The sequence below is a fragment of the Lissotriton vulgaris genome, chromosome 9 (assembly GCF_964263255.1).
Source record: "Lissotriton vulgaris chromosome 9, aLisVul1.2, whole genome shotgun sequence".
Classification (NCBI taxonomy): domain Eukaryota; kingdom Metazoa; phylum Chordata; class Amphibia; order Caudata; family Salamandridae; genus Lissotriton; species Lissotriton vulgaris.
In genome coordinates this window covers 719,731,267-719,875,445 of record NC_141697.1, presented here as the reverse complement: position 1 = coordinate 719,875,445, position 144,179 = coordinate 719,731,267, and the positions used below count along the sequence as shown (strand labels likewise).

Here is a 144,179-nt window from a genome sequence, read left to right as displayed (position 1 = left end):
CAAAATGCAGAGAAAAGAGAGTAATAAAACTGCCTAAGTGATAAACATTGTCCCACTTGACAGGATTAAAAGTAAACCTGAACTCAGGCTGGAGGGCTCAGAGGGGCTTTACGGGAGACACTGAACCTTTGATGAATAATTGACCACAGGATGGTGTCCCCACTCCGGTCCTGAGTTGAGAGAAATACTAATGCAACTTGGGTAAGAAAGACAAGTGTGGTTACATCACAAGAACAAAGTACAGCAAAAATGTATTGTTTAAATTGCTGACTAAAGCCAAATTATTGAAATTTTCAAGAAACCTAGAGCAATCAGACCCTGAGGAAGGCCAGAGACCCATTAGGACTAGGATGATTGGCTGAGACTTGTTGGTAGGAGCAGAAGGGGTGTTGGAGAGGTAACTTCTCCTACACACCCAACTTTTATTTTTAATCCTGTCAAGTGGGACCATGAATAAAATGAGTACAATGGTTATTACTTAGGCAACTTTATTACTCTCTTTTCTCTGCATTTTAGCATCTGTCATTAGGAGTACTATCTCCTGTTTTTCTCTCTTCCTTCTCTAAAAAATCAGTGCTCTACCCTGAGTGTTGGTCTGCACCAGGGTGTCTGTAGTGGCCCAATGATGAAGCATGCCACTATTTAGTCGGTGTGGACAGTCGGAAAACCCCAAGGCCAATAAAATCTCTGCAACAAATATTTCTTGGTTTTCTCCCACAATGCCCTCCACCTGTCTGTTTATGAGCCAAATGTCGTACCTTCTCCCTCTAAGGTGAAGGGACCAACAACTGTGAAACTCTCTTGCAGGGTTTCTGTATTCTTTGATATAACAACCCTTTCGAGACAAAGAAATAAGGTCCTACTTGTCCCTCCTCATCTTTAGTCACATGAGCCCAACCTTGTTCTAAATTCGAGTCATCTTTTTGGGCTGATCTAAAACTGAGTGACTCAGGCTCCTTCACAGGTGTGGAAGAGGAAATAGACAGAATATTAGCTAATCCATTCAAAACAAACAATCTGTTATGCAAATGTTTCTCTCTATGTGATAATCTCTGCTCCTACCTACCAGGTATCAACTCCTCAGTTACAAAGGGAGCTTCCTGCAACCACTGTACCTATTACCTTTCTCCTAACAGATTGTTCAAAAAAAGGATAAACCCTCTATAATCAGTTCCCAATACCATCTCTTCTACTAGCTCCGGGACACAACCCACCGTATATTTCCCTTATGTCCATTCCATTCCATCTACACCATGGCTACGGGATAAGGTGTTCTATCTCCAAGAACACATGTAATAACAACTGTATCCCCATCCAGCCACTGACTTGGTCCCATCCTGTCCACACTTATGAAGGCGGAGTCTATCAAGACTTTTGTTGGGACCTGTTTAATATACATTCACATGTGATTTTTGCTAAAGCTGACACTAGCCCATAACACTCAATTCTTGGAGTACCAAACTTCCATTGGTTCAGTCATGGATGTCCTCTGGGGTAATATCTGTCTATATGGCCCCACTCACCACATTGAAAACACTGGGGAACCTGATTCACCTCTCTACTAGGAGGAAAGCGTGAGGGTGATTCACCTTCTGCAGGGGATCGTAAAGAGGTTTATGGGAATGAAAATCTCCAAAGCAACAGGAGTGGGCATTTGAGGTTGCGATACTCGTGTTTCTGGGGTATGGGATGGTCGAAAATCCGTAGCTCTATGATAAGGGCGGGCCAGCTCTATAGCAGTATTGACTGTGATATCAGGATAAAGTTTTACCTAAGCCCTTGTGGGATTCGGAAGAACATCCAGGCTCTTCTAGATACACTTTATCCAATACTTCCTCCATGGTGGATACGTTAAGTTGCAACCAACGATTACCCAGATCTTTCACTCTGAAAAATAGGGCTCTTGGATTGTCTTGGGAGTTCCATTTCTCCTTCCGGAACTTTGACCGATAGTATTCACTATCAAATGCCAATCGTTCTAGGATAATTCTTTTTATTTCCTGGTATGGAGGGATGCCTGCAGGATTAGCAGCCTGATAAGCCATTTGCAATTCCCTGGACAAAAGAGGGGCAATATACTGGTCCCATTATTCTGGAGGTCATAACGCAGTACAACCCACCCTCTCAAAATTTGTAAAAGCGATATCAGGATCTTCCCCCGACTGAAACTACTGCAATACCGAGCTAGGGACATTAGTATGGACTCTGGTATTCGCAATGGTGTCTGTCAGTCTCTGTATGGCCGTATCCCGCACTACTTGGTTGTTATCTATGACCCCCGCATGTGACTGTAGAATGTTATCAAGATTTTCGTGATCCCTTTGCCCAGTGGTGGCCTGCCCCTCCATCACCAATTGTAGATGACGCTGTCCCTCAGCCTATTTATTTATCATATTGTCCATGTCACAGGTTGTTCCATCCCCTTTTCCTGTCAGGGATTTGCCTATCCCACTTCTGACACCACTGTGACAAGACAAGCAAAGAGGGCCACTCGGATTACTCAGTTATTGTCTTCCTTTTTATTTTTGAATGATAGGAAAGCTTTCAATTCTAGATTCATAGGGCAGAAGTAGTCTTCTTCCAAACAGCTCCTGGGCCTCTCTTCCCCTTTATTCTTCCACTTCTCTTAGTCTTGCCGCACCCTTGGGAGGAAACCAAATTACAAGACCATTAAGTATGATTTCCCTGCTGTCTTCTTCCTTCACCAAGAAAACACATCTGTGAAAAAGAACAGGCCGTCAGTGCTGGTTTAAACAAAAAAAGAACAGGAATTTCCTTCACGAGCAGCAGAGGGTTAGAAAGAAGAGAAATGCTAGTATGCATTGTACTAATGCCGCCAGGGACCTTGCATCACTCAAGGAAGTCAGGCACACTACACACACACAGTTGACACTACAACTACAGGCATCACAACCACCATCACACTCACAACCACCACCACATCCGCAGCCACCACCACACTCACAACCACCACTACACCCACAACCACCACTAGACCCACAACCACCACTAGACCCACAACCACCACAACCATACCAGCCACCTTAACAACACACTCATCCAAACCAACACACACAAAAGCCCATCTAAACACAAAACAACACCTACCAAAAACAAACACACAAGCACCAGAATACCAAACTCCAGCCAAACCACAGACATCCACACATACCCGAGACCCATATACAACTGCTAAACATACAGACACACACACAATCACACCAACCACCTCAAAAGCACACTCCTCCAAATCAACACACTCACACAAAAGCACACCTACAGACAAATCATAATCAACCAAAATCAATTGCATACACGCACCCAAATACCAAACATCTGCCAAAAAACACATATCCAAACAGACACAACATACACCAAACCCACATCCAACTGTCAAATATGCAGACACACATACATCACTGCTCAAGCTCCCTCTACCTCCAAATCCCAATCCTTTCCCACCCCTCCTACCTGTATTCCTCCTCCCAAATTGACATTTTACCCGTCCTGAACCTCTGTCAAACCTAAATCCACCCTTCCCAAGAAAGATCCTTTAGATGCCCCCTCTGTGCCTGATACATGCCCCTTCCTGAGGAGGTTACCTTTTGGCAGTACGAATAGGAGGCAAGTTATGGGCAACACAACCACAGGCTATTGTCATAAGAAAGCCTTTTTTTCTCCTTTTAAGTTTTGAATTGAATAAAATGTTTATGAGAGAAGTGTGAAAAAAAACGTACATTTACAAAGTTTGTCCTAACATTATTTTTCATTTACAATTTGTTGATTCATAAAAATGTTAATGAAGAAAATGTTAATTACATATTTTTACTTACTAACAATTATACAAGGAAATGCAACACTTTTTTAAATGTCTTATTGTTAAGTCCATACACTAGTAAGAAGAATTTGCAACGCAATCGGTCTCGCCTTTGGGACCTTATATGTATTTTGCTATGCAGCAATTAGCCTGGGTGCTGAAACATCTACTGATCTTTAACATAGAGGGAAAGTAAGCACCAAACAGCGTGACACGCCAGTTATGGGAACACGTGGAGAGAAATATTGCCTTTCAGCGGGAAATGGTATAGTCCAAAGCTGTTTTTAATATAAAAGCAGGGCCTTAGGTGGTCATATAACTGAAAATACAAGATTTGAAAAAAATATTATTGTTTACGAGTGTGTCGGGATTCGACCCTTCCCGCTCCCGTGGAGGGCCCCCGAGACTCATGTCTCGCAAATCCCTTTTCTTGTCCATAGCTTCCGGGTAATGATGTGACTGTTGGTGATTCTGGGACTCCAGACATCCTGGGCTTCTGACCCTTTAATTCCGGGACCGAACTTGAACAAGGCCCCGTCCCTGAAAGCTATGCGGAACTGGATTCGCCAACGTTCAAAAGGTGGATTGCCAGTCAGGAGGGGCGCGACTGAAGCGGTGAGGAAGGCGATCCGGAGCTCCCGAGACGAGCAGAAGCAAGGAGACAAAGTGTTGCTGCGGAGGAACCAAGCCTCAACGCCGAACAACGTGACGAGAAGCCAGGAGGCATTCCCCGCCAAGCGCCAAGCCACGACCTGGAGGTTCGTGGCACCAACGGGTTTGTGACAGATTCTGGGGGTCTGTGTCAGATTACGCTCCACAGGATCCAGCCGCAGCAAGAAAGGGTCCACCTACTGATATCACCAACATCCCAATATGTATACAGGGTGTTCGAGTGATCAGGCAAGGGAAAAAAGAGGAAAGGGTCATAAGGGGAATAGAACCTGTAACAACAAGAACACAGCTAGTAACAGGGTCAAATAACATCTACTCTCAATAATATCTCACTAGATTGATTATATACCTGGTAATAAATATACCAGTTTATACAATCCTTGCCAAGCGTGATTCAGATCAAGCATCAGACCTGAAAAAAAGAACTAACATATGTTAGGACATGTACAATCACGCATGCTATTCACCAAATATGCGTAGATACGTCCCTCATACATACCCAGAGGTTTTACCACAAACGCAGGAAAGAGACACTTTAGATACTGAAGCATAGTCTCCACAATTTACAATGTTTCAAATAAGTCCTGTTCCTCTCAAATATTGATCAGGAAACCTTACCGCCGTATTCTGCTAGGGCCAAAACAGTCCAGCTCCCAAATAAACATTAACCATAAGCCTACACCTGCTCTGTGAATTTCTCCAAGGCGTACTCACGATTCTGCAAAGTCTTACTGCCTTCAGGGAGCCCACACAGATCCTACAACTGCAATCCAAAAGTGGTGTCCTCCTCCAACCGTCTCTCCCTCATCCGAGAAAGAGACTCATGACCAAAACAAAATCACGCGCATCTGCCTGTGCGTCTGCTGCAACTATATCCCCTACCATTTTGCGAGCATCATGGGAGTTGTAGTTCTGAAGATGATGTGGCAGGTGCTGATACGCTTGTACCCCGACAATAGGTCCCCCTCACCTAGCGCCTCCTAGGCCCAGGTTTCATCAGAAACTGCCTATGGAAAGAGTGAACAGCCGCTGGAGCATGCACATTCTGCCACGTTCCCAAGAGTCGTCCTCTGCAGCATATCCCTTCCAAGACACCAAATCCCACAACACCCCTCTCTTCCACTTGGAATCCCGAATGCTCTTGACCTCATATTCTAGCCCACCATCACACAACACGGGCGGCGAGGCAAGCCGGCGTGCCCCCAATGCAGGTTTCAAAAGGTTACAGTGGAACACAGGGTGGATCCGAAGAGTACCAGGCAGTTTCAACTTGTAGGTTACAGGATTGGTGTAAGGGCCAATGAACCTAGGATGTAATATACTACGCATCTTGAAACGTATATTTTTAGCGGACAGCCACACCTTGTCCCCTACACGATACTGAGGCCCATAAATTCTGTGAAGGTCTTCCCATTTTTAATAGGTACTTTTAGCCTGTATCAAATGGTCTCTAACCTTACGATGTACTGCGTGTAGCTTTCGTACCTGAGAAAGCACCTTGGGCTGATTAGCAACTTCCTCAGGAATGTTGACAGGCAATATTCGGGCATCATATCTGAAATTAGCACAGAAAGGAGATATGCCAACATAACTATGTCACGCATTGTTATATGCTAATTCAGCCATCCATAACAGCTCAACCCAGGATTCTTGGGCCTCCTTCGCATAGCTTCTGAGGTACTTCTTGAGGGTCTGATTTAGTCTTTCTGTCTGTCCATCGGTCTGCGGGTGAAAACTTATAGTGTAGAGTCGATGTGCAGGGCCTTGCACCATATCCTCCAAAATCTAGCTACGGACTGAGGCCCCCTATCAGACACAATTACTTCAGGTACTCCATGTAATCTGATGATGCTATTTAGTAATAACTGCACAGTCTGACCGGCCGTAGGGAGATTTACACAAGGAATGAAATGTCCCATCTATGTGAGTCCATCAACAACTACCAATATAGCTGAATTCGCCTTCTCTAGGGGTAACCCTGTGACAAATTCCGGACTGATGTTTTGCCACAGGCGATGTAGTGTGGGCATGGGTATGAGTTTCCCCTTTTTCCTGATGTTTTCATTTTTGGCTCTTCACACTTAGCCACCCAAGACGAGACATCTTTGCTCAAGGTGCTCCACCAGAAATGGCATTGTGTCAGCTGAATGGTTTTATGTGATCCTGGATGGCCCGCCAATGGAGACACATGACACCACATGAAGGCCTTCTTTTGAAGCTCTGGAGAGGGGAGATACAGTCTATTTTTATTGAAGGGTAGCCCCTGCTTCACTGTGTGCTCCATCTTGTGCCCATGCTTCCCATACTGAGCTAGATGCATGCTTTTGTACTTCTTCCAAGAAGTTCTCCACTCGGATAGCACAAAGCACCTTGGATGGTTCAATGATTGCCTCTATTTCCTTGTGGTATATGATGTTTTCCATTGTTTCGTGTCTAGACGAAGAATCTGCTTTGCGGTTCTCAACACCTGGCTTAAAGGTAATAACAAAGTTATATTCCGCAAAAAACAACATCCATCTCATTTGTCTTTGAGAAAGATGTTGTGCCGGCTTCATGTATTGCAGATTCCTATGGTCTGTGTATACCGTGTTAGGGTGACTAGTCCCCCACAGATATTGCCTCCATTCTTGAAACACCTTTTTTATCGCCAGCAGCTCTTTTTCGGCGATAGTATAATTTCTTTCAGCAGGGTTCAAGTTTTTGGACAAATAGGCCACAGGATGCAACTGTCTTTTGCTCCTATTTGTGACAGTATGGCTCCAATAGCCTTGTCTGAGGCATCAGCCTCAGACAAGGCACCCTCATTCTGGAACTCACTGCCACTGGAACTGAGACTCTCCTCCTCTCACCTTCATTTCAGATCTCTCCTAAAAACCCACCTCTTCCATGGCACTTATTCATAATTTCCTCTCCCCCCGCTCCCTGCCTCTTGTTGAATAAAGTGAATAGCGTCAAGAAACCGTCCGGTGAATGCCGCGCTTTATAAGTAATTTTTACATTACATTACATTACATCAGCCTCCATCACGAAAGTATGCTCTGGCCTGGTATGCAAGAGTACAGGAGCCGTGGTAAATGCTCTCTTCAGAAAGGTAAAAGCTACCTCCGCCTCACTAGACCATTGAAAGGTAACTCCCTTTTTAAGTAACCGGGAAATTGGGATGGCTACCTGAGAAAAATGGAGGATGACCTACGAGAATAGTTTGCGAAGCCCAGGAAGCACTGCACATCTCGTACGATTTTTAGGGGTTGGCCATTCTTGCACTGCCTTTACCTTTCTCCCTGCCATGTGCAAACCCTCTGGGCAAAGCATAACTCCGAGAAATTCCACTTGTCTCACACCGAACTCACACCTGTTCAATTTACAGAATATTCTGTATGTACGCAACTTGGTCAACACTCTAATGACGTGACTTGCATGCCCTTTAACAGTATCGGAATAGATGAGGATGTCGTCAGTATACACCACAACAAACAGGTCCACAAATTCCTTCAAGACGTTGTTAAGAAAATACTGAAATGCCACCGGGGCATTGCATAAGCCGAACGGCATGACAGTATGCTCAAATAATCCATAACAAGCCTTATAAGCTGTCTTCCACTCATCACCATCCCGGACGCGCACCAAATGGGTCGCACCCCTCAAGTTCAACCTTGTGTAGATTTTCGCCTCTCTCACTTGATCAAGCAACACAGAAATGAGGGGTAAAGGATATCTGTTCCTCACAGTATTTTTATTCATTAGCCGATAATCCACACATGCCCTCAAATTGCCATTAGATATAAAAAAAAGTGGAGAGGCAGCCGGTGACCGATAGGTCTAATGAACCCTATCTCCAGATAATGATCCAGCTATTCTCGTAAGTATTTGGTCTCTGGCACAGCAATGAGTACACTCTGCATGCAGGGATTGTTGACCCCTCTACTAGGTCTATTCTGCAAACATACTCACTGTGAGGGGGAAACTGTTCCGCCTGGGTCTCACTAAAAACATCCTTGAACTGAGAGTACTCTAACGGTAACATAGTCTCCTTAGGAAACCGCCAAGCATCATTCAGATCAAGCATCAGACCTGAAACAAAGAACTAACAGATGTTAGGACGTGTACAATCACAAATGCTATCCACCAAATATGAGTTGATACATCCCTAATACATACCCTGAGGTTTTACCACAAACGCAGGAAACAGACTCTTTAGATACTGAAGCATAGTCTCCACAATTTGCTATATAAAAGCAGTCTTTTACTTCAATGCCAGAATGTTATGGGATATTACCCCCACAAGGAATACAAAGCAACCGAACTGCAACACATACACGATAATATGCGGTTTCCTCACCGCCGTATTCCGCTATGTGAATAGTGTAAAATACTCAGGTTACAACAAGGCACACTGTCCCCCTGCAAAGCAGTAAGTGGTTACCTCACCGCCATATTCCGCTGCTTGTTGGATACCGTTTCATTTCCCAAATACATATGAAAAAAGGCACCCACGGTAATAAGCGTTGAACTCACCGCTGTATTCCGCTATGTTTCGAAAAAGTCCTGTCCCTCTCAAATATTGATCAGGAAACCTTTTACAGCAATACACGGCTCTTCACCGCCGTATTCCGCTAGGACAAAACTGTCCAGCTCCCAAATGAACATTAACGATAAGCCTACACTGCCTCTATGAATTTCTCTGAGGCGTACTCACGATTCTGCCAAGTCTTACTTGCTTCAGAGAGCCCACAAAGATCCTACAGCTGCAATCCAAAAGCGGCGTCCTCCTCCAACCGTCTCTCCCTCAGCCGAGAAAAAGAGTCATGACCAAAACAAAATAACGTCCACCTGCCTGGGCGTCCGCTGCGACTATATCCCCTCCCATTTAGCAATCATCATGGGTGTTGTACATCTGGGGATGATGTGGCAAGCGCAGATACACTCGTTCCTTGACAGTCTGGGGGACAGGCAGTTACCTCGTACCAGGCTGGGACTTAAGGCGGGTGGAATACAAGTCCTTGCTTACCGGGGTTGAGTCCTGTGTCTCGGTGTTGGTTCCCCTACCCTTTTCACGTCCCCGGCTGACTGGTGCTCCCTCACAATCCCTCCCCTCATTGTATCTAAAACGCCTCATAGTTAAGGCTTGTTATTTTTTTATTCCTTTTCACAAGTCGTCACTTATGAAGTCCGTGAAGTAGACGTGACCTCTCAGAAGAAGAACAAAGAACTGATTCCCCATCCAAGAAGACATGGGCAGTACTGTTTGGTGGACATTTTATTTACCCCGAACTGTTATCAGAATAAAAATCCCTTGCAATCTACCTATGTGCCTTGTGCATTCCTTAAACCCGCTACAGGGTGCTTGTTGAAGACAATTTCTATGTACTGGAATCTAGAGAATTATTATTATTATTACATTTATGTGTCAGCGCAACAGCTACCCAAAAAGGGTTTCCCAGCGCTGTGAGTGGACAGCAAAGAGACTGGAGGGAACTACTGGCTGAAAAGCCAGGTCTTCAGAGACTTGCGGAACAAAAGGAGGTTGGATTGCGTTCAAGAAATAAAGGCAGAGCATTACATAGAACAGGACCCAAGTAAGCAAGAGAGCGCCCTCCATACGAGAAATTCTGTTCTTAGGGACGTGGAATTTTGCTTGTGTGGAAGACCGAAGTGTGCACGAGGGGACATAGAGATGGACTAGGCGTTGTAGGTAGCGGTGGGCCTTTGCATGCTTAATGCAGAACATGTAGGTAAGGGCCTCGAACACAGCCCGTTTCTCTATCGAAAGCCAGTGGAGGTTTCCCAGTAACGTGGAGGCTGATGCGGTTCTGGGAGCTCGGCAGAGTAATCTGGCAGCAGAGTTTTGAACATGCTGCAACTTACGCGTTACATCCTTATAGAGGCCCAGATAAAGGATGTTCCCGTAGTCCAACCTAGTAGTAACAAGGGCCTGGACTACGGTACACTGGGTATGAGCTGGTAGCATACACAAAATCTTCCTCCACCATTTTAAGATGGTAAAACAGGTAGCGGCAACCTTGGTAACTTGCTGACGCATGCATATTGACTCGTCGATAATAAAACCAAGGTTGCGCACCTGGGTTGAGGGTTGTGGGAGCATACCCATTTCTGAGGGCCAATGTTGGGGTATGAGAAAAGCAACAGCCCAGAGTCGTCTACCAACACTGCCAAGGGTCTAACATAAATATTGAAAAGCAGGGGGCTGAGAATTGAGCCCTCTGGGACCCCATAGGGTGAAGAGTATGGCTTAGATTTAGCGGTTGATGAAAAAACCTGAAAGGTACGATTGGAAAGAAATTACGAAAGCCAGTTCAGGGCCATCCCAGTGACCCCGAAGGATTGAAGGGCCTTTATAAGTACGGTATGAGAAACCGTATCAAAGGCCGTGTTGAGATTGACCAATACCAGGGCCATAGTTCCACCTGCATCCAGGTTCTGCTAAAGCAATTCTGGTATTTTACTGACCTCTGCTGGTCGTTTTCTATCAAGACAGTTAAATAGAGGCAGATGAACAGAAAAAAAATCCCTAAGCGGAAGCAGACAAGTCCTAGGGCTGATCCCCAGAGCCCACAAAGTACATACACATATAAGTATATTCTAAAGTATATATCCTAAAGTATGTACTAAAGTATATTCAAGAGGACTTGAATGGTCGACTTAAAAAAGGATTATGATAGACTTAACAATTTTGGTGCCAGCATTCATCATGATAATGTACACCTGCACCAAAAATAACATTTTAATTTATTGTTTTTAAGTGTTAATGCAGGTTTGTTTATTTAAACTTAATAAATGAATAAATAAACACATATGCATTACACATTACAAAATATAGGATCATTTAAATGTAATAAATTACAAAAAATGCACTAGGAAATGTTACATAAATAAATAAAATGATTTCAAATTAGGACTAACACTGATTTTACATGTATTTTTTTAAAACACATTACCTTGTCTGGTGCAATTACTAAATTATATTTACTTTAAATGTTTCAAAAAATGAGTACTACATATGGTTATAATTTGATAGTTTACAAAAAATGAGAAAACACACCTGTATCAACACATTATGAATTTTGTTTAATGTCACCTTATATGTAAGTGTCCATTATCATGAAGGAAGTTTGCACAAAATTTGACAATAATAAAATGTACTTAATACAGGTGTTTTTCTTATATGACAACATTACACACATATGCATTACACGACTCACTGACAAAATATCGACCAAGAAAAAATCGACCTACAGGAATATCGATGCAGAAATATCGAAGGCAAGAATATCGACATCCTATCTACAACATGGTAAGTACAAAAATATCGAAAAAAATATATAGATGTTAAAAATATCGATGTTAAAAATATTATTTTTTCTCTGTAAAAATATAATTGTAAAATAAAGTAAGTAACACTAATAAATAAAATAAACATAGTTAAAAATATCCAATAATGTTTAAAATTAATAAATAATACATATATAATAATAATACATTAATTAAACATATACAGAAAATATATAATATGTACGTACTTAACAATAAGTTATAATTATTTTAATAATTTATAAATTAATAAAAAAAATTATAAATTACAAATACATTTACAAACATAAAACAAAAACAGAAATAAAAAACAAAGAATAATGTTTAATAAATTAAAAAAATTAAATATACTTTTAATATTTTTAAAATAAATTATATACTACATTATCTAAATTTATACAAAAAATATTAAATAGCTAAATAAATAAAAATTCCATTCAAAATCCTTGAGTAAAAAAATACAGTAATAAAAATGTCTGATAGCATAGAACTTAAAATTACCACTCCCACTCCACAGAGCGCAACAGTAGAGAAACCATTGGATAGCGTAGGGTTAAAATTACTATTCCATCTCCAGAGAGTGCAACAGTAGGGAAAATGTTGGATAGCGTAGAGGTAAAAATTACTATTCCAACTCCAAAGAGTGCAACAGTAGGGAAAGCGTTGGATAGTGTAGGGGTAAAAATTACTATTCCCACTCCAGAGAGTGCAACAGCAGGGAAAGCATTGGATAATGTAGAAGTTAAATATAACATACTTATAAATATTTGTTGTAAATAAAATATTTAAAAATGTAATTTTTAAATAACTCTACATCATTTGCAAATACCCATTAATAATTACTAAAAACATAATTACAATTCAATAATTAATTAACAATAAAATAACAATAAATACCAATACATATAAATTACTAAATATAAATTACCAAATAATACATATTGAACACTAAAATATTTTTCAAAACAAAAAACAAATTAATAATTAAAAACTGTTTAACAATTAGAAAATGGTAAACAATACATTTATTTTTTAAAAAATGGAAAATTATTTACCAATGAATAAAATAAATTTCCAATTAATCAAAATGAATTAACAATTAAAATTATCTATTACCAATTTAAAAAAATTGATTACCAATTAAAAAAGAAATTACCAATAAAAAAATGGAATAGCCAATAACAAACCTTAATTACCAATTAAAACAATTAATTACCAGTTAAAATAATTAATTACCAACTAATAATTATTTAAAAATAAAATAATTAGAAATACCAATAAAAAATAAATAAGTACTTAATTACAATTAAATTACTTCCCACCCAATTCCCCTATAAACCCACAACCCGCTACAGACCTTAAACGCAAAAATTCATTAAAATTCATTTACAATTACTAAAATGTAATAATTAATTTACTATAGTTAAATTACTTCCCACCCTACTCCCCTATAAACCCACAGCCCGCTCCAGTACTAAAACATAAAATTAAATTAAAAATAACATTTTTAATATATAAAAATAGTACACATATATTAAAACAAATAAAATACTTAACAAAAAACATATAACACATACATATAAAATACATAATACATACATAATAAAATACATAACAACAAACAAATATCGATATTAGTAACATCAAAATTAGTGACATTGATATATTTGATATCGATATTACTAACTTTGATATTACTTATATCGATATAAAAAAAATCGATATTACTTACCTTAGGGTCGATATTCTGTCCAACGATATTCTTGACCTCGATATTCTTCACCTTCAATATTTTTGACTCGATATTACTGTAGGTCGATAATATGGAGTCGATATTTTGACTGTGCACCGCATTACACATTGGAAAAGTATTGCTTGTAAGAGAGGTTTCAAAATGCAGTGCTAATGCAAACACAATTCGAATGGAAACAAGTAGAAAAGCAGCTTACCTTCGATTCCGTCGACGACGGGGCTGATTTTCTTCATGATGAAGTAGCAGCAGCAAAGGAAGGACTTGGGCGTTTCAGTTCATGTCGGAAACCAAAGCAGAAAAAGGAAAAAACGTAAGTTTCTACCATATACACTTTCGAAACCGCCGACCCAGGTGTGGAGGTTTACCTGCCACAGTTACGTTGGTGGGAAGGCATATTGTCATTGATCAGGTAGAAACATTGGCCGAACTCCCTCCGACAGCCGCTTTTGCCTATGGCAACATCAACGCGGGAGGAAAATTCAAATGGAGACAGCGGCACATGAAGGGACTATCGTTCATAGACCCACCAGCATCTAAATTGAGTGGGCAGACCGCCTAGTAGGTGGGTGGGGAAACAAACGGAAAAGCGATGGTGAGACCAGATCCAAGATCTAAATCAGGCCCTAAGTCTTTGACCTCTGGCCTCTACAAGACCTCAATTGAGTTTTGGAAGAAACAACCATTATCTCTACTGTGGCGCGTGACGCTTTCAAAATTGGTGATTCTGTTGTGGGTGCCAGGGCCGGACTGGGAACCGAAACCAGCCCTGGCAAACTGCTCGGCCACGCCCCCCCCCCTGTGGTGAGGGGGGGGTGCAGCCGAGCAGTTTGCGAGAGCCAGTTTCAGCTGATATTGTTACAGGGGGCCGATATTGGAGACCCCGGTAACAAAACCAGCCCCCAGAGACCCAAAACCGGCCCCCCACCCTAGCGGCCCACCAGGGAAACGCCCGGTGCCCACTGGTGAGTGCTGTATTATTTTGCTAATTATACATATACTAGCAGCCCGCCTCGGCATTGCCCGGATCTGAAGGGGGCTGGGGGCAGCATCGCAGCAGGAGAGGCGCAGCAGAGCGGCCGTTTTGTTGGTCCTGGACGCTTCTGCCCACGCTTTGTTTCCCCCAACGTCCCGACTTGCGGCTGCTTCACTTACCTCATCCGCTGCTCCTCCCCGCGCTGCTGAGTTTACTGCTCCACTGCTCCTCCGCTTCTCACCGCTCCTCACCGCTTGTCCGCTCGCCGCTCCTCCCCGCCTGTCCGCAGCTCCTCCCCGCGCTCATGTCGGCCGCTCTTCCTCTTGCTCCTGAACGCCGCTCCTCCCCGCTCTCCCGATGTCATCACGCATGTCGCGGCCGGCGCTACTTCCAAGGGACTACGTTATTTTATTTGTAAATTTTTTAAAGATTGTATATTTTTTATTTTTATATAGCCTATGTGCTTCTGCTTGCCCTGACGTTTTCAAAGATGTCTTGGGTGTTTGGATTGGTGGTGTACTTTTCGAGTTTACCTGGCTCAAAGGACATAGTTCTCTCTTTATAATAGTAGTATAGATATTATGCATACTCTTTTTATGAGACCTCAGAAGCATGCCAACAAAATTGATCTGGGGTTAAGTAGACAAAGGGTGACCCTGCAAAAAAAAAAATTCACAATAGACAATGTTAGTCTGGGCACACAAGAGTTCTAAAGCTATTACTTGGCAGCACCATTTCAATGGAAAACAGACAACCTCTTTGGAGATGGGTTTTGTAGGGGTCTTGCTGGGGAGCACCTCTATACCACAGTATCTGTTCAGGAATCATCGCCAGATAGAGGACCACCCTATGCTCAAGTCTCAAGGTTGTATTGGATTAGATATCTGCAGAAAACCAGACAATGCACATTTACCTGTGGCACACACCCAGATTTAGGAAGGTGGAGCTGAGCTGGCCGTCTTCTATAAAGTCTGGACAAGATATTCAATCACTGTAGTAGGGTAGTTATATGACTCAGGGCACTTTTGAGGACATTTGAGGAAAATATATATAGGCATATGACTTGCATCCCGGGACAGTTCTTTGCACAGACAGCTCATAGTAGACAAGAACTATCAACAGGGGGAAATACCTAATGGAGCACCTGGTAAACATCAATACATTGCCAGTTTAGGCTGCTAATATGTAACTTAGTGCCTGCCACGTTTCTATCTCCTGTTAGGTTGGATGCAATGTGCCCGAATGTTTCACATACCTTAGATGTGCCTTTGGTGAAGCTGGTTCTCACATTAGGACGTGGTTCTACATAGTGATCCAGGCATTCTGAGGCAGAATATGCAACCAAATAACGACCCTGACCAACAAGTAATGCCTCCAGGACCCCAAGTCATGACCCCCGGAGTTGAAGCCAGAACAGACAGGTCCAATAGCAGATTATACACCAAGCAATGGCCCTCTCAAATATTGCTATCAAATGGACGTCTATATAACAACAACGAAAGAGCAATAAAGTGGTGCAAAAAATATTAATTAGACAATGCAGCCAATACAACTAGTCAGAAATAATAAACGTGACTAGACCATATATCCCAGGGAAAGTGTGATAGGTGAAAATATTACCTACTGGCGGTCGCCAGTAGGTAGTTATAGTTAGGACCTAGTTTCCATAGGAAATCCTCAACATTCTATTTGGAATAACTTTGGCCCTGGTGGATGAGTCTTTGCGAATTTCTCAAAGAAGATGGCTCGGTCCGCTGCGCTCCTTCCCTGAAAGTTTGGGGGGGATTGGTCAAGTGGGGGCTGAGATATAAGGGGGGTCCCAAAACATGTTTTCTCCATGTTATTTTCCATAGGACCTTTAGACTCGGCTACAGGTCGAACGGCTGAATGGATTTATAAGAAATATGGCAAAACTGTAGAGTCCTGTTCGCAGATTACGCTTTGTTTGGAATGGTGTAAATCCGTTCAGTAGTTGTTGAGAAAATTAAAGTTAAAGTCAATTATATATCTATAGGCGCGCACACGTGCGCGCACCGAAGCGGCTGCGCGTGAGCGGAATTTTTTTTGCTGCATGACGTCTGTTAACGTTCGATTTGAGGGAAATCAGGAAGTTTTGTCCGCCATTTTGTCACTGCGAGTAAATATATTGTTCATTTCAAAGCGTTGAAACATGGAAAGGGGAGAAGGTAGAGATTGTCTTGCTGCGTAGGTTTTCTCGGGGTGTGCAGTAAGGCCCTTAAACGCGAAAAGATATATTTTTTTGGGGGAAAAAAATAACGGGGTGCGCGCACCCGGTCGCGCACACCTATTCACAAGAGTGTGAAAATGGAGATAAATCAGAAGTTTGAGTGCTTAGATATAAGGTGGCTCTGAAAAGAGCCCTTGTGTTAATTGAGTGTTTTCTGCATTTATAAGTAAGTACCGATGCAGAGCCTGATGTTGCAGAGGAAGATTCTGTTTCCCTCATTCATGAAATGAACACCGTCTCTCCTATAGACGTCTTGCATGTGGTATCGCAAGTTGTTGTGGTAAATAGAACCCATGCTATAATCTCTGAGGAACGCAGAAACAGATTTATTTACATGTCTCCTTGCTTTCTCAAATTGTGCACAATGTTGATTGGACCAATTCCATTTCTGTCTTTGGCATATATTGGAATATACCAAGGCAGATCGAGGAAAAAGTGTCATCAATTGTCGAAAGGTGTCTTTTAGAAGCATTTCCAGACCTACCCCAGTGATTGTGCCTAGATCGTTCCCACCAGAGTGCACAATTATAAGGTCTGGTTCTGGGAGATGCATAAAAGTTTTCACCAATGGAATCAATTGGTGACATTTCAATCCTCTTTTGGCAATCCATGTTATGTGTACATTTGGTAAGCCGAGGTTGCAAATTCGTCTGCTTACTGCATATTTTTCACTCCAGAGAATATAACTGTGTCCTATTAGCCAGACCTTCATTTTCAAGGGATTTGTAGTCGTCCTCCGATCGGTTCTGGAAGTGGAATGGTAGTTAGAAGTTGAAATTCTAAATAAAGAAAAAGGAAGAGGCTGGGTGTGGTTTAAAAAATAAAAATGATTGGTTGATTGTAACAAGTGGAGATTGAACAGTACGTTCCATGTTAATGTTTATGTTAAACGAAAAGTACTATTGGGTGTGAAAAAACAAGATATGTAACAGAGCTGTGTATTGGCAGGTGTTTCTGGAGGGAAAATAGTGCTCTTAGTTTGTTGTAGAACGTTAAGACATGAACTTTTGACCTGTGCCTTCAGCAAGGTGCAGAATGAGGTGTAACCATGGAAACAGCCGGAGATGGCAGTTGGTGATGGGTTCACTCTTTGGTGCCTCTGCATCTGAGTCTGTTCTCTGGTGGCAGGCGGAGAACTGTTTGTTATTGTGGAGATGAAAGGGTGATAAGGAGAGAAATACGACATAGCGTCTGGCCAGTAGAAGCGTGGGAGCAGTGATTAACTCTGAGTAAAGCGGAACTGTGTCGGTGCTTAGTAACAGTAAAAAAAAAATGTTAACAGTGGTATAACTGTCTTTACCGTGCGCGACCTACTAAGAAAGAGTTCACGGGCCGTAATTGGCTTGCAGGTTCTAGTATCAGTAAGTGAGGTCGAGAAAAGAAAACATTCAGGACTTTATTTATGAAGGGCTTGCGCCACCGGTGCGTTACTTTTTCCCATTTTAAAAAATGAGGCACTGGCGGCGGAAGTTCTTTATAAATAAGGTCTTCAGTGTCTGCAGTTAAGGTTATGTGGAGCCCATGAATAGTTTTTCAATATGAAATCATTTTAGTTGAGATTATGGATTAAAAGAGAAACCGTGAATATTTGAAATGTTTATTTAGAAATGTACTGTTTTAAAGGCAAATCATTATGTAATATGAGTACAGAAATTGCAAAAAACACAGTAATTGGTATTGTCAGTAGTACATGGAATACAAACGCTATAGTTGAAGAAAAATGAATATAGTTGGAAAAAAACATTGTACACTCTTATAAGGAAGTATATTATATTTTAATAAATGGAAGAAGGTCTCTGGCCTTTCAGTTTAGGAACGATATATGAAAATGCAAGTGGTTATACATCATTACTTTATGAATCAGCTGTCAAACAACACGAAATTATAATGTCCACTGTTAGTAAAGCAAATAGGTCTGTTCTTCAAAAGAAAATATGGAAAAGAACGTGAAGAATATAGAAAACCAAAAGGAAATGAGGACGTCAATGGCTTGTATGAGAGTTATTGAAGCATTGTTTAGGCAAAATAGGTAGCTTCTGCTTGTAACAGGAAATCAGTTTTATCATTTGAAAGTATGTCAGCTATCCAATGGAAAAGAGTAAAGCAGTACTGATAATCTGTTATTATCGGAGCCTCTTTTACCATCAGAGTGCAGGTCGGTGGGTTTTCGATGTAGCTCGCTGTTAGGAAAGAGTTAACCGTCCATTGTGTAGGCAAAGTATGCAGCAAGTGCCTCTAACATGAAATCATTGTTATCATCTGAAAACATGTCAGCCATCCAATTGAGAAGATGAAAGGAGCATTCATGATCTGTCATTATTGGAGCGTCTTTTACCATCATAGGGCAGCTCGGTGGGTTTTCGATGTAGCTCTCTGTAAGGAAATCTTGCGCCGCTGCGAATATATTCCAATGACCCAGAGCTCCTTGTATCGCTGCAAAGGCCATAAACCCTCCGTTGTAACAAAGCTGTTCATGATCAAGTAACGGATTCATGAGGTGATTGTAATTCGGTTCAGGAGGTACCAAATTGCAGAGACATAAATCCAGGGCCCACGTGAAATCACAGCTCAGGCAATGAAATACAGGCTGCACACAGGTGAAATACGAATATCGAAATGATAATCGATATGAAGTATTCAAAGTTGAGAGTGGTAAGGTGCCGTAGTACAGAAGCATTCTCTGTCGAAATAGTTCTAAGTGGCCCGGCTCGTTTGCGAAGGCAGGAGGGACAACCATTTTGAATTTTCCAAGATGGTAAAGGAAACGGCGCAGCACCGCTGGTTGTATAGCAACTCCACAGAATTAGGTCGCCGGCTATGCAGTGGAGAGGAGCAGAATGACTTGATACATTTTCTAGGAGTCTAGTCACTTATATATTGCTTAGTAGTTATCAAAAAAGTAGCTTTTTTTGAACTAGAGGATGCGTTAAAAAATAAGGGAGTGATTTGAGGGAGTTGTAAAGCAAGGTCAATTTTTTTTTACATCAATGCTGTTTTCTGTGAATGTTAGGTTAGTGAAAGATATGTGTGTGAGCAGATGCAACGTTCAGTTTTAAATGTGACAATGGCGGTCTTGTTCATGTCTTCCGATTCAAGGTCGGTATTCGCTGCCAAATACAAAGATCAGGAAACGCATGCGTGGGGTACATAGTCTGCATTCTTAAAGGAAAGCAAATGAAGGGTTATTTTTACCGCGTTAGCATTGTCGTTTAAAACGTTACAGTGATTTCTATTATATGTTAAGAAAGTGTCACTGATGAAGACTGAAAATAAATCCTTATAAATGATAGGGACTGGTGTATTTTAGAAAAGGTGTGTAACATTACATGAATTATGAAAAAAATAATAATGTAATTGAAAGTGTATGGTTTGAAAATGAAAAGTAGAGGTTTATAGTTCACGTTTTGAAAGCAGTTCTAGAGGGTCAGATGCATGATAGATTTATAAAAAATAGAACATGTTTTTAAATAGTATTATGGAAAAAATATGTGCCTTTATGTACTATTTACATTATCTGCCTGTTGCGTATTCTTTGAGTTTTAGTAATCCTGTGTCTTATAAGTTTTCTAGGGGCGGTTTGAGGTTCATGGCGGGTTTGGGCAGGGAGGGTAGGTTGGGGGTTTGTAATAGGGGGTCCGGGTGGGGTGGAGTGCGGAGTTTAGTGAAAAGTGAGGGGGGCGGGGAGTTACGGTGTTTGATAATGGAGCAGAGTCAGAGGACGCCACATTTGTGTTATGGGGTGCCACGGAAATATGTATTTATTCTCAGAAGTTTATTATATTAAGGATATATATCAACATGGTGGCTCTTGTCGTTTTGTGGTTCTGTGCATGTTTATAATGCTGCCCCTGTAGTTTTTGTTTATGGACCTTATTACGACACACAGGGGAGCTACGTTGCACAGTTGGAGATCAGAGACTTAGGAAATAAAACTTTATAATTGTAAGGGCTCTAAGCGATACAAATCGCCCGTTCTCGGTGTAAAAAATATCACCGCTATTGGTGGTATTTTCTACGGTGTTAGTGCTCGAAGGAGAATAGTAACATATATGTGAAAGCAAATTGTGTAACAGGCTCAGCATTTCACATTATCGCGTGAAAACAAAAGTTGCTTTTACATAGCAATAAGTCTCTTATAATTAAGGGACGGAGTGTATATAGTGCTATTTAGTACTCTGCTACGTGATTGATGTCGAATATGTCATAAGAGGAGACTTTAAAAGTTTTTCGAAAAACTGGTTTTTTAGGGAAGTGGGTGGAGTGTTCCGTGTAAATTGCAGAATAGAAACTAGTAAGAACCAATTGGCAGTGTTGTTTTAAAGTCACATGACTGCACATGCGTGTCTCGACGCCTGTACGCGATAGGTGGGTGCGCGCACCCGGTCGCGCACTATAAGAAAGCGGCGAAAAAACATCTCATAATATGCTCTTGGAGCACGTTTTGGTAGAAAGAGTTAGTTCTGAAAATAACTTTTTTTTTTTTTTTTTTTTTTTTGGAAACAAGTGTTATGATGCTTTTGATTTCTTAAAGTTGCTACGACATTTTTCAGTATGTCATACTATCCAAATAAAGTGAAGAAATGTAACTTTTCTTGGAGCATTTATGACTCTCAATTGTGTGTTTAATTAGAGTATAGCTTTGCTCTCCGTATACAAGAAGTTCTCCACAGTTCGTGCATTTCATGTGCACGTTCGCAAGATATGGTCTGAAGTCCATTTCAGCACTCGATGGAGATACAGGTCGTCCACCGGAAGATGTGCTGATTACTTCTGATGGTAATAGCGTGGCCTCCGTTTTTCTTGTCAAAGGTGGTCGCTCATTTCCTTCAGATTCGGAAGATGAATGCGGAACGGTAGCCATTGTAGCGAAGTCTTCGGGAAGATGTTCGACGTTGTTCTCTCTAGAGAGTAGAAAAGAAAGTGATGGAAGTGGGTGGAGTGCTGCGTGTAAATTCCAGAATAGAAACTACCAAGAACCAATTAGAAGTGTTGTTTAGAAGTCACATGACTTCACATGCAAGTGTCAGGTCCTGTACGCGATAGGAGGGTGCGCGCACCCGGTCTCGCACTAAAATAAAGCGGCGAAAAAACATCTCATAATATGCTCTTGGAGCACGTTTTGGTAGAAAGAGTTAGTTCTGAAAAGAACTTTTTTTTTTTTTTTTTTTGGAAACAAGTGTTATGATGCTTTCGATTTCTTAAAGTTGCTACTACATTTTTCAGTAGGTAATACTATGAAAATGAAGTGAAGAAATTTATCTTTTCTTGGGGCATTTGTGACTTTCAATTTTGAGTTTAATAAGAACGAGGCTCTGCTATCCATACAAAAGAATTTCTCCACACTCGTTGCATTTCATATGCACCTTCGCAAGATATGGTCTCAAGTCCATCTCAGCACTCGATGGAGATACAGGTCGTCCACCAGAAGATGTGCTGGCCACCTCTGATGGTAATAGCGTGGCCAGGGCTCTTGTCGATGCTTTTGCATAATGCTCAGGATGCCTTTGTTTAACATGCCGCTGCATGGTGTGTATAGAAAAGGAATATTTTTTATTTGGATTTCCCTTTGAGAGCTCCGAATTGCATATCGTGCAGGTTACTTTTGGCGCATTCACTTTCTTTTGATCTTCAGGATAAGTAAAAAATTGCCAAATGAAAGATTCCTTTTTTCTTCTTAACGGTGGTCGCTCATTTCCTTCAGATTCGGAAGATGAATGCGGAAGGGCAGCCATTTCAGCAAAGTTTTCCGGAAGATGCTCGACGTTGTTGTCTCTTCAGAGTAGAAAAGATTGTGAGGAAAGTGGGTGGAGTGCTTCGTGTAAATTCCAGAACAGAAACTACTAAGAACCAATTGCAAGTGTTGTTTTCAAGTCACATGACTTTACATGCGCTTCTTAGGACGTGTAGGCGGTGACACTATCTAGTTACGAACGTGATTTCATACTTAGGAACTAGCATTCAAAAAACCTAAGAAATTCACTGAAAAAACCATAGGTTTTACACAGGTTATAGTTAGGTAGTAGCATTTAAAAAACCTATGAAATTCACTGAAAAAACCATAGGTTTTACAGAGGTTATAGTTAGGAAGTAGCATTTAAACAACCTATGAAATTCACTGAAAAAACCATAGGTTTGACACCAGTTATAGTTAGCTGGAAATTTTACTGACATAAAACCAATGAAATTCCACGTTATAGTTAGTTGGACTCACTATAACTTGCGCGTGTAATGCACTGCTGATGACATTACATATTACATCACTCATGACATGGTCAGTGACATCACTTATGACATCACTGATGACAGACCTCCTTTAAGTGTCATGTAACCCTTAAAACACATATTGGAAAATAGAAATTAACATTTTCCAAAAAATGGAGATACCCATACCAGTTACAGCAACCAATTCAGTAATTCCACCATCTATATACACATTCTGTCATTCACCAACAGTTCTATATAGTCACTCATACATATACTCACTCATCATATGTAGTGATACACCTATACATTCTGTTACACACCGACAGTCATCGAAAAGTTACTCACACACATACTCACACATGCAAATAAACTATTGAACATCCATTTATTTGCATATACAACTATACACACACTACCACGTTACTTCTAAGGAAACTTATACATACTTACTCTCTTAAACAATCACTTATAGAAACACATACTTATTTAAACAGAATCTCTTTCAATCTCTCACTCTCACATATACTCACTTATATACATCAATAATCACATATACTAGATTAAAACATATGTAGTTACTGATAAACACAATAATAAGACAGTCATTTACTTACTAAAACAAACATATACACACTCATCCACCCATACAGTCCTGCACATATGTTGTCTTCAAAAAACATAGAAACAGTGAGTCAGTCATTGATGGATCTATATCATAAGTAACACCCCCACCAAACCATAGAGACACTCATACTGATACTAAAAAAACATCTAATAACCCATATACACACACATGTAGGTACTCATCAACCCATGCAGCCACTTATTCACAAAGTGAAACACTGATACATATATTGAAATATTTGAACATTACTCGCTAATATATGTATTCAGTAAGATACACTTAATAAGCCAGTTATCCAATCATTTCTTTTTTAAAAAAACATTCATTAAGACAATAATTTAAACATTTATTCTTCCCTCCACCTTTACATATACATGTATAAAACATATTTATTTTTTAGAAAGACACACATTCACTGGATGGTGTCATAAGTGATGTCACTGACCATGTCATGAGTGATGTAATATGTAATGTCATCAGCAGTGCATTACACGCGCAAGTTATAGTGAGTCCAACTAACTATAACGTGGAATATATATATACATACATATACACAGAGTGGCTAAAATAACTCTCAGTCACCAACACAAGTGGTGACTTGTTTCATCATTGGGTTCTTTTAAAAGGGCCAGTGAATTAGTGCCCCAAAACTCAAAATAAATGTGAAGTTAAATGAAAGACTTTTCCCTGTACCTACTTTAATAAAGGGACAGCCAGCCTCCAATAAGAGAATAAGATATTGAAGTAATTGTCATGGAGTTGCTATATCATCTTTATAATATTACTTACTATTCATTGGCATCATTATCACTCTTCTTTGTTTACTTCTAGTGCAACAGCCCATGCAGCAGTCACTTCCTTCCCCCCAGTGTGGAACAAGTATAGATTTATTTATCTTAATTAGTGTCCATTGGCTGCTCGCGCTGTGATTGTAGTGTAAATGTAAATATAGTGTATTTTGTAAAGCGCACAGCTGCCCCAACGGGGCGTTCCGGCGCTGTATAACGCTGTGGAACCCTTCCTGGCTCTCCCTGTGAGAAGCCCCTCCTGGGCACCCCCAAGGTGAAGCCAGGCATCCCAGTGTTGTAGGGGCCGTTGTGGAGATTAAGCAAGCTATTGCCCAGAGTAGTAAGCTTGGGACCCATGATTAGAGCAGGTGCTGAGGCGAGAATTATCGAGTCCGCAGACATTGAGCCCAAGACCTTGCCGCGTTGGGACTTGAACCCTGGTCCCACGCCCGATCTCTGCTTCAGAGTCTGCCGCTCTAACCAGTGAGCCACACTTCTCCACTGATTGAGGTACTATTTCTTCTTTTTGTTTTGCATTTCTATATTTCATGACACCGAAGGTATTGGAGCATTTTACATGAGCACCAGTTATATTACACAAAGTCACATTCATTTTTTTAGGCAGGGAAGATGAAGTAATTTGCACAGATTCACAGGATGGTTCCCCAGTTCCGAAGTCAGCAGCTCTGGTTGTGGCACCACATCCTTTTCCCCCTCCCTCCCACCCATTCATTCTCTATTTTGCTTCATAGGACTCCTTGCATCAGGTTAAGAAACAAGCATTGGCACAGCCAATAGGTCTTGCCTATTTGATATCTATTGGCTTTGTCAGTGGTTTTTAACCATATTGTTCAGCAGCCCACCTGCTGTGAAGCATGGCTGAAAGTGTCAAATAAAAGTGCTATTACACCATCAACGCTGGCCATGCCATAGCGCTTTTTTTTTACTGCCAACCATGCTACAAAGCAACCTCGCAGATGTATACCATAGCTTAATAAACATTGAAAAGCCAAATAGTAGAGCTATTTGGCTTTGTCAATGTTTTCTTTGCCAGGTTGTACAGCTGTGCAGTATGTTTGAAAGTTTAAAAAGTGCTATAAAGAGTTCAGCATTGTCCGCGCATAGTACTTTTAAAAACTTTTAGCCATGCTGCACAGCTGTACAACATAGCTAAAAAATATTACAACACCAATAGATCTTGCATTGGCGAGACATATTGGCTTTGCCAGTGCCTGTTATAAATGGCGTTGTTAACCAAAAAATAAAGATGCGTTGCTTAAATTAAAGATATAGTTGTGTATTTTTTCAATGGGAGCAATCCTGTTATTCCGTTGTTCCTCTCAGAGCAACATCAGCTGATGGATGCCTTTGTAATTCACTCAGGTGTCTCATTTGTCTATGGTGAGCTGTCAAGTTTTTGTTTATGTACTGCTCCATTAAGTGCAATTTTCCTTCCCCAAGCAATGCTGCTGCTTCCCAATTTTCCTTTTTACACACTGGCTCCCCCGAGAGGCTTCCTATATGTGGCAGGGCCTCTCATCAGAGGCCTAAAGAAGATTGAGTCTATCACTCAACGCAGATGTAGAAACCCAATAGCATCTTCGAGGTAAGTCGCACTGTATACAAGACCGACAGACAGTGGAGCAGGAAACATTTTCAAACTGGTGGTGCTGCAATCAATATTACATCACTGACCTCATAGAGATTCTGAAAAATCCAAGCATCAAATAAAGAACAAGTGTCACAAATGAGCCACACCCTTTCAGAAAGAGGGTGGTAAGTGTGTAGTATGTAGCTCTTGTTGCCTTTAGTAGCACACAGTGCCAAATATATTACTAAAGCATGGTACGGTATGGTCATTTACTGACATTATTGTCCATTGAATGGACCACTAAATTTGCAGTCATACAGTTTTAATGATAAAACTATAAAGTGCATAAACAATATTGTGGGTTTTAGCTAATATTAGTCATTTGCAAATCACCAAGTAAAGTGTATTGATTTGTTTTGATCCTGTTAAAATCTGTGTATGAATCATACTTCATCATCAGAAAAACAGTTCTTTATTTGTGCTTTCCTAACATTTTATTAATTTTGAAATATTTGTACAGTTCATTCATAGGTATTACATTTGGTTGTGTTTATGAAGAAAACATCCTGTAGCCTTTCATTTCACACCAGCTAACTTGTAACATATGGCCTGATTAGGATGGCGGGCGAACTCACATCCGCCCGCCACCCTAACAGGGATGGGGACTACCCAACATAGTGTCGGGGTGGGGGTCCCATCTCCGTTAGTGTTACTGCTGGCTGCAGCACCCGCCGCAATGGAAAAAAGGGATTTGAAACCCATCCCTGTTCTACGTTACAGGCACCTTGCAGTGCCTGTCACTTGGTACAGGTATCTGTTGGGGGCACACACCCATAGAAAAGGGTCCAGGGTGCGCGTGGCCTGGCCAGCTAAGATGGCGGACGTGCCTCTTTAGAGCTCCGTCCGGCTACCTGCGCAATCCGCGCTAATCCTTGCCATAACCCTCCCTAACAGTCCCGACCCCAATGCCCAAACGGACCATCCCTTCTGGGCCTCCTGCTGGCCCTGAGGCAGGAGATTGAACGGTGCCCTCCGACACAAGAACAGCCCGTCCGTGCTCCTGTGGTGAGGTCAAGAAGGCGGCGCCCATCCAGCTCTGGGCGCCCTGAGGCGGGTACGAGTGGCAGAGGGGAGAGGGATCCTGAGATCAGCGGCGGGTCCCCGGGACGTTCCCGGGCACCCTGCATCAGACAACAGAAGGAGCGGTCGTGGGCACTCAACTAGACACCCATAGAATACCGACAGCTAGAGGTGGGAGCGCGACCCCGTAGTAGCGCGGGGGCCGTAAGAAGGAAGACACCCCCACTTGGGAGGTCAGAGAAGTGGCGCCCCTCGAACCGCCATAATAAAGTGTCAACATCGCTGTTCGCCAGCATCTCGGCGCAGCGTCTCCCCTCCACTCAGCGCTGATACTCGAGGCACGGTGGGAGAAGCAATTGCAGGGCCCGCATGATTGCCCGGGCGCTTCCCACGGACAAGACCAAGGCCCCCTGCATTGGTGGCAGTAGCGATCCTCACACCGCCTCAATAAAGCGCCCACCTCGCCACTCGCCTACACCTCAGCATGCAGCCCGCCCCCTCCACTCGGTGCCGGGACACGAGGCACGAGGTGCAATTATAGGGCCCTCGTGTGTACCCGGGCACACCCTACCGCAGCGACCATGGACCCCCGCTCTTGGGGCAGCAGCAACCTGTGTACCGCCACAATAAAGCACCATCCTTCCCACTCATCAGCGCTTTCACACTCAGCCCTCCCCCTCCATTCGGCGCCAGGACTTGAGGCGCAAGACAAGAGGGGGAAACAACAATGATCACGCGTGTACTCAGGCGCGAACTCCACCAAAACAACAAGATCCCCTGCATCGGTGGCAGCAGCAATCCTCACATCGCCCCAATAAAGCACCCACCTCACTGCTCGCCTACACCTCAGCACGCAGCCTAACCTCTCCCCTCGGTGCCGGGACTCAAGGCGCGAGGCGGGAGGTGCAATCACCGGGCCCACGTGTGTACCCAGGCACACCCTACCGCAGCGACCAGGTCCCCCGCTCTGGGGACAGCAGCGACCCTCGAACCACCACAATAAAGCACCATCCGTCCCGCTCATCAGCACTTTTACACACAGCCCTCCCCCTCCATTCGGCGCCGGGACTCGAGGCGCGAGATCAGAGGGGGACACAACAATGATCATGCGTGTACTCAGGCGCACACCTCACCAAAGCAGCCAAAGACCGTCGCATCAACTGCAGTAGCTACCCCCGAACCACCACACTAAAGTGTCCCGCTCCCCGCTCACTAACACCTGGATACTGTGCCTTCCCCCTATATTCGGTGCTGGGACTCGAAGCGGGAGGTGGGAGGTGAACTCTCAGAGCCCGCGTGCGAACCCAGGCACACCCCACCAAAGCAACCAAAGACCCCTGCACTAACGGCATCCCCAGACCACAGCTTCTAGCCAGTGGAGATCCCTCTCCCCTCCCAAAACAACATCCGGGGGCTACTCGGACAGGGAAACCCCCCACACCTGGGAAATGTGTAGCAAGAGTTTTTAACAGACACAGAGGACCTTGTGGAGACGGCAGCCTGCATTAAACGACGTGCACGGAGGGGATATGCGATAGTGACCTCCCACACTAGCAGAACGTGGCGAGTGTGGCACTACGTCCCCGTGGCCTGTGACGGGGCTCTTCTAACCAGTGTCGCGCCTGGATCACCTGGAGAGCGAAAGGCCCCTCCTGAAGCCCCCTTCACACACGGTGCTGGGATTTAAGGTGGAGGCTCGGGGGTAGAGAGCGGCGGCAACATACAGGGAGATTGCTCCTCGACACAGGTCTGCTGTCCGTCCACACACACCTAAGGCTAACATCGGAAGCTAACTACAAGTAGGATACCTGCTCCCCCACCATCACGCACCAGAGGCTGGGATGAACCTAGATATCTCTTAGTGCAATGGGACGCCAACTCAATATAGGAACAACGCAAGTGCCGAATCGGAGACAGAACTCCCCAGACCCTACGACCGCCCGAACAGAAGGAGAACCCTTCCACGCAGACACCATGTCTGCCAAACTGGATAAGGTACTAGCAGCAATTGAACACTCCAGAACGACCATGGAAAACAAATTCGGAGAACTAGCCACTGACCTCAACCTTCTTCGGGATGACCATCGGAAATTAACGGACAGAGTCAAACAGGGCGAGGCAGCGCTCCAAACCATAGAACGGAAACTACAGACACACCAAGATGTCATAAAAGATCTCCAACTGAGAGTAAAATCCCTAGAAAGCAAAATGGGCCATTTGGAAGGCCGCTCCAGAAGAAGTAATATCCGCATTGTAAATCTGCCGGAAGGATCAGAAGGGTCCAATACATGGAAACATGGATCAAGATGTTCACCCGAGCAGCTAATCTGACCCCATACTTTTCCATAGAGAGGGCACATCGAGTACCGGCTCAAAGACCACCACCGGGCTCACCGCCCTGACTATTTCTTCTAAAATTACTCCACTTCCAGGACAGAGACACTATTCTTAGAGCGGCTAGACAGAAAGGACCGTTACGACTTGAAGACAAACAAGTAAGGCTGTTCCCAGATTAGTCCCGTGCTGTCCAGCAGCAAAGGGCCACTTTTCTAGCAATCAAACGGACTCTCCAACAGAAGAATGTGCAGTATGCTCTCCTTTTCCTGGCCCGCTTGACAATCTTGCATGACGGAGCTGCGCATTTCTTCACCGACCCAACGGAGGCGCGGGACTGGGTGGAACAGCACTTGTCGGGACCAGGTAACAACGGAAACACATGCAATGACCGGCCCACTGGCCGTCCACGACGCCAGGTTAAGAAAATTGCCCTCACGCAGATGAGCTCACACTCAGACTCTATCGCACGTCACTCCCCCAACCTGGAGCAAATTATAGCAGAACGCAGAAGAGCATTACGAGCTGCGGCAGTGGTCAGGTCAACGGAATACGGCCAGAACACAGACAACGCCCCTCATCTGTTCACCTCAGAAGAAGAAATAAGTGATGCACACTCCTCCCGCGATGGATCTGTCACACCTCCAATAGTTACTCCGCAAAAGGCAGACACGCTGATATAGTCCTCAATCGGCCGCAAGGCTGTCATATCAGGGTGCTGCATGGGATGCCTTCAACCCTTGAACCATGCATGAGGTTGTAAGGACGTGAAGTAACGAGTCCAGAACTCAGACACGACACAACGAGACGCACCAAACTGGGCCGGGATGACTCATCATTACAAAGCGGGCAGTCGAGACGCCAGAGACAGGCGATGCCGCACGACCACCCCCCACGAAGAACGACTTAAAGACAGTACATGAATTACAGTTTGGACATATCGTCCCCTACGACATGTCCCCTCATTTAGGAATACTCCCTTTTGTTAAAGTTTAGTTTTCCCTTGTTTCAGGTCCCCCAAAAACCCTTAGCGGAGCGAACTTGTGAGAGTACACATTATAAGAGGGCGGTCAATTACTGTTGAGGCAGGAATTCGGGAGGGGGCGGTGGGGTGGTACACGCAGTACGACTTACCTGTAGTCACAAAACGCAATGGTCACTAGAGTCCCCAACACAGATATAAAAATCATCACGATGAACGTTAGGGGCATGCATACAGCAACTAAGCGCTACGCCGTTTATGCATATATAAAAAGACAGCAAGCACAAATAGCTCTCCTACAAGAGACACACTTATCGGCAATCGAGGTAGATCGGCTGAGCAGAAGATGGCGGGGTACCATTTACGCCACCACATATTCAGCATTTGCCAGGGGCACCCTGGTCTGGATTAGACCAGGAATTCCCTTCAAGGAACAGGAATGTACTGTGGATAAAGAAGGCCGATACTCCCTGATAGAGGGCATATTGGAGGACCAGTCTATTCTCCTAGGAAGCATGTATGCTCCCCACGTAGACCAGGACCAGTACTGAAAGCGCCTCACAGGGGTACTCACTCAGCACACCTCCGTCCCATGGCTCTTAGGGGGCGACTATAATTGCATTCTAGACATTCATCTTGATAGGTCTCACCCTCCGCCGTTGTACTGACCGGCACACATGCAGAAAAGCCAATACCAAACATGGGTGAAACACTGGTCACTGGCAGACCCATGGCGTAAACGTAACCCAGACACTAAAATCTACTCCTTCCATTCCATCCCACACAATTTACGAGTAAGCCTGGACAGATTCCTCTGCTCCACAACAATACTCCCTAAAGTGCAACAGTCCGATTATCTGGGAAGGGTACTCTCTGACCAAGACGCGCATATAATGACGCTCCGATTGAAGCCCCCACACCCCCCAGTGCCCACCTGGAAACTACCCCGTGACTGTCTCACAGACCAGGTATTTCGACATGAACACAGAAACTATATTCAGGAACACTTTGCCCTCAACTCAGGTACAGCAACATCAACACTAATAGAGTGGGGTGCATTTAAGGTCGTGGCTAGGGGGCACAGCATACAGCAAATAGTAGGAGTACGCAAGACACTCGAAAGAACACTAAAAAACTCAGAGTTGGTGCTGGTGGAGCTCACAAAACAGGCAGATGCAACCAAAGCCACCCCGAACAAATAGCAGCCGCTAAAACCTCCCACGCAGAAGCAATGACATACCTACACAAATATAATTTCCGAGCTTATGCCACTAGAGTCCATAAAGAGGGTAACACTATTAGCGTGGCTATCAAAGCAGTACGTAAACGTCAAAGTGGGCACTGAACTGCTTGACAAAACAGGAACCATTAGACACTCACAAGTAGAGATCCTACATGTTTTTCAAGACTATTACTCTAATATTTACCGGGCCCCGATGAACAACGCTCAGGATGCAATAACTCAGTTCCTTCACCGGGTCAAATTCCCCGTATACCACACGCCGATAATAAAGAATTAGAGACAAAGATCAAGGCCCCAGAAGTCACCGGGGCTGTCAGAGCATTGGCGAGGAACAAAGCCCCAGGAATGGACGGGTTCCCGCTTGAATATTACGGCACATTCTCTGCTCACCTAGTCCCCAGGGTAGTGGCCATGTACGAGGCCGCATTTGCCAGAGGAGAACTCCCTGGGTCGCTTCAAAAATCAATCCTAGTCACGTTTCCGAAACCCCATAGGGACTCTACCCTTCCTGCCTCATACAGACCAATAACGCTGCTAAATGCAGACTGCAAAATACTAGGAAACGTCCTGGCGGACAGATATACCCAGAACCTGCTGCCATTGGTTCACCCCGACCAAAGCGGATTTATTCCGAGACGGAACACCTCGCAGAACATACCCAGACTTTTCCATGTCCAAGACAGGGCCAAAACTAATTTCCCTAATGCGGCGTGTCTATTGCTAGATCTCGAAAAAGCCTTCGATACTCCCCTGTGGCCGTACTTATTTGCCACTCTTCGCAGATTCAACGTGGGACCAACCCTGATGAAGTACAAAAAACGTCTTTACAAGGGCCTAACGTCACGAGTAAGAATAGGTAAATACATCTCCGCCCCCTTTGTGATTGAAAGAGGAACTAGGCAAGGGTGCCCCTTGTCCCCCCTCCTGTTCGCCCTAGCAGTAGAACCCATAGCCATCAGATTACGACAGGGGGGTGATGCATGGGGTATACCAATAGCAGACACAATGCACTGCGTGTCACTATACGCAGATGATCTCCTGATTTATGTCAGAGATATATCTGGTCGCGCATTTACAAACTTTAGCCGGAAGACGCCAGGTCGGAGCAAACGAACTGAGTTGTTAAGAAATGAAAAACGAAAAAAGAATTTGAGTACTTTCTACGTTTGACACATTGACCATCCAGGGTCCATCAGGAGGAATTTACAAAAACAAACTTGGTCGGTCGCTCCACGCACCGCAGCGCTCCCCGTGTGATTCTAGGACTTTCACCGCTGCTGCCGTGAGTTCGACGCTGCTCCTGCGCTTGAGTATCTAGTGTTTTTTTTTCTTTTACTGTGCCCTCGTGTATTTGCCTGTGCCACTGGTGTATTGCCTGATCTTTGCTCCTTTTCTGCTGTCCCCGTGATTGTTTATTTCCCGCTTGTGCCCCCCGCTCCCCGCCGCTGCTCCCCGGCAACCCCGCCCCTTTTGCTTTCTGTACCCACTTCCCCGACACCCATTCACCGCCCCGCTCCCGCCTCCCAGCTGCTCCTCCCTCCCACTTCGCCTTATATAGAGGAGACCATGCGGACACGCAGCGGGTGCGCCAATTGTGCGCTAAAGGCAAGCCCGTCTACGCCCATCAGCGCCTGGACCACGCCCAGCACCAGAACCCCTGGACCTCAGGGGACCCAGACCAACCGACTGATATACGACACCGCCACCCTCAACGCACTCAACACCGGACGAGCGTCTGCCTGCTATCAAGCCACCTCTAGACGCACCAACGGACCCTTCACCTGTCAAGCCTGCAAATTCACCTGCCTCAGATCCCGTACCCCGCCCGCCAAAGCAAACAGCAACAACAACCACCTCAAGTGCATCCTCCTCAACACCCGCTCCGTTCACAAGCACGCCATCGAACTCTGAGACCTCCTCGACACAACAGCACCTGATGTTGCCTTCCTCACGGAAACCTGGATGAACATCTCTTCAGCCCCTGACATCGCCATAGCCATCACGGTCGGCTACAAAATCACCCGGAAGGACCGCATCAACAAAACAGGAGGAGGGATCGCTATCATCTACAGGAACACCATCAGCGTCACGACCAACACCGAAGACACTATCTCCTCCACCGAACACCTACATTTCCAGATCCACACCGACCCCTAGACCACCCTCAGAGGAACACTCATCTACAAACCCCGGGCCCACGCACACAATTCAGCGAAACCATCGCCGACGCCATCAGCCCGCACGCCCTAGCCTCACCAGAACACATCCTCCTAGGAGACCTGAACTTTCACCTGGAGAACAACAACGACAACACCACCACCCTGCTCGACAATCTCGCCAACCTCGGACTCAAGCAACTGGTGGACGCCCCCACCCACCTCGCTGGCCACACCCTCAACGCCATCTTCTCCGCCAGTAACCACGTCGACTTCAACCACTCCACAGGACTACACTGGACCGACCACAGCTGCATACATTTCACATTCAAGACTACATCTCACCCACATCCCCCACAGATGCTGGAGTAAAGCCACCACTGACCAGCTTACCACGTCACTGAGCCAGAACCCAACTGCCGACACCAACATACCCGACACCAACGACGCAACTCTCAACTTCGCACAGTGGATCACCAACTGCGCCGACGACCTCGCTCCACTGAAAAACCCTCACAGCAAAACCACCACCACAAAACCCTCATGGTTCACAGACGCCCTCAAAACCGCAAAGAGAACCTGCCGAAAACTCGAAAAGACCTGGTGCCAAGAACGGACGACAGAAAACATGACAGCCCTCAAAGCCGCCACCCGCGAATACCATCAACAGATCCGGACCACCAAGAGAACATCGTTCAAAGAGCGACTGGACAACAACACCCATAACAGCAAGGAACTCTTCAGCATCGTCAAAGAGCTCTCCAACTCCAACCCAAGCAACAACGACATCACCCCTTTGCAAGACCTCTGCAACTCCCTCGCCACGTTCTTCCATCGCAAAATTGCAGACATACACAACAGCTTCAGACCCCAAACTCCACTTCAGGACACCAAACTAACGACCCCCAGAATCACCATCAACTCCTTGACCCCCATCAGCAGTGAAGACACCATCCACGTCATGAGCACCATCCACTCCGGCTCCCCCTCCGACCCTTGCCCCCACCACATCTACAACAAAGACGGCACAACCATCGCTCCCCACCTGTGGAACTTCATAAACAGCTCCTTCACGTCAGCGACCTTCCCTGAAAGCTGGAAACACGCAGAGATCAACGCCCTCCTGAAGAAACCCACAGCAGACCCCAAGGACCTCAAGAACTTCCGGCCCATCTCTCTTCTCCCCTTCCCGGCTAAAGTCATCGAGAAGACCGTCAACAAACAGCTGACTGCTTTCCTCAAGGACAACAACTCGCTCGACCCTTCCCAGTCCGGATTCCGAGCCAACCACAGCACCGAGACCACCCTCATCGCAGCCACAGACGACATCAGAACCCTGATAGACAACGGGAAAACAACCGCCCTCATCCTCCTGGACCTCTCAGCAGCCTTTGACACAGTATGCCACCGCGCCCTAATACACCGTCTCAGCAACACTGGAATCCAAGGAAAGGCCCTGGAATGGATCACCTCGTTCCTCTCCGGAAGAACCCAGAGAGTCCGCCTCCCTCCCTTCCGATCCACGGCCACCGAGATCATTTGCAGCGTTCCTCAAGGATCCTCACTCAGTCCAACACTCTTCAATATCTACATGAGCCCCCACGCCACCATCGCACGAAAACACAACATCAACATCATCTCCTACGCCGACGACACCCAGCTGATACTATCCCTCACCAAGGATCCAGCCACCGCCAAAACCAACTTCTAGGAACGAATGAAAGAAGTAGCAGACTGGATGAAGCACAGCCATCTCAAGCTCAACTCAGACAAGACAGAAGTCCTCATCCTCGGATAATACCCATCTGCCTGGGACAACTCATGGTGGCCCTCGGCGCTGGGAACCGCACCGACATCCACGGACCACGCACGTAACCTGGGTTTCATCCGGGACTCTTCCCTCACGATGACCCAACAAGTCAAGCCGTCTCATCCTCATGCTTCAACACCCTGCGAATGCTTCGAAAGATCTTCCGATGGATCCCCACAGAAACCAGAAGAACAGTCACCCAGGCCCTCGTCACCAGCCGACTGGACTACGGGAACGCCCTGTACGCAGGAACCACCGCCAAGCTTCAGACTAGGCTCCAGCGCATACAAAACGCCGCCGCATGACTCATCCTCGACATCCCTCGCCACAGCCACATAACCACCCACCTGAGAAACCTCCACTGGCTCCCCTTCAACAAAAGGATCACGTTCAGACTTCTCACCCACGCACACAAAGCGCTCCACAACATGGGCCCCAACTACCTCAACAGCCGACTCTCGTTCTACACCCCCACCCGCCAGCTTCGCTCCACCAGCCTCACCCTCGCCATCATCCCAAGAATTCGCAGAACCACCTCCGGAGGAAGATCATTCTCCTACCTGGCAGCGAAGACCTGGAACTCCCTCCCCACTCACCTACGACTGACCCAGGACCATCTCAGCTTCAGGAGGCACCTCAAGACCTGGCTCTTTGAGCAGTAGCAGCACCCCCCCTAGCGCCTTGAGACCCTCATGGGTGAGTAGTGCGCTCTATAAATGTTTTGATTGATTGATTGATTGATTGATTGATATCGCAAGCGATCTCACTCCCATCTGGGCAGCACTGAGCGACTTTGCGGCGGCCTCGGGCCTAACGGTCAATTGGGCCCAATCCACGATATTCCCACTGAGCCCACACTTAGCCCCAATGGACCTATCGGTGGGAACTCACACACTCACTTGGAGCGCGGCTGCACCCAGGTACCTGGGATTGAGACTGTTTCACTCCCCCACAGATCTATACGAGGGTAATCACCGCAGGGTGTTAACGGGCTTACGTGCATCAGTGGATTTCTGGAAGACATTGCCTCTCGCCCCCATTGGATGAGTAGCACTAGCAAAGATGATAATGGTCCCTAGGCTCCTTTACCATTTTGCCAATCTTCCGGTGACACCTCCACGATCATTTTTTCGAGAATTGGACATGCTTCTGACCACCTTGATCTGGGGGGAGGAAGGCACAGAGTGGTCTTGACCACACTTTACCTACCCACAACTCAGGGAGGGCTAGGAGCCCCATCATTCGAAGCCTACTTTCTGACGGCGCAACTCCAGTGGCTGTTGTACTGGACAGCGGGACGCTATGTAGGGGAAACAATCACAGAAGAGGGAAGGATACCCCTCCCTGCCATTTGGAGATTGCTGATGCCAGGTTCCAAACCCCTTCGTACTTACCCTCTACAAGTGACCATAGCACGCACGTGTATGCCAAAAATACATCGTATGTCTAAGGGAAAGCCCCCATATACACCCTTACTCCCATTAGTGAGATTCCCAAGCAACGATAAATACTACACAACACGCACCCTCCATGTGTGGACTGATCACTCCATTACGGAGATGGAGTCATTGTTTGAGGATGTACAGTTAATGACATATGCCCGATTGGTTGCCCAATATGACCTCCCCCCGGGGAAGTTCCTACTACATCAACAGCTACTAAACAGCGCCCATTAATATTGGGATTTAAATGCGGAGGAACCCCAGACTCACCTGATAATACACACGATATTACACATGGGAGTAGGCAGACATTTAGTGACCTGGCTATACAAAGCCATCCAGGAACTGATTATCCGCCCGCTGGACTCCTTACGACAGACATGGGAAGATGAAGAAGGCCAGGTATTCAACGAGAAAGAGTGGGACAAAGCGCTGGAATACCCCAAAAAGGTTTCCAGAAATGCACACTTTAGGAATATACAGTTCAATATACTCCACAGGGCTTATCTCACCCCAAAATGCCTCCACCGTTTTTACCACGATACACACTTTGCCTGCCCTCGATATTAGACTCCTGAGGCAGACTTTAAGCATATGTTCTGGGATTGCCCCACTATACACCACTACTGGGACAGAATACACCACATACTCCGTGAAACGACCAACATTCTAACTATGTCTTCCTGGGAAGCCAGTGCCCTCTGTATTTTCTGCAGGCGGAAAACCAAGAAGGTGCAGCACCGCTTCGCCTCTTTAGCCATTCTCTTAGCAAAAAGAAGTATAGCCATGCATTGGCGGGCCCCGGGAGGAACCACTAAGGCAGCCTGGATAGGAGCCATGAAAAAATGGGGAACAGCAGAGGAAGAAGTCATACGGGACGAGGAGGTGAAGGGCCTACGGAAACATCAAATCTCCCTTGAGTGGGCGCAACTGATGCACAGATTTCTTCATGGGACAACACAGCCGTCATCACAGACAGCCACCCAAGAACAGATTCCACCCCCAGAGACTGATGGGAGATAATGTACCACCAGACACAGCCATTTAGAACAGTCAGGGTAATAAGACAACTTCAGGCCACCGGGTGACATATAACGCCAACCCCTCACGGACCACCCCCTCCGCATGTATCTGATATTGCAACATAGATCACACCCGCAACCAAATACATAATCGTAATACACTAGTAGCTTCCCAAAAGTGTTTCCCAGTTCATCCCCAGGTTCAATGGGGAATCATTACTCCTTCCTCTCCTCTAATGTATCCCCCCCCCCCTTTTTTTTACATCGGTGCTTCCGAATCCGATGAGTTCGTAATAGGGATATACAAACGTAATACCGAGTGAGAACACACCACAAAGGATTAGGAAAGGAATACCTAAAGGGCCCAGATCAAAACTGACATACCTGACCACTAGCAGATACTCACACTACCCACAAACCTGAGGCCGGACACAAGATAACACTTGGCTGGGAATAGTATCATACCTGTACCGTTAGAGCGCATAATGAACAGTGTGAGTTATTCCTCTTAATGTGATTACTCGATTAATAACTGACATGTGTTTATGTAATTCACTATGAAATGTTCTTTTACCGGTTATGGTGATCAATGTAACAAAATACATAATCCCAATAAAAAATTTCAAACAAAGAAAAGGGTCCAGGGTGAAGGGGATCTGCATTGGCCCCCAATGTCCATCCCCGCCAGACTTTCCATGGTGGGCGAACCGCCATGGAATGGCTGGCGGGGAAAGACCATCGTAATCCCTAAGGTGGTGCCTGGTAGGGAAAGACCATCGTAATCCCTAAGGTGGTGCCTGGTAGGCACCGCCACCATTGTAGGGATTGGGAGGCCCTCCGCAGCACTGGCATGCTTAAGGAGCCCAGCAGATGTGTGGTGGTCGGGCTTTCCACCCGCCTGCACACCGCCCGCCATCAAAATCTGGCAGGTGGAAAAGCTGCTTAGGATGGTGGGGAGACCGCCACTGATAGGATGTTGGTAGCAGTCTTCCCGCCATCCTAATCATCCCCATAATTCACTTTACAAAATCCTCACACATTGCAGTAAGAGGGAAAAAAGTCAGAGAAAGGTGCAAGGAATATCTCTGGGGTGGAGAGGTTAAGAACTGCAAGCCAGGTAGCCTGACCGACCAATTTCTTGATCATAAAAACACCCCAATTTACAAAGCTTCCTTTGGCACTGTCCAAGGTTCCTTCCCAAGACAGTTATACTTAAAATTCAGATATGGGCCCCTCTCAATCTACGGGTTCACTTACAGTCAGGGAAATACACTTAGATCAATCATTTTGTGCCCAGCATGTAAACTTGTTCCTGCAACCTTGCACCACTTCCATTTATTTTGCACTGACTATAGGGCCCGTGCAAGAAGTGGATTATACCTGTGTGTCATCTTCTAGGAGTCAGAAAATTTAAAGTCATCTTTAATGCAGCGGCAGCCGGCACAGGTAAGCGCAGTGGGGTGGGGTGGGGTTGGGGGGAGTCGACAGACTACGGAAAAGGTATAATTAAATAAATAAATCATACCTATTCTGTCCTCTGTCGATTCCTTTACAACACGTGCCATTTCCCCGCATTTTTTACTCCGCAAAATCTTTTACAACGTAGGGCTTCAGAACGCAATCTATTACAACGCACTCCCCATTACAAGGCAATTTACTATTCTAACTGCATCGGTGCGTTACTTTAAGAAATGTATCGTAATGGTTTGCTGAGTAAAGCCCTGTGTTGTAAAAGATTTTCCAGAGTAAAAAATGAGGGGTAATGGCATGCGTTGTAACGCATGATATGTAAAGGATGTTTACCCACTTTGTGTGGTGGACACCATGAACTCTAAATCATCTCCTGGGGTCTTATTAACTGAAGTGGTTCCTTGGCTTAAGACATTCTTGGGACTGTCTTAAATCATGAAGCATGGCTCTGATTTCAGAAGGGTTTTGTACTGGCTTAATGCAGTCTAATAATAGATTTAAGACCGTACAACCTTGCTTAACACAATGTAAAGACTGACTTAAGCCAGATAAAACGTTAGCAAGACAGGCTGTTGGTGCCTCAGCGATAGGTGTTCTTTGCACCCTTGTTAATAGTACTTTTCTTGCCGTGTGCCGATGAAGAAATAATGAGATGGGAACGTGGGTCTTTAGTTCTTTGACTACAAGCCTCTGCTGGGTGTCCTCAACATGCTGGACATTATTTACTTATTATTCCCTGCGCTTGAGCCTAACTTAACACTGAATTAAAAGAGTCTTTAGCCAGGAAAAATCTCCCTATTTATTGTTTTGTACTGACTGAAGACAATCTTAAAACATTCTTAATGCGTTTTAAAATGTTCTTGTGTAACTTAATACAGCCATAAGAGAAAGCCAATGAAACACGTAGAAAATATATTCTCAAACCAGGGAATGGTATTAGTAAATAAGACACATATGTCTTTCCTTCAGGATAATCTTAGGATTTTTTTAAACCAGGAAAAAACACCAGTAAAAAAGGCCCATGTTTTCTTCATTTACCACTGCTTTAAACAAGGAAATGACTTTAGCAAGCTAGGCTCGCTGAGTTTGTTCTAATTGGTCTTACCAGTGCTGTGTGACCCTTTCAGGCCTCCTCCACTCTAAAGAGCTCCCCTCCGTGCATACCCTTGGTGCCACATGCTGCGATGCTGGAATTTACTAACAGCCATAACATAAGCACAAAAGATGGAACCCAGGCAGTGGCAGATAATCTCATTACTCAAACCTGCCCGTGGGCATGTTAAAGAGGACGTGTCACCCCCATAACATTCAACAACAAGCATGACAAACTCCCCAGGCTGCCGGGCGCTCGAGGGTGGCACGGCTCCAGCTGATATCACGTCCTGGAGGCAGGATGGGGTGGGTGGGGCGGAGGGGAGGGAAAGCTTCCCAGCCACATTTTAGTTGGAATAACTGGTAAAGACCACATTACTAGAAAAAAAAAGTGGGCAGAGAGTCGGGGACAAGAGAAGAGATCGGGCAGAGCAAATGAGTGAATTCTGAACTAGGGACAGAGCATAAGAAAAACAGAGCAGCAAAAACAAGAACGAAAGACAGGCCAAAGCAGGGTATGGAGTGCAGCATGATACAAAAGGCGAGTTTTTTATGTTGCGCTTTTCGGAGGTAAGGAGGATGGGTAGACGAGATTAAATGTCTTGTCCCGGATCACTTCATATGGCCACAGAGGGCTTCTGGGATTAGAACTCCGTTTGGGTATAACGCCTGTTGTTTAATCGCCCGGAAGACGCCTCAGAAAAGGGCGAAGGCAGGTAGTGCCATGCCAAGGTGCATAAGGGCACCCACCAGATTCGCTGCCCGCCTCGCACGGCACCACTGAGGTGTTCGCCCAGCACGGAGTAGGGAGCCCTGGGCCCGCCAGCGAGGAAACGGCAGAGGAAGCAGCAAAGCACAACAGGAAAATGGAAAAAGAGCGGCTCGTGGGCTGACGAGACGAGGGGCGTTCAGAACCTGCGCCGTTGGAGGACAGTATGGGGCCTCGCTACCCCCATCGGACCCCGGGCTACGTAAGTTATGTACATGATCTGCTGTTTTTATCCAGAGACAGCACTTAAATATATGTTTTGCATTCTGACTATTACGTCTGAGAAAATGTGTTACTTTGTAGAGGCCGCAAAAATGCAGAGTATTGTGCTAAATTCTAGAGGCCGCATATCGAGTACTATACAGAGACGCTTTAAGGCATGGCCAAAGTGGCTGTTGCCCAGGGCTCCTAACTTCCAGGGGCCTGGCTGGTAAAATGTTTGGGATAGCCAGAAGAATCTCTCACGCGCACTCTCTCTCTCTCTCTCTTTCGCTCCCTTCCTCCATCTCCTCTCGTTCTGTCTCCACTGTCTGCCTCTGTCTACTCGTACCCTAACTCACCACCCACTACTTTCCACCTAGCGCTCTTTCTGTCCCGCACTTACCTCTCATTCTGTCACCTCTCTCCCTACTTGCTCACCCTTTTTGCCTCTCTCTGCTTCTCTGTCTTCTACACTTTCAACCTGTATTTAACCCACCTCGTGCTGTCTTCTGTGCCTCTTTCTCTACCCTCTCTTTCTACCTCGCCTTTCTTTACTTCACCCCTCCTTACCTCACAAATCATTACATACCCTTTACATCAACTCTCTCTCAGACTCACCACTCATGAGGGCTTGAATTAGCTGAAAATTGGTAATACATGTAATGCTGTTCCGAACAGGGCGCCTGAACAGATATATGTCGTTGCCAGGGCTCCACAAATCCTTAAAACGGCGCTGGGAGTATGGCCACAAGAGGAGCCCAGCCCGGGGGTGGCTCCGTGGACGGCCAGCAGATTAACAGGGAGAGCCGGGTCGAGCCACGAAGAGTCTGGCTCGGCTCGAAGAGCCCATGCACGAGCTAAGCCTTCAAAATAGTTGGCTGTAGATCACGTAATAAATATCATGCGATAAAATGTGTTCACATTAAATATATTTTTTTTGTTTGACATTCGGAAGTGGTTCACCTAGTACATGAGATTATATGATTGTTTTGTGAGCCTTTGATTAAAAGTAATAGTTTTAAAAAAAGAGCTTAGAAACATTCGTGACCCCCTCCTCCCTCCACCACGATGATCATGAACTAATAGGCAAATCGGTTGTTACACTTGCCCTATATGTAGTGTAGATTCCTATTATACATGGAACAAATTTCCAAACTATTTAATCAAACACTAGAGTCTTTTTTAACTATGCACATCCTGAACTCAAATATTAGAAGGTGCTCTTCACATGAGATAATGATGTAAAATGACGTTCGATGAAATAAAACATTTGCCTAGGATCACACAATTTGGTCATGCAGGAGAACTAGGATCAGGGGCGGCTCTAGGCTCATGGTGGCCCTGGGCAGGGAGCGTAGGTAGAGGGCCCCGGAAGAGGGGGTCCGGGCGGGGCGGAGCACGGAGGCCAGTGAAGAGGGGGGGGGGGGGGGGGGTGTCAGGGTGTTTGGAAGTGGAACAGAGCCAGAAGCTGCCAAATCTCTGCCAGGGGCCGCCACGCAATTATGTATCCATCCTTATAGGATTATTATATTAAGGATATATATTGGCGTGGTGGCCCCCGGTGTTTGGTGGCCATGTGCAGGTGCACAGCTTGCACATGCCTAAGGCCGCCCCTGCTAGGATTGATCCCAGGTTTTCTGGTTTCACAGGGTGCAATTCAGCCACTAAAGGAATATCTATTTCTCTCTCATTTTTTTACATCAACGTCCCTGCTATGTCTTCAATTCTGTGTCCCTGAGATAAGGGCATATGTGATAGTAGAAGCCACATGAAATCTTGACTCGTTTTGGGCTCAAAGGCCCAAGATGGCCTCGAGCTGAGCCAGAGCCCAGCAGCTGACTCAAGCAAAGCTCTATCTTTCAGTTGCTCTCCCCCTTTAATTTTATGTCCTGGGTTTTTGTACAGCACACTGATGATAAAGCTTCCTAGCACTACAAGGCCAGATTAGGGTAAACAAGATCACAAAACATAGAGCCAGATTTTCTACAGTACGACATAGCTGTTTTCCTTTGCAGATCACGAGTTCCAGTCCCAGCAATATCGACACAACCGTACATCCTTCAGAGGTCGGTATACCAAGTACTCTTACATTGTGCGACAGCTGACAATAATGACGGTTAATTGGCGTGAATAACAAGGACCCCCTGTTTGAGCAACAGAATATGTTTGACAGGGAAAATTAGACAATGTGAAAAGAAGCACCAAATATAATGTCACCAGGGAGAAACCGACAAGTATAAAGCACAACAATCAATTAAAAAGTACAACATTTTGTTTATTATTAAGTATATATACTCAGGATAAAAACATTAAAATTCTAACACATAGTAAAATGAGACACAAAACCTATTCTAAGCAATCAACGTAATACAAAAAATAAAAATGACACCATTAATCATTAATTCATAGAACAGTGGCGGACAATTATAGTCCTCTTCGACGCGCGTTTCGGCGTTTTTGCAAGAACGCCTTCTTCAGGAGCCACATACACAGTCTGAAAAACATACACAGCAAATTAAAAATCATACTTAGGAGAGTAGTACTTGACTGTCATAAATACCTCAATATAAGTACATATAAACGTATATCAAAAACTGCTTTACATATCGAAAACTCCCTACTTGTGTAGCCAAACTATAAAGCTACACAAGGTACAAACTATAAGATGTTATATTTGAGCAGTGGTGTAGTTTATACGCTAGAGGGCCTTATAAGATAGAAGGACCCTTAACCCAATTGTATATCTGACTCGGGGAGCTTAATAAACTAGAGTCATATTGCTTAGTTGCAAGAATGAAGAGAACTAGGTTTGATAATCTATCTAAAGTAATCTCTTTGCAGTTAGGAGAATATAAAATTCCCCTATCTGCCACCATTAGCAATATGACTCTAGTTTATTAAGCTCCCCGAGTCAGATATACAATTGGGTTAAGGGTCCTTCTATCTTATAAGGCCCTCTAGCGTATAAACTACACCACTGCTCAAATATAACATCTTATAGTTTGTACCTTGTGTAGCTTTATAGTTTGGCTACACAAGTAGGGAGTTTTCGATATGTTTATGTTTATGTTTATGTTTGGGCCATTTTTAGAGCGCGCAAATACCCGGGGGTGTCTCGGCGCTAGAGTACAGAACCATCGCTGAGGTGATACATTATGCTGGGAAGAGCCAGGTTTTTAGTTTCTTCCTGAAACTAAGGAGAGTTGGTGCGGTTTTAATGTGGAGGGGCAGTGTGTTCCAGAGTTTGGATGAAGAGATAGTGAAACACCTGTCACCCCAGTTGACCTTTTTAGTTCGTGGGACTTTCAGCATATGCGCAGTTGAAGAACGGAGAGTTCTGGGATGATCAAGCGGGCAGAGAGCTACTCTGAGGAACTGTGGGCCCACTTCATTGACTGCCTTGTAAGTGATGCACAAGGCTTTGAACATTATTCGGTTCCTGACCGGAAGCCAGTGCAGTTGACGGATGTGAGAGGAGATGGATTTGGATTTGGGGATGTTTAAAAGGACTCTGGCCGAAGCGTTCTGGACTAATTGAAGTTGATTGATAACTTTTTTCTGAGCGTTCAGCAGAAGGGCATTACAATAATCGGTTTTTGAAAAAACCAAGGTGCTAACCAAGGTTTTGCCGGCTGATGATGGAAGGTAAGGGAGCAGTTTTTTGATTCTTTTTAAAACATAAAAAGATGAGGAGACCACTGAATTGACATGATGCTGAAATGTCAATTTATCATCAAATATGACTCCAAGGTTGCGAACCTTGGAGACAGGTTGAGGTGGATCTCCTAGCTCTGAAGGCCACCAGTGGGCGGACCAAATGGGATCCAGCCTCCCGAATGTCATCACCTCTGTTTTGTCAGAGTTTAGCTTGAGACAATTAGATGACATCCAGGAGCTGATGGCCTTCATTCCCATTTGGAAGTTTGCAGCTACTGATGTCCCGTTATTGTGTACAGAAAGCACAAGTTGGGTGTCATCAGCATAAGTTGTCAGGGCAATACCATATGATTTTATTACTCTCGCTAAGTCCGAAACATAAATGTTAAAAAGTGTCGGACTTAGCGAGGAGCCCTGTGGGACACCACATGGGAGAGTGAATGTTTGGGAAGTAAAGTTGGCCAGTTTAATAGTTTGATGACGGTCGGCTAGGAAGGAAGCCAGAAGATCTTTAGCTTTATTCTTGACTCCTATGGCTGAGACACGGTCGATCAGAGTGACATGATCGACCGTGTCAAATGCTGCAGAAAGATCCAGCAGTATGAGTACAGCCGCTCCTCCCTTATCCAGAGTTATTCTGATTTCGTCTGCTGCTTTAAGTAGCGCGGTTTCGGTTCCATGACCTCGTCTGAAGCCGAATTGGGTCTCATCTAATAAGTTGTTATCATCTATAAAATTAGATAATTGCAGATTCATCGCCTTTTCAAAAATCTTTGCTGGAAAAGGAAGACAGGCGATGGGACGGTAGCTGGCAGGGAGAAGAGGGTCGAGAGTCGCTTTCTTTAGAAGCGGCTTGATAATAGCCTCTTTCCATACTGAGGGATAAATACCGGTTGAGAACATAGAATTGCAAATTGACGTTAAGATAGGGGAAATGGCTTCAGGAATTCGATTGATGATGGCAGGGGGGCAAGGATCTAGAGGTGATCCTGATTTTGTGCTTAAAATCAGTCGGTGGACTTGTTCCTCCGTGACTGCTTCGAAAAATGGTAGGGAAGGAGTATCATTATTAGAAGGGGGAATGGTTGAAATGATGGGGGGTATAAGGGAGAAAGCTGAGAAGATATCAGTAACTTTTTTCTTGAAGAAAATTGCGAGCGAATCGCAAAGGGATTGGGTTCCATTGAAGCTGGGGGAAGGTGGGTTGGAGAGATGAGTGACTACCTGAAATAGTTCTTTAGCTGAATTTTTTGCCTGGGTAATCTGAGAAGTGTAGTAGGATGATTTTTCCATAGTAATGAGATCTTTGTATCTCGTGAGAGCGCTTCTGTAGTTGGCTTTTTCAGATTCGTTATAATGGCGGCGCCATTGTCTCTCGAGGTTTCTACACACTTGACGCTGCAGTCGAAGGGATTCTGTAAACCATGGAGCTGAAGGAGAAAGTCTGGTGTGATGGCAGGTTTTAGGGGGAGCTAGGGTATGGCAAGCCTTGTTTAGGCTGTTCAAATAATTAACGGAGGCTAGAGAGGGATCCTGTTCAGTGGTAATGATACTGTCAAGCAGCAAAGCTGAGAGTTGAGAAGGATCGACATTTTTCCAATTTCTTATCGTAGTAGGAGAGTGAGATGATAGACGTGAAGGCAAAGTAGTCAGTTTTAAAGAAAAACAGACAGCTGAATGGTCCGTCCATAGAAGAGGGGTCACATTTGATAAAGTTATAAGAGGATTAGTAGTGAATAGCCCGTCAAGAGTATGACCGGCTGTATGAGTGGGCAGCGTGACAATTTGCTGTAAGCCGACCGCGGCTAAGTCATTAGTAAGCGTCCAGGTGTCAGAGTCGGATAAGGCCTCGAGATGAAAATTAAAATCACCCAATATGTTGAAATGCGGTACTCCTGCGGAGAGCTCGATTAAGTTGTTTAGATTGTTAAGAAATTTCGTTCTAGACCCCGGAGGGCGATAGAGTAGGATCCCTGAAAATGATTGAATATCAGAAATAGTGATGGAGAAGGAAGCAGCCTCACAAGTGCTTTCATTTAAATCAAGGAATTTGACTTTGAAGTGGTTTTTATATATTATGGCAATTCCTCCACCTTTATGTTTCTTCCTATCAAGTCTACAAACGCAGTAATTATCAGGAATGGCTGCTTTGAAATCTGGGCCCGAAGAGTCGTTACCCCATGTTTCGGTGATGAAAAGGAGGTCTGAATGATATGACTCGATGAATTCCAGAATCTCAGTTTTATGTTTGGGGACTGAGCGAACATTAATAAGTGCTCCTGCGATTTTAGGGGTGGGGGTAGAGGAGTGCTTAGGGGAGATGCAGCATGGGCATTTATGAGGTCCTATGTTAAGGTCGGTGTACAGTAAATGAGGTATAGGGTGCATCACTTCTGTTAAGTAGTTTAGTTTCCGTAGTTGTTCGGAAGTATATGTAAGAATGGGCGATTTGGTACTTACATATGTCTCCCCCATAACAGGGTGGCTAGTCTCTGGCGCAGTCTCGACGCGGACGAGCGCAGACGAGCTTGCCTTAAGCGCGCCTTCGGCGCGCAATCGTCGCGCCCGCTGCGCTCGTCCGCTGCGCGTCCTCTGTCGTAACATGTTTTATGGAGAAAAAAAAGGGTGAGGAGGAGGGGCGTGTCCGGCACGGTGGGCGTGTCCGCTGTGGGTGGAATGGCGGCGAAATAAGTAAACACTCGCCTGCTACAGCGTTCAATCGCCTGTGCAGGGTGTCTATTTGGCAGTAAGAAATGCCCAAGGGTGAGTGACGATTTAAAACACAGATTCAGCAATTTTAGCAGCTTGCATACATATTAAAATAGTTTGTCACTATCGCTCCCGGCTTTTCGCCTCAGGAGTGGTTCAACAAGAGCGACGCTAATGATTCAGCTCGCTTTTAAGCCTGGGAGAAGGGGCGTGTCCGGCACGGTGGGCGTGTCCGCTGTGGGTGGAATGGCGGCGAAATAAGTAAACACTCGCCTGCTACAGCGTTCAATCGCCTGTGCAGGGTGTCTATTTGGCAGTAAGAAATGCCCAAGGGTGAGTGACGATTTAAAACACAGATTCAGCAATTTTAGCAGCTTGCATACATATTAAAATAGTTTGTCACTATCGCTCCCGGCTTTTCGCCTCAGGAGTGGTTCAACAAGAGTTTTTGATATACGTTTATATGTACTTATATTGAGGTATTTATGACAGTCAAGTACTACTCTCCTAAGTATGATTTTTAATTTGCTGTGTATGTTTTTCAGATTGTGTATGTGGTTCCTGAAGAAGGCGTTCTTGCGAAAACGCCGAAACGCGCGTCGAAGAGGACTATAATTGTCCGCCACTGTTCTATGAATTAATGATTAATGGTGTCATTTTTATTTTTTGTATTACGTTGATTGCTTAGAATAGGTTTTGTGTCTCATTTTACTATGTGTTAGAATTTTAATGTTTTATCCTGAGTATATATACTTAATAATAAACAAAATTTTGTACTTTTTAATTGATTGTTGTGCTTTATACTTGTCGGTTTCTCCCTGGTGACATTATATTTGGTGCTTCTTTTCACATTGAATAATCACGGTTAATACAGTGCCTAGAAGGGCAGACATAAAAACTATATATGAAAACATCCATTTTATTATTGCTGTGGTCGGTTCAGTTCTGAAGGCCACATCTGTAGCCCTGTGGCTGTAACCTGAGTGCTGTCTTCAGTTCTGGAAGCTCCCTTTTTTGAAATGACAAAGACTGGCTGGAAACAGTCCAGGAACTGGCAATTGAAATGGTACAGTGGTTAAACCACACACCACGAGGAGAAACGGAGGAATATGGTTTATGATAAAGAAAGTCCAACTTGTAAAGGAAGTAAGCACAATGGAAGACATACGCATTTTAGAGCACGAGCACAACAGAGACTAGACTAAATAGCGTGGTTCGGGATTAACATGAGAAGTCATGATAGGAGACTTAAGTGAGTGGCCACTGAAGAACATTCAAGTTTACAAGATGAGGCTTGGGAGATTGGCCATTGGGTAACATTAGAGGTCATGACATCAGACATGGGGATGTGGTCACTGAGTATCATTGGAGCTCATAATATCAGACTTGGGAGAGTGGCCACTGAAGAACATTAGAGGTTACAATATGAGGCTTGGGAGGTTGGCCATTGGGTAACATTAGAGGTCATGACATCAGACATGGGGATGCGCTCAGTTAAAAGTGTTATAGATTATGATGTGGCCTTTAAGTACCATTTGGGGTCACAATCTGAGACACGAATGAGTAGCCTATCAGTAAGATTAGAGGGTATGAGATCAGACTGAATAGAGACCTTGGAGGTAATATTAGAATTCATGAGATAAGACTGAAAGGACAGACCTAGAAGCACATTAAGAGATCAAAGTATGAAACTAGAGAGATGCAGGACCAACATTAGAGATCATAAAACAAAACTGAAGGCTGAGGAGTAACAATAACAATCACATTGTGAGACTGGAGGTGTGAGTCTCACAAATTCAAATTCAGCTTCACATTTTATTTCTTTGATTCAGACCTCAACTGAGGTCAACGAACACAAATATAAAATAGTTGTATTTATACTTTTAGAACTACTTTGAAAACTCATTATAGTCATAATAAATTAAAACTGGTGAATAAAAATACATTTATGACTGCTAGGTTTATGCGCCTTCAAACCAGCTTTAAAAAACTTAACCAAGTTATAGCAGACAAATTCATTTGGAGGAGACTTACACTGCATAATCAAGTCTTCTCTTGAGTTAAAATATCATTGTATCTAGAACGGATAGGTTTATAAAATGTTGCCGAGCCTCTACCAAAGTCGGATTCGGACAGATTAAAAATGCTTAGAAAAGGTCTTGTACTCCACCGTTACACAAGTCACAAATACCCAAGGGATGTTCAAGGGAGTCCCATCTGAAGGATTAAACTTTTAAAGGTAAAATTGCTAGTCGCAGAAGAATAATACAGCGCCTTACTCTATGTTCTAACTGAAACTGTAAATAGTGCTCTAGCATTTTATATGCTACATTTTCCACAGATTTGGTAATTAACAGTGTTATAGGTCATGATGTGGCCTTTGAATACAATTCGTGGTCACAATAAGAGACTGGAGGGAGTGGTCTAACAGTGACATTAGAGGCTATGAGATGAGACTGAATGGAGACCCTTGGAGGTAAGATTGGAATTCATGAGATAAGATTGAAAGGACAGACCCAGAGCACCATAAGAGCTCAACGTATGGACCTAGAGGGATGCAGGACCAACATTAGAGATCATAAAACAAAACTGAAGGCTGAGAAGTAACAATAACAATCACATCGTGAGACTGGAGGTGTGAGTCTCACAAGAAACAGAGACCGCTCTATGCGGCTGGAGGGGTGAGACTCAGGAGTAACATTAAGCACACCGTGTGAGTAAAGAGAGACATTTGAGGTCTTGTTTTGAGTGTGGAGGGGTTTTAGGAATAACAACAGAGGTTGCAGTGAGACATTGGATGGGTGAGGTTTAGGAATAACATTAGCCTGGTCGGCCTCTTTTTAACTACCTCCTGCTCGCCCTGACCCCTCTTTGCCGCTCTCTTGCTCGACCTTTCTGTTCTGTCCTCGTTCTGTTAGGAACTCTATATCTGTGTCTTAGCTTTTTTCACTAAAGTAATAATTATCTATATTACTCTCTACACCTATTTGTGTACCTCTCCCCTTCCCAACTTCCTATTTCGATTCTCTCGCTTTCTCCCTGCCCTTGTCTTTCTTGATCTGTCTCTCACTTTCTCTCTTTTAGTTCCTGGTCTCATCCTTGTTTCCGCTACCCTTCAATTTCATTCCATCTCTCATTCTCTTCCTTCCTCTCTCTATTCTTGTTCCATTGCTCTCTCTCCCCTCCATTCCCTGGCTTTGTCTCGCTCTTCCCCCATCTTCCCTCCCCTTTGTTTGCTCTTTCTGCCTCCTATCTGTCTCACTCACTCCCTTGCTCTCATTTCCTTTTAAGAATGCTCTTTTGGCATTTTATGGCATGGCTGTATCGGTGTTCCCAAAGCTTTACAAACTCACGCATATTCAGTGAAGTTAAATGTGAGTTTTTGGAGAATCACAGTGTGTGCAAGCTGACTTTGAATCTTCTAAAGGCTTACTTTTTGAAGTTCGGGATCCCGTGAAGGGTTTCCCCGTAGCAGAAGTTCTTTGTTTCCTCACAATTATGGCAGTTTGTGAGGAATTTGAGGAGTTTAAGTTTCTGTGAGACTTGGGTGGCATTTTTGACTGATGTTGCCTTGTTCTACACGTGCTGTCCTTTTTCGACCTCCAGACAGTGATCGCTTGCTCCGGGTTTCGCCATCAGTTGAATTTATGTGCGAGTCTCCGTTGTCTTTTACGATAAGTAGTGTGTGATAGGACTTCTCAGTGGATTTTTGTTGTTGTTTCTTTCCTAATTCCAATCGACAGGAATTGAATGATAGGTTGTGTGCAACGTCAATGCTTGTTTTGTAGAACAGGAGGCACGTGTTTTCTGTTGGTCGGAATTTATACTAGGGGCCAGAGATCGCAAGTAATATAGTAACTCCCTTATGGCCTTAAATTCCCATTTCCAGCAGAGACAGGAGTACAAAAGGCGGGGTTTTGCACGCCTTGCATTAGCTATTGCGGTAAATGGTGGGTACACTTGCACCTTCCAAAAGCAGCTGGCATTTAAGCCTAGAAAATGGGCAGGTGGTAATGAAACATGAGGGAACAGGTGCAGACCTTTCTTACCCAACATGTTATTCCTCATTAATGGACACTTCTGTCAAAAGCAAGCTCCCTTTGGGCACCTTAAGCATCCATAGACACACATTTATCCTTCATACACTTCACTTTCAAGCATCAACTCATCCACTTGCCAACACCAAATCGAAACCAAAACAACAATAGTAAAAATATACAGTATATTTTATTATTCACAATCCAAGTAGGATTCAATTGATAAAAACATGTGACTAACTAAATTATTATAATTAAATTGTATATCTTTTTTGTTGGTGAGGAGAACCTCTCTCTTCAATTTTGATTCCTCATTAATAGGCCATAAACGAATCATTGCAGGTAATAGTCAGTTGGTGCTATAGGGGAACGGTAATTACGGGTGGAAAATGACCTCCCCACCATTACCGTTTAACTTGTGAACTGCCCTTTGGTGTAACAGCTGGTGTTTGTTTAGGGTGTCCTAGGCTTCGCTGCCTAGAGGAGGGTTAGATTGACAGCTCTTTGCGATAGTTTCATCCATGCGTCCCTGCTTGGCCTTTACATCATCTTTTGGAAGCATAGAAAGGCATAGGTGCAGTTTCCAGAGTGCGGAATGTTATTCCCTGATTGTTGTATTTGCATCTTTGTGCGATATTCTTCCTTTTAACCATGTGCTTGTTTTAATTGGCTCCTACCTTTTTTCCCCTGAAAGATTATGACTTTGGTGTTCGCTTTCATCATTTTCAGGCACCAGAAGTCACAGTTAGTTTTGTTTCTGTGCTTTCATCATTTTCAGGCACCAGAACTCACAGTTAGTTTTGTTTCTGTGCTTTCATCATTTTCAGGCACCAGAAGTCACAGTCAGTTTTGTTTCTGTGCTTTCATCATTTTCAGGCACCAGAAGTCACCGTTAGTTTTGTTTCTGTGCTTTCATCATTTTCAGGCACCAGAAGTCACAGTCAGTTTTGTTTCTGTGCTTTCATCATTTTCAGGCACCAGAAGTCACAGTCAGTTTTGTTTCTGTGCTTTCATCATTTTCAGGCACCAGAAGTCACAGTTAGTTTTGTTTCTGTGCTTTCATCATTTTCAGGCACCAGAAGTCACAGTTAGTGTTGTTTCTGTTGAGGCGCCTTTTCAGGCTTTGTTTGCCCTATTGAGGATCTTTGCTCCTCAGGGGAATACTGCAGGGGCTGCTGATTCTTGTAAAGTGACTGGCAAGTCATTCAGGCACGCAGTGAATAGGATGGGTCTCCCCTTGTTCCTCTGTGAAGGAGTCTGATTTTGTGATATTTCGCACGCTTTTTGTTTGGAAGTCAATCCCTTTGTTTGAATGATTGCATGTCATTTTGAGTTCTTTATCTTTTGGTAATACAAGTATTCAAATATTTCCCATTAGGTAATCTGTGAATATAATGAATATAATCTTAAATGAATTTAATGATACTATGTGGGGGATTGTCCTGCTATCGGTGACAAATCCTATGTGCCCCTTGTGTATGATCACTTAGTGTAACATATACTTTTTTAAATTTAAATTAGGATGGCATTGAGGAATGTCTCAAGATGCTGCATCCCGGATTTTATGTTCATTGAAAAACATTTGCTGTCCATGGTTTGTACGTACTTTAAGCCTGCCTGCCTGCATGTCTCCTTGCCTGCCTGCATGTCTCCTTGCCTGCCTGCCTGTCTCCTTGCCTGCCTGCCTTCCTTCCTTCCTTCCTCCTTCTTCCAGCCTGTCTAAGGAGGGTCGATACCCCAAACCGTCCCAGGATGCTTGTTTCCAGTCCAAGGAGGACCTGGCCTGGCAGAACGGGCGGGACTGTTCCCCTGGCGATGGATTTAACCCAGATCTGCTTTAAGGGGTGAATGCTTGATTTGTTCAGCATTCCGCCCATCATATGTTCTTTCCCCATAACTGTACAACGTGCTAGTGGATCCCAAATTTTTATTTAAGTTATTTTATTTACTTAGAGCATGGATGCAATCTTTATATTTTGAGTGTGGCTTTTGGACTAACTTGTATCCAATCAGGAGAACATTTTACTTATATTTGCAAAATGCAGTCGTTTTCAAAAAGTATGCAAATTTACATATAGGATCACGTTTATAGCATGGTGAGTCATAAGGTATGGCAGTGGTTTACTTATGGGCAGGAACTGAAAGATTTATGTTCGGGTGGACACAGAATGCACAATAATGCACATGCACTTGATATACAGAAATTAGGTACGCTGCATCAAGAAAACTATACTCTGCGCTGTAGAGTCAATCGTGAGGTTACATAGGGACACTCGCCGGGTGGCATTCACCAGGGGTGGATGCCGTGTGGCTATTCGTGGTGCGTGCACATTAGGTTGTTTGATATACAGAGGATGTTCAGTTCCTTTTAGAACACCATAATGGAGGGCACAAACCAGACTGCGGAGGAGGGGGTGGAAGATGCAGGCATTGATCTCAGTTGTGAGGCTTCTGGACAACATCATCAACCTTCTGGAGGAAGCCCACCCCTATGCAGCAAAGGGGTCTCAAGGAAATACAACTAGGCGAGGAGCAGTTCATGCCTGTCTTTGGGTAGCAGTGGCGGGCATGCCAACGCTTACTCAATGACCTTGATTGGGAAGGCCAGACTGGTAATAGGTAGAAGATTACTTAAGAGTACCTATTCTAAGGTATGTTTTATGGCAAATGAAAGACAAGTTTGACCTTCATGTAGGTGGGGAAGGTTTCCAGGCCCTGTGAGGAGTTGTGGACGGTATGCAGCAGAGATAGAGCAGTTTGATAGTGATAGATCTCTTGGCAGGTGTAGTGTCATCTTCTGCATTAGATGACCAGTGAGTGCTGCTGAGTAGAGAAAATGTCAAAGACCTGTGCTCCTGATGGCATGGCTCGGGCTGTAAATAGGTTAGGAAGGGCGACGGAGGCTCTCATTATTTCTCTTAGGATCATGTTGATTTTATTCACAAAAGCATGGTTGAGGTTTGTTGATATTTCAATAGAGTGTTGGATGCGTGGATGGATAAGGGATTGTACACCTTTGACCAGTGCACATATTTGGTTGGGACCTTCGGTTATTTGATAGACCTCGGGTACAAACATTCCTAATACAATTACGTCTCGGTCGCCGTTTTTCACGTGTATATAAAGCGACAAGTTATAGCTGATTTGTATTCAGATGAGATGGCAGACAGTGCACCAATAAGCACTATAGTGGCGAGGCAGTGGCAAGATTGCAAGATGTTGAGGGAATTTGATGGTAGTTGGGTGTCCGCTGTTGGACTGCACTGGGAAGGCACAGATATGTAGAGCAGCTATGGTGAGAGGTGGTATGGGCTCAAAGGTAGTTTAGGAGCAGTTGTGGGAGAGTGTTGGAAAGTTGGGCTTATAGTTGTGGCTATCTATCTAAACGTACTCTTATACAGTGAAGAATCCAACCCAAGGAGCCTCTAACAGTATAGAACATTGACTGGTATCCCGCCAAAAAGGGAGTAAAGAAAATCTAATGGTCAAAAGTGAGGCTAAACCCATCCTTCTACACATGATATGATTTCTGTCAGTCTCAGTGTAAATGAGATATGGGGAGTTGAGCAGACGTGGTGGGGAGTCAGTTGGGGAGTTGGGCTGTATCTGAGGCAGCTCTAGAGGTCAGCGGGTGGTGGTGGATGATTAAGAAGTGTGATAGTGGGTTAGTGTGGTGGCAAAAAAAGTCAACGCTGAAGTGGTGGATTATAGTTGAAGGATGTGGTTGTAAAAGACAGACAAGGGTTCAATGCAGCATTGCATAAAGGTGAAGCTTCCAGAGTATCTAAATGTCATTTCCTCTCTCAGCTGTTCTTTATCAAACCATATGACTATGATCTGTAAAGAACCACTGAAAGACTTGACACCCTAGTCTCCAGTAGAAGACCAGATTCTTACAACAGTGACTCTGCCTCTGATGTAAGGCAGGAATGATCCTAAGAAAATTGATCTTATAAACACTACACAGTGATGATTTAAAACACTCTTCTGGTGCAGAGGTAGCCCCCAATATCGGCAGACATTCATCTGGTGAAGGCCAGAGCCCCACAACTCCTAACTGCTCCTCTGGTGAAGGCCGAATCGTGAAAACACTTAACCGAAACACTCTGCGGCGCAGGCCTTACCCCACGGCTGTGATCTCAGGAACACTCCTCTGGTGCAACCATGCCCCTGAATTCATAACTAGCGCTTGGGGCAGAGCTGATATTCACAACATTGATTACAAACACCCCTCTGTTGCAGGTTCGATTCTCACAGCTCTGATCTCCAATACGTATCTCTGGGGCAGGGCTGATCACCACAACACTGAGCTAAGCACCCATCTAGGGTAGGGGAGACTCCATTATCCGTGCTCTGCTGGGGATTGCCCAGTGCTGGGGATCATCTCTCGCTACAAGTAGTTCACACACAGGGGTGTCTTGCTGGAACATCTTTGCTAATATGTAACTCAATGTCTGGCTTTAAAGTGAATTCATCGGAACCTTCGTATTGCTGTTTATTGCCTTCAACAACGTATGCTGTGTACAATGTGGCTCCGTAGGGGGTCTGCATCAGCTGCCTGTCTTTATACCCTACGCCCCCTCAAGGCAACCATATATTGCCTGTTCATTGTGCGGGCTGGGATTACCAAAATGTGAATAGAGGTCACACAGAGAAGCATCCTCACCCCCAGGGCTTCAGGGCAGAAGGGCCAATTACGTATACACTCCATAACTAACTACTTCAGGATAACTCCTTAAGTCTAATGTTGTCGTGGCAGCTAACAGACACAACTATGCGTCTCACGACGGAATCATCTTTGCACGCTCGCATGTTCTGTTTGGATTTTCTTTTTTTACACAAAACCACATTGAGAATCGACGCAAGATAGGCAGACTTGGCGCCTGTGGTGACGAGGCTTTTGGGAGACACAGCTGCACTGGTCAGACCCGCCCGAAGGGAAATTCTGACAAGTCTGGGTGGCGGGTTTACGGCGGGTGGTGCGCCTGCTTTATAGACTGAAGGACCGCTTTGCACTGTTAATTCCACTGATATTACCTCAAAAATTGCCAGCAGCGATCACAAATGCATGCCGCCTCCCGTGCCCTGCAAACAACGCCCACAACGTGTCTTCACAACTTCTAGCTGCCCGATCTGCGAAATGCGGGCTCCTCTGAATTCAAATTTTAATCTGATTCTTCTGTTCCTGTCCAACCCTGTTAAGGCGCCTAGACAGGTGTATGGGATGGAAAGGGCGGGGCGTCTGTGACAGGAAGATCAGTGGGCACTGTTCTGTGGATGACTCTGTCCTTGTCTTATGAGCCTTTCAGGGGCACAGGTCTGTGGATGACGCTGTCCCTGCCCACATCCTTTTGATAGTCCGTGGTCAGAACTGGGTTACAATAGATGACGTTTCACGCGAGTGCCCCTAGGTCAGTCACGGTCAGTCACAGCCCAGAGCCTCACAGGCCAGTAGGGCTAGTCCAGAGATGCACAGACCAGTGCCACTGAAAGGGTTGTAAGACTAGGACAAAGTCAGTCACGGACCAGTGCCCCTGAAAGGCCATTAGGGCTAGGGCAGAGTCAGCTACAGACCAGTACACTTGAAGGCTGGTAAATCCAGGACACAGTCAAAGAACAGTGCCCCTGAAAGGCCCGTAAGACAAGGACAGAGTCATCCACAGACCAGTGCCCCTGAAAGGCTCGTAAGACAAGGACAGAGTCATCCACAGACCAGTGCCCCTGAAAGGCTCGTAAGACAAGGACATAGTCATCCACAGACCAGTGCACCTGAAAGGCTCGTAAGACAAGGACAGAGTCATCCACAGACCAGTGTCCCTGAAAGGCCCGTAAGACAAGGACAGAGTCATCCACACACCAAGTGCCCCTGAAAGGCTCGTAAGACAAGGACAGCGTCATCCACAGACCAGTGCCCCTGAAAGGCTTGTAAGACAAGGACAGCGTCATCCACAGACCAGTGCCCCTGAAAGGCTCGTAAGACAAGGACAGCGTCATCCACAGACCAGTGCCCCTGAGAGGCTCGTAAGACAAGGACAGAGTCATCCACAGACCAGTGCCCCTGAAAGGCCCGTAAGACAAGGACAGAGTCATCCACAGACCAGTGCCCCTGAAAGGCTCGTAAGACAAGGACAGCGTCATCCACAGACCAGTGCCCCTGAAAGGCTCGTAAGACAAGGACAGCGTCATCGACAGACCAGTGCCCCTGAAAATCTCGTAAGACAAGGACAGAGTCATCCACAGAACAGTGCCCCTGAGAGGCTCGTAAGACAAGGACAGCGTCATCCACAGACCAGTGCCCCTGAAAGGCTCGTAAGACAAGGACAGAGTCATCCACAGAACAGTGCCCCTGAGAGGCTCGTAAGACAAGGACAGCGTCATCCACTGACCAGTGCCGCTGAAAGGCTCATAAGACAAGGACAGAGTAATCCACAGACCAGTGCCCCTGAAAGGCTCGTAAGACAAGGACAGAGTCATCCACAGACCAGTGCCCCTGAAAAGCTCGTAAGACAAGGACAGAGTCATCCACAGACCAGTGCCCCTGAGAGGCTCGTAAGACAAGGACAGCGTCATCCACAGACCAGTGCCCCTGAAAGGCTCGTAAGACAAGGACGGAGTCATCCACAGAACAGTGCCCCTGAGAGGCTCGTAAGACAAAGACAGCGTCATCCACAGACCAGTGCCCCTGAAAGGCTCGTAAGACAAGGACAGAGTAATCCACAGACCAGTGCCCCTGAAAGGCTCGTAAGACAAGGACAGAGTCATCCACAGACCAGTGCCCCTGAAAAGCTCGTAAGACAAGGACAGAGTCATCCACAGACCAGTGCCCCTGAGAGGCTAGTGAGACAAGGACAGCATCATCCACAGACCAGTGCCCCTGAAAGGCTCGTAAGACAAGGACAGAGTCATCCACAGAACAGTGCCCCTGAGAGGCTCTTAAGACAAAGACTGCGTCATCCACAGACCAGTGCCCCTGAAAGGCTCGTAAGACAAGGACAGAGTCATCCACAGACCAGTGCCCCTGAAAGGCTCGTAAGACAAGGACAGCGTCATCCACAGACCAGTGCCCCTGAAAGGCTTGTAAGACAAGGACAGCGTCATTCACAGACCAGTGCCCCTGAAAGGCTCGTAAGACAAGGACAGAGTCATCCACAGAACAGTGCCCCTGAGAGGCTCGTAAGACAAAGACAGCGTTATCCACAGACCAGTGCCCCTGAAAGGCTCATAAGACAAGGACAGAGTAATCCACAGACCAGTGCCCCTGAAAGGATCGTAAGACAAGGACAGAGTCATCCACAGACCAGTGCCCCTGAAAAGCTCGTAAGACAAGGACAGAGTCATCCACAGACCAGTGCCCCTGAGAGGCTCGTAAGACAAGGACAGCGTCATCCACAGACCAGTGCCCCTGAAAGGCTCGTAAGACAAGGACAGAGTCATCCACAGAACAGTGCCCCTGAGAGGCTCGTAAGACAAGGACAGCGTCATCCACAGACCAGTGCCCCTGAAAAGCTCGTGAGACAAGTACAGAGTCATCCACAGACCAGTGCTTCTGAGAGGCTCGTAAGACAAGGACAGCGTCATCCACAGACCAGTGCCCCTGAAAGGCTCGTAAGACAAGGGCAGAGTCATCCACAGACCAGTGCACCTGAAAGACTCGTAAGACAAGGACAGAGTCATCCACAGACCAGTGCCCCTGAGAGGCTCGTAAGACAAGGACTGCGTCATCCACAGACCAGTGCCCCTGAAAGGCTCAAAAGACAAGGACAGAGTCATCCACAGACCAGTACCCCTGAAAGGCTCGTAAGACAAGGACAGAGTCATCCACAGACCAGTGCCCCTGAGAGGCTTGTAAGACAAGGACAGCGTCATCCACAGACCAGTGCCCCTGAAAGGCTCGTAAGACAAGGACAGAGTCATCCACAGACCAGTGCCCCTGAAAGGCTCGTAAGACAAGGACAGAGTCATCCACAGACCAGTGCCCCTGAAAAGCTCGTAAGACAAGGACAGAGTCATCCACAGACCAGTGCCCCTGAGAGGCTCGTAAGACAAGGACAGCGTCATCCACAGACCAGTGCTCCTGAAAGGCTCGTAAGACAAGGACAGAGCCATCCACAGACCAGTTCCCCTGAAAGGCTCGTAAGACAAGGACAGAGTCATCCACAGACCAGTGCCACTGAAAGGCTCATAAGACAAGGACAGAGTCATCCACAGACCAGTGCCTCTGAAAGGCTCGTAAGACAAGGACAGAGTCATCCACAGACCAGTGCCACTGAAAGGCTCGTAAGACAAGGACAGAGTCATCCACAGACCAGTGCCACTGAAAGGCTCGTAAGACAAGGACAGAGTCATCCACAGACCAGTGCCACTGAAATGCTCGTAAGACAAGGACAGAGTCATCCACAGACCAGTGCCACTGAAAGGCTCGTAAGACAAGGACAGAGTCATCCACAGACCAGTGCCCCTGAAAGGCTTGTAAGACAAGGACAGAGTCATCCACAGACCAGTGCCACTGAAAGGCTCGTAAGACAAGGACAGAGTCATCCACAGATCAGTGCCCCTGAAAGGCTCGTAAGACAAGGACAGAGTCATCCACAGACCAGTGCCTCTGAAAGGCTCATAAGACAAGGACCGAGTAATCCACAGACCAGTGCCCCTGAAAGGCTCGTAAGACAAGGACATAGTTATCCACAGACCAGTGCCCATGAGAGGCTCGTTGGACAAGGACAGCGTCATCCACAGACCAGTGCCCCTGAAAGGCTCGTAAGACAAGGACAGAGTCATCCACAGACCAGTGCCTCTGAAAGGCTCATAAGACAAGGACAGAGTAATCCACAGACCAGTGCCCATGAAAGGCTCGTTAGACAAGGACAGAGTTATCCACAGACCAGTGCCACTGAAAGGCTTGTAAGACAAGGACAGAATAATCCACAGACCAGTGCCCCTGAAAGGCTCGTAAGACAAGGACAGAGTTATCCACAGACCAGTGCCACTGAAAGGCTTGTAAGACAAGGACAGAGTCATCCACAGACTAGGGCCTGGAGAGTCTGGAAGGCCTAGCTCAGACTCAGTTACAGACCGGTGCCCTTGAAAGACCAGTAAGGCTAGGTGAGAGTAACCACATTGGTCAGACTATGACGGAGTCAAAACCAGTGTCTTTAAGAGGCCAGTAGGGCTACGTCAGAGGCAACCATATGGCAGGTTTAACTCTGAAAATCCAGTAGTGATGGACTGGAGTCTGTACTATGACCCACGATTGGCCAGTGGAAAGAGTTTTTTTTTCACATAATTTTACATGAAGGAAGGACCCTTAATTGTGTCAGTAAAAAGAGTGGGGGGGAGGGGGGGGCTGGACATTATCAACAATATGCAAGAATCCTCTTCTTGACTCAAATCCCATATGAGTAAACCACCCTCACGTATTTTAGAATCGGAGGCTTCAAATACAGGGAAAGTTTCCAATAACCTGGATTATTCAGAATAACTCCACTCTTTACCTGTTCTTTGCAATGAAGACGTCTAGTAAAGAGAGTATGAAATGCAGGTTTTCTTCGTACATGAGAAGCACAGACATTTCTAATTTACTCCTGGAGCTTCTTGGTTGTGGGGAGGGCTAGTAAAAGAAATTAAATGAACATATTGGAGGGAATTCGGCGGGCCTTGAAAGGGTCAGACAGGGACAAAAAATTGGCCCGGGCATTAATTAAAAGTGGCCCCCATCAGTGAAGCAGATAGCTAAAAAAAAAGTGGTAATATCAGGAAAATCAATTGTAAACACCGTCCCACCCAGCCATAAAACTGGCCCCTATGCTGATCCGTCGGACCAGCCCATCGGGCAATGCCTGATTGCCCTTTAGGCCAGTCCGACCGTGGGCCTTGATCGGTATGAGGGGTTCACACGTTCTGCTCACATGAAAGGGATCACAAACTCACAAACCTTCCCACAATGTGAAATGGGCTTGGGCCGGTAGCATACAGCCTTCTAAAGGCCACTGTTCCCCCTACAATGCCTGTCCATGGAGGCCCTCAATATTTAGAGCAGGTGCCTCATGCGACACTAAAGATGGATCACACGACTCCGGCTGCAAGCTCATTCACAGCCTGTTCCAAGAGGTTAGTCGGTGTGCGCCAAGTCCGAGTTACTGAGTAGGTGGCTGGGCTGCTCCAAATAACACTAACAGTAGTTACAGCTATTCATCAATATGTGGGAAAACAAAGAATAAATACAAAGTCCAACAGATTGTAAATGTGCCCTAACCTTTATTTTGTTTCTTCATAATAACCAGCTTCCATCTTGACATCTCCCCCTTGAGACATCATCTACAAAGCGTCTAAGTTGATGTTGCCAAACTGTGGACAGGGGCGGCCTTAGGCATGTGCAAGCTGTGCACCTGCACAGGGCCACCAAACCCCAGGGGCCACCACGCCAATATATTACCTAAATATAATAATCCTCTGAGGATGGATACATAATTGCGCGGCAGCCCCTGGCAGGGATTTGTCGGCCTCCGGCTCTGTTCCACTTCCAAACACCCTGACCCCCCCTCTTCACTAGCCTCCATGGTCCTCCTCGCCCGGATCCCCTCTTCCGGGGCACCCTACCTACGCTCCCTGTACAGGGCCACCATGAGCCTAGAGCCGCCCCTGCTGTGGAACACAGATTTCTTTTCACCAGCACAAGTTTAAAATAGAACATTAGAGAGCTGTGTGTGTGTCAGGGGCGTGGTTCAGTTAGAGGAAGGTTTGAGTGCATGTGAATGGCATGGTAAGGGAAATGTGTGGGGTACAAAAAGGATGATATTATGGAACAGGTGGCGACAAAAGGCTAGAATGGAAGATATTGGATGCTCTCAAGTTTCATAGCTCCATACATAAGTATGTCATGGGACCTGCAGTCCTGTATATCCCATTATTAAATCAGTACCTAAAGTTCAAAAATGAAAAGCAGAAAAACTGAACCAGATGACCTACTCATATTTGGATTTGTGAAACAAGAGCTCTGAAGTGTGAAAGGATTTTGCAAGAAAGGACAATACGAGAGAAGATATACAGATGAAAGTCAGGAAGAGTGAGTATCTGTGTGTGTGGTGAACTACTCGAAAGCGAGAGGGAGGAAGATGGAGAGAAATTAGACTTGCCAATGAATTGTGTGAGTTTGGAGAGTGAGAGAAAAAGGGTCTGGGAAATAGAAAACAGGAGATGAGGTGGTGGGAAAATGGAATGTGTTAAGAACACACGTTTAAGAAGAAATGGGAGGATAAATGAGAGAAAGAGACAAGGAGATGAGTTCTTGAAAAATAGAGAACATTGTGATACACAAGAGAGAATTGCTTTATTTTTTGGAAAGCGAATATAAGATGGACGCCTAGGTAGTCACCAGGAGAGAGTAATAGTCAGCAGCAAATGTGGAACCACTTGGAGAGTCAGTGGTATGGAAAGATGTGCCCCCACCCTTGGTGGTGAAAACATCCTTGCACTGGTCCTAGAAAGTGGTCAGGGGTAGAAGTAGGCCATAAGAGAAAACCATAGAGGGGGTAGGTGAGTGAGAGAGGGTGAGGAAAATGAAAAGAGTTACCAAACTATATGTAAAAGGTTGGTTGAGAGAAAAGAAGACAAGCACAGGTAGAAGTGTGAATACACACCCATCATGATGTACATTAAAAGTTAAGGTTAAGAGAAGAGAATAGGGCGAACATACAAATGAAGGTGAAACAAGAGTACTAGTTACACATTCACCCACTCACTCCTGACCTATACACTCATCTCAGTGGATTAAGCTCCTGCTATAGAGCCCTGTGTGTAAGGTACATGCCACTCATACCTTAGTTAGACATACTCTATGATTGAGAAAGTTTACACTACTGCACTACATAGAATCACAGTACCATCTCATGCACAGCTACGAGCCTGGGTTCAGATGGCACTGCAGCACAGAGAGAGCTACCGTACAAATTGTAGACAATGTCCTCCTGACCACACATGAAGATGACCCCTACCTACTGATATGGCTGAATATCAGCTCATTTTTGACCCATCAACCATTCAGCCCTCTTCTTTACCCCAAAGTCCCAAAGAGGATTTAGTAGCAGCGGCCTTCAATTATTTTCCTCCTACCTTTTCAAAGAGCACCAGTTTGCTTACTAAGGCACATCCAGGTCCCAGAAGATCATAATCACATGTGGAGTCCTGCAGGGTTCCATACTGTTACGTATCCTCTTCAGTGGGTACATGAACCCTATTGGAGCTCTACTCTTGGATCACAGCATCAGAAAATCCACCAATATGCAGACAGTACACAACTCTACCTCCCCCCCCCCCCCCAAGGCACTCTGGGCCTCAAATACTGCCTCCACCGCATCTAGACTGAAAGGTCCAGTACCTACTCAAAACTCACCCGTCAGTGTATTTTCCACCTAATATGGTTAATTCAATAGAGTAGGTAAGTATTTATCCAAATCTCTTCTCTGAGCAATACAACCGTTATAACTGTATTCAATAGAAAAGTCCATGTATTAGAAAAAGAGTATTGTCATAAAGATTACTACAGTCTTTGAATGTGTTACTTCAACAGTCTTAAAGGGTTCATATTCATATGTGTCTGGTCTCTCTTCCTTTATCTGTTCAATGAGACACAGATATTAATCTTTATTTCATTTTTTCAAAGTTGGCAGGGAATTCTTTCACCTGAAACATAGATGTTTCCCAGTTAAAGATTGGTCCTTTTCACTTTCTGCACCCTCCCATCTCCCTCTCCTTCTGGATACTTGCTTGCCTGAAATGCAGAGGATTTTCAAGTGAAGGTTGGTCCGGTCCTTTTCTACATCCTCACCTGATTTCCCCTTGGCACCTCCTTCCATCTCCCCCTTCTTTTCTTCCCTGATATGCATTGAGTGCCACCTCCCCTTTACCCACCTTATCTTCTCCCTCTTGTTCCTATTGGTTCCTGCACCCTTAGACTCCATCCCCTACAAAACCCATGATCCTGCCCCATTCCCTTACAATGGACTCATGAAGTTTACTACATTTTCCCTGTGGTGGACCTGCTATTCTGTCTTCCTACGAGGTCTTCAAACTTTCTTCTTTCAAGACCCCTCTGAACCACATTTTTCATGTCGGATCCCCCTTCAAAACTTTACAGTCAGGAAGGTAGTGGGGATGGAGGGTCTGAGGCTTAACAAATTACATTGATGCTGGCAGAAAAGGGAGACAATCTACAAAAGCAAATGTTTTTAATCTTTGAAGTTTTAACGCTAAACAGAAACTTTGAACATGATTTCTTTTTGTATTTCAGTGCTTTCCAACCTATCCTTAAACCTCTAATTAAGCAAACAGATGCAGTGCCGGTACCTAAAAAAAAGGACAGGTTTTAAAAGTTTTGGCATGATCCATACCTCTCAAACTATCTTCCAAGTAGGGTGAGATTCAGGGATTCTTGATGGTGATCTTATTGAAATCAATGGTAATGACGTTGTTTTGGAGCGACTGAGGACTGTTTTCAGAGCACATGAGCCCATTAAAGTGAATGGGAGGAATAGGCCTGGTTTGGAAGGTTGTGAGTCCAAGGAAGTGGACGCCCCCCAAACGAGGGTGAAATGAGATGAATGCATAATAAATAAATAAATTCAGTATTTGTGAAGCGCACAGCTACCCGGAGTCACATGGTGCTGGGCAGACCCCTGCCGCCGGTGCCGAGGATCGAACTGTGATCCCCAGCGTCCGGCGTCAGTCACCCTGGTCACCTGGTTTGGAAGGTTGTGAGTCCAAGGAAGTGGACGCCCTCCAAAAGAGGGCGAAATGAGATGCATGCAATATACTCTAAGTTTTATTGCAACAGAGGTAGAATCTGCTGGAGGACAGCAAACGCAGATCTCAGAGCTGCTTATCTTTACCAAGTATTTTCTCACTTGTAAATGACCATGGTGTGTTTACAATACTTTATTTAACAAAGTATTGTAAACACAGCTGTTGGTGAAGAAACACAGTTCGGATCTGCTGCTCCTGTCCATTTATGTTGCAGCAGCTTGGAGGCATGCTTCTTTTGTTCCCTTTTTTTAAAAGCAACAGGCCTGAGATCTGTTGGGACAGTTTGTGCTTGCTACATTTGTCTTGGTAGGGTAGGTCTGCAGTGGGCAGCAGTTGCTTCCCTCAGCTCTCCTGCCCTGTGCACTGGTCAGAAGCCCCAGCAGGTGGTATCTTCTTCTTCTTTTCAAAGCATCACAATGAGGCTCCCTCCTCCTCTGTACCATGGGCCATTGTTATGGGGCCCCCAGCGGCGGTTGTCTTTCCCTATTTTTAAAACATCACATTGAGCCTGCATGTTGCTCACCTCACACCTTGCTCTGCTCCCATTAACCAACATTAATAGCCCCCATAAGTCCAGTCAAAGGGTAGGGCTGCTCCCCATGGATGCCAGTGCAATCCTGATGGGACAGCAGGCTACTCCACTCCCTCTACTCCCCTACCATCACTGTAAATGAAATGTGAAAGACAGCTAGGCTGGAAATGCGCCGAACAAACGAAGGCTACATTTTCAGACTACCTTTCCAGCATTGGTAAATTACCATACACTCCGCCCCTCCCACCACATTGTGTGCCTCCTCTAACTGCTGAAAGACACATGTTCTCCTGAAATTAGCATCACAGACATTGGGTAGGAGTGGGGAGGGGGGGGAGGGGGGCAAGGTTTGAATACATCTACTCTTCCTGGTCAGATATCTGCCTTACTCACAGGTAAGAAATAAAAAAATCACTGCCACTCCACTTCTCTGCCATGCATCCTGTCCTGGGATTGCAGCCCTGGTTCCTTCCTCCTCTTTACTTCCCCTAAATATTAAAATCCCTCTATGTGGCGAGGACTCCCTTTCCAGTGGTTTGGAGCCCTCTAGCCCTACTGAGCACGAGAACCTCCATCTCTCCTCAGGGCGCCTACTGTTAGGGTGGTTCCATGTTTTTTGCATGCATACTGTTGTGCACCTCTTTACATTCCCAAGCCAGCATTCCTGCCATATGACAAGAAGAACCAGGAAGAAATATTAGACACTGGCTCAATGAAATGAACTTTGATAACTTTAAAACCCAACTTTCACCCGGTGTCAAGTCACTTGAATTTATCCTAGCCATCAACTTCACCTTCAAGAAAAATAATACTATGAAGACAATGACAGCCTTCTCACTTCTGAAGAAAGTGAAGATGTGCCTCCAGAAAGCAACTTCAGAACTGCTATTCAACCCTTATACTTTGCATCTGGGTGGTGGTAACGCACTGCTCCATGGCCTCCCAGACTCTACACCAGCCCTCTTTCAAAGCATCCCACACATAGTAGCATGTCTCATACAGGACCTGAAGAATTAGGATCATATTACTCGCATCCTGACGGAACTCCACTGGCTCCTCTTGGTGGCCTGCACCATCTTCAAAACCAGCTGCTTCATCTACTATAGCCTTGTAGTCCACTGCCGTTGGTAAAGGCCCTGAACCCAAGTTGTAGGTCTGAGCTGCAGGTGAGAGCTCTGCTATAGCCCGTGGTAGAAGGGCTATAAGGCTATTAGAATATTTCAACAACTAAGGGTCGAATGTTCTAGACTAAAAAGGAAGAATAATGAAGACAAACATTGAAAGCTTGCAACTCTGGGATTATACTAGCCATTATAAGCTCAGGACTACTCCATTGTCTTTAACCCCTCCCATGCTCGTGACGGAACCGTTCCGTCACGAGCCTCGGGTGGGCTGTGCTGGTGATGGAACCGTTCCGTCACGGCCCTCTCGCCGCGCCTGCGCGGTGCGAATTCCGCGCCTGCGCTAACGTTCTGTAGCGCGGGCGGTGCCGTGACAGAACCGTTCCCTCACAAGCACAGCTCACCCGCGTGCTGTGACGAAGCAATTCTGTCACCAGCACAGGACTGCCGCGCGTCCCCCCCACCCCCTTAGCACTGCGGCGGAATAGCCGCCGCAGTGAAGGGGTTAAAGGAGCTCTCAACATTTCAATGTTCTAATATGCCATCACAAGCAACCTGCACCCCTGGATATTTGGTTGACAACCATCACTCAGCCGTGATACCACCAATTGGAGACGAAGTGTGAAAAGGAAAAAAAGGAAACTGAACTTATCCATCTATGCACTCAGGATCTGCAAGAACCCCACGTAATCCAACAGAATCACTCCACCCCATCTTCAAACTCAGGAAGGAGTTGAAAATACAAACTTTTTCAACAATAGCACAACATCACGATTCATTAACTTTCCACAAACCAGCTATCGCTCAAATCAGTAGATTCTATCCTTGCATTTGACCCTGTAAGGTACCCTGCTTTCTTGGCTAGGTTTGTGCTATTCAAATACCACATGCAACCATATATATTGCCACTGGGCTGAATCTGTTCTGCAGGGAAGGGACGCTTGCATGCGGCTGCTTTCTGTGTGGGAGAGAAGCTAGTTTTGCTGTTGCCAAGCTGTACTGGTTCAGCAGGTAAACACAGTTTGCACTGCTGCTCCCTGATTCGTTCCTGTCCTGTGAGGGATAGAAGCTCTGTTACCCAAGCTCTGCCTATTCTGTGGGAGAAGAAATGTACACTGATGATGCTTGGCTTTACATGTTCCATGCAGAACATTTCCAATTATATTATCTCATCAATACATGTTCAAGAAGAGCCTGCACTGTGGAGAAGTGTGGCTCAATGATTAGAGCGGCAGACCCTGATGCAGAGATCTAGCTTGGGACCAGGGTTCAATTCCCCGCCTAGGTGGGTCTTGGGCTCAAAAATTCAACGGACCTGATAATTCTTGCCTCTGTGCCTATTCCAATCATGGAGTCCCACTCTGCAACTCTGGGCAATAGCTTGCCTAATCTCCTCAACAGCCCCCACACTGCTAAGGATGCCTGGCTTCCACTTTGGGGGTGCCCAGGAGTGGATGCCTCACAGGGAAAGCCAGGATGGGTTCCACAGCGGTATTCGTACAAGCGCCTTGAGACCATTGTGGGTGAATAGTGTGCTATACAAGTATCAATTTACATTTTACACTGTTGATGCTCCAGTTGGACCTAGTCTAAACTGTTGTTGCGCCAGGTGTACCTAGTCTATGAGGAAGGGAAGCTTGCTCTTTTGAAATGTGGCTTGTACCTGTTCTGTGAGTGTGGCAGAATCTTCCGCAGCCCCTTTTGCTGTTGCAGCCTGTGCTTACCTATCCTTAGTGTCAGTAAAAGTTGCACTAATATTGCCCAACCAGTTCACTATACAAAGCCAAAATGGCTGACACAGTCAAGCTTGTTTTAACACAATTATATTAACAAAAGTGTTAACTCTCACAGAATAAGTGAGTCAAGCTTTCTTTTGATTTTGCATCTGAAACACACTGTTTTTGAATGGGACTAAACCTAAAAAGCGTAAACTCAACTGCCAGGTGTCACATGTCATGCATGTCTCCTTCAGCCAATTCTGACTTTTTAGCCAACATCACGTTGCATAATGGAAGCATCCCACTGCTAATGGCTAACATTAACACTCTTCTAACAACAAAGGAGGATGGAAAAATGACTTTTTCACCCAGACCAATGAAAGTCTACATAACGTTTGGATATTCGAAATGGGACCAGCTGCAACCATCACGCCTCATGGGATGAGCAGTTTATAGCACCAGGAGTTAAAGTATCTGCAGAGATATTGGATAAGGAAAAAAAAAACAATGTTCTTTCTCTCTTTTTCCAGAACAGCACCTGCAACACCTGTGTGAAGGGCTCTACATGGAACTAGTCCAACACGTGTTTCGGGTGATGGCACGCAAGGGCCGCCTGTGATGCTGGCATCTCTGTATTTCTCCTTTAAAGCTCTTCTTTCACGTCTGCCATTTATTAGTGCTGTAAATGACAAATGTTACTATTACCCATTTAATGGCACTCAATCTACCGACCTTCCGAAGAATGGAAGGCTGAATTAACCTCGCCACAATTGGAATTCAATTCAATTCAATTCAATTAATTTATATAGCGCGCTACATACCCAGAGGGTCTCAAGGCGCTTGGAGAAGGGTGGGGGATTACTTGTCGAATATCCAGGTTTTAAGTTGCTTTCTGAATGCTAGGTGGTTCTGAGTGAGGCGAAGGTGAATGGGAAGTGAGTTCCAGGTTTTAGCCGCCAGGTAGGAGAAGGATCTTCCTCCCATGGTGGTTTTGTTGATACGAGGTACAGCAGCAAGGGCTTGGTTGGAGGAACCTAGCTGGCGGGAGTGGGTGTAGAAGGAGAGTCGTGTGTTGAGGCATTCGGGTCCAAGTTCGTAAAGTGCTTTGTGTGCGTGGGTTGAATTGAATTGAATTGAATTGAATTGAATTGAATTGTGAGATGTAGAGTACTGCATTGGTCAGCTGCTAATGTTAATCCAATGAGCCATCATGCTAGCTTAAAATGCAGAGCTGAAACTGTCACCACAGATGGCTTCCACTTCATGGCACAATGCCCCCTTCATTAGGTATGCCCAATCTAGTAGTCAATCTATAAACAACACTAAAAATAAGGGTTCACAAGGCTGTATCACGCTTTGAAGAAATCCTTCCTTTGAAATGCATGTCATATAAGAGACTAACAAGTGTTTCACGACATACATCTTGCTTCTTCAGGGCCAAGGTGATATCAACATCAGTATTGTAGATTTAATATAGCATTCTGTAAGTGTGACATTTTTCCAGCACACTAGTATACACAAGTATAATTGACTAATGCCAGCTCACATCCATCCACGGTGTCAAGAATAGGGATTTCTTCCACTTTTATTTGCCCTTGGCTATCGATAAGCAAAACGCTCACCTTGTCCATGCAGCCATTTAACCCACTACACTAATAGGAGTCCATTTTAAGTCTTGATATACTGAACTCTCCATAATTAACTACTAAATATAGTACCGACCGACCTGGAAGAGCAGCTTTTTTTCAGAAGGCAAGGTGTTAAACTTCTGGCCACTGTAAAATGTATTCCTGGACTTATTTTTCAGTAATGTCACAGGAGCATCATAGAGTGCTTGAGCAAGGGCTGTTTCCTTGCAAATAAATGGGAGACTTACATAAACACCTTGCTGTAATACTTCTGAGCAGATCTATAAAAGATAACTGCACCGATTATTCGACGTCATGATAGAATGTAAATCACATGTTTGTACTTTGTGAAGGTGCCAGTCAGTCAGTCAGTCAGAACAACTTCATTTCACCAACATTATAAAGGCATAAAAGTATGCTACATATAATAAAGAAAAAAATAAGAGATACAAACATTCCATATCATTACAGTACAATACATTTTAAAATACAATAGTTACACAAATTACAAATTTATAGTAAAAGTTCATATTTGATTAAGGGCACATTGCAATAGATTGATTCAGCAGATTGAGTGTCTCTTTTTTAGAGCAGTTAAAAGAAAGAATGCCACAGATAAACAGGTAAAGGGGTCGGACAATACCTGAAAATAGGAAAGGCCACACAACATTGTTTAAAATTCATTTTTCGCATAATGGGGATAATAAAACTTTTCCTTTCATTATGATAATGTTTACAAAAAAGCAAAAAATGCATATCATTCTGTATTGACTGGTTGTCACAAGTACACAATGGGAGATCAGCAGCAACATAGACATTGCCAGGGATACCCAACATTAAAGGAATATAATTTAAACGGAATCTCACCAGGATATACCTATGCTGTAGGTTAGTAACAAAAGTTAGGTACGTTGATTTTTTTACCATTTGGGAGATACTCGGTGCTGTTAGATATATTTTAACTGTTGACACCTTGACATTTTGAATCTCCCTTCCAGTCTTTATATTAGATAGTAGCCTGAGCTTTGTGAAGGTGCATATGTTAACATGATTTAAGATGGTAATAATGACTAAACCTGCATTCTATTTTTTGTCCTCAATCCCCTTACATTTCCCTATGTGCTCCAAATGTATCACTTTGTTCTTGCCCTCTAATCCTTTCTCACTCCCTTATCCTCTCCCTTTCTACTCTAGCTTCACAATGTTTGGTAATGACATCAGTGTCCTCATGATTTTGCTGATTCCGCCCATCTTTCTGAGCTCGAAAGTGAGTGTGAGCCAAAGGGAAGCTGCTTCAGGTGAGAACGACAACACCATACCGCCTGCCCCTTCCTCCCTCTCGCCAGCGGTTCTTCAATCCATCCAGACAACCCTTCTTAGACGCTTGGGTCTGAGCGGTCCCCCGGAACAGAAACCTGGATTTGTGGTCCATCCATACCTATTAGACCTGTACAGTTTTCAATCAGGAGAGAGATACCTCCACCTGGATTCCAAATACCGCTTCCCACTGAAGCATGCAGAGAAATCCAACACTGTGCGGGCGTTCCACCATCTTGGTAAGGTCATTTTTAGTGTGTTTGTCTTATGCATGATCATTTTAACAACAGTGACTCAGTAGTTATGACTGAAAAAGCATTTTTGATTACTAATCATTTTGGCCTCATTTGAAGAGACTGCAGGAAACATTGTATTTAAAAAATGTACTTGTATTTAAAAGTGATGCTTACAACCTAGCATGGTCTCTGAGTCACTGGATCAAGTACTAACCCTTCACCTTCAGCACTTTACTCTCACTGGTAGCGCTGGCCGAGTTGTCCCAGGCTTTATAGGGAAAGGTAGGTGCAAGGTATGCAAGAGCTCACAGATCAAAATACCGCAGCGTCTCCAACAAGGTGATTGTCCAGTCTAATATGTTTTTTTTAATTTTTATTTATTAATATTATTTTTTTATTCCTCATAAACCAATGATGGGTATTCTAGATAGGGTATCTCTTCCTCTCCACATTGCGATGTACTGGCCTCAAGGATTGAATCCGAGGAATTCAATGCAGCATAGGAGAGAAAGAAGAATCCCCCTCCAGGCAAGCTGTTTGCTATGTCCACTCCATACCCTTAATTCGAGAGACCCTTGGTTGGGTTGGAGACAAAGCGCCAACAGTACCCAGGTAAAATCATAGGAATACTCTCATCTGTTCCGCCAAGCCACTGGGGCTGCCCAGATCTTGACAAGGCTAGAGCCATCGCATGCAATGTCTGACTCACTGATGTAAATAATATCTCTTAGGCAGTCAGCAAAGGTGGGAGCATTCTCTGACTTCCAGGACTTGCATATTTCCCGTCTAATATGGGTTTTACATATACTTTAGGGTGGACTCTGTCCTCACTATGTACACACCGGGGACAGCAAAAGTGTAGTCTGTTGCAGAATAATCATTTATGCTAACCTGCCTAGTTGACACACCTATAAAAGGAACCACTACTTATGAACGAAGTGTGGTTTCTAATACCACTGCTACCGTTGTAAAGTTTCAGTACTATTGTAGTATAAAAGCAGTATTTACAATGAATGAAAACATGTCACATTAAACAGATACACAGTCTACTTTTAGGGCAAGTACTCTAGTGCGGAGCCTGGCTGTATTCCTTTCCTGCACGTCTCTGTTTCCTTACCCTTCAATCCACTCTCATTCGGCGCTGCAGGGTAAAACTTTGGATATGACCCCAGATGTGAATTAAAGTCTTGCTTTGGCCTTAAAAGTCAGCTCTCAGGCGGAACCCCACCTAGCTTTCAGCAGTCTCTATGAGGGAGTGAGCAGCCTTTACAACGCAGGCATTACCACGCGCTGCCATTACTACGCTGCTCCCTATGAGGGGCATGGAGCCCTGCTTCAGTCTCACCTGATCACGATTTCCCAAGTGTTTCCAGGAGCTGAGACTCTTCTCATCCCCACACTGCCACAATGAGCAGTTTGTACATCGTTCTCCTGATTTCAGCGGGAGCATCACTTATGAGGCTGTCGCCGATGGCAGCAGCCTCTGGGTGCAGCAGCTCCTATCTCACAGTCCTCCCAAGTAATTGGACGAAGTAGCAGCCTTCTGCATGGCAGCATCTCATCTTGTTTCCGAGTCCATCCATGGGTTGTGGGGATTCCTCCAATATGGCAACTGCCGCAACGCTCCCATTACCCCTCTTCTGGCATCTGAGAGTCACAGGGATGAGTAGCAGTGCCTGTCTGGTTGAATCCTCTGAGTAATGACCTGTACAGTCTTCTGCGGTCCCCTTCTGGCACATGGGAAGTCACAGACACACAGGCCTGTTCACATTACTTATTCTACTGAACACAAAAATAGGTATTCAGCCACCACTGTGCTCATGTCACTTAACTCCACGAAAGGACAGTACGCCTCTACCTTCATGAAGGTCGTGCTAGGAGCGGCAATCCTGGCCTAAGCTGACCACATTACCATGAGACTAGCCTGAGTCATGGGGCACATGCATGATCCTTTTTCGTCCATGACCAAAAAATCAATACACGGGATCCAGATATTGATGCAGCTGGTGCACTCAGGGCAAGGATGCACATCCGTCACCATGCAGGGGACTTTTCTAATCCACCGTCAATAGTAAACCTACTCATTTTTAGGTAGGCAGAGGTAACGAACTCCTGAGGCGGAAGCCGGGAGCAACAAACGCTGAATTTTAATCGTTTTAACTGTGTTGTGGTTACTATTCTGTGTGTATTTTAAAAAATTCACTTGGCACTTTAGTCTTGGGTTAGAACCCTCGTGAGACACTGACACCCCAGATCCTTCTCCCTGCGCAGCCGAGTAAGGTGCTGCAGCGGGTCGCAGGAGGGTCCCCGTCATCCCCGGAGCCAGGCCACGCCCACATCTTAGACCACGCCCCCTTTCCTACATAAGCCACATAGCTCGGTGACACGCGCTGTAGGCAGAGGTAACGAACTCCTGAGGCGGAAGCCGGGAGCAACAAACGCTGAATTTTAATCGTTTTAACTGTGTTGTGATTACTATTCTGTGTGTATTTTAAAAAATTCACTTGGCACTTTAGTCTTGGGTTAGAACTCTCGTGAGACACTGACATCCCAGATCCTTCTCCCCGCGCAGCCGAGTAAGGTGCTGCAGCGGGTCGCAGGAGGATCCCCGTCATCCCCGGAGCCTAGGCCACGGCCATATCTTAGACCACGCCCCCTTTCCTACATAAGCTGCATAGCTCGGTGACACGCGCTGTAGGCAGAGGTAACGAACTCCTGAGGCGGAAGCCGGGAGCAACAAACGCAGAATTTTAATCGTTTTAACTGTGTTGTGGTTACTATTCTGTGTGTATTTTAACCCCTTCCACGCTGATGACGAGCTGGGCTCGTCATGGCGTAGCCTCCTCGCACGCTGATGACGAGCCCAGCTCGTCACGTAAAGTGCGTTTTCGCAAATCCCAGCGTGCGAGCGGAATTCCGCTAGCGCGCATGGTGTTAAAAAATTCACTTGGCACTTTAGTCTTGGGTTAGAACCCTCGTGAGACACTGACATCCCAGATCCTTCTCCCCGCGCAGCTAAGTAAGGTGCTGCAGCGGGTAGCAGGAGGATCCCCGTCATCCCCGGAGCCTAGGCCACGCCTACATCTTAGACCACGCCCCCTTTCCTACATAAGCCGCGTAGCTCGGTGACATGCGCTGTAGGCAGAGGTAACGAACTCCTGAGGCGGAAGCCGGGAGCAACAAACGCTGAATTTTAATCGTTTTAACTGTGTTGTGATTACTATTCTGTGTGTATTTTAAAAAATACACTTGGCACTTTAGTCTTGGGTTAGAACCCTCGTGAGACACTGACATCCCAGATCCTTCTCCCCGCGCAGCCGAGTAAGGTGCTGCAGCGGGTCGCAGGAGGATCCCCGTCATCCAGGAGCCTAGGCTACGCCCACATCTTAGACCACACCCTCTTCCCCCACTCATATAACGATGTGTCTCCCTCGGACGCGCGCGCCAAAGGCAAGCCCGTCTGCGCCCGTCCGCGACCGGACGGGACCAGGGGCCACCCCCCCTACAACCCGCTCCCCCCACATCAGGACCTACAGCCCAGAGTTCATTTATAAAGCGAGGACAATAGGTCCGATATGTTGTAGGCATACCTATACGTCCACCGAACTCCCTCCACACTGCTTTGGTTGCGGACACACTTTCAGAACCAACAAATCATTAGATATCAGACAGGAATATAGTATGTTCCTACTCAACTGCAGGTCCTTGCCAAAACACAGGACAGAATTCGCTCTCCTGTTAGAAGAACGCAAGCCCGATGCAGTCTTCTTGACAGAAACCTGGCTCACACCCCATTCTGAGCCAGACATAGTTACAGCCCTGCCCCCGGTTTTCAAATAAACAGATTAGACCGAACAGAGGGGAAAGGGGGAGGTCTGGCAATCATACTCAAAGATCAGTATCGCTGCCGCACCACTCCCGAATCAATCCCTGAGTGTGAGAGTCTAACATTTAGTATAGACTTCTCTCCTAACAGCTCCTTCTCTGGCACTCTTGTCTATCGTCCTCCCGGCCCACCAAAACCGTTTCACAGATCACTCCCCACCATTTTAGCTGAATTAATTACAGTCACCTCTAATTTCGCACTTCTAGGTGACCTTAATTTACACTTTGACACCGTCCTAGATCATATTGCTACGGAACTGGTGGATGACCTAGCGGCATTACAATTAGATCAGCGAGTCACAGCCCCCACACACGCCAAAGGCCATCTATTGGACCCTGTTTTTAGTAATTGTACAGAGCTAGCAGTTGGCCAACCAATCAGCCTCCCCTGGACCTACCACTCCCTTATCCCTTTCACCTGGTCCACCTGCAAATCCACATCTCCTCTACCTCAAGTTAAGAACATGAGGAACTGGGCCAGATTACCCATCGAATCCTGGACTCACGAACTAGAAGCTACCTGCCCGTCATACAACGCAGACCCTAGCGTAGCACACCAGGAATACGAAGACTGGATTATAAAATCTCTTGAAACCTCGCTTCCACTTCGCAAGACTACACCTAAAAGGGCACACAAATCAGCCCCCTGGTTCTCAGACATCCTCAGAGAAAAAAAACGTCTCTGTAGGAAATTAGAGAGATCATGGCGCCTGGATTATTTACCAGAAAAAAAGCTTCGATATAGAGAAGCAATTAACGTCTACAAAGGTGAGATAATGGTCGCTCAATCAGCTCACTTTGCCGATAAAATCATGGCAGCTCAATCCAAACCCTAGGAAATTTTCCACTTAGTGAAAAAATCAACTAAAGTGGCTAGCTCAAGCGCACCTCCTGCTAAGACTCGAGCCCAATGTAACGATATAGCAGAATTTTTTCATAAAAAAGTTACTCAGATCTACTCCACGTTCCCAGCGGCTGTCATGGATCCAAGAGCACATGACCAGGTACCACTGAGACAGGCCCCCCCCCCCGGACAGAGTATTACCAGATCAATTCCCCCCTCTAGATCTTGAAGCTCTTGACCAGCTAGCTCACCAAGTAAAATCAGGATCCACACGTGACCCAGCTCCACCAGAGGCCATGATAAAGGCGAGCCAGGCCACCCTGCCTGTAATACTGAACCTATTAAACGCTTCCATCTCATCCTGCACCATGCCCATTGCTTGGAAGAAAGCTATGGTTCAGGCTCTGCTCAAGAAGCCAAATCTCGACCCAGAGGATCCTAGCAGCTACCGTCCAATCTCGCTTCTCCCCTGGGTCAGCAAGATTCTTGAGAAGCACATCAATGTCCATCTGATGAAGTTCCTCGAGAACAATTTGCTACTGGATACCACCCAGACAGGTTTCAGACCCAGACATGGAACCGAAACTGCTTTACTGGCAGTCACCGAAGAAACCCGAAGGATTCTGGATCAAGGAGGATCAGTGGCAGTGGTTCTCCTTGACCTAAGTGCTGCCTTTGATATGGTCAATCACGCCACCCTGTTGAGCCGCCTATCTGACATAGGAATAACAGGCAATGCACTTAGATGGCTCGAATCATTTCTGAGCAATAGATCGTTCCAGATTTTTGACGGGGATACGGTGTCTGCCAGCAGATCATTGAGCTGTAGGGACCCGCAGGGCTCCTCCTTAAGCCCTGCGCTATTTAACATTTACATGAAACCACTGGCAGAGGTCGTCCAGCAGTTTGGTATTAAGATCATATCATACGCTGACGACACTTAGCTAGTGGTTTCCTTGGTGCAGGAAGGCAACAGACCACCTTCATCAGGTCTTATGAAATGCCTAGAGGAAATCAAGGAATGGATGACAACGTCCTCCCTAAAGCTCAATGGGGATAAAACAGAGCTGATGCTCCTAGGACCAACATCTCCAGTACCATTCAATTCCCTCTGGCCCCCATCCCTGGGCACTCCCCCAACACCTAAAGATGACATAAAGAGCTTAGGAGTAGGGCTTGATAAGACCCTTTCTTTCAACACTCAGGCCATCAAATTGTCTGCGACCTGCTGTGGCCTCCTCAGAATGTTGAGGAAAGTTCTCCTGCTTCTACCTATGGAGGCCAAGCAGGTGGCAGTCCAGGGTCTGATCCAGTCCCGGTTGGACTTTAGTAATGTCCTTTACCTTGGTGCCCCGGAATTCACACTGCGGAAGCTCCAGGTAGTCCAGAACTGCGCAGCTCGCACCCTGCTGCAGCTGACTCGCAGACAATCAGTCAAATCCGGACTTAGCAAGCTGCATTGGCTACCGGTTCGACAGAGGGTTGCCTTTAAGGCAATGTGCATCACTCATCAGGCTTTCTGGCAGATGGGACCAGCAATCAGCCGCAATCTAATAGCTCACTACCACCCGACCAGAAATCTCCGCTCCTCTTAGGCCTTCCTAGCCTCAATACCCAAAGTAAAAAGAGCAAGAGCTGGAGGCAGGATGTTTGCTCTAAACGCTGCCAAGTTGTGGAACTCTCTTCCTCTTCAACTTCGATCCAATCCCAATCTGCTGTCATTCCGGAAACAATTAAAAACCTTCCTGTTCACTACCCCCTGTTAATTCTTCTGGCTACTTCCTTTTAAGTGTTCTGTTACCACTAGCCTACACTAGCGCTTGGACGCCCCTGGGCAGCAATCGCGCTCTATAAATTCACTTTTCATTTCATTTCATTTCATTTCATTCTCCAGCACAAAAAAATATGCAACAAAAAGCTGTCGAGTCAAGCGACCGAGCCGGAGTAGTTGCCATCATTAATATGCTTTAGTCTACCCACCTTTATATCGGCCAGACTGACCATGAGTTTGGTGGAGAGGGTTCTCCGTTACCATTGCAATGGAGTACCCTTTACTCCAAATTCTAAGTTGGCCCCTTAGACAGATAATTTCTTAAAAAGGCAGTTTTTGACTGACATTGTGAGCAACAATGATTGAGACTGCACGTGAGAGATAGTCTAGGCATTCCCAGGGGCTTTCATAGTTCTGATGTTGTTATGAAACAATTCATTTTTTATTGAATTTTGAAAAAAGAATTCTCTTGTCCACACCCAGATGCTGGGAAGGGCCTGTTTATTTAGGTGACTAAGGCCTGTGTTAAACATAGAACAAACTATTTCCTACATAAACACTTCCTCTCCCTAACTCAACACACATCCCATTTGCCCTCTGCACTGACAATGTTTTCCTATTAGGAGATTTGCTGGTCTAAGGCTTGAGAAGGTATCTGCTATTCAACCTCTCAATTTAACTCAAACCAGTTTCCTGGTCCTTCCATCATACCTCTCTCTCTCAGTGGATGAAGAGTTATGTTCTGTGATGGATATCTTGGCCTTCTGCCGGTGTGAAGACCACCCTATCTCCTTCGGCTAACTCCTCTGGCCAGGTCGGTTATCTAGCAGTAGCTGATATATTTCACAAGAGGTTGACCTTCACCATGGAGAGCAGCCATTTTTGGAATAGTTTCAGAACTGATCCATCTGAACCGCACCCAGGGTCGGACCTGGTAGTAATACATTCCCTCTCTTTCAGGTATATTGAGTTCACTTTTGATTTGTTCAAATCTTCTAATGCCATTTGCACCAGACAAAACATCTATTTGTTAGCAGCCCATTTCCCTCCAAATTCCATATTCCTGATCATATACAGCCGAGGGAATGCTGGCTTTCCATGTATGGGTGAGATCTGAGAGGGGAAAGTTATCAGACCATTTGCATCGCAATCTTGTTCAAAACTGCTAGTGTAGCTCTTGTCACTGGTGACATTTATATCCCCCGCATTCAGTGCTTCATAAGGAGTTAAGGTACTCCCCAAATATGGGTACAAGTGATGAATTGGTAAATGAAGCACCAGTGCTTCACTGCTTAGTCCCTCTCTGTACTGGCAGATTAGACAAGCAGGAGCTGTACACCTGTACTGTCGCAATTGAGGATTGGCAGGTCCATGTTTTAAATGTTGCCCCAATTCCAAATGTGGTTAATTCCTGATTGAAAAGGGCCAGCGGACATGATTGAATGCCTTTGCGGCATCCATAGTGAAGAACAATGCACCCCTACACGATCTGTTGATCTTATCTATTATGTGTAGAAGTCTTTTGAGGTCGTCACTACAGTTTCTATTTTTTTTTTTATAAAACCTGATTGATCAGGGCCCACCAGACCAAGAATATGTGGTTTGCCAGAATCCTAATTAAGGTTTTGCCTTCTACATTGATCAAAGAGATGGGCCTGTATGAAGCACTAAAAGAGGATCCTCTCCCGGTGTCCTTATGACCAATCTAGAGGCTTCCAACATGGATTTAGTGAGGTATCTGTCTCAGCGAAGTTATTATAAAGTTTGGTCAGGACATGGGTTAAGTCTCAGCAGAAAAGTTTATAAAGAGCGGTGTAAATCCATCTGGCTCTATTGCTTCACTTATTTTCAGATGTGATATGCTAGATATCACTTCTTTAATTGTTATAATGTTAGCTATATAGTGTGTCCATATATAGAGTGTCGTGGTATCTGGTCTTCCCGGTATAACTATGCATAGAAGTTACAGAATGCTTGGGCTATGACTGTGTCATGTTTTTAGATATCCCCTTTGTGGTCTTAAACTTCTACAACTGTGTTTATCGCAATCCTGACTCTTACCTAGCAGCCCAGGAGTTGGCCCGCTGTGTTCCCTTGCATAGTATCTCTGTTTAGTAAGGAGATGCACATATTCACCTCTATCTGTCTCTAACATCTTGACTTGTGATCTTGCAGCTAAAAGTTTGTGCCATATCTTCTTAGAGCCTGTTTGTTTATGTATAAGTTCTAGTTCTTTCAATTATTTGGTTAGGTCCTCTCTTTCTTCCCTTCTAGTCTTGTTTATTCTAGCGGCTAGGGCAATACAGGCCCCCTTTGCTCTAATCTTCAAAGCTTCCCAATATATAGACAAGGAGATCCCACTGTCCTCGTTCTATGTTATGTATTCTTGTATTATTGCCTGCTTTTCGATTTTGTACTATTGGTCGTAAATTAAGGAGCCTTGGCGCCGCCAAGTATTTTGTGGCCACATTATTTGAGTGTATGAAATGTTTAGACATACTGGTGCGTGGCCTGAGATTGAGACCACACCTATCTCAGATTTCGTGGTCTTATCTACAAAAGAGGCAGTTACTACAAAATGGTCCAGGCATATGCATTGGTGCTATGTTCTGCAGAATAATAGTTGTAATCCCTCAAATCCCTCAGGTTCAGCTGCTAAATCCACAAATGCCTATGAAACTCAGAGAATCCAACCAATCACTCCCTTTCTGAGTGTTTCCCCTTGACCTGACTGTGAGGCAGAGACATCAATTGTGTTATCTATCACCTAATTATGTTTTTCCCCAATGACGTGCATAGGTTTTCCAGAATGGTGCAGGGCAGGCATGTCTCCTGACCATCATTAGGCCTGTCAATATTAGCCAATGTAAAACTATGGGGGCCACAATATAATCTAAGCACTAATACTCTGCCCTGTCTTCCCATGTTAATGCTGTCACATTCCCCTTAGAGGAGCTAGACAGCAGTATTACAATGTCCCCTTTCTTAAATTGGTTGGATGACAAGTGCTGCCTTGGGAACCAATTCGAGCTAAGAGATATCCATCTTTCCTCAGTAGTTGGGTTTCTTGGGTTAAGGCGATGTCACATTTCATCTCATGCAACAGAGAGAGAACTGCTAGGTTTTCTCTGGGACATCAAGGCCTTGGACATTAAGACTGACAATATTTAACGATTTAGCCATTCATTTTGGTAGGGTGATATGATCTCTAGTGATTTGTGTATCCCCTTTGTTGCTACTCTCTGGAAATATGCTTGTTTGAGTAAACCTATCTGGTAGATGGATTGGTAAACAACAAAATAGCCATCTTGGAAACAGTCTGAAATGAACTTACCGTACGTATCTTTGTTACTACCCCCACTTGCACATTTCTTACAGTCTCTTTAGACTCTCTCCTCCTGGCTCATGATTGGGTGACCCTTCTTGCTCTACTTCAACTCGCCCACTCTAACTGGACCCCAGTTCCAGGGCTGTAGCTGAGCCCCTGTAGCATTATCTAATGGTCCATGGCCCTTTGCCAATCACAGCTGATTGATGGGTGAACTGTTTGACGGTGTATGTGAGTCCCTTGGGTCCTCTCTCAGGGTCTGCATGAGGGCCTGCCGCTCCTGTGCTAGCTCTGTGGCACTGGGTATATTTCTCCTTCCTTGACGTTGGACTGTGGTCCAGTGTCATGTGTGCACGCTACCATCTGGCCAAGGTTATTATATTGCTCTGGGTCTTCTAGTTTTAGAATTCACTTGGCGTTGGAGAGAGATCTTTTCCAATTTAGCCGTAGTCAGACGACTACAATTGGTCCAGAACTCCGCAGCCAGGCTGTTATGTAAGATCCCTAGGACAGCAAGGATTTCGAAGCACCTTAGAGATCTACACTGGTTGAAAGTTGAAAACCGGGTCCGGTTTAAGGCCTTGACCATTATGTTCAAGATCAGGGCAGGAACCGCACCACGGTACCTGCAGAATTTGGTCAGGCCCCATGTTCCTGTACGGAATCTTCGTTCCTTAAATGGAGCAACTTTCGTGGTTCCCAGATTCAAACTGGCCCGAATGGGAGGTAAATCTTTCTCCCACCTGGGACCAGCTCTTTGGAACTCTCTCCCTTTAGCTTTGCGCAAAGAGGAAAATTTTGCCAGTTTCAAGAAAAAAGTCAAAACCTGGCTGTTTAATAAATAATTGTGTTTACCAATGGTTGTTGATCTGTGACAGTATTTTGCCTTTCAGTATCTTTTTCTCGTAGCCATGGTGCCGGGAAACCCTTTGTGGGTGTCTGCGCGCATTATAAGTGTAAGAAATAAATAAATAAATAAATCTTAGCTGGAGTGTGCATCTCTCCCATTGGAAGATTACATGGAAAGAGTGTCCCCATTTGTATAGGATTTGGTTATCCTGCAGATTTTTTCTGGTGTTGTTAGTGGCTTCCATGTCCACTACCATTCCTGTGACCCAGCTCACTGATAACAATTTGGGCTGCAATGCAGTCCGCAATTTGGAGGTGGATTTTCTTCTGACTTGTTCAGCATTCTTGTATCGGACTTCTCCCTGGTGCCATTCTCCTACTCATGTTTGATTCCACCAGGTTCGGTTTCTTAAAGAGATGGTTTCCGCCTCCCTGGAAGGAAGTTATCCAAGCATTTGGCTGCCAGGTTGCTCCCAGATTCGTTTTGGCACCTTAGTCTTCCTTCTCTTCTCGGTTTCTTGGTTCCCCTTTAGGCAGATCCTCCATTTGTGACACTAGTTCAGTTCTATTGACATGTTAATGGAGTCACTTTTCATAAGATTTGGTGATATGCATCAATTAGGTTTAGTTCTTGCTGGTCCCTGCTCCTTCTCTGCAGGTCCCATGGTGGGAATGTTCTTCTTCTGTATCTTTGGTTCCCTCAACTGTTTCTTTTAGTAGGTCCTATCGGTATTCAGTTCTGTGTTCCCCTCAATTGAGGACTGGGGCTTCTTTCTCTACCAGGCGCAGGACTTGCTCCCTGGTAGGACCCTTGGTTTGTCTTCCTCCTGTTTTCCGGGATTTTTACAAGACCATCATTGAAACTCTCTTGACCAGGCATTTTTCAGGCTGTCAAGCTGGCAGCATCTCTAACTTTTACCTCCCATGTTTTGTGACTGATATTCATGACTTCTGGATGGAGTCTTGGTTGGCTTTTAGGCTATTTCCTTGTAGGTGTCCTCCTCTTTGTGCTAGCAGTTTGCACTTTGCTCAACATTCTTGTGTCCTTTCATTTCACAATGACTGGAGTCGAGTTGTCAGCTTGGTACATCCACACATACATAAAGTCTGGAAGGAGGATGATGCAAGGTGGTGAAATTCTGCTTACTTACTGTAATCTTCATTATTCCAAGTGTAGGAAGGTGGTTATCTGACTATGGTTACCCCCAAACTTTTTGCCTGGTGTTTAGCTGGTTTTTTACATAGTTGGCCTGGGATCCTGCTATTCAGGGCCCCAGGCTGATTGCTCTCTCCTTAAAATGGACTCCATGTACCTTAGGTGCATACACAATTGGAACTGGTTCACCTTATAGGCCCCTGTAACAGTGTACCATAGGTACCCAGGGCATAGGTGTTTCCAAGGCCTACCAGGGGCTGCAGCATGAGTTGTGCCACCCCTGGCCTGGCCTCCATATTTGACACAACTGGCTGATCACTCAGCTGGGGTAAGTTGGTGTAATCACCTCTTACTTAGATATAGTATCCCTATATCTACCCTTAAACTGGACACATATGTTCCTATCAGCCACTCCTATGGAAGGCCTCTTCAATCCTGGAGGCAGAGTGCTTGGAAATATGTGAGATGGTGCTCTAGCATGAGCTGAGCCTGTCTGCAGCTGTCGGGAACCACTCCCTAAGCTGTTCCGGGATATTGCCATACCATATACTCTTAAGTGCATTATAATCCTCGCAGTTAAATGCTATCTTTGGTTTGGCTTTATCAAAACATGTCGAGTAAGGTGTCATACGAATTGGAATACTATCCCCTCGACAGTTCTGTCGACGGGGATAGCATTCCACCCTTCTAGAGGGACACGACATGTGTGTAGCCTTAACCCCGGTTAAAGTTAACCAGAGCCTCAGCATCACAAAATGGATGCTGCCACCACAGACACGAGTCTGGCCTCCTGCTGCTGACCGAAACTCGGCAAATGGTGGCCTGGACAAAGGGTTTCCTGCCTTGGGAGGTGCGAGCACCACCCCAGACAGGGTTTTGTGTATTGGGTAGGACAGGGCAGAATAGAATCAGACATGCCCGGGGCACACAAGGTGTCCCCGTGCATAAGCCAGTCCAAACCGGTCCTGGGACTTTCCAGACCCAGGCCTGGCGAGGAGCTGGACAAAGGAAAGGGGGTGTAACCGCCCCCCTTCCTGGTTCCTCCCAGAGGAGGGACCTAGTAGGTGATCCACCCCTCAGATTGGGAATAAGAGTGGGAGCAGTGCCATTGCACAGCAGATCATCCTGAATCAACTTTAAACAAAGAAGAAGACTGGACTTCGACATTCTGCTGCTCAGAAGACTGAAGATAATCTCCCTTGTGGCCTAGGAGTGGCCACCCTGTGAACACAGGCACCAACCAGCAACTCGACGTCTGCTTTGCCGCCGCCTCCCGCCGGAGCCCGAGCCCAGAGCCTGACAAGACCCAGACTCCCAGACTTCTCAGAGCCCGATCCACAGTCCCTGCAAAGAAGGGACCCGTGGAGGCACCGAGAGACGTGGGACCGGACATCTTGAAAGACACCCAAAAAGCTGACAGCGCAGCAACCGAGGCACCCTCGACGTTGTGCTTTGGGGACTGAGAACCCCCACCACCGAGCAACGCTTGCACCGAAGATCAGCCCCCCAGCATCTCCACGATCTGTGTGGGGCCCTTTTGCATTGTGCCACTTGACGCGCCATCCCAGCCACTAGCCACGTGGTCAGTGGCCATCTTGGCGACTACAACTACAAACTACACTGCGGGTCTAGTTGCTCCAGACTTGCCCAAGCTCCTGTGAAAAGGAGCACTCGCTCTGACCTTGCTGGTCCGAGTGTTAAGCATCTTTCGATTCCTGCTTGGCTTGCATTAGCCAAGGCCTGTTTGCTCCGATCAGGTCGCCGACACCGCCAACAGCGAGAAGCCTGCGTGGGACAGCTCGTGACCGACTCCTGGACGTCCTGGACCCCCGGTGTCCTCGTGGCTGCAGAGAGAAGCTACACCTCAACGCCTGTTTGCACCCGACATCGCCTGGTTCCAATCTGGTTCCACGGTAGTCACTGGCTAGTGACTTTGAACATTGTCCCCTCTGCTTTCAGGTCTTCACATCTTCAGATCCACCCTTGGATCCACCGGAACTCTTCACATCGAGCCGCCTGCAGCATCTTCAGCTCCAAGCACCATCGATCAGCGTGACGAAACCCGACACTACTTCGACCCTGTGCACCCGCTTCCTGTGGGTGAGGTAACTCAGATCCGCCAGTGTTCCTACACTGGTACACATCTCAAGGGCCTGTGTCTTAAGTTTCAGCGTTCTAGGTCACTCGGAAGGTTCCGAACTAATTAACTTTGTACTTTTTACGCACCATAGACTTTACTTTGAGAAGTGCGTGCACTTTAGACACTGCACCCGAGTCCCGTGGGCCTTTCCCGACTTAATCATTGCTAGTCTCGAATAGCTCCAGCGATTCCCAAGGCCCTAGGCCTGTTTCCTTCCCGATTGGTATCTCTTATACCACTTTCTTAGTATATGGTTTAGGTGGCCCCTAGGGCTCATCCATATTGTGCAACTTTTGTGTATTTTAAACTGTCTTGTGATTTAAGGCTTGTGCTTCTGTGCTCATAAAGAGTCCAGGGGATTTTATAGTTAATAAATCAATATATATTTTCAATATATATCTGTGTGGTGTCCCTTTCATTTGGTATTCAAGGGGGTTGTGTGTGGTAATACAGCTGGCTTCACATGCCTTTCAGAGTTTAGCCTAAGACTCCTTTGTCCACGTTACCACTAGGATAACTGGTCTACAAGGTTGAATTACAACCAATCATTATAAGGGTTGCTTGGCATGGTACAAAGTGATCACTAGAATTAGTGAGCATTATATACCAGGCCAACTTCTCACATTGGTGAGCAGCGGATTGGGATCTGAGCTTGCTGTTGTTTTACCATTACAATCTTTGAGATTATCATTTGAAAGATCATACAGGTACCTGCTAGGTACATATAAAACAAGACTAGTATACTTAAGTTCTACTGAACTTAGTTGTTGTAGATCAAAGGGAGTAGCACACCCTGACTACAACTACTAGATAGGTTTAGTAGGTAAACACCAGTGTAGGTAGATTGCAACACATCCACCCACACTAGAGCAATGTCTGGAGCAGAGGGTTCCACTGGGAATGTCTCTGTGGAGAGTGCCCTCTAAGGGCACCATCCAAATTTGCTATTTTTTCCTTTAAGGAATTAAGACAGCTTTGTGTCTTAAGGGGTCTGAAGACAGGGCCTTCCCCTACTACAGACCACCTTAGAGAGATCTTGGATCAGTCTGAGACTCTAAAGACCTCTAAGGCAGACCCCACAGGGAATGCTGAAGGAGGCCATCCTTCTGAGGATGACACTGTAGAAACCCCTGTCCCTATCATCCTAGTAGATGAGGAAGCCCCCATCACTGGAGCTCCTCAGGTAGATCCAGAGGAGGAAGAGGAAGAGGAAGAAGAGACAGAAGGGGGGAGCAGTGAGTCAGATGATGACAGAAATAGTCAGGTGCTGGTCAGTAGACTGAACCAGGCTAACTTAAGCCTATTTGGGACTGAATCAGGTAACAACCTATTCAGACCCCCCAGGTGGACTTAACCAGAAGCCTAGGAGGAGAAGGACTCACTCAGGTGACTCTAACAACTCCCATGCTTCTAGAGGTTCCCATGGCCACTCCAGAAGGGAGATGACTAGCCCTCAGAGAAGGGAACATGAGGCCAAAATGAGAGAGGCTGAATTGAGGATCCAGAGACAAGAGTTAGAGGTTGCCCTGGCCCACGAGAAACTTGCTAGAGCAAGACAGCCTAGAGAGAGTGGGGTAATAGAACCCACTGGTGGTAGCACTATCCAGAAGGATAAAGACAGGTCTTTTGATACAAGAAACCTGAGTAAGATTGTGCCCCCCTACAAAGCTGGGGATGACATCCACAAATGGATGACTGCACTTGAGAGAGCCTGCATGGTACAGCAGATCCCTCAGGAGCAGTGGGCAGCAATCTTGTGGCTCTCCTTTGAAGGTAGAGGCAGAGACAGACTCCTCACAGTTAGTGATGGGGATTCTAGAAACTACATGGTCCTGAAGAGTGCTCTGATTGATGGGTTAGGCTTAACCACTGAACAGTACAGGTTAATGTTCAGAGATACCCAGAAGACACAGACTCAGGACTGGTCTGAATTTGTTGAATGTGCCACTAAGGCTCTGGAGGGCTGGTTGCTGGGAAGTAAGGTTACTGACTATACAGGATTGTATAATTTAATTATGAGAGAGCAAATCTTAAGTAATTGTCAAAATCAGCTTCTACATCAGCACCTGGTTGACTCTGATCTGACCTCCCCACAAGAATTGGGTAGGAGGGCAGACAAATGGGTCAGAACCAGGATCAGGCCTAAGAACCAGGGTGGTGACCAAAAGAAAGAGACTACCAAGCCTCAAGAGAAGGGTGGGGATAAAAGTAAGGAAAAGACTTCCCCAGGGCCCCAAAACTCCAAGAATGGGGGTGGGTCCCAAGACACTTCTACAACCCAGAAAAAGCCTTATTGTCATACCTGTAAACAGGTGGGGCATTACAAAACAGATAGCTGTTGTCCCAAGAATGGCAATAAGGAGAATATACCTCCAGGTAAGGCTCCAACACCTCCTGTCACTGTTAGCAGTGGTCCCCCAGGTGGTGGGAGCACCCCCAAGAATTTGGGTGGGTTTACTTTTGGAGGACAGGTGGACTCTGGCCTATCCAGGTCCCCTAACTCAGATACTCTTGTCTATTAGACTGGCATGGGGTTTGCCAATTTCACTGCTTGCCCAAACACTTTGAGCAAGTATAGACAGGAGCCCCTCATCAATGGTTTGAAAATTGAGGCCTTCAGAGACACAGGGGCAAGGATCACCATGGTGGCTGAATGTCTAGTCCCCTCAAGGCAACTTTTACCTGATGCCAAATATCAGGTGACAAACATTGATGGCATAGAAACCAATCATCCCATGACAGTAGTCAATCTTAGCTGGGGAGGTGTCACTGGCCCAAAGAGAGTGGCAGTGTCAGCAAACTTACCTGTAGATTGCCTACTGGGTAATGATTTGGAAATCTCAGCCTGGGCTGAGGTTGAACAGCAAACCCATTCTAGAATGGTAAATCTCCATGGAAAGGTTAGTGGGGCTGTGATGGCTACAGCCACAATCCAAGATGCCCTTCCTGAAAAGGTTGGTAGGGCTGAGCAAACCTCAGCCCCATCTTTAGATAACTTCCCTCCTGAAAAGAGCAGCAGGGCTGTACTAGTAACAGCCCATACCCAAACTGAGTCTCCTCCTGAAAAGGTTGGTGGGGCTGTGATGGCCACAGCCCAAACTCAAACAGATACATGGAAAGTGAAGCCTGAAATGATGGATCACTACACCCAAACTGAGAGCATGGAGGAGGAAGAGAAATCTCCCCCTCACCAGACTTTAGGAAAGGATCAGCCTCCTCAGGGAACTGATCTTACCCCTGATGAAGGAACTGTCCCAGAGGTTGTTAGGCCTGGCCTGACAGAGCCTCCAATGGCAGTGGACCCTTCTCAGGTGGGACCCAGTCTGGAGCAGGTAACCTGCCCCTCTCTACCTTGCCTTACTCAGCCCAGGGCTGCAGAGGACAAAAAGGACAGTGAGACCCAAAGGGCCCCCTGTCAAATAAAGCACCCCCATCAACAGATTAGGGGCACCGAAACTAGTAGCCCTAGTGAGGTGCAAACTTTAAAAACTCCTGAGGGATCCCCTTTAAAAGTAGTTAGGGACCTCCCCCAGATGGATATTGTTGGGCACAGCCAAACCTGGGACCCTAAGGGCCCAAACCTGAACTGTCCCTCCAGTAAGCCAAAAAGAGGGACCCAGCCTCCAGCTTTAGGTAGCCAGAGGTTGACCCTGAGAGCACAGTGCAACTCAGTCAAAGAAAGAAAGGCACACATGGTGGAGAGTGATTGGAGGAGGCTGAGCCCTACAGAGGAAACTCACTTCAGTACTCCATCTCAACACCAGCCTTTGACTTTGCAAAGACACACCACAGGTAGAGATTCCCTATGGTGGAGACCCTCAGATACCCTTAGGGGGAGGGATTGCTTAGTGGACCATGAGACAGGGGGTAACCAAGCCAGAGCTGGTACTTCCTTATATGGCCACTTAGGCAACATAGGCTTACCTGGTCAAGGATAGCCTTATCTCCTTTCGTTGTGGGGGGGGGGGGGGTTATGTAGGAAGGTGGATATCTGACTATGGTTACCCCCAAACTTTTTGCCTGGTGTTTAGCTGGTTTTTGACATAGTTGGCCTGGGATCCTGCTATTCAGGGCCCCAGGCTGATTGCTCTATCCTTAAAATGGACTCCATGTACCTTAGGTGCATACACAATTGGAACTGGTTCACCTTATAGGCCCCTGTAACAGTGTACCATAGGTACCCAGGGCATAGGTGTTTCCAAGGCCTACCAGGGGCTGCAGCATGAGTTGTGCCACCCCTGGCCTGGCCTCCATATTTGACACATCTGGCTGATCACTCAGCTGGGGTAAGTTGGTGTAATCACCTCTTACTTAGATATAGTATCCCTATATCTACCCTTAAACTGGACACATATGTTCCTATCAGCCACTCCTATGGAAGGCCTCTTCAATCCTGGAGGCAGAGTGCTTGGAAATATGTGAGATGGTGCTCTAGCATGAGCTGAGCCTGTCTGCAGCTGTCGGGAACCACTCCCTAAGCTGTTCCGGGATATTGCCATACCATATACTCTTAAGTGCATTATAATCCTCGCAGTTAAATGCTATCTTTGGTTTGGCTTTATCAAAACATGTCGAGTAAGGTGTCATACGAATTGGAATACTATCCCCTCGACAGTTCTGTCGACGGGAATAGCATTCCACCCTTCTAAAGGGACACGACATGTGTGTAGCCTAAACCCTGGTTAAAGTTAACCAGAGCCTCAGCATCACAAAATGGATGCTGCCACCACAGACACGAGTCTGGCCTCCTGCTGCTGACCGAAACTCGGCAAATGGTGGCCTGGACAAAGGGTTTCCTGCCTTGGGAGGTGCGAGCACCACCCCAGACAGGGTTTTGTGTATTGTGTAGGACAGGGCTGAATAGAATCAGACATGCCCGGGGCACACAAGGTGTCCCCGTGCATAAGCCAGTCCAAACCGGTCCTGGGACTTTCCAGACCCAGGCCTGGCGAGGAGCTGGACAAAGGAAAGGGGGTGTAACTGCCCCCCTTCCTGGTTCCTCCCAGAGGAGGGACCTAGTAGGTGATCCACCCCTCAGATTGGGAATAAGAGTGGGAGCAGTGCCATTGCACAGCAGATCATCCTGAATCAACTTTAAACAAAGAAGAAGACTGGACTTCGACATTCTGCTGCTCAGAAGACTGAAGAGAATCTCTCTTGTGGCCTAGGAGTGGCCACCCTGTGAACACAGGCACCAACCAGCAACTCGACGTCTGCTTTGCCGCCGCCTCCCGCCAGAGCCCGAGCCCAGAGCCTGACAAGACCCAGACTCCCAGACTTCTCAGAGCCCGATCCAGAGTCCCTGCAAAGAAGGGACCCGTGGAAGCACCGAGAGACGTGGGACCGGACATCTTGAAAGACACCCGAAAAGCTGACAGCGCAGCAACCGAGGCACCCTCGACGTTGTGCTTTGGGGACTGAGAACCCCCACCACCGAGCAGCCCTTGCACCGAAGATCAGCCCCCCAGCATCTCCACGATCTGCGTGGGGCCCTTTTGCATTGTGCCACTCGATGCGCCATCCCGGCCACTAGCCACGTGGTCAGCGGCCATCTTGGCAACTACAACTACAAACTACACTGCGGGTCTGGTTGCTCCAGACTTGCCCAAGCTCCTGTGAAAAGGAGCACTCGCTCTGACCTTGCTGGTCTGAGTGTTAAGCATCTTTCGATTCCTGCGTGGCTTGCATTAGCCAAGGCCTGTTTGCTCCGATCAGGTCGCCGACACCGCCAACAGCGAGAAGCCTGCGTGGGACAGCTGGTGACCGACTCTTGGATGTTCTCGACCCCCGGTGTCCACGTGGCTGCAGAGAGAAGCTACACCTCAACGCCTGTTTGCACCCGACATCGCCTGGTTCCAATCTGGTTCCACGGTAGTCACTGGCTAGTGACTTTGAACATTGTCCCCTCTGCTTTCAGGTCTTCACATCTTCAGATCCACCCTTGGATCCACCGGAACTCTTCACATCGAGCCGCCTGCAGCATCTTCAGCTCCAAGCACCATCGATCAGCGTGACGAAACCCGACACTACTTCGACCCTGTGCACCCGCTTCCTGTGGGTGAGGTAACTCAGCTCCGCCGGTGTTCCTACACTGGTACACATCTCAAGGGCCTGTGTCTTAAGTTTCAGCATTCTAGGTCACTCGGAAGGTTCCGAACTAACTAACTTTGTACTTTTTACGCACCATAGACTTTACACTGAGAAGTGCGTGCACTTTAGACACTGCACCCGAGTCCCGCGGGCCTTTCCCGACTTAATCATTGCTAGTCTCGAATAGCTCCAGCGATTCCAAAGGCCCTAGGCCTGTTTCCTTCCCGATTGGTATCCCTTATACCACTTTCTTAGTATATGGTTTAGGTGGCCCCTAGGGCTCATCCATATTGTGCAACTTTTGTGTATTTTAAACTGTCTTGTGATTTAACGCTTGTGCTTCTGTGCTCATAAAGAGTCCAGCGGATTTTATAGTCAATAAATCAATATATATTTTCAATATATATCTGTGTGGTGTCCCTTTCATTTGGTATTCAAGGAGGTTGTGTGTGGTAATACAGCTGGCTTCACATGCCTTTCAGAGTTTAGCCTAAGACTGCTTTGTCCACGTTACCACTAGGATAACTGGTCTACAAGGTTGAATTACAACCAATCATCATAAGGGTTGCTTGGCATGGTACAAAGTGATCACTAGAATTAGTGAGCATTATATACCAGGCCAACTTCTCACACCAAGTACTAGTCTTTCTCGGCCCAAATGTAGTTACCTCCTTACCTTCCTTCTGGGATCATCCTATGTGTTTGCTATTGTGACATTTTTGGGGTGCTTGGTCATTGGTATCTGCTATGTAGAGCTTTTGGGTGTAGGATTGTGCCATCTTATAGGTAGAGGGTGAGGGTAAGGAACAAAGGTTTAGAATGAGAAGAAGGGATATATATTTCAGGGATATAAGTCTTCCTAGTTATGAAATAGAGGGTTATCTATCTCAGGTTCACAACTTGCCTCTTATACGTTAGAACTGGGATGCAGAATGGTAAGACTTTGAGTCACATATTGCAGAATACCCTGTTCTCCAAACTCTAAAGTAGCCCCTTAGTTTCTACCTTGCCTCTTGTGAAACAGAACAATAATTCATAATAATTAATATTCTGCCATTCTTATTATTATAAATCCAAATGCCACTTGTTAAATGCCACATTTGCCTTAATGCATAATCATATATTCATCTTTAGAGTAAATAGTGTCTTGATGCAAGAATACAAAAAGTTAAATGTTTGAATAGTTTAAATTTAGTTTTTCAACACAATTATATTTCCTTAATACTTCTCTTTATTCACAAAATGTTCTCCAACAAACTCTCAATGAAACAACCGTTCTCCAAAAGACAAATTGTGGATCCATGTAGCAAAGCCCTGGCCGCATCAACATTGAAGAACATTTGCTTAGCAAGGGCGCTATGAATCAGTGATCCAGGATGGTTGCTGCAATCTCCAAACAATCTGAAGTATCGGGGATTTCTGGGAAATTTAATTTGTTATTGCGTGTCATCATGTATTGTGTTTGTCAGAGACACAACACCTTTTTGTCAGATAGTGCCAATACGCTCTGCACCAACCAATCTTTTGTTCTAAAAAATAAAATCAGAGCAAGCTAGTTTGGAGAATTCCACCTCCTTGCCCACTGAGCCATAATCGGTAAGCCATAACTCCTAACATGTTTTTCAACTCTGAACAGTGATACCGCCTGCTCACTTCTTTTAGTATTACCACAATAATTTTTTATTTACTGTTCCAAACTGGGATCAGTCATTTTAAAATGGGAAATTAAACAAAAAACTGCAAAATTCCCACCATCATTAAGCATGCACACATACTGGCAGCCATCTTGGAATACTTTTTCTTTAAGATAAAAATAATTGTAATGCTTTGGAATAGTTGTTATCATAAACTAAAAGAAAAACATTACAAATGGCTGCCAGTGCATGCACATCCATCCTCAAACACAGGTTGATGCAAATCCATGTCTACAATTCTTTGTACACATTAATTTGTGTTAAAATTGAAGGGTGGATGCACCCCATGCACTAGCCATGGAATGATCCCTTGATGCAAAGTTGCATAAGGCAGCACATTGTGCTGTGTCACACTACTTTTGGGTACAAAACAAAGCATGTCCTGATGCATGGTGATTTGTGAATAGAAACCTGGATTTTGCCTCTGGTCTGCCCTAAAAATGTAACTCAAACCTGATACAAAATCTTTGTAAATCTGGGCCTTGATTAGTTTTATCCAAGAACAGTTCTCTGTATATACCAAGTCTTTGATGATAGCATGTTGACTTCCAAACTTTAGCAACAAGAGTCTAGCTGCAGGAACTAAGGGACTGATTTAGGGTTTGACAGGCAAGTTACTCCATCACAACCATGAAATATATCCTATCCACCTCATTAAAAGAGCATTATATCCTATGGCACTTGTAAGAAGGCAGATGGAATATCTTTCATGTGTAAGACAGTGTAAGCCGTCCGCAACACTCTAAATCAGTCAATATGTATTTTGATTGCCTAGAAAAGAACACTCTGAAACACATGGAACCACTGCCAGTCAATAGAGAGTTGTGTGTTTCTCTGGGACATGTAGCCTGTCTTGACTCCAATTGTGCATGACTCAAGCATGTAGGAAATTTAGAGTAGCATGTCTTTGAGCCTTCTTAGTGTAAACAGTTGACAGTAGGCCATGGATAATGGCACTATTAATTAATAGAACTAATTCAGGGGTATTTATGAGATCCTCTCTATGTTTTGATTTGACCTCAGCAGCTGTTTATTTTTATGTTTTTCAGGGTTCCTACATTCCACTGTGTCTCTGAAACACACAGTCCTCATGATGATCATTTGTAAATACCACCTAGGGCTAAAATGTCAGCAATAAACAAACTCAAACTACTTGAGATTTCATAGCACAAATCTCTGTTAATAAATTCCTGATAGCCAATTGTGGTATTTTTAACAATATCATTTATTCACCACCACTTTCGCAAGTTTGATACATCTGAGCAGTGCACCTTCACATAGTTCTTGCCTGTATCACTTTATTTTGAGTTATTTTTCTTCAAATATTATAGTAATTGTAATTGTATCTATATAGCACTTACTACCTGTTGGAAATGGTCCTTTTTGCAGGGTTATCCCCAAACTTTTTGCTTCTTCCTCCTTTATTTTTCCTGACCCGTAGTTGTTGGCAATAGGACTCTGGGCACTTTACCACTGCTGATCAGTGCTAAAGTGCATATGCTCTCTGTATAAATTGTTATTGTGATTGGTTAGCCATGACTGGCATATTTGTATTACCAAGAAGTGCCTAGTAAAGTGCACTGAGTGTGCCAGGGCTGGTGATTCAAATGATACTAGTGGGCCTGCAGCACTGATTGTGCCACCCACAGGAGTAGCCCTAAAATGGTGTCTCAGGCCTGCCACCGCAGTGCCTATGTGCAGTCTGTGGACTGCCATGTCAACCTGGCCAGTGTCCCCACTGACCAGGCCTAACCCTTCCCTTTCTGTACACATTGGACACCCCTTTGGAAGGCCCAAGGTACCCATCTAGGCAGGGTGCAGTGTATGTGAAAGGTAGAGCATATACTAGTGCAGGTGACATGCTCTGGTAGTGAATTACAGCCATTTTCGTTTTTCACTATTGTAAGGCAATCTTGCCCATAGGCTATTATGGGGGGATGCTGGCTACAGTGGTAACCTGCATATCTTCCCATAGGAGCAAGATAGGACATAAAAGTCTGGTAACCCTGAACTCAGAATTTAATAATACATCCTTTAGGAAAGATGGTTTTTAAATCCTGTGTTTGAGAACAGCACATTTAGAAAGTAGCTGTTCTCTTGTCTGACCTTTCTGTGTGCCTTGTCCTGTTTGTAAATTGTCTCTCTGGTTTGTGAGTGGCAGGGGCTGGGTGGCTCCCAGAGGCTGAGTGGGCCTTCCCGGGGCTGAATAGTTCCATCTGCATCTAGAGTGGTGGGAGGGGGTAGCACCTGGGCCTGAATAGGGCTGTGCCTGCCTTCCACATTGCTGGCTCCACCTCCTACTGGGCGACTGATGACCCTGCCCCTCTCTCTGAAAGTAAAGGAGACGTCAGGAAAACAAAGTGCTCAAGGAACACCCAGAACTGGTTCAGACCAGGCTCAGAGCCCTCTTGCACAAAGAGAACAAAGACTTTTAGGGGTATGAGTATAGGACCCCAGACTACAGAAAATTAGATCATCCTGGAATCAAGAAGGAACCTCTGCCAAGGAGAAAGCTGGAAGACTGAAGAAGGTAGACTGTCCTGCTGTGTGCTTGTGGACTGACCTACAGTTGCTTTGCTGCCAAGGAGAGGGGCAGGACTTTGCTTTGTGCTGTGTCCTCTTGCTTGAAGGAATCTCCAATGGTCTGAGAAGAGCTGGCTCCCTGTTAAGAAGTCACAGGAACAAAAGGACTTCACCCCCAGCTTCCCTGAACTCTGCTGAGAGAGTTCTGTCCTTCCTGGAGTGATTGGGCCAGTTGTGGTGCCTCTGGAAGTTGTACCTGTGTTGGGAAGCTGGAAATCAAGATTCTAAAGACTTTCTGCAAAGTTTTACGTATCACCAGGCCCAATCCTTCCCTTTCTGTACACATTGGACACTCCTATGGAAGGCCCAAGGTAGTTCCCTGGGCAGGGTGCAGTGTATGTGAAAGGTAGAGCATGTACTAGTGCAGGTGACATGCTCTGGTAGTGAATTACAGCAATTTTCGTTTTTCACTGTTGTAAGGCTATCTTGCCCATAGGCTATCATGGGGAAGGCTGGCTACAGTGGTTACCTGCATATCTTCCCATAGGAGCAAGATAGGACATAAAAGTCTGGAATCCCTGAACTCAGATTTTAATAATACATCTTTTAGGAAAGGTGGTTTTTAAAACCTGTGTTTGAGAACAGCACTTTTAGAAAGTAGCTGTTCTCTTGTCTGACCTTTCTGTGTCCCTTGGCCTGTTTGTGAATTGACTGTCTGGTTTGTGAGTGGCAGGGGCTGGGTGGCTCCCAGAGGCCGAGTGGGCCATCCGGGGCTGAATAGCTCCATCTGCATCTAGAGTGGTAGCCCTGAATAGGGCTGTGCCTGCCTTCCACAATGCTGGCTCCACCTCCTGCTGGACGGCTGACAACTCTGCCCCTCTCTCTGAAAGGAAAGGAGAAGCCAGGAAAAAAAAGTGCTCAAGGAACACTAAGAACTGGTTCAGACTGGGCTCAGAGCCCTCCTGCGCAAAGGAAACAAAGACTTTTAGGGATATAGTATAGGACTCCAGACTACAGAAAAATAGAACATCCTGGAATCAAGAAGGAACCTCTGCCAAAGAGAAAGCTGGAAGACTGAAGAAGGAAGACTGTCCTGCTGTGTGCTTGTGGACTGACCTGCAGTTGCTTTGCTGCCAAGGAGAGAGGAAGGACTTTGCTTTGTGCTGTGTCCCCTTGCTTGAAGGAATCTCCAGGAACCTGAGAAGAGCTGGCTCCTTGTTAAGAAGTCCCAGTAACAAAAGGACTTCACCTCCAGCTTCCCTGAACTCTGCTGAGAGAGTTCTGTCCTTCCTGGAGTGCTTGGGGCAGTTGTGGTGCCTCTGGAAGTTGTACCTGTGTTGGGAAGCTGGAAATCAAGATTCTAAAGACTTTCTGCAAAGTTTCATGCATCACTCGCTTGCGGAGCGCATTTCCGTCAATGCGAGGAAATTCCTGCTGCTGGGAAGGCCGAGATCATCGCAGCGCCTGTTGCAGTTGCTAGAGTCGTCGCATCCTTCGCTTGCGGAACGCACCAGTCCGATGCGGGAAGATTACCATCACTGCGAGTATCGTCACACAGCCTGTAGTCGCTGGATGAGATCGTCGTACCGCTTGCTTGCGGATCGCATCACGACGCTGCGAGAATCATCGCAGAGCCATTGCATCGATGGGCTGCGAGAGGAGAAGATCGATGCTGCGCCGCGCATTGCTGCCGCACCTGAGATCGTCGCCGTCCCGAAGATTGTCACATCGTACCTTTTGCGAGCCGTTTCCACCAAAACCTGTGCACTGGAATCCATGCACAGTATCGCCTCCCTCCCCATTCAGACCGGGTTTGTCGCAACACGCCCTCTGCATCCGGCGGGGTTGTCGCATCGCCTCCCCAGGGTCTCAGGAGTGACGCATTGCTTGCTTTTCAACGCTGCAGCTTTCACTTGGAACTTTTATCGCATCTAAAGGTACTGTTGACTAAAACGTGACGCAACTGTGGATTATTTTAACGCAACCTTAAGAACACTTTTGAAACCGTATTCTTGAACTGTGTGTGTTGGATTTTTGTTGTTTTGATCTTGTGTAGTTTAGATTAAATACCTTTATTTTTCTAAACTGTTGTGTCAGTTTGTGGTGTTTTCACTGTATTACTGTGAGTGTTGGTATAAATGCTTTACAAATTGCCTTTGATAAGCCTGACTGCTCATGCCAAGCTACCAAGAAGGTGAGCAGGGGTTATCTAAAGAGTGTATCCTCCTTACCCTGACTAGAAGCAAGGGTCCCTATTTGGACAGTGGTACCTACCTCTGCCACCTAGAGACCCCCAGTTCTAACATTGGTGGCAGCGGTGGGATTTTGAACTTGTATTTGTACTTGACCCACAGTGATTGGTGTACATCAATAGTGAATGCAGACCACTATGCCACCGCATACTACATTTTGGTTTTTGATTCTATTTTTGAGTAACTCTTCAAAGCATCATGTCTCTAAAAGGGAAGGCACCAAGTGTGGAGGCAGAATTGGAGTTTTGCATTGAGGATTTGTATTCTTACGAAGTTGAACAGCTTAGGAATTTCTGCAAAAAGTTTGATTGTCCCACGAAGAGCGGCTACCAGAAGGAGAAGCTGCAGAGAATCTTGAAAGCCCACTGGGAGGCACAAGAAGGAAATTATGTAAGTGGAAGGAATGGTTTTCAACCCCAAGATCTCCCTGTGAGCAGACCAGGCTCAAGGTCTGGCAGCAACCATTCCATTAGGGGTTTCCCTCCAGAAGAGTTAGAGGAGAATCGAAGAGTGAGGAATCATGAGTTGGAGCTTATGAAGATGAAAATGGAGAAAGAGGCAGAGGAGAGCAAGAATGCTCATGCCTTGGAAGAATTGAAATTAACCTTGGCCCATGAATTAAGAATGAGGAAGCTCAAGAGGCTTGAGGCCATGAGTGTCTCAGCAGAAGAAGAAAAATTGGTAGCTCAAGAAGTGAGCTTTGCTGAGTTGGAGGTGGAGTCCAGCTCAGATGGTGGCATCAAGATTATGGTACCTAGTGCTGAGAGAAAGGAACAAACAATCAGAGATGTGGCGCCTGACTTGAGGGAGGGGGTTGACATACACCAGGGGGTTCAGGTTTATGATGTAGTTCCAGTGGTGTGCTATGTCCTTGAAGTAGATTGGCGGACTGACACAGGGGACCATATTCCTAGTGGTGGTAGGGGCACTCTACTGACTCTAGATGAGATGGGTTCAAACCTTGGTGTGTGAGAGTAAAGACCGCCCAGAAGAGTGTGGGTTGTGTGACAGAGACAGTAGGACACTGTCTTGCCAATCTCAGGAGAGTGGTGTGGGGTACTTGTGTGAGGCACTGGAGGGTGAGGCAAAAGTTGCTTGGTTAACAACTGTGGGGGGCTGTGTGATTCATTTGCTGGAGGGCATATTTTAAGTCCCTGTTTTCCAGAGCTATGCCAACACCCGGTGGATTGTGATTTCTCTGATTCCAGGGTGCTTGCATTGGAGGCAGACCCCTTGGTAGATTCCAGAGGGTCTGAAGAGGCATTGAGGAGTGATCCCAAAAGGAGTGGCGCAGATATCTTCCAGACCAGTGAGGCGGAAGAGGTTCAGTGTAGCATAGTTAGGCCCCGGTGTAGGGGCTCATGTCCTGTCTTAGTGGAGAAGGAGTGAGTGTGGGACTGTGGGTCCCAAGGTGCCCGAAACCCAGTCTCAGGGCCTGCAGGGTTCCTTAAGGGAACATCAGGTTCGGGACCTAGACTGTACTTGCAGGCCATTTGAGGAGGATCTCCTAGTGGCAGGAGAACCTGGAGCCTCTGTAAACAGAGCTCCGGTTGTTCTGGTGTCTGGCAGTGCCGCTCCATTTGGGAGGGTGCAGAAGTCCAGAGTGAGGGTGAGAGGGGATGTGTTCCCCAGTGGGAGAATCAGTGGGTCAGGGACCAGCCAGAGTCTCCCATGAGTGACCATGGTGATACCATTTCTGTCCTGGGGGATCTTCGCCCACTGTCAGGTGGACAGGGGTTGGGAGATCTGCGCCAGGCAGACTGTCACAGGACACATGAGTCATGTGTCACCCTTGGTGGGGTACTGTGTGAGTCCCCAGAAGTCCTGGCATGCCAGGCAAGTGCACAGACGCAGGTATTGTTCCCTAGGTTGAGAGGCCAGGTTTAGGATCTGCCTGACCTGAAGGGAAGGATATCTGTAAGCAGTGTCCTAACCGGTTTTGCTTCCAGGGGTACCACCCCAATTGGGGGTGTGCAGCCCTCTGGAAGGGGGTGCAGAGGGAGTGAGTCCACGCCTCTGACCTGGGGCAACCTGAGGGGTTAGACCCTGGGTTGGGAAACCAGTTACTGGAGAGCTGCCTGAACTGGTGGAAGAGTTGTGTTCTGAGGGTGACTTTCCTGGGTGGAGAGGGCAGGACCCCAGAAGGAGAGGTAGGGGGAGGAGAGCCTCGCCCGTGACCTCTGGTCAGCCTGAGGGTACAGACCCTGGGCTGGCGGGCCAGTGTCAGGTTCCCCTACCTGACTTGGCAAGAGGGAGAGTGAAGGAAATGTGCCAGGCACCTGGGGCTACGGACTCCCACTCTCCGACGCCACAGAGGTTAGTGAGGCCTGACAGGCATGCGGCCTGGCTCTCATCACTAACAGCTGTCAGTGGCTCCTCTGGCTGGTTGTCCTGGTGGACAGGGTTGCCTCTGGAAGGGGGGCAGGAGTCACACCCGGGTGTGGACTGGGCCACAACGTTGTGGTAGCCAGGTGGGTACTGTGTGAGATCCCCAGAAGTCCTGGTGTACCAGGCAAGTGTTCAACCGTAGGGATTAGTACCTGGGTGGGGAAGCCATGTTCAGGTGTTGCCTGGCCTGGGGGATTTAGACCCTAGGTTGGAGGGCCAGGTCTGGGGTGTCCCCCTGACCTGGAATCACAGTTGCAGGATAGAACCCCTGAACTGGTGGATGAATGATACAGGACACCTGCTACAGGTGCCCTGACTATTCTAGAAGGGGGTACCACTCTAGGTGGGAGGGTATAGAGCCCAGAGGAAGAGGAGGACCGGGTGTGGGGAAACCCACCCCAGCCTCCTGTCCAGTCACCGGATACAGGGCCGGGACTGGTGGGTCAGTGCCAGGATATCAGACCTGACCTGACAGGAGGGAGAGTGGACAAAGGGTGCCGAGCACCTGGGGCTACTGCCCCCACCCTCTGATGCCGCAGGGGTTTGAAAGCCCTGAGAGGCATAAGGCCTGGGTCTCATCCTTGACCACTGTCAGTGGCCACTGTGGCTTGCTGTCTGTCTGTTGGGACACACCTGTGAGCAATTTAAGTTTAGGTGCTGCACAGGTGGTATCCACAGGTGAGGAGAAGGGTTCCACATGGGTTGGTTTGGTGAACCCTGAGAGTATGGATAGAGTGATCCAACTGGGTTCAGGAAGGCGTAGAACCGGAATAGTACCCTGCTGTTTGGTCCATTTTCCGTGTTCTATCGCCCTAAGCAGGGAAACCTATTTAGGTATTGTTCGGTCCACCCTGGCTTTAGGCTGGAAGGGGGTTGTGTTAGAAATGGCCCTTTTTGCAGGGTTATCCCCAAACTTTTAGCTTCTTCATCCTTTATTTTTCCTGACCCGTGATTGTTGGCAATAGGACTCTGGGCACTTTACCACTGCTGATCAGTGCTAAAGTGCATATGCTCTCTGTATAAATTGTTATTGTGATTGGTTATCCATTGGCATATTTGTATTACCAAGAAGTGCCTAGTAAAGTGAACTGAGTGTGCCAGGGCTGCTGATTCAAATGCTACTAGTGGGCCTGAAGCACTGATTGTGCCACCCACAGGAGTAGCCCTAAAATGGTGTCTCAGGTCTGCCACTGCAGTGCCTGTGTGCAGTCTGTGGACTGCCATGTCATCCTGGCCAGTGTCCCCACTGACCAGGCCTAACCCTTCCCTTTCATTACACCAAATGGAAGGCCCAAGGTACCCCCCTGGGCAGGGTGTAGTGTATGTGAAAGTTAGAGCATGAACTAGTGCAGGTGACATGCTCTGGTAGTGAATTACAGCCATTTTTTGTTTTTCACTATTGTAAGGCTGTCTTGCCCATAGGCTATCATGGGGAATGCTGGCTACAGTGGTTACCTGCATATCTTCCCATAGGAGCAAGACAGGACACAAACGTCTGGTATCCCTGAACTCAGAATTTAATAATACATCTTTTAGGAAACGTGTTTTTTAAATCCTGTATTTGAGAACAGCTCTTTTAGAAAGTGGCTGTTCTCTTGTCTGTACTTTCTGTGTGCCTTGGCCTGTATGAGTTGACTCTCTGGTTTGTGAGTGGCAGGGGCTGGGTGGTTCCCAGAGGCTGAGTGGGCCATCCCGGGGCTGAATAGCTCCATCTGCGTCTAGAGTGGTGGGAGGGGGTAGCACCTGGGCCTGAATAGGGCTGTGCCTGCCTTCCACAATGCTCGCTCTACCTCCTGCAGGCAGGCTGACGACCCTGCCCTGCTCTCTCAAAGTAAAGGAGAAGCCAGGAAAACAAAGTGCTCAAGAAATACCCAGAACTGGTTCAGACCAGGCTCAGAGCCCTCCTGCACAACGGGAACAAAGAATTTTAGGGTTAAAAGTATAGGACCCCAAACTACAGAAAATTAGATCATCCTGGAATCAAGAAGGAACCTCTGCCAAGGAGAAAGCTGGAAGACTGAAGAAGGAAGACTGTCCTGCTGTGTTCTTGTGGACTGACCTGCAGTTGCATTGCTGCCAAGGAGTGGGGAAGGACTTTGCTTTGTGCTGTGTCCCCTTGCTTGAAGAAATCTCCAAGGGCCTAAGAAGAGCTGGCTCCCTGTTAAGAAGTCCAGGAACAAAAGGACTTCAACCCCAGCTTCCCTGAACTCTGCTGAGAGAGTTCTGTCCTTCCTGGAGTGCTTGGGCCAGTTGTGGAGCCTCTGGAAGTTGTACCTGTGTTGGGACGCTGTAAATCAAGATTCTAAAGACGTTCTGCAAAGTTTCACGCAATGCTCGCTTGCGGAGCGCATCCCCGTCAGTGCAAGGAAATTCCCGCCGCCGCGAAGGCCGAGATCGTTGCAATGCCTGTTGCCACTGCGAGAGTTGTCGCATCCTTCGCTTGCGGAACACACCAGTCTGGTGTGGGAAGAGTACCATCGCTGTGAGAATCGTCACAGAGCCTGTCATCCCTGGGTGAGATCGTCGCACCGCTTGCTTGCGGACCACATCACGTCGCTGCGAGATTCGTCGCAGAGCCATCGCATCGTGGGGCCGCGAGAGGAGAAGATCGACGCTACGCCACATATCGCCGCCGCACCTGAGATCGGCGCCGTCCCGAAGATCGTCGCATCGTACCTTTTGCGAGCCGCTTCCACCGAAACCTGTGCACCGGAATCCACGCAAGGTATCGCCTCCCTCCCCATACAGACTGGATTCGTCGCAACACGCCCGCTGCATCCAGCGGGGTTGTCGCATCGCCTCCACAGGGTCACAGGAGTGACGCATCGCTTGCATTTCAATGCTGCAGCTTTCACTTGGAACTTTTGTTGCATCTAAAGGTACTGTTGGCTAAAACATGATGCAAATGTGGATTATTTTAACACAACCTTAAGAACACTTTTGAAACTATATTCTTGAACTGTGTATGTTGGATTTTTGTCGTTTTGGTCTTGTGTAGATTAGATTAAATACCTTTATTTTTCTAAACTGGTTTGGAGTCAGTTTGTGGTGTTTTCACTGTGTTACTGTGAGTGTTGGTACAAATGCTTTACACATTGCCTTTGATAAGCCTGACTGCTCGTGCCAAGCTACCAAGTGGGTGAGCAGGGGTTATCTAAAGAGTGTATCCTCCTTACCGTGACTAGAAGCAAGGGTCCCTATTTGGACAGTGGTACCTACCTCTGCTAACTAGAGACCCCCAGTTCTAACACTACCCTTGATGAGGCGTTGAAGAACTTTTCAGCGAGTAGCACGATGATATGTTCACTATGGGTCCCTTCTTATCTTTCTCACTAGCACTTCTACACATATTTAAATTCCATCTTCAGGCACAGTTTATTTGACCTCTAAAAAAGAACTGCTCTATAAATGATCACGAAGAAACCACTGTCCTATTTGCAGAAATAAATATGTCAGCATTTGAGTATGCCCCATGTGTGGATGCTGTAGCGCGAATGACATATGCATATTGTCTTTGCACTTTGATACTAGGGTACTGCATCTACCAGAGGTTCATGCTTTAACTATGTCAGTATACAGACAGTACCTTCGAAAATTGGATGAGTTTGGGATTTAATATGAATAAAGAACCCTCATTCAAGAGGGGCACTTGGCAGTGCTGAAGGGGACAAGCCCCAAATGGGGATCGCTTCCTTACATTAAATTATTTTACACTTAAGGATCAGAGAGTGTACCCTTCTGCACGATCTAAACTGAGTAGCATTGGATATTGTATTTGAATAGTTTGGAGCGCGTGACCCCGCATACCAGTGACTACAGAAGATATAACCATAGATATCAATGACAATAAAGGGCTTTTCAAAGGGGAGCCCTGAGTCATGCTTCACAGTGCAGAAAGTTGATGTACTGGCTTCCTCCAGTCTCCTGCTTCAGAGTGAGGCAGAGCAGGCAATTTGGGACAGACAGCACGGGCATAAATGCATAGATTTATTTAGAGACACAATCGTAGCTTTAAATAAATCGATCTATTTAATATTTGTGTAGGAATGTGTAAGAATTTCAATGGGTTGCTGACCCAGAGGCCTAATGGAGAAACCGCCCTGTACCTAATACAAGTGATGGATATAAGGCCATCCTGCATTTTGTGTTTTGCCTCAGGGTTAATGCTGCAGTGATCATACAGAGCGTGCCTGTCTCTGTAACCTTTGTTATAGCCCTTCTCTTTCAAGCCTCATGAACGCAGGGGATAGTTTACAGGTTTGGGATGATGTTTTCGCCCCCCTACCTCACCATGCCTAAATGGGGATCCATAAGACTTTGTTACACCACTCATTTCCACTGCACATTCGAGCATGCCTGTAAAGCAGGAGTTGGGCATGGAAAAACATCCAAATGAAATCGTCCATGACGCACACTGTACTTGCTTTTTAAAATTTAGCTTGGGCATACTTGCTACCAGAGTATAGGTTACCAAGTTTGCTGCTAACTATTTTTGGGCAGAATACTGCACCTTTGAGTTTGTAGGGCGGGTGACACTAATGCACCTTATGATATTTAGCACAAAAACAAAGCACCTTTGATCTAAATGGTTTGTCCCACTAGACTTAAGCTAGTGTTCCATTACGCTTAGTTTTCAGGTCCATTGTTTCGCAGATTTTTATCTAACCAATGGAAATATTGTCTTTTATATGTTAAGGCTTTTCTAGGGCACAGCACATTATGGACATCGATTTACCAAAATGCAGGGGTAGCTACAGTGACATCACATGTCCTTCGACTAAAGTGATATCACAGGAATTGACATCATATGGTGTTTAATGTCTTCCCAGCGATGATTACATGTCACATTTGACCCTGCTGATGTCACAGGAAGTACATCATTAAAGGAATACATTAGTGCAACAATAATAAAGTAGACATACCATTCATATCTTTATCATATCTTCCAATGTCTCTTCCATTACCTATCTCTACCTCTCACAGCTCTGCCTCAGGACCCCTCTCACCTCCATATCTGCTTTCTACTTATCACCTTCCTTCCCCATCTTTCTCTAACCTTCTACTTTTTATGTCCCACTCATCACTTTACTAGTTTTTCTACATCACCCTGTGATGTGTTCTCCTCTCCTAGTTCACCTCTTAACCACACTATAAACAACTCTCTCTCTCTTATTCTCACAGTTGTATTACTTGTTCCCTCCCACTAACAATTCTCATTACTATTGCTAACAATTTTCCATCATATTTCCCTCGTATTCTCTCACCTCTGTGTCAGACAGGTTGGCTCTCCTCTTCCTCCTTTCTTTGCCCACCCTTCGCTCCAATTTGGGTTCAGAATGTGCCTCTTATTTCCAACTTCCTCACTCTAATTTGCTCCGATTTCTTTCTTCATATTTCACGTTCACCTACATCTTTCCCATTTCCCTCCCAAGTCCACCGCTCTCCTTATTACCACTATTTCCTGCACTGTTAGACCAGCTGTCCTGGGTTCTCTCAGTTCGCCCTCATACAATCTTCACCCTTATCTTCAATGCCTAATTGTAGCTCTCTCTTGATTGGTCCTCTCTCTAATTGTCTGCTATCCCTCCCTCACCATCCCACCTACCTCAAACATTCTGATTGTTGTATGACTTAACAACACATGCATTTACGACACCTCTTTACCATGCATCCATTTCCATGCAATACCTTTACCAAGCATTGCCTTTATAATGAAAGCCTTTACCATACATATGCCTTTGCCATGCATGCTGTTACAACACAAGGTTAAGTGGTTAGAGCCTCCGCCTAACTTCTCACACCTGAGTGATTAGTTGACACTAAAAGTCCCTGATTATGGGTTGAGTAGAGCAGGTTTCCTGTATGGGATGTGCTCCACACAGGGGAACAAAGGGAGGTCGCTGTACTGTTCCTATGAGAAGTGAGGGAAGTGTTTAGCTGGCATGACCACAGATGTTAGAGTAACATCCTGGGGCATCCATTTTGTTGGATGTAATGGCCTCACACACCCCGAAGGATGTCATGCTTCATCATCGGCGGTTGCTCCTCGTCGGGGAGGCGATGCAATCCCCGACGGGCTCACCTCAAAGAGGGGCTCTTTGGCGGAGATCTTTTTCCAACTGCCTTATGGTGAGGTGGGGGTGTGTGGGCCGGGCTAGGTGTGGTGGTGTGTGGGGTATTAAAATGTAGCAAGGGGTACCGGAATTCAATTTATTCTGGGGGTCCCCTGGCTGCAGTTAAAATGTGGGGTTTGGCTTACTAGGTGTCAGCAGGTTAGGTCGGGTGACCCTAGATAAGGCTAAAGGTGATGTTGGTCGACATGTTTCACGCTGTGGGTCTAGTCACCCGCGATTCATCAGGACCTTAATAATGTGCAGGGGCAAACATGCTAGTGTCATGTGTGTCAATTGTTACCTCTGTGGGTACTCCTATGCCTAATGGTTGAGGACTACATGCCACATGAGGGGTCGGCGGGACTAGACAGCAGGGAAGAGCCCAAGGTTTGCTCTATTCTCCCGTGTCCGCGCAGATCGACCTACCCTTCGCCGCCGCGACACTAGCATGTTTGCCCCTGCACATTATTAAGGTCCTGATGAATCGCGGGTGACTAGACCCACAGCGTGAAACATGTCGACCAACATCACCTTTAGCCTTATCTAGGGTCACCCGACCTAACCTGCTGACACCTAGTAAGCTAAACCCCACATTTTAACTGCAGCCAGGGGACCCCCAGAATAAATTGAATTCCGGTACCCCTTGCTACATTTTAATACCCCACACACCACCACACCTAGCCCGGCCCACACACCCCCACCTCACCATAAGGCAGTTGGAAAAAGATCTCCGCCAAAGAGCCCCTCTTTGAGGTGAGCCCGTCGGGGATTGCACCGCCTCCCCGACGAGGAGCAACCGCCGATGATGAAGCATGACATCCTTCGGGGTGTGTGAGGCCATTACATCCAACAAAATGGATGCCCCAGGATGTTACTCTAACATCTGTGGTCATGCCAGCTAAACACTTCCCTCACTTCTCATAGGAACAGTACAGCGACCTCCCTTTGTTTCCCTAGTGCAAGACACGGACACAAGCTGTAACTGGACCTCCCACCCCTCTGGGTGGAAAACCGTGTCCGTTGATCCATTGATCACCTACTCTAACTCCCTCCTTTTGATACAGATGTGCTCCACACAATCATGAGTAGGCTGTTGGTCCCACAGCTGGATTTAACATGTTCTGGGACATCAGACCGAAATTTAGCAGGTGGAAAATCCTGCAGGTAAAATCACATTAGGAAATGACTGAATTGCAGCCTTAACCTATTTACTAGCCCAGCCTCATTCTCAAGCAAATTGGGGAGGAAGCATGCAATGGTCTCCAACAAGCCAACATCTTCCTTTTCCGCTCCCACCCGTCCCATCACCTTATCACCCCAAACTGAAGCACCTAAACATATTTACCAACTGCTCAGAGCAGGTGTTAAATGTGTGTGTTACACCACTCAGAATAGGAAATACTGTGCAGAAGTCTGCCCTGTAATTCGCACAATTTTTCTCCATTCCAAGGGGTTTAACTCAGAATTGCATGGTACTGAGAGCTGTTACCGCAGGATAGTGGAATTTACGGGTGCAAAGTTTGCGCCCACATCAGAGTTGGAGATACAGGGTCATAAAGAAGTCATTGAAATGTCACACAAATACACAATCAAGCTAACAGATCACTTGGCAGCTGGAAGGGTGAGATGCCGGCTTTGTAACTGGGGGCTGATGTTGTAGCAGTGCAGCAGTTGTAAAAGCACCCGCTGCAGAGTTCATTGAATATTTAGCAGTTTAAGGCAACAATAAAAGTGTCAACATAAATCTGATGATTAATGTACTAGCCGGAGAGAGATCCAGTTGTCTAGTGGCAGTTTGGACTCATCTAAGGTAGCAAAGAGGGTTAATATGCCTGCTACAGAAACATGTACCATGCATTTCACAGAACAGTATAATATTTGCAAAGCTCAGTAGCTTACTGCTTTTGTCACAGAGATTCCCCTGTTACTGTGCAGTTTGTAAGTTACAATTGTAATCGTGCACAGTGAGCTATGAACTGCCATCAAAGAGCTCCATGCAAGCTGAATGGAACAGGTTAGAAAGTTATGCTAAAATGGGTCTGTTTGAGTAGGAATACATTCTTATTATTAAAGCCAACCCTAATCACTGTGTTTGTGCTACCCGAGGACCAAGCACTCCTAAAAAATGCCTCCCAGTGTGGATGACATGTGAATCCTACCCCTAATTGCCTCCTTTGTGTTATGTTATGTTTACGCTCACTGGGCTTCTGATTTACTCCCCTTTCTGCCCATCTGCTACCTTCAGAGAAGCCCTTGCCAATGCCATCAACTCATTGGCCCTTCAGGCAGCCAACTTTAACATCATGGGGGATCTGAATCTCCACTTAGAGTTGCAGGAGGCTCCAGATATCCGTGTTTTCTTGAGTGATATGGCAGCGTTCCAGTTAGTCCAACTGGTCCCAGGATCCACGCACATAGCTGGCCATCTTCTGGACCCAATATTTTCAAATCTTCAGTCCTTGGAGGTACTGCCACCCCTCCCTATTCCATGGACAGATCACTTCCTTATTCAAATGCGGATGTCGCTAGTGGGCCCTAAATTACAGCCTCACTGCATTTGCTCACTCAAGCGCCCCTGGCATAAACTGGATCAGGCTGCCTTTCTGGCTGCCTTGAGCACCCAGCGCCCAGAGAGGTCTGCCAATATGGACGAGGCTCTGTTGCACTTTTAGGGGTGGATTACCCAAGCTTTGGACACATACATCCTGCTTAAACTTACTTACCCTAAAAGCACACAGGTCAACATTTGGTTTCAGTAATCCTTGACCCTAGCTAGGAAAAATTGCAAGGTCTTAGAGTGCGCCTGGAGGCAATCCTATGACCCTCTGGCTAAAACAGAGTACAGTAATGTGATTAAGGCTTACCATAAATTGGTCCGCAAGACTAGGGCTGCACACTATTCCAACCTGATAACCTCAAGCAATAACCCGACTAAAACCCTCTTCTCTCTTCTAAAGGACCTGGTAAAGCCCTCTGTCGCTACAGACACCATCATATCTTCTAGTTTGCAATGTGAAGCACTGGCCAAATTATTTTTGGAGAAGGTAGAACGTATCTACAGCAGATTCCACCCAGGGGACATCCCTCAGGGCACAGGTCAGAATGTGTCGGCAAGTTCTGAGTCTCACGAGCTTGCAGTGCTCCCACCTATTCCACATCAAGCCATGGAAATATGGTTTATCAAAGTGAAATCAAGATCCCCAGCTGACCCTATGAAACCCAATGCCTTCTGGACATATCAGCAATGTCTCCTGCCTGAATGCCTGAAGCTAATTAATCTGTCCCTATCCTTGGCAGTGGTCCCTAGAGCCTTGGAAGCACACCAAGGTGGTGCTCCTATTGAAAAAAACAGCACTAGATGTCTCCATGCAAGAATACTTCTGTTAAAAAACTCGGATTCGTATGTCAATTGTATACTAACTTCCTATCTGGAAGCCAACTCAATGCTTGACATTTCTCAAAATGGATTCCGGCCTCGGCATAGCACCGAGTCCGATTTGCTGGCAGTCATAGAACAACTACGGACCGCCTTGGAATTGAGTGCGGCCTTCGACACGGTCTCCCATGAGATCCTGCTCCTAGGTCTGGAGGCGATTGGTGTCAGTGGCAAAGCCCTTTCATGGTTCTTATCCTTCCTTGATGATCGGACCTTCCAAGTTCCGGTGCCTCCCTTTCACTCTCTCACTCACCCACTGTGCTGTGGGGTGCCCCAGGGGTCAGCATTAAGCCCTACTTTATTCAATGTATTTGTGAGGCCGCTGGCTCTGCTGGCCAAAACCCAGGGCATCTCCCTTGAGTCATACGCAGATGACACCCAGCTGGTGTTTGCCTTCTCCAACAAACCTAGCCAGGATATGACGAAATTTAGACAGGATCTGACAGCGATCTCGGAGTGGATGGCTGCTAACTACTTGCAACTCAATTTGTCCAAATTCGAGATCCTTCTGGTAGGTAGAGATTACCATCTATGGGGCAATGAGTTGTGGCCTCCTGCTCTTGGAGCTCCCCCATACCGAAACCGGTGGTGAAGAACCTAGGCATAAAGATGAATAGTGATCTCACCTTCGATGTCCATACCAAATCAGTGGCAGGGAAATGTTTTGGATTGTTGCGGGGCCTAAAACCTATACTAGGTCTCTTTGACTCCAAGATTGGGCAACTTATCATCCAATCGTCTGTCCTTGCCAGACTAGATTACTGCAATGTGCTTCTCATGGGAGCCAACAAATCTGCTATTAAAAGGCTGCAGCACGTTCAGAATGTTGCTGCTCGGGCAATCTTTGCCCTCTCCAAACACTGTCATATCTCCAGCCTCCTCTGTCGCCTTCACTGGCTCCCCCTCAAACAGACACTGTGCTTCAAAAAGCTGTGCATCACCAACAAAATCCTGTTGGGTACCGGCTCCAGAATCATGAGTGATTTATATTCCTATTATGCTCCCACACGCGCGCTGTGCTTGGCAGATTTGCTCCTGGCCAGAGTCCCACAGATACAGAGGGCCAGACCGAGCGGTTGATCTTTCAGTTTGTTGGCCCTCGCCTTCTGGAACTCCCTCCTCACCCACATCCGCAGCACCTCATATCACCTTACCTTTAGAAGGCTGGTGAAGACCTGGCTATTCACCCAATGTTAATCTCTTCTCTGTTCTGTCGTCTCACCCGATGTTCATCTTAGCAATGGGACGCCCTGTTGTTGGGGCAGCCATGCGCTCTACAAATACCTTAACATAACATAACATGTAACTTTTTGTATACACTGATTTACACTCACATGATTCATTGTCTCTGTATGTGTGTGTGTAAAGTTTTCCAGCACAGTGATATGAGAGACAGTATAAAACAAAGGAAATACTTGGAAGCGATGGCTATGGAGAAATGAGGGATACTGTTGGAGGGTGATAGTGAGGGAATCATCGAAGAGCCCCCAAAAAGATTGTTGCATCCTGGTGCACTGTAAGGTCATCATTTACTATATTTCATAAGCTAATACTACTTATTATATGCTGAACAATGTGGATATATTATGTAGTAAAATGCACCACTTTTGCCATTTGTTCCCCAATAAAACACCCTTGTAGTGGTCAGGGTCTCTAGCTATGTACCGTACGGGTGCTGGTCTGACATAATTTGCCAGGGCTGCTTTGGATTCCCAGTCCAGCCCTGCTTGGCATATATGTAATGCTGTAGTTTTTGTCCGGTCAATTAGGAACGCAGCGCTGCGCAACCCCTCACACAGATCTCAGGGACAATTGATATATCCCTAGATGGAGGAATTTGAAGCACCTCTAGTCCACGCTGTGACCAGGCATTAATAGTAGCAACAAAGGAATACACCATGCATAAACTAGTGTACCATTCATGTGAAAAACCAAGAAAGTAAAAATATAACGCAGTATAACAATGTGAAGGGGATTAACTTTGGACCGAATACTCCTAAATATCTTATTTGAAGGTCTTAGAGAAAGCGCTACGACGGAAGCAGAGTGCAGTTCCCTTGAAGTAAAATTAAGGGGACCTGGAAGAGTATATTTTGATTATTGTTGTTTTTAATTGTCCTGAGGAAGGTCGTGCGAAAGCAGGATCCACCGAAACGCATCGACAAAATAAACCTCTGTGGTTTTAATAAAATCATTTTATGTATATGTATATGTTTTGATAAATTTTGATTTTGATTTACAATATCTGACAGAATCCACACCTCTACAAAAATTATATATACATTTGATTGGTATGTACAGGTGTTTTTAAATTGCTGCAAATAAGATTTTTTTTTTTATAAAACGAAGTACAATATATACCTTGACACTGTAATGTGTAATTCATTTTTAGATTGTTAAGTGCTTTTGTGGTTCTACTTATGCAAAGGGGCTCTAAGTGATTCGTAACATGATGGATGGTAGGTTTGATGATGAATGATTACAGCAATAGAAGTACTGTGATTTTGTGAATAGTGGATGGAAGTAGTCTTAATTCAGTCAAGGGAACTCTCTTGTTTTTATACTGTAACTCACCCTGTTCCCTTGTGGTCTAAGGGTAGCTCTCTAATTGTTTAATACTGATGCTGTAGAATGAACGAATTCACACATTGGTTTGCATATATGAATCAAATTCAACAAAAAGTAAAATTAAACCTCTTACTGGGACTGCCATTCTGTGATTCCTGGCAGGTTGCAAAATTGCTGCGTTCTGTAAAAGTGCAGGTAACATACCAGAAAGAAAGCTGGAGTCCTGCAACACTGGGAAACAATTAACCCCGGGTGGAGTTCGCGGAGTTGCACTACCCGATGCTACGCAAGGTGCAAAAAAAACTCTACCGCACTACGCGGAGCTCCCCCAGCGGCGGAGTATGGTAGAAAAATCCTGTTCGCAGTAATTGCACAGTGCCGTATACCTGTTTGCACTGTGCAATAATTGCGAACAGCACCATGCACAGCGCTAGCCTACCTTTTCTGCCGCTCGAGTAGATTTTTACTCGAGTGGCAGCTTACTCAACGCGGACGGGCAGTTTCTCAACGCGAGCATACGCGACCACTCGCAATGAGAAACCTGACCCACGCATTGAGAAATCTCGCCGGGAGGATTATTTTCTAAGCTCGCGTTCGCCAACTTGATGTTATCAATCGTGAACGAGGAAAAATCTCGCCGGGAGGTGGATTTTCCTCGCTCGAGCTTGCCAACTTGACGTTGGTGAAAGTGAGCGAGCAAAAAAACTCCGCTCCGCTCCGCTGTGCAAAGCAGAGTTTTTCGGAACTCCGCGAGCTCCTCATATGGCGGAGTGTGGGAAACTCTGAAAACTCTGTGAGCGGAGCAGAGTTCACCGCCTAGGGTTAGAAGCAATACGGGCCACTCTAGAAGCACACCAAAATCCACATCCTGCAGCCAAGCACACTCGTGCTTGGTGAAGACTGGATGTCCCAAAAGGTGTTGCTAAGCAACAACGTAGCTGCTCCTACAAGTTGAAACATTTAAATGTTTTAATTTTGCTCTGTGTACAGCTGACTTCAGAAGCTGCTTCAATAAAGAGGCAGGAAATAAAATGCTTATTCCTCGATTCCTGTTGCTTTCTTTGCAGGGGTTGCAAAGAAAGTGCTGAGATTGCAAGGGGACAAGCTAGGGGGTTGCAACTGTGACCCCTGGTGGACCCTAAATGACGACTATGCTGAACGTGCAGTGTGAATTATGGAAACTGGTGACCTCAAATAATGAGAGGGCTGCTGTTTGATTTTAAAGATTTTTTAAAAGATTATATATATATATATACATTTATTACTGTACAAATTAGTTTATTGAACAATGGCATAGTTATGCTAGCATGCCATACATGTGACTAACAATACATATCTTGATTTTTGTTTCTTGCCTCTTTTCCCACATCACTTTCAGTAGCAACTGAGGATCTTTTAAAATGGGAGCATTCACTTTTCTGCCCTGTAGTGCAGAGACTGATGCCTTTTTCCTCCTGTGGGCGCCGTAGAAGGGGTGTTTTGAAAACAGGGAGCCAAATAGCAGTTTTGCATTTTAAAACATCATTTTCTATAAATGTGGTCATGTGACATAAGTTCTGAAAGGACCCTGATGACAAATTCCACTACTTTGAAGATTTAACAAGTATATCTCTCTGCAGGAGAATTAGAATGTGTTAAATCCAAGCAAATGGTTGAGAAAATGTTACCAAAAACAAATGGTTCTATCATGAAGCATTTTTCAGAACAATTTCCCTGCAAAGCAGGACCTGATTGGAGGCCTCTGTTGGCGATCAAAGTGCAAGTGTTTTGCTGCCATTGGCGTCCGAGCACTGACGTAGAATTTTGCTTGAGAGGCCAGGATGTGATTTTAGATCCCTCTTGTCTAATAAAATACTGCCTATGGGTACACTAAAGCATACAAACAGCACATCTAATGGACTGAGCGTGGACCACAGGCCCTTCAGACATTTGCATTTAGTTTTAACCCTGTGCACCTTGAGACCTTTGAGTGACAAGGGAAAAAGAGTTTGAGTTGTACCTCAACTCACTAATGAATGAGGCACCTAAGACAGGCTTCCCTATTTCCTGCTCCTGTTCTTTTGCCCTTGCTTTCCCTCTTTTGCTCTCCCTCAGAGCTTCAAAACAGACTAAGGGAGGTGTGAGCATAATAAAAGCAACAAATATACTGTGCAAAGACTCAAATGGAAAAACCTGATAAGCTTTATTTGCTGTCACCATCTACTATCCATGTTGTAGCTATAAATCTAATTGCTTTTTTTTTATTTCACAGAAAGTCTCTCCTTCAATGAGGAACAGAAAGAAGAAAATTACCTTTGTTTTCATTTCAATATATCCTCCATCCCTCAAGATGAGGAACTGAAGGGCCTGGAGCTCCGATTCTACAGTCGAAAATTGAAAATCCAGGAGCACAGCAGTTTGCAGCGAATTAATTTGTACCATGTTACTGACGCATGTTCATCCAAAACCGAAGGAATGTTGTTAGAAAGCCGACTGCTGTTTTTGGATCAACCAAAATGGGAGAGCTTTGATGTGACTCCTATGCTGAAATGGAGGTTATCTAGTGGAATTGACGTCCATTTTCAGGTGGAGGTGCTAATGCCCAATGGTAGCCGCCCCCTTCATCACCAAATTGCCAACTTCAGAGTGAGGCGATCTGCTGGAGAAGATGAGACACAGTGGGCTCTAGAGAGACCTCTTCTGGTGACATATAGTCACGATGGAAGAAGTCAACCATTCCCCAACAGAATTAAAAGAACCCGGAGTCATATAGGAGGATCCCTCTGGGATCTGAACAAGAGAAATGGGATGCTCTTGAGCTCAAGGAATAAAAGGACAGGGAAAAAAAGAAAGACCAACTCATTGTGTAAGAGGCACCCCCTCTTTGTGGATTTTAAGGATGTTGGGTGGAACCAATGGATTGTGGCCCCCAAGGGATACCATGCATTCTTCTGCCATGGAGAATGCCACTTCCCTGTGGCAGAACATTTCAACTCATCCAGCCATGCCATGGTACAGATGCTGGTGAACTCTGTGAACTCCTCAGTGCCACGGCCGTGCTGTGTGCCCACAACACTCAGGTCCATCGCCCTTCTCTACTTGGACCAGGACGAGAAGCTGGTGCTGAAGAATTACCAGGACATGGTGGTGGAGGGTTGTGGGTGTCGATAGATTCCACAAAGGACACAAATAAGCAGTGGAAGGTGGGCCTGTTGAACAATTAGGATACTCTTAGAAATGCTTGTATTGCTGGGACAGAATAAGTCACATCTTGATAAAGCAGCAGAAGGTTGCTCATGTCAGCTAGGTTGACAATGATTATGGCAGTAAGCAAGCTGCAAAGCAGGGAGTGTAATAAATGTAACAAGAACAAACTAAGCACATGAAGAAACAGAGTGAAACCATGCTTGCTTTGTGGTTGCTGGTTCTCACCATAGCCTGGCCTGACTCTGACTGTATTCTTTTAAATCTGTGGGGAATTAACGCTTTTTACCTTTCATGTGATTAATTTCCTTGTAAGACTGCTCGCATTCCCTTTCAGATGAGATGAGCTGCAAATGAAGCATCCCAAAAAGGGTGGCCCAGCAATCATTGGGTTAATTATTGATGGTTTTTAAGTGGTGTTTGTCTTTAAACAATCTTAATCCATAGGTTCAAAGGATTGCCATTTATGTTGCAAAGACAGGAGAAATGTCTCCAATATACCTCATCAGTACCATTTGAATCTGCCCTCCCCTCCCCTCCCACTTGGCCCTCCTGGATCGCTAACCCTTCTCTGATGTCCAGGTGCACGCTGACTTTTGCATGGTTTTCCTGAGGGCATCATAATAACTAACACCTAATATGATTTGACGGTACGGGGTAATACATCTAACTTATTTTAAATATATATATATATATATTTAAAAAAGATTTGACAACTGTTTGAAGATTATTTAAAAATGATGTAAAATTATTTCTTCGTTTTCGATGGAGTTATTTTCTTAAACAAAAAAGTGAGGGCAACTCTCGGTGCTTACCATGTTCAGAGGATGGGGTCTTTCCTCTGTATAAAAAGTGGAAAATATTTGAAAAGTCGGTATGTTCACAGATTTTTTTAAAGAAAAGAAAACCTTGAAAATAAGATTGTTTTTTCTGAGAATTGTAATTTTTTGAAAATCTACGAAAAGACATCTAATGATCATTACTACCGAATTAATATTATTTAAGAGACCTCCTAAGCAATAGCTTTTTCATATTTGAAAGGGGCATTTTTTTACTGGTCATCTCTCTCTTTTGAATGCTCAGAGAAGACCTGTGTCACGTAAAGACCCTACATGCTTTAGAAAACATAGGTTTTTACATCAACTTTCTTAACCCGCTTCAATATTCTCCATTTATCTACCAGGAAAGGGTGGATATAGAAAAGTGGATTATTATTATTATTATATCTGATTTTGTTAAGCGCGCAGCTACCCGTGGGTTTCCCGGCGCTAGAAGAACAGAAGTAAAAGAGGGCAAATGGGAGTGCAAGGAACAGGTTACAAGGAGAACAGCCAAGTTTTCACTCCTTTGCGGAACTTAAGATAACATGTTTCAGACCGCAAAGGGATGGGAAGCGAGTTCCAGAGCGTGGGTGCCAGATAGGAGAAAGAGCGCCCACCAACTCTAGCACGCTTGAAACGGGGGACAGAGAATCTGCAGTGAGTGGAGGATCTAAGGGTGCGGGAGTGACAATATTGATGGACTAAGGTGGATAGATAGTGAGGGGATTTTCCAGCTTTGATACAGTGCATAAAGCATAGTGCTTTAAATTTGGACCTAGATTCTATGCGCAGCCAATGCAGGCTACGCAGGGAAGAAGAGACTAAGGTTGTTCTAGGCAAATGGTATAAAGGGAAGAGAGGGGCTCTTAATAACCCAAAGGGAAATGGAGCGCCAATATACTGAAAAGTAAAACAAAGAGGTTTCCCTATGGGGAGTATTATCTCCTGCTCCTAGATCAGGACTCAAACTGACAAACACCAATCACACCATTCGTTTTGTGGAACTGGAGAACACTTACCAAAAAGGAACATACCCAAACAAATTATAATTAAAAAAGTGTACAATTTATTATAAAAAAGTATACAAAGATATCAATGAATTATCAATTAAAAACATGTACGTCACAAATAAAAAAACAGTTAAAACCACCTAATGTGGGCGTGGAGAAATTAATCAAAGACATATCAACAAACGAAGCGGTGATTGAAAAGACGCCACGCAGAGCAGTTCCGGGAAAACCAGCCGTGCGCCTACATTAGCCACGTGTATGACACTACCCGGCTGCAAAAACAGAACCCCCATTTCGGAAATCGGATCCGCTACTTTAGCAAAATACAGCGCTAAGAATAAAGGGGAGGCACCAAATTGATCACGCCCAATTGTGCAATAAACAAGGATTGTGCAAAGTCCGTTTTGGATTTATCTTCAAACAGACTAGCTGTGGAATAGAAGCGCTTTCTTATATATCGAGATAGGATTGTAGAAGCTTGATGTTACTACAGGCGAAAACCAGAGGAATACTACACATTTGGTAGATCACCACTGGCAATATAACCATCACGGTTTGATTTTTAACGTGTGGAGAATACATATACAAACTGTCCTGAGGAAGGAAGCCATTATCATTTGATGCTTCCGAAACGCGTCAACGCCAATCCCCAAGTCATATTCGGCGTTGCCAACAACCAATCTGGTCTAAAGGAATAATATTCCTCCTATTGTTGACAAACGAGGGTCCGAAATGATATGACAAAGACAGATATTAGTGTCTCCTTTGATTAATTTCTCCACGCCCACATTAGGTGGTTTTAACTGTTTTTTTATTTGTGACGTACATGTTTTTAATTGATAATTCATTGATATCTTTGTATACTTTTTTATAATAAATTGTACACTTTTTAAATTATAATTTGTTTGGGTATGTTCCTTTTTGGTAAGTGTTCTCCAGTTCCACAAAACGAATGGTGTGATTGGTGTTTGTCAGTTTTAGTCCTGATCTAGGAGCAGGAGATAATACTCCCCATAGGGAAACCTCTTTGTTTTACTGTTCTAGGCAAATTACAAAGTAGACGGGCAGCCATGTTCTGAACCACTTGGAGCTTCCGGGTGACCTCCTTGCAGGCACCCAGAAGAAGTACATTACCGTAGTCCAGCCGCGATGTCACTAGGGCCTGGACCACTGACTTCTGGGTGTCTGGAGGAAGCATCCATGTGATCTTCCTCAGCCACCTGATGATGGAGTCTCATCACATTAGCAGAAGAGTTACAGAGAGGTTCATAATTCCTAGATAATATTTCTAATAATAATGCAGTTAAATGATTTAAAGTAATGTTAGAGTGATATACTCAATTCGAAAAGTGTAGGTGATGCAAAACTAGGTGAAGGTGGTGTGTGTCTTTTGCTCTCTATATCACCAATGACGTATCATGTACATTATCAGTGTAATTTGTCATGAGGCTAGTAATGACAACAAATATGATCAAATGTCTAGCACCGCACTCCATCAGGACACAAAACTATTGATATAAGAGCAATCATGCTACAAATCACAATCTTGTCGTACAGAGTATCAGTAAAATATGTTAACAGAGCTACTATATCAGTGCAGAAGTCCATCACACTGAAATCCGTTGAAAGAATTACAATAACCTGCAGCTTGCTATTTTGAACCCAGTACAACAAAGGTAGTGTGTCCCTACATCCTTTGTCTTGTTCAAGAAGCTTTTAAATCATGTACATTAATGAATATTGACGTTGCATTTCTCTGGATTGCTATGCAACTAGGGTGGGGAATTGCATAGCTAAGTATTCATTCTGACTGTAAAATTGCATTAACTTTTTAATGCCTCCTAACCTTAGAGATGGATATGTCATATAAAAAAATGAGCTGCAAAAATACGTCAATATATTAAAGATTTCAGGCACCTTAGTTGTCAATTGAAGTATCAAAAATATTAAAAAGAATCTCCCTGTGCTTCTCTCTGTTTTTCGTTTTTTCTGTCTCTCTTTCTGTCATTCTTTTACAGACATTGTCAAAGAGTGTCTTGACTGGGAAAAACAACGTCCCCATCTCGAATATGTGATGATACAGTATATTACACTATTTCACTTCTAAAATGACACTACACATGTGCACATTGCAAATTCTACATTTAAGTTTCTCAAAAACAGTTGGGCAACTTATTGAATAAGACTTTTGTGAGAACACACAAGCCCTAATGCCATTAAGCGGTGCAAGTCGCTACCAAAATTTGTCTTGTTGATTCAGCCACTTTAGAGGGCTTGGTGATGACCATAACACCATCTGGAAAAGTGTGAATGCCTCAATCCAAAGCATTTATAAATGAAAAAACGAATCAATCGACCTTCACGCAGCTGATAGACTTTAACACTGTCAGGCTCATGAAGTTTTGGTCGTGTTTTGGTCTCACACCATGTAAATATAATTTTCAATAAAAAATTACTGAAATAAAAAAAAAAGTGTGACGTAAGGCAATTGATGCATTCACAAAACAATTCGTATAAATATAGCAGAAGACTACTGGGTGAAAAGAGTAATATAAATTGCGCAGATGCTGTCGGCCCATTAATTGAAACCAAATAAAAAATCGGACATTCCTACCTCAACCTTATGCTTAAATTTGGTTTTATTGTTGCATCAAGAAGCCCATAAGCAGGAATACACATTGAGCTATGACAGTGCCACGGAATTTCATTTAAGTCATTAGCTACATTTCAATAAACTTCCCCCACTCCTCCATCCCCTACACCCTCCCATCCCCGGGTGCCCATCTAGTCCCCAACTAATAGAAAGGCCATATCTTGGCGGCTAACCATATAAAGGAACTTTGGAGATGTTTACTACGGTGGAGCAGTCAAGCGAAGCAACCTCAAATATCTGGGCCAGGTTAGCTCCGTAAATTCCCGGTAGAGGAGTGTGATAAACGGTTGTCATACCTCTTGGTACGAGTCCCCTTGTTGCATAAGTATTAAAGAAAGCCTCTTCATCCCCAAGAGGTGCCAAACCCGTGGCAGCCAATTTTGCTGAAACAGCACTTTATCTGTTCCCCAATGGGCTGAAATGGATTGGCGCGCTGCTCCCAGTGCGGGAGCTGTATGTCGACCTCTCCGGGATTTGTGTGGGTATGCAAATGGTTGGGTATTCCCACAACAGTGTAAGAGGGAAATCTGAGTAGTTGGGTATTGAAATGAATGTCGATGTCAGATAAGATCTCATTCCAGAACTGCTTACGCTTAGGGCATTCCCACAGGATGTGCACCAGCATTCCAGGGGAGTCACAATGCCTCTAACATCTATCACTACATGCTGGATTTCCTCCATGTAAGCGGGCTTGAATTAAATGCCAGTATGTGGCAATTTTTGTTGCAGACACTACGCTGGAAGTGTTAGAGGCTGTGCGTCGTGCCAGATAGTAAACATCCTGCCACTCGTCAGGCAACAATTCCTGACCAGTTCCACCTCCCACCGGAGTTGCGCAGGGGACTTTGACCCAGACTCCCCACCCAACAACATCCCATGCAATTTGGTTTTAAGGCCCCTAACTGAGTCCTTGCTGAGAAGCCACCTCTCAAATTTTGTCAGATGCCATTGTGCTGCCTCCCTTATCGCCAGCTGCATCAACCAATGCCTAATCTGTGTGTACTGGTACAGTTCTCCCTCCGGAATCGCAAACTCAGCACGCAAGGCCTCAAATGGGACGGGACCCTCCGTGTCATTTATGTGGCATATGGATCGACATCCTGCCCTCTGCCTGGCACTGAACAAAGTGCTGTCAAGACCTGGGGTGAAGTCTCCCCACCACAGGTGTAGGAGGGAGGGAAACAATGTGAAGTCCCTATGAGTCGCCACAGTATCCCAGACCTTTAAGGTAGATGCGGTGATCAAGTAAAGATTCACTGGGTGATGAAACAGTATCTTCCATAAAGCTGTTCCCGCTAGCGCCCTATCTATAAACAACCCTACCCTTTCAAACTCGGGGCGAGACCGCTCTACCAAATATTGGAGCTGCAAAGCCTGGAAAAAATGTAATAGGCATGGGACCCCCACACCACACTCCACCGGTGGACGCCAGCTGTGCTCGCGCTTCAGCCAAGATCGCCTCCCGGCAGACACAAAGCGCTGTAGATCGTCCTGTAGGGTCTGAAGCGTACCTGACGTAGGCTGTAGGGGTAGTGTCTGCAAAATGTTTACAATCTTGGGTGGGATCGTCATCTTAAGACCCTTCCCAGCCATAAAAGGGAGTATAGTTGCCACTGAGCAATTTGTCCTTCACCCTCTTGATCAGGTCTTGACAATTAAAGGTTATGACTCCAGCGATAGTCGGGCCAGGTGTATACTCAGATATGAGATACATTCTGAAGCCCACTGGATCGAGTGATCCTGGGTTAAGTAATCCCTTGTGGTGGGTGAGACTGAGATCTAGGGCCTGTGATTTAGAAATGATTATGTGAAATCCTGACACCGCTCCAAAGCCTCGCACCTCCTCCAGGAAGCCTGGAAGTGTCTCCCTAGGGTTGTACAGAGAGACAACGCCATCCGCATAAAGTGATATGAGATGCTCCTCACCCCCAAAACACACTTCCATGGTATTTGTGTCCCTGACCCTCTAGGTTAACAGCTATATATAGAGTATGAATAGCAAGAGGTACAAGGGGCATACCTGCCGCATGCCACAATGTATGGGATATTGGGCAGAGTTTTCATCATTTACCCTGACGGAGGCCTTTGCTACCCTGTAGCCACAAAGAACCCCGACTCAGAACCATTTCATCGGCTAAGTAGGGCCAATGAATACAGTCAAATGCCTTCTCTGTGTCGATACAGAACGGCATAACATCACGCCGGGAACAGGTGGCTTTGTCTATAAGGTGTAAAATTTGTTTAGTGTTGTCAGTACTGTGTCTATTGAGGATAAACTCCACCTGGTCAGGACCCACCAACCCAGGCAATAAAGGTGTGAGGCGAGCTGTCAATACTCCCGTAAACAGCTTTGTGTCCACGTTTGAGAGGGAAATGGGTCGATAGGACCCGCACTGTCTCTTGTGCTGACATGGTGTCCGCTACCACCATGTGTAGAAATTGTTCCTGTCCCTCATTGAGAGCGTGCATGGATCCTATGATCAAGGAGTGTGATCCAAAATTAATGCATTACACCAAAAGGCGGCCTTTGATTTCTGCTATTTTTAACCCCATTTTCTCTCGGAAGAAGCTTGAGAAAAGTATCGCTACACCAGGTGCCGTACGCCCTAGGGAAGGGAAGAATTGTTGGGGGAAAGCCATAGATTTGAATCTATGCCAGTCCCTTGCCTGAAGATAAGTCCCCTGCAGCAAGCAAACATCAGTTTAAGTATGTTCTAGGTAGGAAAGGATAAGAAAGGATTGCCAGCCTCTTAACTGGATTATTGAGCCCTGTGACATTGAGGGTCAGAACCCTCCGACTGTCCAGCGAAGTTGCCATTCTAAATGACATTCACGTGGGTGACCTGTTCCGCACTCCCCTAACCATCCCATTCCACTCCAGCCAAAGAAATTACCCATCTGCTCCATGTGTAGAAAATCTATAAAGACTAAGACTTCATGGTGAACACCCCAGAACAAGCACTTCAACAAAAACTGTAAACAACCAATGTCCCTGGAACTAGGAGGGGACTAAAGAATCCAACCTCAGTCCAGCGAATAAAGGCCAGTGGGGGACTGTGGCCATCTCCTGGAAATCCCACATGCCCCCCATCCCCAGCTGCCCCGCAACCCCCAGCAAAGTCCACCAAAATCAAGCTGCAACATGCTCAGGTGGGGTCTTAAGCAACAGAATACTCAGTGAGCTTTTCCAGCAAGGCCTTCCTCTCTGAAGCAATCATGGCAGAGTCCAGCCTGGCCCTTTCACGTCTGGGATGGGCTCGCCCCCACCTTGGATGCCTGTCAGCTCTGTGTCCTCCAGACGTCGACCCCGGCCTCGACTTCTTCTGCGCCACAATCTGCAGGAGCTCACACGCCCCAGTCAGGGAGCGGAATTGATAAAGTTGGTCCTGCCAGCGGAAGATGACCCTGAAGGGAAGCCTCCAGGAGTAGGAGACCTTTTTCTCCCTGAGAAAGCCCGTAACAGGGCGGAAGTCCCACCGCTTCTTAAAGGTCGAGGCTGCGAGATCTTGGAACAAATGCAGGGTATGCCCACAAAACTGTATGAGCGGCGATTCTTGGTCCACTCAGAGGATCCGTTCCTTCAGGGAGAAACTATGCACGCAGGTCAGGATGTCTGCCGATCGTGTCTCTCCGGGACCTCGGTGGCCCACCCTGTGGGTCCTGTCCAGGTGAATTGTGGAGGCCGGCGTATCCCCTAGGACCTGTGCGAACAGACTGGCCATAATCTGCCCGGTTCTGCAGCTTTAAGAAAATGAAGGTTCTTGCTTGCCAATATCACTTCCTCTTTAAGTATCAGACTTTCCCTGCTCTCTTTTTGGCCTGCGGCTAGTTGGGTCAAACTGGCCACATATTTTGATAACGTGTTAGCCCTTTAGGGCTCCCTTTCATAAAGCAATTGAAAAAAGACTTGAAACTATGCTAGTTTATCTTTCTCAGAAGTTTGTTTTTCTTTTTGTGAGCCTCCCTTTTGCTTCAGTTACATGTGGCACTATCTGTTTTGTTCTAGAATTTCAAGCCAGCAGATTTCCAGCTCAACTACCACATTAAATCTGTTTGATGTTAGCAGTAACTATTCTGTCTTTTTCAGTGTGACCTCCAACGTACTAGATTTTAGCCATCAAACCATTAAGAATGTATAAATGTATAAAAGAAGGAGGTCACGGCTAAACGTAGACAGTGACCCAGGCGGTAAGGAACAAAGATGGTTTGGACCCTTGCCATTCACAGTTCGATGGACCAAATAGAAAGACTCAAAAACTATTGTCTTCTTTATAGGTAGCCAAAGTAGTGACTTCAATGCAGAGGTTGTATGTGCTGTCCTAGGAAGATTCAGTGCGAACCTTGCCACAGCATTATAAAACACTGACGTTGGAACATCAAACCTGTTGTACAATGAGGGTATAGTGAGTTTTCCTAATCAAGTTACGTTATAATTAAGAAGTGCGTCACAGTTTTACTGGTTTCTAAAGGGACTAACTTAAATATTTTATACACAAATCTCATGATTGCAAAGAAACAACTTTATGGACTTACAAGGAGATTGCTAAATCATTGCAATCATGATCCACTGCACTCATGCATAATCTAGGGGCGTGGCTAGCAAGCCATCATGGCGGACGGAGTCTGCTAGAGCTCCGGTGCCGCCGGGAGAGAAGAAACCCTGACAGCTTGATAGGGGGCTGATTTGCGCCGACAAAGGACGGAATCTGCTGCTGAGGAGCCCTGGCCGACTCGGTGAAAATTTGAGGGTCCCAGGAGTCGGGGATACGGAGCGGACGGAGAGAGGACGCCCGAGGCCTAGCCCCACGTTGCAAGCCGGGGCCTCGAGTGCAGACTGTAGCCGGATTGCTGGACGCGGTCCGGCGCGGCGCCGGGGGGCTGCCCCGAAGCACTTGCCTGATTTGTTGCCCTGCTGCTGTCGGAGACAAGGGTGAACGAGGCGGAGCCACCCTATATTCCTGCAGAGAGGTTTTGCTGGCCTGTGAGCGGACACTCCGGAGGGCGGTCTGGCCTGACGAGGTGAGCGCCGACCGAGGGAGGCCCCGGGGCTGCGCCCGCATTCCTGACCGGAGACTCGGTAGAGCATCAGAGGGTGAGTGAGGCACGGCGACGCTGCTGGGAGAACGGACCTGGCCCCCTCTGCCTTCCTCCCCCCCCTCCTTCCCACTGACGCTGCTGAAAATATAGGCCAGGGCGGCATGGCTGGACAAATGACGACGGCCTGAGTGGAGGGCGGGGGCGCGGGGAAGGCCACCGACGCTGCCCTGAGAGAGGGGAAGATAAAGAAGCCGCCAGCCCTGAGTTGCGCCACGCTGGGGGTGAAGAGACAGTGACGACCGGAGTCACACCTAGCGAGGATCAGTATACAAGCCCTTAGTGGCGGACCCGGGCGCGTAGAAGACCGCCGTTGCCGCCCTGGATGAGAGGAACACAACCGCCAAACCTGGGATTAAGGAGACGTGGCGGCTGACTACACGCCGCACGGGCTGGTTCCTGGTGCCCTGTCAAGGTGAAGAGTGGTGAGGGCTGCCTGCGGGCTCACGCGGAAAGGAGGCCTGGCCGGACCCTCCTAAAGGGGTTGTCTACCTGCCGAAGACTTGAGGGAACGCGGAGTTGAGACGAGAACCCGTGTGGAAGTGGCTTAGGAGCTGGAGGGTGCCCGCCCTGCGTCATAGTCCCGGATGCTGTGTGGGCCTACAGATGAGAAACATGGTCCGAAAGGGAACAAAAGTTGTGGACAGCAAGGAGGGGACACCTGCGGGACCTACTCTGGATACAGGCCCGGGAGGATCCACACCACTGACACTGAGCTCTACCCTCTCTGATACCCAACAAATGGACAAATTGGATCTGATACTCAAGGAAATCTGGGACTCCAGGGCTGCGATGGAGACACAAGTGGGCACCCTTACCACTAATCTCTCACTGTTAAAAGCCGACCACGACAAACTGGTGGACAAAGTTAAAGATCAAGGGACAACGCTGACAGACCTCGCCCCGACGGTAGCGGAACACACCGACTCCATCCAACAAATTCAACACCAAGTAAAATCTCTCATGGAACGGGTGGAGGATGCCGAAGGCCGCAATCGATGCAATAACATCCGCGTCATTGGGCTTCCGGAACGCAGTGAGGGGTCCCACGCGACGGAATTCATGGAGCAGTGGTTCCGAGACAACGTGGCCACGGAGGGCCTGTCACCGTTCTTCTGTGTGGAGAGAGCTCACAGGATTCCCACTGGCCGACCGAGACCGGGACAGGTACCACGGCCGCTGATTGTTAAAATTCTCAATTACCGAGACAGAGATGTGCTGCTTCGACAGGCCCGAATAAAGTCCCTCATCGAGTATGAAAACAAACGTATCTCGTTGTACCCAGACTATACCAACCAGGTGCAGAAACAAAGGTCCTGCTATTACGAGGTAAAAAAGAGACTACAGAGAGCCAAACTCCGCTATGCCCTGTTATTTCCTGCCCGCCTCAAGGTGATTCATGACAATAAAACTCACTTCTATGAGAGCCCCACGGACGTGGAGGAATGGTTGGAGGTGATGGACATCGAGGAGAACCCGGGACCGACCCAAGGATCATCGGTCAACGGATCCAAGGACGGATCGGATCACACGGGGGACATGTCCAGTACTCGGAGTACAGAATCAAAACGGCGCAAACCTACTGCCTACCAACAGAAGGCCAGGAAGATGCTGTCGCAATGGGGGCTCCTTCAGAGAGGAACGAGAGACAATCAATACAGACACTGAAGACAGCACAGTGCACTCGGACTCGGAGCACAGTATGGTATTGCTCCCGACTGTAACACCTAGAGCGGCAGATGAAATTCTAGACAATGCCCAGGAATAACTCCTGAAACGAATGAGACCTGAGACTTCAGAACATATTGATATCCTTTCAATTGTATACTGGTTGCAAAACCGGGGCACAGAGGGGGAGAGGGGACCTACAGCTGAATTTGTTTAAATAATGATAGGTTGAAACTCGATGCACCCAAGTTATGTTTGTAGTATGCTGATTTTGATTGAGGGACCTCACACCCCACATTCCTGCGCAGCAAATAGGTACAACATTATGTAGGAAGCAAGAAATGCCCCCCCCCCCAAAAAAAAAGGCTACCAATCACTAACGATTATATAATAACTCTCCCGGCGGAGCCGTTGAGCCGGCAGCGCAGACAAGTATGGCTCTCTGGACACGGCCCATGCTTAGCCGACCCCCCAAAAGCATATGCACCGTAGATTGTTTAGTTACGTTTTACAGTTTTTGGTTTGGCACAGCAAAGTCCAGAGGCTGCGCCTCTAAAGTTGGTGTTTGGGAAGGGGTGGGAGCCGTCTCCTGGCTAGCACTGATACTATACACATTGCAACATGGAAGGATACCCATTGTGACACCTGTATTTGAATATGGCTGACAAGAAAGGGAAATATAGGCTGGTTACCTGGAATGTGCGTGGGCTGGGGGCAGTACAAAAACAACACAGGATACATGCCTTTTTGATTCGCCAGCAAGCGCACATAGTATTCCTACAGGAATCTCACCTAACACAGTCCGAGGCACACACACTGCGGAAAAAATGGAGAGGAACTGTATTCTCCACAATGTACTCCGCCTTCTCCAGAGGGGCCACCATATGGGTGCGATATGGTACCCCTTTCGTGGAACTAGAGAGGAAGGTGGACGACCAGGGACGATATATATCCTGGTGAGAGGCACACTAGACGGTACAATGATAGTCTTGGGAAGCATCTACGCCCCGAACTTTGATCAGGACAGGTTCCTTGCAACTGTGGTGCAGGCTCTAACAGACTGGATAGGCGTCCCCTGGATATTGGGGGGAGATTGGAACATGATAGTGGATGTGGACCTAGATAGATCGCACCCTCCCCTCCAGGCGACAGGGGTACACAGAATGTCCGACTCATTTGGGACGTGGCTTCAGGGATGGGGGATGCTAGATGTATGGCGTGCATTACATCCAACACACAAAGAGTATTCATACTACTCCCCAATGCATAACCTACACACCCGCCTAGACAGATTTATTTGCACTAACTCCTTAACAGCCAAGTGTACGTCCTCTGATTATCTCGCTAAAACATTCACTCAGTTAACAGGGGCAAGACTCCTGGCATGGACGGACTGCCTGCGGAGTTTTATCAAACTTACTCTGAAACGCTAGCACCCGTCTTAGAGAAGATATACAAAACTGCGTATGACGTCGGTCATCTACCAGCCACGACCATGCAGGTTTTGGTAATATCCATTCCGAAACCCGGCAGGGACACCCTTGACGTAAGTAACTATAGACCCCTCTCCATGCTCCCCACGGAGTATAAAATCCTTAGTAAAGCTATCGCCCTGCGTATACAAGCCCATCTTCCTGGCTTGATCCACACAGACCAATGTGGCTTCCTCCCAGAGAGGAGCACTTCCCAGAATACGAGATGACTCCACGCCCTCATGTCGGCCACGCCTCAGGACCTGCCACGCGCAGGCTGCATTGCCCTGGACCTCCAGCAAGCATTTGACTCCCTGGCATGGGGCTTTATGTTTGAAGCCCTAAAGCGCTTTGGCTTCCCTGATGCCCTGGTAAAGTGGATTTGTTTGCTGTATACGAACCCCACGATTAGAGCACGCACGGGCAGATATACCTCTGACAGCTATGACGTCTACAGGGGCACCCGGCAGGGTTGCCCGCTGTCGCCGCTACTGTTCGTACTCACACTTGAGCCTCTGGCAATCGCACTGCGAACTAGAGCGGCGGAGGTGGGCATATCAGTTGGAGGAACCCATAATTTGATCTCCATATATGCCGACGATATATTAGTGTTCCTCTGAGATTTGCATGGAGACCATTCACACTTAGCAACCATCTTTGAATGATTTGAGAATATCTCTGGCCTGGCCATAAACCCGCTGAAATCCCTAGGCTTCTACTTCCGGGAAGGACAACGACTTTCCCATATACAGTTTGGTACCTATGAGATCCAAATCGCATCAACCACATTTAAATACCTGGGCATTAATGTATATCGAAGTCAGGAGGACCAGATTGAGGGTAACGTCCGGAGGGCGATCAATGGTCTTCGAGGTAGTGTGAACTTCTGTAGAGATATCAATATAGGACTAGCTAGGTTGTGTTAGTGAGACTCAGGAGGTACATCTGCAGGCAAACCATTAGGTTTGGTCATGAAGCCCTCACACACCAACCTAGTTGGTGTCATGCTTCATCATCGGGCCCACCACAGTGACACCGAATGTGTCCCGGGTGTGCTGCGACTCCAGATTACTGAGGAGCTGGTATGCTTACTAAGTGTGCAGTGATAGTGAGAATGAACGTGAGAAGTTAAAAGCTATACAGGTGGTCCCAGTTCCCGAGGGTGAAAGGTAAATTTTAATATCTGGGCCCCTTAAATTAAAATTTACCTTGTCACACATTCGGTGTCACTGTGGTGGGCCCGATGATGAAGCATGACACCAACTAGGTTGGTGTGTGAGGGCTTCATGACCAAACCTAATGGTTTGCCTGCAGATGTACCTCCTGAGTCTCACTAACACAACCTAGCTAGTCCTATATTGATATCTCTACATATAATCAGGGGACCCGGACTAGCTTACCTAGTCCTCTCTCTCCCTTTTGATTTGCTGAGTGTGAACTTCTGGACATCCCTGCCCCTGTCTGTCATGGGAAGGGTGGCGATCTGGAAGATGGTCCTACTTCCCCGGATACTGTACTACTTTGTAAACTTACCGGTTCTACTCCCACAACAAATTTTTGCCACACTGAATACGCTATTAGTCACCCTCATATGGGGTTCGGGAAGACGTCGAATAAGCCTCAAGAAACTACAGTTGAATACCAGACAGGGAGGCCTAGGCTTGTCGGACTTATTATTATGCAAGCCAACTCCAATGGCTGACATGCTGGGTGGCAGGTAGGGACCTGCACGAGATCGCATTCACACATGACAGGCTAGCGCGCGGAGAACTACACTCCCTTCTGCTGCCCGCTGCCAAGATTCCCAGAGAATGCCACCCCCTGCTACTCACTGCTTTGCGGTGCTGCCGAAAGGCATTGGCGTACACAGCAGGGACCACTCCCTACGCAGACAACATTCCCCTCTCAGGGCTCCCAACACCGCAGGGAAGTCTGACACAACGCAGATTGCAGCCCTGGACAGAAGTGGGGGTGGATAGAGTGGGTGACCTGTTTGGGGATAACACTCTGCTGGATCATGTCTCCTTTGCACAGTCCACGGGAGCCCCACTACGTATGTACCTCCTACACGCCTCGGTGACCCACTATGTACCACGTACATGGGCTCCGCAACGCACCAAGCCAGAACAACATGAACTGGTACATCTCCTCCACTATATGGGGACGGGGGACACCTAGTAAGATGGCTCTATATGGGCATTAGGGAACACGCTGCTTTGCCCCTCACCACACTCAGGGAGGCCTCGGCTATGGACACATGGGAGGCCATATCAGACGGGGAATGGAAGATTATCCTAGGACACCACAGGAGAGTGTCCAGAAACATCAAATTCAAATTCATACAGGCCATGATCTTCCACAGGGCGTATCTCACCCCCCAAAGGCTCCACAGAATGTTCACTGCTTCCCCCCACACCTGCCCCAGATGTCAGGCAGACGAAGCTCGCATCCTCCATATGCTGTGGACATGCCCGAGAATACGCAACTACTGGGTGACGGTCAGAAACACACTACACACTGTCACAGCTATGCAAATCCCCAAAGGGGCGCTACCCTGCCTGATAGGACACAGGAAGAGACCCAAGACCCGTAAAGCACAACTAAAACTCTTAGACTTGACCCTCTTGTTGGCACTCAGGGTTATAACTATGAGGTGGAAATCATCCAGACCCCCGAATGCAGAGATATGGTGTTCAGACTTGTTAAAATGGGGCAGAGCAGAAACCGCGGCCCTGCGTAGGGAAGAGGGGAAGGGACTACGTAAATATCCTATAGCGCAAGAATGGGAACGAATGTTGATAGAGATGGAAGATATAGACCTAGAGCTTTCACAAGGGCACAACATATGATCGGGCACACGGAACACGGAATGATAGCGAATGCGAATGCAGGGTACACAGGTTAACAAAGCCAACTACTGTAACATTTTCTGAACAGAATAAAGTCAATATACCGGGAATGCAGAGTGTACACAGGGGCACGGCTAGGAGACGGGGTGGGGGGAGGGAAGGGGATGGGAGAAAGTTCAATACACAGGCGATACTGTAAATTGAATGCAAAAGATAAATGATATAATAGAATGATACTCTGGAAGATACAAGACAAGACAAAAAGGAAATGTATGAAAAGTAAATTCGCCAACAGTTAATGTTTTAGAAAAAGCGAAAAGACTGATAAAATGTACATTGATTGAATGTAAAATGTAATAACTGATACAGTCATGAATAAAGAGTTTAAAAAAAATGCATAATCTAAAATTGTCCTGAATTGTGTCAAGGTATGTGAAAATGTCACAATGTAATTGGTAAATCATACTATTTCTAGACTATAGGTACGAACTAGCTTACCTAGAGGAATCATGTAAATGTTAAGAATCATCAGGCTAAGAGAGGATTCTTGAGGAATTTCCCGATTCAAAATGACCAACTCTGATTTATATGGACAGAGATACTGTCTTAGATCTTCCAGTCGGGAAGGAAGCCATACCTATAAAGGCATTCTTACTGATTCCTATTTCATAAAGACTTTCAATTAAAAAGGAGTTTGACACAGTATTGAATGCTGCGGAGAGGTCTAAGAGGACCAATATTGTGGATCCTCCTTTATCAAGGGTTTTTCATACCATGTCAGTCACTGCAACCAAAGCCACGCCCATACCATGGTCAGCATGGAAATCCAATTGTGAAATGTCCAATAGTCTATTTCGATCCAGATCGTTTTGAAGTGATGGCTTTTTCTAATATTTTAGATGGAACCGGACATAAAGAATTAGATTTGTGTTTATAGGTGATACCTCCTGAATTCCCATCTCCAAATCACTGTTTGGCAATTCACTGATCATTGTTCCTTTTTTCAGTTGATTCCTAGTCGGAATACCTGTCCTTTCCTTGATTTCTTTTCTCCTCCCCCTCTGCTTGTTTTACAATATTTCTCTGCTGTATGGACCCTATTTTGTATCTTATTACTTCCTGTAAAAAAGATGATGAACCACACGGTTGTGCTGCTTTTGTCTATGTCATGCTTGGGCCTATCTCATTAATTGATGAAAAGTAGAGCTACTTGCTCCACTAGATAAGGCTTCCCTAACCTGAACGTCATGTGATCTGGTACTACCGGTTATTTCCTCTCTCAATTGTGATGATTTATTCTCTTCATGCTGTATTAAGATCATCATCATTGTAAATGAGGATTTATGTCAATTTTCCTCCCGCCCCCGAAGCTAGTTGGGATCGAAATCATCAAAATTGGGGAAGGTTAGAATTCTCAAACCCCATGGCACCTTGTTGTTATCCAAAAAATTGCTCAGGGTGACCCCCTCCTTCCACATAGACAACTCCTATTTCTTCAATCTCTCCAGTTTAATGAATTTGCTATGTAAACTCTCCTTACTTGGTATATTGCTCTGAGAAACTTTCTCCATAGATACAAATGACTTATGTAAGTCCTCATCCGTTTCTTCTCGGTTGTCATAAAATGGAACCATGTTTGTGTTTCTAATACCAGGACTGATGTGCTGGTTTAACCTTGGATTCAATTTAAATTACCTTTAGATAGCTAAGGGCTCTCAGACCGTACTAACTAGCTAATTCCCCTCATTAAACATACGTGTTTCCCACCTCCCTGGTTCAGCCACCTCACATCCAAACTTCAGAAATAATACAAAAACGGAGAGACAACATCAAAAGTAATACCGTTAATTAACTCCAATGGAAAAAAGTCCATGAATCTTACTGAGCTCGTAGTGAAAAAGGATTCTTTATTGTTATGATTCTTCACATAAAACAAAGCCAACGCATTTCGCTCCCAGATCATGAGCTCATCAGGGCTGCAAATTACAAGATTATATACACAATTAAAAACAAAGATTTGATTAGAAGATAAAATTGAAATGAGTGCCAACATACTACAATATTTACATCATAATTACCCAACCGGAGTGGGAGAGAAAGACTGACCAATAAGAACTGAAACAATCTAAAAAAGAAGCATTGGTAAACGTATTAGCTTTCGCCTATCTGATTAATAATGATTGTTTTTGTTGAAATATGTAGTTTTGTGAGTAGTTGTACGATATAAGTTACTGAAACTCTGTTAAAATGTTATGACTTGTTAATTGAGAAATTATTTAAACAAATCAAGGGAACCTAGGGCGCAATATGCTAAGGTCCTTGGGTAGGTACTTATTTTCACAAACAGTTAGGAGAATAAATATAGACTAAATAGGACTATATTCTTTTAAGAAATGTCCAGCCGGACAGTTTAATATCTTGATAAAAATAGTCACAGAGAAATAAGAACAGGGTGTGATGGAAGTGGGACACCAGCCGATGTCCGACTAACACACTGGAGGGACACAAACAGAACGCAAAAGTAGTAGGCAAACACAGGTCATCTGAATATCATAAATCATAAGCAGATAATCCACAATATACACATATGCATGAACAATTGATGTCAGCTATGCATTTAGTGCATTTAGGTCGACGACGTTTCGAACCATACATAATATCGGTTCATTCTCAGGACAGGAAATAGTTGCCTAAAGAAATAACAATTTCGGTTGTACCCACTATGTGGGAATAAATATGCCATACAATAACAAAGAAAATAGGGGGAAAAAAGGGGGAGACATAAAAAAGATAAAAACAAGTCAGTTAATCAGATCCTTATCACAACTATATATACTGTGCAAGACTCATACCATGCCAAGGTGACAACGGCGACGGAGTACGGAGCCTGCTACATACATGCAGTGAGCTTGGAATAGTCGGAGCGAGGTGGGTGTTTTTAGCGTGGCACAACGTCCCGAGAGTGGCTCAGACTGGCGGTAATCTAAGAAAAGGGTGAACCGTGTCGCTATAGTGAGGTCATTCAATTATAGAAATTTATAAAGTGTCGGTTGGTGTCACATAAGTCTGATCATGGGTGATGGGCTCTGAGGAGTGCAGGGGTGAGGGAATGAAAGCAATTGGTCTCAGGGGGCGGTAGCAGAGGGGCTTACCGGTAAAGTGGAGCTGAAATGAATTCAGCCCGGTGTACCAGAATAAGCAGTTTTCTATGGAAGGAGGAAATAAGCAATTAGAAATTGTGAAGTGCCCTCGGGTAGGGTACCTTGGTTGCGGCAAAAACTTACCACGGGGCGAATCCGGGGCGGATGATAAAAGGATCTGTGGGGAAAGGGAGGAAAGTGAACTAGGGTTACAATTATCGATAGCGTAGTGAGAAACCGGGTGCTCTGCTAAACAAGCTTACCAACAGGAGCAGTGTCCTGGTCGAACGATCTGAGGGAAGGGAAGTACAAAAAATTAACATGAGCGCAAGTTCAGCTAGAGCATACCGGTAGCCACGGAGTTGCAGCGCATCTACAGGGGCTTACCAGATAGTAGGAAATGCAGGTCCGCAATGGGGGTCCTTGCGTGGCTAGAATGATCTTCACAGCTCGCACTCGGCGAAGTGTAACCGGAATAAGGAAACTTTTTCTGGTCACATGAAGAGTGATGTCCAATAGGGATGCGGCAGAGAGTGGCGGCCATTTTAGGTTGGGCGCGTAAGGAGTGAGATTGAAAACAGACGAAGGGTGCATTGAGTGCTAACGGCAGCCCTCTTGTGTGTACTGGGGGTGAGGGGTGGACGATGTAAATTAAAGCATGCAGTGCAATTCGAGGTAACATAGTATACAGTCACACAGTGACATAATTACAATTTATGATAGTTCGGCCTTTCTGCTGTATAATCCGGGCACGTTATTGCTTAAATTCCGGACATTCAAGGCCGATCATTGCCTATGACCTACCCAATATGGCCGGCAATGACTTGTACGTGATTGGCGGCATTGGCTCACATGATTCTGGCACACACTTCCTGACTGTGCCAAGATGGCTGCTTCTTGTCGGTCCATGATTGGTCACTTCCGGACCACATGACCGCGTGAGAGTTACTTCCTGGTCCTGGGCTTTTGGATCTGTAGGGCGATTCTCACCTGTAGACGCGGATCGCATTGTCGGCCCCTTCTCCGTCTATTTCAGGTAAGAGCACGTAATTTAGTCTCCCACATAGTCTCCTATATAATTCTCTTCCTTCTGATTACTGCTTGAAATGGAGGAGTAATAAAGTGTTTTCCTTACAGCCAATCTTCAAACTACGGAGGCTGTATTGCTGCTTAATTGGTAAGCTGGGTTTACTCTAAATATCAGCTAGTGAGTGGTTCACTCCCTTTTGCCCAAGATTCTAATCACGTAATTCTTTGATTTAGGTAGTTCCTAAACACTCAGGCTATTGTCATCTGCGCCATCCTTGCAGGTACAATTAATCCCCTTTCGGTTGTGCTTAGGTAAGGTGACGGGCTCTTAGAATTCCCTTAATATTTTTCACTTGTGCACTTGCGATATGGAATCCATAGTTTAAAACTCCCTTGTGACCTCTCTAAACACCTTTGCGCAACTGCTATCGACACTTGCACTATACTCGTTAGCCGTTACTCATGGGCCATACTCACGACGTTAAGGGTTCTGCACAAAAAGGGTTACTCTATAGTTCATCAATGTCTATGAACCCTCAACTACACTTGTATGGGTTTGCTTCTAACGGGGCCAACCGTTGCAACACTTAAGAGGCTATATTTTATGTGTGTGTACAGTTTTTCTTAAGAAGTGCCCTAATCTATGTAATTTGTTTGTTTTTTCTCTCCCTCCTAATCTCTTGTTTGTTATGATAATATATGTTTTGGCAATTATTGTCCTAAGTAGGGGTTGAAAAAGTTAATTGTGACTTTTTTTACAACTTTATAAAAGTAGAAGGCATATATTTAATGTCCTGAGGATGAACCTTTATTTATTTATTTATTAATTTTTTGGCCTCATCTGCCTTCCCCTTTAGACGGATAATGCCACCCACCTTGCACGACATTGCTGACGTGATGTGTTATGTTGGTGGGAGAGATATACCGACAAGAAAAGTTAGGGGTGCGTTCTTTTGACTCCATCTAGGTATGTTTCAACCTGCCGGACCTTACTCGAAACTATCCTGGCCCTTGGTCCAAAAGAGTATAGATGGCATAATCATCGGACCCGGGGAAAAAAAAAAAAACCCGGATCATCTCCAGTTGGTCAGGAGGTCCCAGAAAGCCAAGTTTCTCTTACTAACAGATCATTTTAGGTCTCTTTTGGATGTCTCGTATAAAGATGTGAGCCATGAACAGTGTAAAGGAGGTGTCTTCTCTACCCATTGTATGCCGATCTGTCTTCTCGCTAATAGAATTGCGTAGAAAAGAAATGACTTCTCCTTGCCTATGATGTTGTCTTCCAACCCAAAGATGACAAGTGGGAGGGTTATTGACAGGGATGTATTTAGTATAGAGTTTAGAGTGTTTTTCACGTCTTCCCTGAATTTTGCTATATTTGGGCATTCTAGGAACATGTGTACATCACATGCATCTGCTAAATTACATTTGTTACATTTCTTATCCAGTTGATATTTAGAGAGTTTTCTTGGTGTTAAATATGCCCGATGTACCGAGAAAATATGATTTCGTACTAGCCAAGAGCGCTTTACGATTTTACGCAATAATCCAAAGGAGTTTATCCACCTCTCCTCGCATGGAAGCCCAATCTCTGCCCCCATAACTCATCCGGGAGTTGAAACTCCCCTTCACTTTCCTCCAACAGAAGCCAATACCATATGGCTACTTCTCTTCCTCCGGTTGGTCGTTCCACCATTTGTTGTTCCGTTTCACTAACCTTCCCAATATTACCATCTATGCGGGTTTCAGATCTTGCCCAGCTGTCCAGTTGAATATATTTAAATCTGGAAAGCCCCGGGCCAACTAGATCATATAGCTCATCCCAAGTTATCAGTTTTTTTTCTTTAAATAATTGGCCCCATTAAGTAATGCCTGCTTGTTCTAATATAGTGGACAGATTGTCTTTCAGGCATGGGGGTAGACCGGGGGAGTCCCAAATTGGGGAATAATTTGAGTAATAAGATAAACCCAGTTTTTTCCTGATGTTAAACCAATTTTTGGCCCATGAGTGTAATATTTTCAATTTGATGTTTTTGAAAAATGTCTGACTTCCGAATTTAAACATAAAGCCATCTGCTGCTAGATTTGTCCCCCTTAGCATGGCCCCGTACATAGATGTATTAGGTAAATTAGATGGCATTTTGAGAAGCATTCTAGAATAAGACATCTGAAAGGCCCATGAATAGTACATTAGGTCCGGCAATGCAAGGCCCCCTTTTTCTCTCCTTCTTCTGAGCTTCTTCCATGCTATTCTTGTGGTCTTGTAATTCCATATCAAAGAGTTAATTTCTCTTTGACATTTTTCCATCATTTTTGTTTCCATAACGATTGGGATAGTATTGAAAACAAAGGTGAATTTTGGGAGAATACACATTTTGACTAGATTTACCCTTCCTGTTATGGAAAGATGGGCTCTTAAAATTCCCTTAATATTTTTCACTTGTGCACTTGCGATATGGAATCCATAGTTTAAAACTCCCTTGTGACCTCTCTAAACACCTTTGCGCAACTGCTATCGTCATGTGCACTATACTCGTTAGCCGTTACTCATGGGCCATACTCACGACGTTAAGGTTTCTGCACAAAAAGGGTTACTCTATAGTTCATCAATGTCTATGAATCCTCAACTACACTTGTATGGGTTTGCTTCTAACGGGGCCAACCGTTGCAACACTTAAGAGGCTATATTTTATGTGTGTGTACAGTTTTTCTTAAGAAGTGCCCTAATCTATGTAATTTGTTTGTTTTTTCTCTCCCTCCTAATCTCTTGTTTGTTATGATAATATATGTTTTGGAATTATTGTCCTAAGTAGGGGTTGAAAAAGTTAATTGTGACTTTTTTTTTACAACTTTATAAAAGTAGAAGGCATATATTTAATGTCCCGAGGATGAACCTTTATTAACTCATAGGTTCGAAACGTCGTCGACTGTGTCACACTATATGCATATGAAATGTATTATTTGATGCCAGCAATAGTGTGTAATTACTATCGTCTGACTGTGAATTGACTACACAGACTTTATTTATTTATTTATTTATAGCATTTGTAGAGCGCTTCTGCAACCCTACGGGCATCCTGGCGCTGTGTACATATTGCTGAAAATACTGTGCATCAGACTGTTAAGTTGCCTTGTTTGTCTTTTTCTTTAGTGTGTCAGTTTGACATCGGCTGCTGTCCTGCTGTTAACACTTTTAAAAAAAAATCTTGAAAATTGCTTACTAGAAAATAAATCTGTCCGGCTGGACAAAGAATATACCGGTAGATGCATCAACGTTTTCATTTGCGATTCCTTATTTGCGAAAAATAAGGAATCGCAAATAAGGAATCGCAAATGGCAATGCATCATTTTTTTCGCAATTTTATTGAGATTCGGTAAAAATCGCAATTTTTACCGAATCGCAATAAAATTGCGAGTTTCAAATTGCGTTTTCGCAATTCCCATTGATTCCTATGGGCCAAAAGGCCCATAGGAATCAATGGGAATTGCGAATTCGCAATTTGGAACTCGCAAAATGTTAATGCATTCCATGGGTGCAGGGGGGGTCCAAAGGAACCCCCCCTGCACCCCTGAAATGTATTTTAAAGTGCATGTTACACACACACATGTCCTAAGGACATGTGTGTCTGTAACATGACAGTGTTTAAAAATGCATCTTTGGGCATTTTGACACATTTATGCAAATTACCACGAGGTTCAACCTCATGGTAATTTGCACCCCCTATTTGCAAAATCGCAATTTTAAAAATAATCATGCATTGCTTTTAAGGAATCGCAAATTTGCGATTCCTTAAAAGCAATCGCATTTTTTGGAATTCGCTAAAAATAGCGATTTTCCAAAAATGCTTGATGCATCCCAGACACCTATTTAGGAGGTGCAAACGGCCGAATTTTGCGATTCGCACCGTTTGCACTTCCTAAATAGGTTGATGCATCTAGGCATAAGTGTCTATTTAACCTATATTTATTTACTCAATAATCTTCCTTTGTCTAGGGACCACTGTCCTGTTTAAAGATATAACTACCCTAAGGTCCCTAGCATATTGCTTCCTTGGGTTCCCTTTTGCATTAAAAATGAATCTTTTAACTTAAGACACCCATAAAGCCTTGACATAGAGATGACAGCTAGTGCAGACGTTGGTAATCTGAAGTTACCCATGGTTTAAGATCATCACATACAACATAAAGGCCCTAGTTCATGATGTGCGCAGGTGAGTCACATATGGGCAAGAAATTAACATCTGCCTCCCTCAGAGAAAGCAGCTGCATTATGCCTTTAAAATTGACAACTGCACAACTCACTGCACTGCCCACTAGCGAATGTGCATACGTCCTGCACTTGTGCAAATAGAGTTTACTTCATTGCTTGAAAAGCTATACACTTGGATTTGACCTTTTGCCAACCAATGTTCTATAGTGAAAGAAACCTCAAAATGTATAGTTATGCTTAAAAAACGAATGTGGAGTGCCAGATATAAAAACAAATCAGAGAGGTGTTTACCTCTAATGTGCACAGGGAACCAAGGAGCCGATTGGTTAAAACACTTGCGTCCCAATGCCTGAGCTTTCTGTAATGCTAAACCTCTGCAAGTGCTGTGAGATTCTAAACAAGCAACAAAAAACAATAACCAACGACACTCGCAGGATGAAACACATGGCATCTGGTAAAAGCAGCCGTACAGTCAAACCAGCTCCTAATAAACTACAACTCCCATGAGAAAATTCATTGAAATCAGTACTTAGTTTGAGCCTGTGGTTTCCGGTGCTCAGCACCAGCACTTAATTGTCAGCATTGGCACTTATGACAGTCCGCACATGGTGGCACTGTCAGTTGAATTTTGAGCTAAGGACAAAAGCTGTTTATAAAAAAAAATACTACTACCTATGACCCAGGCCGTTTTTATAGCTTTGGGGGCCTGGAATTGTCACATGAATAAGAGATTGATGATTAGTAGCATGTTGGTGCTGTCATTGTCAGCTCTGATAGAGGAAACAGGTGGTGCAAGCTGCAGTGGTCTCCTGACGAGGGCCCAACACTTATTTTTTTACGAATTAAGCACTAGTTGAAACTACACTCAGGACTAAAGCTACAATATTATGCTGTGTCCTTATAGATAGACAAAGGACTACACTGAGAGGGAGCATTAGATATGGACTGGGATCATATGGACTTGCGGCAGCCATCTTTTGGGGGGCAAGGTCGGCAAATGCATAACCTTTGAAGGAAGTGACCCGAAATGGGCCACCTGGGTCACACGCAACATCTCTCAGCCTTCCCAAAAATGAAGAGTCAGAACGACAGTGGAGAATACAATCTAACACCTTTATTAGTGAGTACACTGCAGTGGAGCCCGGTCTGACCAGCCTCATGGTATGCTGTCGAGGGACAGACTTCAGAACACTTGGTAACAAAAAGTAAGCCTTCCAACACCTCTCAAGCCCTCGATGGGAAAATATTGTTTGAGCAAAAACTGAACAAAGAAGGCACAGAGGGATGAGCTACCACCTGCGAAATAGGTACACGTTATCAGGCTCCCAAGGCCAACTTACTCAGTCTCAGCTCTCTCCAGTGTGGGAGCATAACTATTTCCAGGGATAGGCATGCAATGCTGAATAAACTATTCTCTTTGTGCATCTGGGTTCCAACCTTGAAAAAGATAAGAGGGCTTTCTGAACAGCAGCTTCTGCTGAGGCAAACAGAGAGTGGGGGCACAGAGGCCTGGCTTTGCTTACAGCCTAACATGGCGGCTACAGATCGAAAAATGGCATCTTGGATGCTAACTTTACCCTGCACAATGTAAGACAAAGGCTGGCCACACACATTTGCAATAGTGATCAATACAAAATAGCTGTATGGATGCTAACATAAAAGAGTATGCGTCATGGGGGACGGGGCAATGGCACATTCGATTCTAACAGACCCTCCTTTTAGCATTCATTGCTACCTTTTTATTGTTGCTATTAGGTTAGGGTCTTTACAGTTCTAATGGAGGGGAAAAATTGGAGCTACACATACAACATTTAACCACTTAGGTAATCATCAGCAATGTTAGACCATATCAATATTGAAAAATGCTCTCATCAATGGACATCAAATCTTGAACAGCTTGTACCATCATGAAGGAGGGCTACAGATTTTTGCTCTTGAACTCCGGGCTTAGGTGTTAACTTTTGCATGCAACAAGTACAACAGGCGGGAAGGCGATTGATGCACAGACAACAGGTGAATACAACACTTGCAACAACTACTAAGAATAAGAGTATTGTCCAGCCCCAGGTTGCTATAAGCCCCTAAAACCACCCAGACAGAGACCACGTGCCATTCTCCTGGTGGATGTCAGATGCTAGTCTGTGTAACCTTTATATTGCCGCATAGACATTTGGAGCGTGGTCCGGTATATACACACAACAACTACTACCGATGATGCAACAGGGCCCAACCTGATCAGCAAGGATGACGTCTAACACCATCCGGTTCTTAAAGGGCAACAAGTCTCGTAGCATGAAGCTCAGCTGCAATGTTAGTCAGTATGCCTGCTTGCCTACTGTGGTGTTGATAACTCCTTCTACAACCCTTGTGAGTCCCCCCCCCCGCCCCGGATATGAGGCTCCTGTTGTGACCTGCGCCCCTCCTTACGGAAATTGAGATGGACACTTAGTTGTATAGTAGCACAATTCTTTATTGTTGTGTGTTTTTGTTTTTCGTTGTCTTTTTTTTCATTATCTTCAATACAGATCGGATATTTAAAGTAGCTTTCTTGTAGCTATCTTCCCCCTCTCTTCTCTACCCTTTCCTTCTCTTTTAGCTGTCCTTAATCTTATAACAAGACATCAGAATGGGGTACAGTCTAACATCTATAGCACCTAACCGTAATCAAAACAACTATAACCAAGATTGGCTTGTACCCTGTAACAGAAAAGCGAATGTACCTGCATGAAGAACTCAATAAAATACCTTGAAATAATTTTTTTTTAATGATATAATGGATAATGCAGTTAGAACTGTGCTCAGGATATCGCTTATACATGTAAATTGTATATTGTAATTCACTGTCATTACTTCATACTGCCTATTCCTATGATTTATTTATGTAGATAGGTACCCTGAAGGCATAACTATTATGAGCCTATTATTAGCCATCTTCTCTTTTCTTCATTTGATGTCTTCGTATAACAATAAACTAATGTATATACACAAATGTAATCTAATATGTCTTTTTCACAAAATTGGAAAACTTAATAGAAATCTGCATTAAAAAAACCCTTGTAAGTCTGCGTATACTACGGCTATTATGCATGGGGCCCCAAAATGGCAAAATACCCTTTATGGTTCTCTAAATTGCTACAAGGTGGTGTCAGTCTGATCTATATCGTTCGTGTTGAGAACCATTTGTACTCGAGACATATACACACTCCTGCATCGTAATCTGTGGTCTCTATGATAATTGGATGGTTAAATATACACAGGAGGCAAGAGAAAGGACACGTAACACACACCAGACCACCCCCTAGGAAGCCATACATAAGCCTGGGGTCCACAAACAAAGTACACATTGTGTGGCGGAAGCAGTGCTGGACTACTAGTGGTGTTCAAATCATAAGTGTAGTTGCAAGTACTCTCTCCTACTGGAACCTTTCCAAAACCTCAGACACAGAAACTAGTTGTTGTATTAATTACCGGTACTGGCATTGCCTTATCTTGAGTAATATTACGTAATTGAAAGGACCTGACATATTCAGTGACGTTTAAAGTCCTGGAGGTCTATCATCTCATCCTGGAGCCATGTTACATTTTTATTCCTTTCATACACATTCATGGAGGCACGGGATGTAGAGTATCAGCAGTCCCATCCCTCCCCGGGGTAAATCC

At 45.5% G+C, this 144,179-nt stretch overlaps 1 protein-coding gene across 1 annotated transcript; it reads left to right on the top strand.

The window, feature by feature from the left end:
• The first annotated feature begins 41,184 nt into the window (after window positions 1–41,184).
• On the top strand, window positions 41,185–117,221 carry LOC147692167 (bone morphogenetic protein 2-like). Its single transcript, XM_086936751.1, has 3 exons — window positions 41,185–41,602; window positions 71,995–72,356; window positions 115,642–117,221. The coding sequence occupies exons 2-3, from the start codon at window positions 72,002–72,004 to the stop codon at window positions 116,538–116,540; spliced, it is 1,254 nt and encodes a 417-aa protein (XP_086792877.1). The 5' UTR covers window positions 41,185–41,602; window positions 71,995–72,001; the 3' UTR covers window positions 116,541–117,221.
• The last annotated feature ends 26,958 nt before the right edge of the window (window positions 117,222–144,179 follow it).

What these genes read in the sequence shown, in the direction of transcription:
- LOC147692167 (XM_086936751.1), top strand. Translation starts at nt 72,002, where the DNA reads ATGTTTGGTAATGACATCAGTGTCCTCATGATTTTGCTGATTCCGCCC. An exon ending in GCGGGCGTTCCACCATCTTG is followed by an intron (nt 72,357 to 115,641) that starts GTAAGGTCATTT and finishes TTTATTTCACAG; the next exon opens with AAAGTCTCTCCTTCAATGAG.